A 144,179-nucleotide genomic window follows, 5' to 3' on the forward strand; every position below is an offset into this window, starting at 1 on the left:
AACAGCAGAACAAACACTATTCTTTGCCTAGTTACTTTATCTAGTGTGCGCTAAGAAGTGGCTGCTGTGTGACGCCAATACACGGTGTGAATATGCTCATGTAGAAAAAGAACACTTCCATTATAAGCATGGCTGCCTCGGCTCCCAGGGTGTTTCATCTCAAAGGAGCCCAATCTGTGACAATCCAGCTGGTAGACATAAACAGTTTTGTTGCGCCTGCTGCCTGTAAATACATTTAACCCCAAAATTTTCCACCTCCAAAGCCTCCACATCTTACTGCAAATGTAAAAGAAAACTTCAGGTTCATTCCATATGTGTGACTCACATTGATCAACAACAACTCACTGCTAAGGTTTCTTTTAAAGGAAAAATTACACATTCTAGAATATTTTGCCTCCGTGTCCAGAGTTAGATGATTGATTGAAGCAGGTTCTGGGTTTCGTTTGGCCTGTTATAACCTGACCTGCTGTATTATTTAAGCTCTTTCATGTTATTGTTATATGCTTTATGCTACTGTTTGGTAGGTTGCAGTCTTGTATATTTTGTCTGTGCTGTCTCTGGGTTTTTATTAGATAAGAGGGAAGCTGGTTTTTATTGTTTTGGTGGGAACTTAAAATGAGTCTAGGTCAGGCCTAGCATCCCTGGATATTATAAATGTTATTTGTGTTAATAACTGCATATTATTAATCTGGAGCTGGCATAGCTTTATTAGAGCCTTCTTGCATTAAAAGTTGATGAAGTTTTACTTTTTTATGACATACTTTATTTTGTACCAGGAATATGTATTTAAATTCAACCTTAGAACACGAATGTTGGGTGATTTTAACTCACACAATGAATAAATATCATTTAGTGGTAATGTCCAATAGAATTTTTATGGTAAAAAAAAAAAATATTAAGCAGATCATTTTCTCCTCTCAGAATAAGTGCTTTTGTGTTTCTCTCGCTCACTGTTTTCTGTAATGCAGGGAGACTGTGCCTTCACCAGACAAGGCTCACATGTCTCAGGACTGGGTGGACCGAAAAACAAGCTCCCAGTTCCATTATTTGTATTTTTTGTTATTCATTTTTTTTAATGATTCCTAAATTTTTGACTTATTCTAGAGCCGTTTTATTTCATTAGATCATAGGGGAAATAAAGGAAGAGTACTTCAATTTGTTATGTATTGTTGTACTTTAATATATTTTGATGGAAAGTATGTTTTATACTTAAATATAATGTTACAAAACTGCACATTAGTGTTCTAGAGTTAAATGGGATAATTTTAACTGAAGCCACATCTTTGTCATGTTCCTACAGATTTATTGGTGTGACTGATGTTGGTCCTGCCAAAATAAGTGAAGCAGAGTAGACTTATTCTCGTATGTGCAAAAACCAAATTGCAGGGAGGAAAAATTCATAAACTCCAAGACGATAGTCTTTATGCTAACCTAAACGATCCAGCTGTGAGCTCTAAATTCATATATAGGTCCTGGAAGAAGTCTTCTTATCTAATACAAGGAATTCAACAGGTGTATTTCGCAGAATATAGAAAAAGCACGTCTTTCAAATGAAAGTATTTTTTTCATAAGCGCATACATGTGGTTGTTGATCTCTGTTGGCTGGTCTTTTGTGCCAAAGACAGACTTTTCTTCAGTAATTTAATTTTCCTCTCCCCTCTGGGTTTAGAATAAGTAAAACCCACAGTTTGACTTGTTACTATAGTAACACAAACAGTATAAAGAACCATTGAAAGAATTGGTTTAACACCATAAAATGTATTAAAAATATACCAGTAAAGCACACGCTGTTATCTTGGCTGTCAAGTTCATTTGAATCGTCCTTTTACCAGCCTGATCTTTATAACATACAGAGAACTCAAAGTGTTGTGACGAAGGAGGGATGAGCCATGTCTAGTGGCTGAAAGTCATAATGAAGTGATAAGAATCTAATAATCCTTTGTGTTTTCCAAGAAATGGCCATTTTTTAAATGGGGTTCTGAATGAGAATAGCCATAATCAGTCAAAGCCAGGCTCTTCTATTTTTCTTAATAAATCATTATTCCCTGATTATTGTAGCAGATAGTATCTACCCCTCCAGAGGAAGGCACTATGAGTGGTTTGAACATCCTTGGATTTTCATCATCTGGATCTGACTGATGACTGGATAAAAGCATTCCCTACAACACAAGCCATCCTCCTGACTGAGGAGTCTGGGACACATTTTCTTCTTCGTCTTCAAGTCGTCGTTAGTGCACTGTCCATCCTGACATCCCTCTGTGTACAGCATATGAAGAGAGTCACTATTGTGATGTATTCTCATACCTGAAGCCACTGAGGCTGAAATCTCTGCCAGGCACAGGGCTGCACACACACACACAGACACAGACACACACACACACACACACCACAAACACACAGTCCTCCTGACTGTGTTTTCATCTCCAGGTAACTTCTTCAGGGTCCACAGGAAAGAGTTTATTTGGTGTTACCTTTTATTCAGATTGAATTACCTCTGTTAAGCTGCACTGTCCATCTCCTGAAACCAAGCAGGCACCCTCAGTGTGCTAAAGGTAGAGATAGCCTACCCAGTAGACGATGTTGAAGAGTAAGAAGGAGGTGGGGAAAAAAACGCGGGAGTATGCGTCCAGTTCATGTACATCTATGTGGACGCGGCCTCTCCTCCAACCGCCTTCTTTACACTCCTCGAAACAGCAGAAGAAGCTCTGGCAGTCTTTTCCGTCCAGACACTCGTAGACACAAGGGTCTTCAAATTCCTGCCAGTACATGGAGTTGTTTAAAGCGATGACTGTGTGTGGAGGAGGTCTCACATCGAGGACTGAGTAGTTCTGAAAATACAAGAAGTCTTTTGAGTACCAAATGCTTTCCCCCCATCACATTAGAAGGTTTTTTTTTCTTAAAGCAGAACATTGTCCAGAAAGTTTGATGGTTACAGATCTGAGGTCCAATTTGTAGCCATTTAGTCTCAGTAAGATTAAAGTATTCTGAGGGAGAATAACTTACGTCTTTATATCCATTGATTATGTTTTTCAACTGTGTGTTTTTGTACCCTTGTTAGGGCAGCTCAGTCTGGACAAACTCTTAACATGTCTAATATCTACATGTTCTCCAGACATGAGGGAAATAGTGAGTGCAGCAGTGGCAGTAAATCATTTTTGCCATAACACGGGCAGTAGCCTCTTAAAGTCCGAATTAAAATGTCTTTATATCTATTTTTTAAATAATCGTTCATAATAACCTCCCCTGTAAGGAAACTTTGAGGCAAAATGAAAGAGTAAAATTCAACAGCTTTCCACCTGTTGATTAATCTGCAAGCTGTCAGAAATGATGTCTAAAAATCTGACAGGGAACGTTTTCACACTGCAATCATGATGCTGATAAAAGAAGCTGAAAGATACTTTGTAGATACTTTGCTGACATGAGTGGACGAACTAAAAGAACATCTGAGTCTGTTGTGTGTCCACTAACAGTGTCTGGAAACATTTTCATGTGCGACACTAAGTGTAAGATGAGAGCACAGGACATGAGGTAGACTCTGTTCTCGCTGTATTTGATGGCCCGCCTGTCCAGTAAAATAGTGATGTCCCATCAAAGCGCGTAGATAAGGCACCATCACATCATCTCATCTCTGAGCACTTTTCTTACTTCAATCCTTTGATAACAGAACTGAAGCACTATCAGAAAAAAACTACTTTTCTAACATGTGACAATAATCCTGTGCATACATTTTACCGTTTTTTTCCTCAGAGTTCACCGACCTAACTCAGTGAGACTATTTAACACATCTGTTTGAAATGCACAAACTAGCTCACCAGTCTTTTCGGTTCCATGTAGCTGGGTCTTCGAACGCTGTACGAGTAGTAATTTAACGTAGCGTACTCCATCAGAGCAGCAAAGACAAACAGGAAGCAGACGGTGACAAAAAGGTCCATGGCGGTGACATAAGACACTCTGGGCAGTGATGTCCTGGCCACAGTACTGAGAGTGGTCATGGTCAGAACTGTGGTTATACCTGAAGGACAAACAAAAGTCGTCTCAGTCAAACACAAGTTTTTTGGATCTGTTTCCACTTGGAATGTGACTTTGGTCCAAACTGAGTTTTGTTGTTTGCGCTTGCTAACCACATCACTATAAAGTGACACAATGCCGACATTAAAATCTCTACAGACACTTGAGCTGGTGATGCAGAATTATAACAATAACTGTGGAAAAACAACTCAAAAAAGCATTGCGTGTTCAGTGTCTCAGACAGTCCGGCAAAAGCCAGGCAGGACGAGGATTACACAACCGAGAGATTCTCATCGACATAAATATCGACACATCTGTGAGGTGATTGCCTCGAGATCCTTTATGATCACATTAGACGCTGAGACGCAAGAGAACACTGATGGTTTCATTTCAATGAAAGTGCAGCACTGAAAACACCGATGAGTACACAAAGACAAGGTAGTCGCAGTGAAGAGATCAGTGATACTGTTGCTTTAAACACAACAGATCACCACAAGCAAAGAACCCATTTACCCATTCGTTAAAGTTGCCTTTCAGTGCTGATCACCAGCTCCACATATTTAGTTTTGGACTCTAGAGTAGCTGTGCGTGTTCAAAACAGGCCTCTCAGTTCATCCTCTGTTTTAGTTCTATATATTTTCCTAGCTCCATCTCGATTTATGGGGTGTAAGGCAGGTGTGGGTGGGTTGGAGCTGGAGCGTATCCCAGCTGTCACCAGGTGAGAGGTGTACAACCCGTTTACCAGTCTATCTATCACAAGGTTAACAAAGGGACAATGAGAACCATTCATATCCAATTCAGAATCACCAATTTATCTAACATGCATGTCTTTGGCCTGTGGGAGGACGCCAGGAGAACGTGCAGACTGCACATGGAGAGTTCCAACTCAGGAACCTCGTGTTGTGAGGAGACTGTCCTAACTCCTGTACCTCCTCTGTATTATAAATAATAATAATCATGAGCAATCATACTAATAGCACGTAAAAACAAAAAAAGTGACAAAGTAGGTGACTGAATCACTCGAATGTTTTTGATTAACATATCCTTTGTCAGCACCAACAACAACACTTGTGTTTGGGGTTTGATGCGACTGATGGGCATGAAGAGTGATAATGAGCAACACGTGTGGGAATTCATCCCATGTAAAAATTACAGAAGCGTATTTACGTGCAGTCCTCCAAACACACAGTTATTTCTTATGTTGTATTAATTCATATTTTCCTATTAATTGTCGTGGCTCGCTCTGTATTAAATTAGTTACAGTAGGCCTTTATTTTATTTTGCTTGTGCTATTTAGTCGTGTTAGAAGCCAAATGTGTCATTTATGTGACAAACGATGAATTAATTAGATATAATGAAGACCTCTATCCCTCCAGCATCTCTGAATAATTTCATTTGTTCGCTCGCCAATCTCGCTCCTCTGTGAGCTTTAAAGAGATGCCTTTAAAGTAAAAAAAACAAACATCCGTTACTGTTTCACTGAGGTTCCTATGGTAACAGGCTGGCCCCATCTATTTTAGGCGGACATCTCGCACTTTTCCTTTAGCCTCTGCTTGCCACAGTGATTACTCTTACCTGACTTCTGCTGTTGCTGTGACACAGAGTTTTTCCTCTAAACAACAGCATGAAAAGCAGGCTGGATGAGAGGAACGTCTCGGAGGCATTTTTACTGACAGCTTAAAGTGTGAAACTATGAGGTTCTGTAAAGAAATGTTCATAGAGTATAAGCATGCTACTAAACAAAGTTAGAAGTGTAAGTGTTTAAGTCAGCTGAAAGGTTTTCTGACCTTGACTGAGTCCTAAAGGGGCTTTATCTTTACTCCCACACTGGCCTGGCTTGCCAGATACATTTACAATCAGCTTACATCTAAGATCCATTCATTATCTTCATTCTTCTTCCCAACTTGCAAGCGATTGATCGGCATGCTTTAGAGCAAAGATGACAGATTAAAAGCACTCGTTCATTTTCTAACTCTGTGTGAGCGAACAGTATCGAACACGGTGATGGTGGGCGATACAGGGAGCCTTGTGTCACCGAGCTGTAGCATTTTCCTTTTTAGCTCCAATAACAGCACATTCATCAGCAAAAATATAATTTCACACAACAGTGGTAAAAACAGCTTACACAGCTACATTTAGAGGGCTTATAAATTTGAAATTTTAGTGGTTAAACTCAGCATTTTATCCAATCCTTTAACTCAAGGCTGGGTCAATATTTCCTCACTCAGATGTGAATAATGGAGAAAAAGAGAGCAAATAAAAATTGTTACCTTCACAAAAAATGTTCCACAGGACTGCACAACAACAGAAAGCATGCACGAAAGAGAAAAACACAAAAGAGCAGACAGATGGAGTGATTTTAGTGACAAATATCTGAGAAGCACATAAAGATGAATCCTCAAAAACACATAACCAAAAAGTGCAAACTTAAATCTTGTAAGTGGGATGTTGAAGTAATGCTTCCTGTATTATTTCCATGTATTTAATGCGGTGCAGTACTGTTCCTTTAAAGACAGACCCTCAGGTGTCATCAGTTCACTGTACCTAAAGCTGTTCTGGCTGGAGTGGCATCTTTTTTAATCCAGAAGGACACCCAGGACAAAACCACAGTGAGGATGCAGGGGATGTATGTCTGGATGGTGAAGTAGCCCATTCTTCTGCTCAGGTCAAAGTACACGGTCATCACCACGTAGTCGCCTGTGTGTGAAAATAACAACCATGTGAAACTTCTGGATGGTTCAATCAGTTGTTCTGATCATGTAAAAAATTCCACACAATGGGGTGGTTCTTTTCATTTCGATATTAAGTGCAAAAAATAAGACATGTTAAATACTGGTGCAATTAACCATTAACTACATATCGCAAACCTTTGGTAAATAAGTTTACAAGCTTTATTTAAATATTCTCCCCCCTATATGTTGCGACTTCAGAAGGAATTTCATGCAACAGGGTCAGTTGTGAAACTGTGACTTCCCATACACTTGTTACTGCACTCTGTAAATAGAAAACACTTTTTTTATGCCAAACCCAGTTTGTGCTGGGGCAGGGCATTAGTAAATCTGGCCAAAGAATGCAAGCTGAAACAAAGATTGTGGAAAAGTCCACAAATGTCTTCTTCTTCTTTCTTTTTTTTTTTGTTGCAATCCCTGCATTGTTACCATTTAAATAAGTACATAAATGGCGATCGTGGCTCAAGAGTTGGCAGTTCGTCTTGTAATCGGAAGGTTGCCGGTTTGAGCCCCGGCTCCGACAGTCTTGGTCGTTGTGTCCTTGGGCAAGACACTTCACCGGTTGCCTACTGGTGGTGGTCAGAGGGCCCGGTGGCGCCAGTGTCCGGCAGCCTCGCCTCTGTCAGTGCGCCCTAGGGTGGCTGTGGCTACAATGTAGCTGCCATCACCAGTGTGTGAATGTGTGCGTGAATGGGTGAATGACTGAACGTGTAAAGCACTTTGGGGTTCTTAGGGACTAATAAAGCACTATACAAATACAGGCCATTTGCCATAAATGTCCCAAACAAACCAACAAACAGCAGTGAGTGACAACAGCTCGCTGTGAAGCAGCTAAAAAGATTAATAAAATAACCTTTAAGGTCACTTATCATACACGAGTTACACAAGTTCCGTTTAAATGTGCAAACAGTTTTTCAACTGCATTAAAAAAAAATGGTCTAAAAAGTATATCAAAAGTGCCCTAAACATGCATTTATTTTAAAGGCCACCAGAGGGGCGTGATCCGTTGTTGCAAAAAGACTTTCTTTTTCTGTATAAATAAATACGTACTGTTTCTGGTTTATGGGCTCAGTAACTTATATCAGGTAATGCTGATTAAAACATCAAGTTCATTTTGTACATTTCGGTCATTCCAAGAGGAAGATTATCCAGGGTATGCTCACTGGCTAATGACTTCCCGCTTTCCCCTTCCCCTTATCACATCTGGTTTAAAAGCGCAAAGATGGCAATGGCTAAAAAGCTGCTATCGAGGCTTCATAACAAGACTTGATATACAAGCCAATATGTGATTTCTTGTATGCTGTCTGTGGTTTTACTTCAGTCCTTTAGATTTGGTGCAGTAATACATTATTTGTATATGATTTTAACATAAATTTCTAATTAGGATTAGGATTCAACTTTGTCATTACACATGTATAAATACAGGGTAACGAAATACAGTTTGCATCTAATCAGAAGTGCAAGAGCAGAAAATGCTATAAGAGTAGATTATATACAGATAAGGGTAGTATAAATTGTGGAATAGTTATGAACAGATTATGTAAAAATAAGTTAAGTATACAGATGTTTATATTGCTATAGCATTAAATACTGGTTTTACAGTTTGGCTGCCTAATCTGTCCAATTATGGCCCAGTATAGAATGGATGAAAACCAGTGGTGGCTCTCCAACACAAATCCTGTAGGATTAATATTGACTACTTGACCAAAAACCAGTGTGTGACGATGAGCAACGTAGTCTGCATTTCTACCTGCACATCAGATTAATCACTTTGAAGTGTTTTTTTGGCTTATTCATTTATATATTTATTTGTGTGTGTGTAGTTTATACTGTTAATGAGTAATTATGTGATAATGACATTTCAGGCCATGTTACAGAATAATAACTAATAATAATTAATTTATTATTAAATAATAATTCCAATAAAGTAACAAGTATTAACTTTTCTTTTTTTTTTTTTAAACATGGCAAATGAAAAGATACTGTTGCACATGTAGCCAGGTGGAACTGTGAGTTAGGGTAACACGAGAACTACAGACCAGAATCATAATCATCACTTTGTTTTCCACCTGGCTGACAATCACATGTCTTTAAAGACAGCAGGCAGGCAGCGGGGAGTAACATGTAATCTGTCAGCCATTAAAAAACAAGATCAGGTAATTCTACTGTTGAATCTAATAAAGGCAGCACTGTGCAGTGAGCCTCTATTTCCCAGCATCACAGTCAGTGTACTTGCCCTTGCCCTCAATGGGCAGTATCACTGTGAACATGTATAAGGATATTTAGATACGTGACAGTTAATGGAAGTCTGGTCATATAAAATGCAACAGTTCCAGTTAAAATTTCTTTATTGATGGTTTTTGCCATTAATTTATTTTCATTAAAGTTTAATGTTCTGAGAGATTGTTACTAATTATCAAATTTATGTTGGCACATATATAGATGAATTATAAATTGCTTCGTTCGGATGATAAATGAACGCCTCCAGAGGAAATCTGATAAGCGAATATTGAGAATTTATTTTTCCTTTCAGGTATTTCTACAGTGAGTAATGAAACTTTCCTCAGTTTGCCTTTGAAAAGAGTCTCACAGCTGCTTGTGAATTATTTGCCTGCACACAGACCCCTGAATACAACACCACAGAGTCGAACATAGATTACATATGGATTACACAAAGACACAAAACACGGAGACTAAATCCACGGAACAGCTGCAGAAAGTTCCACAAGATGCTTGGAACAAATGACCTGCCTCATTTTATTTCTGCTTACTGCATGTTGTATGAAGTATCTTTACTTTTGGAAGAGTTTTTACTTAATTTTAAGAGCCAAAAACCTCTGAACAGTACTGTATAGCATTTCTAAAAATACAAGAGCTGAGTCAGCCTTATGCAGATCACATACAGCTTCCTGTGAATGCGGGCCCTTATAAATTATTTCTCTCTACAGCCGATGTTTAATATTACTGAGAGGAACACTGAAATACATTAGAAAAAGTTATGCTTTCAGTCAGTGATAATCCATGAAGTTAACTACTTACACCCTAAAAGAAATTTGCTGACATAACATCAGAACCCGTTTTCGATACTACATATACATCATTGTCATTTCTTTGTTTTTGTAAAACCTTTTCATCCGTTTACACTCTGTAATTGCTTTTCTGTATTTTAGTATCAGCGTCTGTGGTAAAGTAATTCCAAACGTTTTCATTTACTGTCATGTTAGTGACATCAGCCTCATCTCCCAACCACACAGGCAGTGAGAAGTGTGAGTGGTGTAAATGCTGGGCTTCATCGAATATGTCAAAAAAAAAAAAAAAAAAAAAGAAGATAAAAAACTGTCTGTGGACACAGACGTTCACTATTCCTACAGTAACTGGCAACATTAATGAAGGCAAGTAGGGCTGAAATTAAATATATAAGAATATATATAAGAATTTTATGAATATGAAAAAAATACGTTTTTTTTACTGCCATTATGTCAGCAGACTGTAACAAATCTTAAAAGATGAGAGCGTCCTCAACGCCTCTGAAAGCCTGTGAATGCGTTTCAGCATGAATGCTGTTTTCTGTGGTACTGATGCACAACAGCAGTTGCCCCTTGACTCTTTATTTTAGTTAAAAAAAAGTTATGGAAGTTTAACACATGTTATGGAAATTGATTTTTTTCCAGTGGAAATCCAAACACTCTCAAGTACCGAGTCCACCAAGTCAGCAGGTGACAACACAAACTGCACACAAGACAAAAAGTAATAGTGACGTGGCTTTGAAAGCGTTGGCAATAAAGCACACTAACATTAATAAGCTGCTACAGTAGCTAGTTTGCCATACTTTGAAACCTTCTAGATGCAAGTGTGATAATGGTGTCCTGGACCTCATGCTGATGAAGCATTACTTCATCCTCATGGAACATCCTGCGCGTTCTTCTTTTTATGGATTGCTGTTATCTATAGTTTGCAAGATGATGCCAATTAGTCTGCAAACACTTGCCAACTAACCACCAACTGGTTGTGAAAGAAAACCAAAAATCAAACCAGAAACGGAAAAAGTGCCTTTGAAACCAACATGTTTCAAAAGGTGTAGATTTTAGTTTGAAGGTGAAGGGCCTCTATTTCCTGCTAGACTTTTCAGTTTCTTTACCACTTCACGAGGAGTTGATGAGTATATGTATTATATACTTATACATAATATTATATATTTTTCCTATGGTCATCTTCACCCACTTTGGGAACCACTGGGCAAAAACGCGTTCAGTGAACTGTATTTAATGACAGATGGAGAAATAAAGAGCTGTATTTTGGGGACCTTTACTGTTTGTAATCTCAGTGTAAACAAAAAGATAACAGTAAGTGGTCTAACTAATGAATATGTATTTATCTTAGTAGGGACCTCCCAGGGACAGCAAGAGTTTGACTTTGCAGTTTAAACAGAAAGAAGTCATTTTTCATTGACAAACTGGATGAAATCCCGCAGTGGGAGTGGAAGGCAGTGAAAGTCCTGTGAATATTTTATCTGTTGTTTCTTGCCAGATTTTCTTATTATTGTTGCCGTTTCTTTTCTGAGCATGATAGTCATCTAATATCCCAAATTAGTCTCCAAACAGTTTGGCTAAACATGATTTTGTAACACAAATCGTTGCACAATAAAAGAATGAAGGAGTGGAAATGAAGCGGCACTGTCTCAATGCACGCTGACTCCAAATATCAACCCATTTCCAGCCTGTTAGCAGCAATGTTTACGAATGTTACACAGATGAATTTGTGCTTCTTTACCTGCTGTAGTCTTTATGACGTCTGTAGTGTTCCTCAGGCCCATAAAATCAAACTGGTACAGACGCCAGGACTTTTGGTCAGCCGCCTCCACAGAGTTCTTCCTCCACTTGTAAATCATTTCATCTTGTGGGTATCCATCTGCAATTACACAGAGCATATGTGTGTGTGACCCTTGGCACTACATGTCACATCCTAATGATGGATACCCTGTGCAGACAGACCTAGGGCCACCCGGAGCAACATTTGTCTTAAGGTGGATGCTGGCTAATGAAAAGACTGGGATGAGGCAGAGGCAAAAATAAAGCAGATTAAATGAAAGCTTTGGTTCAATAAGGTAGTGAGTCCATCTAAATGTTACGTCTGACCTTCACGAGCTGCACACAGGAAGCGCTTTTACAATTGATCATGTGAGGTTAACGATGGGTTAATGATTCCATTCCTGCTCTGGTGTCATGCTAGCCTGAATCTTTAACACACACATAATCATTTTAAGTAGAAAGGCTAACAAAATTATGATCCTGCCTGACAGCAATTTGATTTAATAGGGTTTCAATTAACAAAAAACATTAACCGTGAGGGAACTGCTAATTGTTTTCAAACATGCTTGATGAATGACTTCTATTAACATTTTCCACAAGTCTTCCATTCGCCATTAATGCTGTCATTAAATATTTACCAAACCCTTCGTAAAACTAAAAATGTATAGAATACAACATCTGTTGAGAGCACCGCTTTACCCAAACTAACTTCATTCATGGCCTCCTACACTGGATTTGCATAAAGCATTAGTAATGGCTCGAAGATACGTAATGCATCTGCAAGGGAACAAAATCCATATAATGCACATCAGCAAGAAAGGTTACAATAGTTAGCTAAAAGTATATCATAACAATGTAAAGCATAATATAATTCAACATAAAACAGGCTGATTAAAAGCTTGACTCTATAAAAATATCTTCAGCTGCTTCTTTAAAAGAGGAAGTAGAGTCTGTGCTGTGTAGAGAGAGCAGAAGAGAATTCTACAACCTTGGTAAAACTGCCTGAAAAGTCCGATCCCCACAGGTTTTTGAGCTGTTAGTGGGGCCAGCAGCAAAAAGTCTGAGGTTTCAGCAGGTCATGATTTACTGGGGAGATCCACCATGGAGGTCTTAAAAGTTAAAACTAAAAATTTAAAATTAATTCTAAAATGTTTGGTAAAACATGAAGAGAAGCCAAAACTGGAGTGGTGAGTGATCTTCTGTTGGCACCAGTTAAAAGTTCTGTGACAGGATTCTGCACAGTCTTAAAATCTGAAGTAAAAAGACTGTTACAAAAATTCCAAATACGAAGAGATAAAAGCATGAAAATTCATCTCAAGTTCAGCCTTTGACACCAGCATGATTGAACCGAAAAGTCTGAAGAAGCTGATATGCCATCTAATTTAAAGCAAAAGAATCCGACCCAAAAGAGATCCCTGAGGTACTCCACGAGGCAGAACGGTTGTTTCAGACGTCAGCTGTTTCATACAAACAGTAACAGATTTATCCGAGAGATATGACACGACAAGAACAACAACAAATAAAAATGTGTTTAATTTAAATCTGTGGTTATTTGGTCAAATTAATCCCATAACCAGCAAAAGCAGGTATTGATCCATATGCATGTTTTCAGAGACTGGGATTTCTAGATGACTGTGGGTTCACTGTTCACATTGTAATATATCATCATTAATATCAGTATCAGCAGCCACTTTAATCGGCAGTGTTGGGGAGTAACGGAATACATGTACCGCCGTTACTTATTTAAAATACAAAATATGAGTAACTGTATTCCGTTACAGTTACCGCTTAAAAAGGTGGTATTTAGAATACAGTTACTTTGTTGAAATAAATGGATTACACAGCGATATTTGTTTCATATTGTGGCGGGTCAGGACTGTTTGGGTTTTGTTTGACAGCTATGTTCTGTTACAGTTGCCATGGTTACAGGGTGAGGGTGTGTTTCCTGGGTGAGAGAGCTGTTGTTGTTGTTGTTGTTGTGCTAAGCTAATCCGGTTGTTCAGTGATGACGCGACGAATCCTACTTCCGGGTCTAAAGTAGTCTGCGTTTAATATGGCTTTTGTGTTGTTAACATGTTTAATGTTATGTATTTTCTTCTATTTGATCTCAAAAAGCTCCTAAAACAGTCAGTGATCCCTGTTGACCTCCTCGGCTTTTATTACCGCTAATCATTTATTTAAGCTCAGTTTTTAAAACCTTAGGATGTAACTACAGCCCAGCCCATGCAGCAGTATATGAATGACTAACCTCGTATTGTGGATGGATTATCTCAGTTGTTCTCCTAGCTGAAGTTTGGTCCTTTTACAGCATTCTGCCATGTGATTACATTTGTTTCTGACCACCGAGAACACTCACGTTAACTTTTATCGAGTGGAAAAAAAGTTAGCTTGTTTATATTATGCTAACATAGCTGTGTCGCTAGCGGTCACGTAGCACATCATTATATACCAGCTAGCCCAACTTCAGTAACCCTACAAACGTCACTGCTGTTTGGTTTTCTGTCTTCATTTATGCTGGAAGTGATAGCAGAGCTGTACGTTTTAATTTGTTTCCAAAACCCTGCAGTCAGGACATGCTATATTGTATTTAGATAGAAGCTAGCGAGCTAACTCCCTGCTAACTTCTAACTCCGTTTAATGTCATAAATTCCGTTTTCATGGATGCCTGGATGTTAAACTCAATTGTTACACCTGGTAGAGCAGAACGCTGATCATTTTATTAAAGATGAAAGACTTTAGACAGTTTTTCAACTCTCAGTAATGCCATAGTGATCGTTTGATATATGGACCTGCAGCGGAGTTTAGACCCAGACACAGCTAGTGACGTCAGACTGAACAACCGGATAGGCAGAATGCTACAGGCATAGCCCTAAAGAATGTAGCCTCATGGGCAGTGTAGTCCATGCTGCAGGGAGAATGGACTGCCATACACGTTATGTGTCTGTGAGCACGAGGAGGGGGAAAAGGGAGAGTGGAAAAGTAGAGTTGTCATTGAGCAGAAATGGGAGCTGGAAGCATGTAAATATAATAATAATCACAGCAGCCAAGAAGAGTGCCTGACAAGCCCAGTTGTAAGTAAGCTATTAAGACTCGACTGTACACTGTGTTCGTGTTTTCCTCCAAAAACAACAAGTTCCATTGGAGCAGCCTTTCAAAGCCTCTCTCTGTCTCTCGCAAGCAAAGTTGACCCAGACAACAAGGTAAAGCTAGTTTTCGGCTTCGAGCCCAACACGAACCCAACGTATTAGCCAGAGGTCCCTTTACCACGGTTCGGAGCCGCAGACCTTCAGCAATAGTAAGAAACCACACAGCAATAGTACATTCATGTAGTTGTAAAAAGCATGATAATATATTAAGTAATCCAAAGTATTCAGAATACGTTACTCTCATTGAGTAACGTAACGGAATACGTTACAAAATATATTTTGGGGCATGTATTTTGTAATCTGTAGTGGAATACATTTTAAAACTAACCTTCCCAACACTGTTAATCGGTACACCTTGCTAGTAGCGGGTTGGCCCTCTTGTCATCACACAGTTGCTGCAGATTTGTCGACTGCACGTGTATGATGTGAATCTTCTGTGATGACTGTGGAGGCTGTGAGTGTGGGTACAGTCATTCAGTCACTGCTACGTTCAAGAAACCAGTCTGAGATGATTTGAGCTTTGCAACACGGTGTGTTATCTTGCTGGAAGCAGCCATCAGAAGATGGTACACTGGGGTCATAAAAGGATGGATACGGTCAGCAACAATAGTCAGTCAGGCTGTGTGTTTATATGATGCTCAGTTGATACACGAGCAGCAGCCAGAACCTTGGACACAAGGTAGAGCGAATGCTTTCATGATGTTTACACCAAATTCGGACTCTACTGACAGTAGAAGAAATCGAGACTCATCAGACCAAGCAAAATGTTTCCAATTTTTAATGCACCCATGTAAACTGTAAGCTCAGTTTCCTGTTCTTAGCCGACAGCAGTGTAACCCAGTGTGGGATGCTGCTGTAATCCAGCAATCTGGCCTTTCTCCATCTCTCCTCTGACCTCTGACATTGACAAGGCAGAGAACTGCTGCTCTTTACACAGGTGCCTAAAGAACGCAGAGTTACTTCTTTTGGTCAGGTTGGAGACATTTTGGTGGTGGTTACCAGTTCAAGAGCAATGTCTCCAAATTTTCTGAATCATTTCCAGGTTTACATGGAAATATTTATTTGAATTCCTTTTTGGAAATCTGTTAAAATATTGGTTTGGTCTTTAAGAAAAAGAACTTTATTAAAAATAATAAACAAAACCATCAAAGTATTAGTATTTAAAAGTATCAGTGAGGGAATTTTGTCTTTAAAATGCTAGAAATTTGACATGGGAGTGAGGACTCCTATTTGTAAAAGTGTCATGCTCCTTACCAGAGATTAGAGCTGGGCGATAGAACGATAACGATATGTATCGCGATATAACTTTTACTCGATAGAGAAATTAAGCTATCACGATAGACCTCGCCGCTCTTGTCCTCTTAAAAAAAAAAAAAAAAAAAAAAAAAAAAAAAAAAGGTCAGCCAATCCAAATTAAGTAGCGCAGAGCCGAACCAATCACAGCCGCAGCGTCACGTCGCGTGACTTGTTACGTACAGCACAAGTGCCAAGCCGCACGTGTGTTTGTTTGGGAAGCAGCCAGCGGGTAATGGAGCCAGCGCGTAATGGAGGAAATGAGTGTGCCGACTAGAAAAATCAACCGAGCGTGACCGAAGGTTACAGAAGAGAAAACAGATGATGGTTGCAATGCCGGAGAGATTGTCGAACGGAAGAGCCAAAGAAGTTCCGTAGTGTGAAGGTATTTCGGCTATTTCAAGTCTGACAAAAAACAGTAGCGTGCACTGTAAATTGTGCCGAAAGCAAGTCTGGAAATACAATAAACTGGTGCATGCGTCACACTGTGCGCCACGTTATTGTTTCGGTGAAATGAATTTCTACAATACTGTTACTGTTAATTCTACTCTCTGCAGTGTTTAAATGCTTACATATACACACAGTTACTGTCCCTCCACACATACGACTCTGTTCTGCTTCTATGCCGCAGCTTTGTTTACTTTTTCCCACCGAGGCTTCTAGACTTCTGATTGGCCAACATTTCTGCACGGTTAGGAATCTAGCGCCACCTGCTGCTTTGGCATGTTCATAGCAGCGTTTCCCTTCATTTCTGCCTTTATGTGTGGACGGGATTATTTTTTAAAACGAAAACGGAAAATCTCCGTTTTCAAAAATACCCGTGTACGTGTGGACGTAGCCTCAGTCTCTGACTGGAAGCGCTAATTCGTCATTCGGCTTTTGTCAGACTAAAGTAACTGTTACAACTGTTTGAAAAGCTCAGCTATACAACAAGGAGAGATCGAGAATTTCCTTTTAGTTCTCAGTTTATTTGATATTGACAAAGGTTAGTCAGTTTTGTCTGTTCTTCTGTAAAACAAACTAAGATTTATTTTTAGAATTAATATTTTGTTTCTAAGTGGAATTGACAATTTAGTCTGTTTCGTTTGTTCTATTTTGAAACTTAAATGCTTTAGCGGCTGCCTTTTGTGTAGTTTGCAATATTTGCCTTTATCTATCTGAAAAAGTCTCATGTTCCTTAAGTACATCTACCCTGTCGAACTTATTATGGGAAATAAATATTTAAATAAAAACAAGCTGCTGATTATTTCACATTTTACTTGTGAGCAACGGCACATTTAAATCTTACAAATATAGTTATTTGGCTTATATCGTGATAGATATCGTTATCGCCTGAAATGAAAAAAACATATCGTGATATGAAAAAATCTCATATCGCCCAGCTCTACCAGAGATTGTATATTTTTTCTATATACAGCCCATGCTCCTGACTGAAAGTGCAGTGTTGTGGTTTTTGCCTCTGCTGCAATTGGAGCTGGTATCTCAGTCTCTTCTACAATAGATTTTTCCCCGAGCTCTGGTGTAAAATTGCAAGTGTGCAGATCTATAAAGCTGATTAGCTGACAATGACGAATGAGGTTTGTCATTGGTATTGTTTTTTCTGTTTAATTCTGTTGTAATGAAGCCACAGTAGCTGCACCTGAAGCATCTGGCTGTTTCACAGGTTCCCAAAGGAGAAAAATAGGTCAGTGGCTTTGCGTGATCATTTCTGCAGGAAATCCAGTGAAAAAGAGATTATCAGGATCATACAATAACACTACTCATTTAAAACTGCAGGAAATTGGATAGCTCTCAGTAATGACCTGGAAATGAAGGACTCATCTGAAAACATGTAATATCCTCAGTAAACAGTTTTTATTACCAGGAGTTACAATATTCCCTCCAAAATGTTAATTTCTCACAAAAACATGGAGAAGAACCGAGTGATAAATTCTTTTTTGGAGAGTAATGATCTACAGACACATTTATCAAATAGCTGGTAAACAGAGTGCAGTGGTTAAAAGCATGGCAATGACCAAAAACAGAATAACAACAGAATAAGAGTGAACACTAGTTTCTAATAAGTACATTCGCCGGATGTGTAAGCTCCTTATGGACATGATTTTGGAAGTCAACTAAAAAAGGACAATAAAACAAACTCTTGGGAAAAAAGTGTGAGACTAAACAAATGGAGTAAGTTAATGGTGACTTTAAGGTTGATGAGCAGTTTTCTCTGATAACTTTCTCACCTAATAAATTCAATTCAGTTTTATTTGTATAATGCCAAATCACAACAACAGTTCTTTCAAGGTGCTTTATATTGTAAGACCAAGACCCTACAGTAATCGTGTAGGGTCTTTATTTCAGTAATTAATGAAAATAAAACTATTATATATAGTTGATATATTGCACAAACCAGAAACATTCAAAACATGAATAAAATATATGAAAACAATATTTTTGGATACAAAGTTTTAGTGTGATAAGAATGCATAACTTCAATCAATCCAGCACGTGTCTATGAGATAGTACTCTTTATACAGCTTTGCAGCTCAAAGTACTTTACAGAACAACATATGCAAAACAGCCCCTAGCATAGTCGCGCACACACACGCACACGCGCGCGCGCGCGCGCACACACACACACACACACACACACACACACACACACACACACACACACACAAAAAAAATTAAAAGAACAATAATTGAGAGGATTAAAAAGTACAATAAGTAATTTAAAAAAGGTAAAAAGTGTGAGCAGAATTAATATTAATTCTAATAAAAGTCAGGTCAAAAAGGTCTTTAGGTCTTTAGCTCAGCTTTATGCATTAACATTAATGAACAGTTTCACATTCTAACCTTTCTTACTTTAGAGTAAGTAACTTTCATAACACAGACGGGTAAACCACACCTGCTTAAAATAAGTTATAAGCTGTATTCCTCCTCACATGGGTGGGTAACAGAAACATACACTGGGCTGTTTTTGCTTAAACAAATAGTAAGAAAGCTTAAATTCAAAAACTGTCTCCATCACCCTTAATTCAGCCAGAAAGCACTGATTTATGGATGTACATAAAGTTCAAATTAAGGATGATGACAGCCTGATGTTACTGAACAATTTAGTTACAAAGAGCAGCTAAAAAATATGTTAGATGGGGTGCTATCAAACTCCCTAAAAATATGAAGGTACATCAAAATATTATGACAAAAGTTATGTTAAGTTTGTGTTTCCAGCCAACAGGTATTACACCTGCCCTTCCCTGTGCTCACTATTTACTTCCTCACTGTGTGTCTGCTGTCTGTTTCCACAGGCTGTAAAGAGCAGGAAGTCAGCCTCCTGAGTGCTTGGAAAAAAGGTTGCTGATGGGTCTGAACAAAAATCAGAACAACGAGTTGAAAGACTATAAAACATTCCATAAAACATCTGTGAAGTTTACATTTAAGTTTAGGATTAAACTTGACATCAGAGGAAACCCCTTGCATGTTTTCTGCTTCTCATTTGCTGAATAGCTACAGAATCTATATCCTGCTCTCTTCATCTGTGTGCACTGCATTGAATCATGTGCCGTGTTGATTATTCTAATCCTCCAGAGGCATGATGGCTTTTAAAATAAGCAAATCTGACTTAATCTAATCTTAAAACTGACACATCGTCATGGAAACCAGCGTAATGACAGTTGGTAAGAAAGTGGGTTTATTGGATCACAGCAGGATGGGTCCACAGTCGAGGCAGATCGGCGAGAATATTTTAAACCCTAATAGGCAACACAGGGCGCAAGGTCTCATCACACCAATTCAATCCTCTAATTTGAGAGGCCACTGAAGGTCCACTGCAAATAACACATCACAGACACCTCAAGCTTCAAGTTAGACACGTTTCTACATTCACTGTGAGCCAGGTTTACTGGATGGTAAGGGAGGAGCGAGCCTGAAATCAAGACGGAAACTGCGATGTAAACATCCACAGCATCATATCATTGTTCCATCTGATGATATCCTTGTGAAGCTGTAATTGTTAGCTGAGGCATGCTAGTCTGGTGAAAGCGGTAATGTTTAAAGATCCTTCAGTTTGGCCTGTGGACAAAACAAGTGGCCAATGACTAGAAGTATAAAACTAGACCGTAACATCTGTACTGGGTGATCTGCTACAAGTAACAGATGTTTAAAAGCCACCAAAAAACACACAAGCACAGACTGTAATAAAATATAGATGTAGCCACTGTGACATCCCCTCTGGCTGCCAGTTTCAAAGCATCGGTTTTAGTATTTTGAGGACAGAAATTACTAAATTATGCTAAATAATCAGCTAACACTGGTTAGCTATGTTCATAAACTGTTGTGTATGGTGACTTGCTCACTTTTAAGCCAGCCTCAAATGGAATCTTGGATGAACTGTTATTTTTGGCCCTGCCATGCTTTATGGCAGGGGTCGGCAACCTACGGCTCTTTAGTCTGTATAGTGCGGCTCCGCGTGGCTTGGGGAAAATAAATTAGAAGTATTTAGCTGAAGTGTATTTTATTTATTTTAGATCTTTTTTAACTTTAACTAATGTGGATCAACAGCTTCCTCTCGGGCCGTAGACAGAGAGTCAGAGTTGGCCATCACACATCCTCAGCCCTGAGTCTCAGCACTGGCTCACCCCAGGGCTGTGTGCTCAGTCCACTGCTCTACTCTCTCTACACACACGACTGCACTCCTCGCCACCACAGCAACATCTTTGTGAAATTTGCAGACGACACCACAGTGGTGGGGCTCATTTCCAAGGGAGACGAGTCTACGTACAGAGATGAGGTGGAGCAGCTGACGTCATGGTGTAAGGCCAATAACCTCCTCCTCAACACTTCAAAAACCAAAGAACTCATAATAGATTTCAGAAGGAAAAAGGCAGAGATCCAACCACTATTCATAAATGGGGACTGTGTAGAAAGGGTGGCAAGCTTCAGCTTCCTGGGAGTCAATATAGAGGAGAACCTTTCCTGGAGTGTGAACACCTCCGAGCTGCTGAAAAAGGCCCAACAGAGACTGTACTTCCTGAGAATTCTCAGGAGGAATAACATCACACAGAAACTGCTGGTGTCCTTCTACAGAGCCACCATTGAGAGTGTTCTAACTTACTGCATATGCATCTGGTACACTAGCTGTACAGGGGCTCAGAGGAAAGCACTCCAAGGGATCATTAACACCGCCCAAAAGATCACTGGCTGCCCTCTCCCCACACTGGAAGTTCTACACAACGCCCACTGTTTTAAAAAGGCCCAAAACATCATAAAAGACGTGATTGCGGGTGCCGCTCAGGTACGTCCTCCTAGACCACGCCCCGCCACACACATTAACCAGGTAAAATACATATTTAGGCAGAATTTTGCAAATATCTATTTTTCTTTTTTCAGCAGAAGAGTGCTTTTTTTCCAATTATTTTTTAAAAGCCAGGTCAAGGCTCCAAAAGCCCAAAGGCGATATAAGGGTGGCGGCTCACAACAGTTTTTATTTGCTACATGGATCGTTTTAGTTCAGCTGGGTGTCTTTCCTTTTGTTATATTTCTTTAAGAGTTCAAAATGTGTTAATTACATAAATAAAATGTAATTTTCTCTGTAGCACTTCATGGATTTCATAAGCAACACACCTTAGTTGTTCACACAAAGCATAAAGGTAAAAAACAATATATACAGTGTTATCTTGATTTTAGATGTCAAAAAGTATTTGCGGCTCACAGTGTTTTCTTTTGCGTGGAAACCAGGTGCAAATGGCTCTTTGAGTGTTAAAGGTTGCTGACCCCTGCTTTATGGCATGCTTATTTTCTTTAAAATGTCCAGGCACTTCTGTATGAGCTTACCCAAAGAGATGTTGCTCAAATGTTGCCATGACTACTTATAACCACACTGAAATGAAAAGCGGAGGATAAAACCTGCTGCCTCTCAGAAATACCTAATTAAATTAAAGAGTTGTGGTAACCATTTGGACAACAGCACAACAATTCTGGGACATGTGACATGGGTCTTCATAATCTCTTTCACACACATAGAGTAATCAGTTAATACAGTTTTTCCAGGTGGACGAACGCATCTGCTCTGCCAAAGTTTTAAAGCCTTTGTAGAGTCAGGAATGTTCCCACATTCTGGTTCTTATATAATGCCTCTCAAAACACTTTATACAACTTGCCTCACTTACCCATCCACACAAGCTCTTTTTCCTACACCTAAGTGCTTTTTATCTAATACTCACAATTCAATGAAAACATCATTGAATTCAGTTTCTTACCCAACGATACTTTGGCATATAGACTGGAGCTGCCAAGGTTCGAACTACCAAACTAATCGTTTGGTGGTTTTATGGTTCTTCCTTGAAGTATACTACATCCTTTACATTAACTGTAAGAAATAAATGCCCAAAACAAAACTACTAACTGAACAGAACAACTGCTTTTTGGAAACATGATATGTACAGGAAGATTTAACGCAATAGGCCACTGGATGCAGACATGTAAAAGTCTTTGTTATACCTAGGTCATTTTTGGTCTTAATTGTTCTCCGTGTTTGTTCAATTTATGTATTAACACATGTTAATATATCCCAGTATACAAAGCAGGATCATATGGATCCTGTGTGACCCGTATAGCTCTGCTCATGGTGAAACAATGCACATAATTTGAAAATGCAGAGGAGTAAAATACATCCTGTACTTCTCATAAACATGGAAGATACAGGAGAAGATGAACACTGCACTGAACACAGCGTACTCACAGCTGGAGAAGATGAGCGGACATGAATGTTCATCCATTGGAAAGTTGTGCAGCTGCAGCTGGCACTCTGCGTTTATGGTCAACCTGCAAAGAGAACAAGATTTTCTTGAAATGAACCTCTTCTGCTTTGCTCCAGATGGTGTAAATTCATATTCAGGTTTTCAAAGTATGATCTCGATGGAATCGGTGGAATGTGAAAGGAGGAACAATTATTCAGCTATAAAAGCGTCCTCGCAGCTACATATTAGGGATTCAAGTATGATAATCAGCTAGTGTGATGCAGCTTCAAGTGTGAGAAATGTCTAAATCACAAAGCTACTGCACACTCGGGCAAAGAAGCTACTCTTCCATTTCAGTTTCAGCTTGTCCTTTGTAACCCCTGTAAAATGCTTCTTTATGCCCTTCCATGGTCATTTCTACCCAAAGAAAACATTGGCCATGAAACAAAACATCTGTGTAACATAATGTTAATACTGAGGGTTTTTTTTTTGACTTGATAGAAAGTGAAAGAAGAGAGAAAGTATTTTGTTTCTTCACATACTCATTTAATGATTTACAAAATCTCAAAAATGTGCTCAAATCCTTTTTAGACTCAAGCATATAGAGCACTTCATGTTATGTATTTTATTGGATTTTACTTCCAGTTTGGTTTAGTTTCCTATGAGGTTTCTGGCCCACCTTGTTCAGCTATACAAGCTGAATGCCTCGTTACTCTTTGCAGTTAAGCTTTCCAGCTTTGTTAAAACAGATCTTCAGATTTTCCTTCTGTGTCAATGTTGTCCAGTCCTTAAACTCTTGCTTCAGCCTGTGCCTCTGGGAGTCTGATTGCACTGTTTGTTTTGGGGGTGTTTTTTAATTTTATTTGCTCTTTTGCCTGCATATTGCTGGCTTCAGATTAAGCCCAGTAATATAAATTTGAAATTTAGAATAGCCAAAATTATTATTTGATCCAGGGCTGAATCGCTAAGTTTGCTCACTTACAAAGAAACAAACAGACTCTAGTTTGAGAGACAAACAAAAAACTAAAATCAAACAAAAACAAATATTATAAAAGTTGCATATTAATTTGCATGTCATTGAGTGAAATAAGTATTCAATCTCCTAGCAAGACTTTGTACTTGGCGGGTAAACTCTTGTTGGCCCGTTTCTTATTTTCGGTCAGCAGGTTAGCCCACATCTCACTTATGCGTTTCATATCCTGGAAGCGAAGCTCTAACTCTGTTTTGCTGTTGAACTCGCTGACGTATTTCAGTCATTAATTCTTTAAGTTACTTTACAATGAAAAACTTGAAAATTCTATGATTGCAACTGAGACTGAATAACATCTGAAGATGCCACTCTGGACTCGTTAATCTGTCATTTTGTCTGTTCACCTTTGGGGCAAAGGTCACTGTTTCAGGGTAGACAGCCGATACAATAGACGAAACATTATATTCCTTTCACCAGTCACTGTGTATTAGTGGAGGCAAATTTTAAAATGTAAATTATAAAACCAAGCCCCTATCATCAGCCCTCCACCACCGTGCTGACAGTTGGTACGAGGTGTCAGTGCTAATGCGCTGTTTTGGTTTGTGTGTTCTGGAAGGGCATCCCTGTTTTGGTCTCCTCTGTCCAAAGGACGTTGTGCCAGAAGTTTTTCCAAACCTTGCTGTGGTGCCACGTTCTTTTTAGACAAAAGAGACTTCTCCTGCCTCCTTTCAAACAAACCATACTTGTTCAGTCTTTTTCGAATTGTACTGTAATGAACGTTTACATTTAACGTGTTAACCGAAGCCTGTAGAGTCTGAGATGTAGCACTTTTTTTTCCTCCAGTTTCCGAGGATTTCACGGTCTGACCTTGGAGTGAATTTACTGCGACATCCACTGCCTTGGATGTTCTTCATTTATGAATAATCTTTCTCATTGTACTGCTCACTGTTACTGCCCATTCCAGATTAATGGGCAGTAGCACAATAACTGCTCAGGACTGAGATATCTCTCTGAGAATAGTCCATCTAACTCTACTCCATGTTCCATGTTCTAAATGTCCCACTGCCACACATGACAGGACACAGCAAGAGGGGACCGATGGCTTAGATCTTTTTTAGTGACACAAGGTGAATGTGCATAGTTTTATACAGTTTTCATGGCTTTCTCTGGCTGACTGTGCACTTGTGACAGCCTTTATTGTCCTTCAATGGATTTATAAAACTCAAAAGACAGTCATTTAGGTTGCTGTATCCCTCTCCCCAGGTCTATGTGATTGTATGCACTTTGACATAAAATAATAATATAATTAATAATAGAAAGGGGTAAAGCTGTACTGAGATATAATTAAAATAATAATAAAAAAAAAAAGACAAAACCAAAAAGAGCAAATGGCATTTCTTATTTCACTGAAAAAAGAGGCTACAGGAAGTGATGAGGATGCCTTGACCTCTTTTTACATAATGGAATTGGTTCTGTTCACACATCAAACCATGTGACTGAGTAATCAACCATTAAAATAAGGAGAAAAAATCTTAAAGGATTATATTAATTATTCCAAAATGGCTTTCCCAATTTAGTTACAGTGAAGTATAAAAGGAATGCTCTGTACGTGTAGATTACATGTGTCACATTAACAAAAAGACGGTAAAAAGCGAAGAACAGCAGAGAGAAGGATCTTTGCAGAGTGACTCTGGTATGATCTTTCAGCCTCATTAAGGCATGGAACTGGGACAATACGATGCATGTGGGAGAGGCATGGATATCACAAAATGTCATCTCTGTTTACTCCAGCCAAGCCAGTGCACAATTAATACCAAATGACATTTCATAGCCTTGTCTCATGCCATCAGCGGATATTACTCCTCAAAGTTTGCACGCTTCTGAATAAAGCTTCATGAGGACCAATCTTTGTTTATGGCTTGACTTGGACACCGAAATGCTGCTACTTCTTTGTTGGATTTACTACTCTGTGTGAATAAAAAAAGTCTGATAGCCTTTAAAGACACTACGTGTGGAATACTTGGCAATACAGTTGCCTCAACAGAAAGTGTCAATTAAAAAAATGTGAAGATGTCAAACATAAGGGCGGCTACAAAAAAACCGAGGACAGTAGAGAGATGCTTATTAGCGAAGGAGCATTTTATTATAAATGTGAAGTGCTGCAATTACAAAGAGTGCTCGAGGGTACGAGGGTAGATGCCTCTGTAAATTGGTCTTATATCTCAAGCAACCAATTTGCACTTACAATAGTTGAAGATAGAGGCTAATTGCTCTTGCACTGCTCTGTTTGGACAATTGTGCTGCCTTCATTTTATTATTAAATAAGGACGCTAAATTTCCTTACAAGATGAAATGAATGGATGTTGCTGGCTCAAAGGTGACACGGCACAGAAAACATCAAGATCCAGAAAAGTAATTACAAAAATCATATGGAAAAAAATGTTGATATGCTATGTACCATAGGAATGATGTCACAGGGTTACAGAAATCCCACGTTTACGCAGAGGATTAATGTGCAGGTTTTATGCAGGCAATTTTCTGGACTGGGGAAAATTTTATGTTCTTGCAAGGAGTTAAAAGCAGACAGAGGACATTTGTTTTGCATTGCTGTTACATGCTGTGCAATAAAATAAAATGCCATCACATACTGAAGATGAAACATCCGATCACTTAACGCCTCTTCCTGCTAACTCAAGCAAAATTAGCAGTAAGAACAGTAACATTATCTTAACAACTGAAAGAATAAAGCCCACACTGCAGCATTTCTTCCTGTAATGAGGGAAGTGATATTTGGTGGCACATCAGTCCCACCTAAAAACACTGAAACTGGCTCAAATTACAGGATAAATGAGCACAGTGAGAATACAAAGACCCTTATAGAGAGCACATGTATCAGAAGCTTAAATGGGGCCGAATGAAACAACATACATTTCAAATTTTATTTATAAGCACAAATAAATCTATTGTTATACTATGTTCACTATGTTATACTTTAACTATTTGTGTACATAATACTATATTGCCAAATTATGATTATGTGTCCAGTATTAAAACAAACAGAACTAAGAAATAAGCAAATATGGGGACAGACGTAAGAATGTGGGTATGCCATATGCTATTTATGGCACCTCATGCATACTTAGTGGATATACAAGTTTATGCATATACAATTAAGCCATGCTGAGAAGCATAGAGGCAAAAGAACACAAAAGAATGAGAATCTCTTAAAATGCACCTGAACACTTTGACTCAATGCTTCAACTGCTCTACAAAGTCCAGCAGTAACGGTCTAAATACCTTTCAAAGTTTTCAGTTCAAAACTTCAAAAGGTGGCGGTTGGTACCACCACCTCGCAGCAGCCTAATAATTGGCTGGGTGTGGAGTTTGCATGTTCTCCCTGTGCCTGCATGGGCTAAATGGACTGAACTTTATACAGTCCTTTTCTACTCTGCTTGAGTACTCAAAGTGCTGAACAGAACATGCCTCAATCACCCATTCACACACATTCATTGAAGCACTTGTTTCTACACCAAAGTGCTTTCTAGCTAACACTCACATAACAGAAAGCAACTTGGGGTACACTATCCTGCCCAAGGATACTTTGGCATGCAGATTGGAGCATCAAACCACTAACCTTTCGATTAGTAGATGATCTACCCTCCTGAGCTATTTATGTAGACACACTGTAGCAAAGTGGCAACCTGTCTGGGATGTACCCCATCTGGACAGCTGGGATATGCTCCACCCCCAAGTTTAATAAGCGGCTACAAAAATTAACTGAAGAATGTATGGATTAAGTACAGGGAGGTTCATCTTTGAATGCATGTAACTGGGGCATGAGTTTCACAGAGGCATTTGCAAGTGAAGAAGCGTCTGTGGTTAGTGATCGCACTAGATTTTTAGGGCATGGTATGTCTGGACACTGAACTGGACTTTGGGGGTCAGGTCAATTCGCAGGATTAAAGGGTTCCTTATTACACTCTCTGACTGTGTCTCCATATTTGTCCGGGTACGCTGAGGGACAATTCTGCATATCTTCTGACTGTGTTGTATTACAGTAAAACATGAACAGATGTCTGTGTTGAGTTCTGTCTTTACCTTAAGGTATAAAGTATCTTCCCATCGTTCCATATCCTGAGCAGCTGGTTAGGCATTGTAATCCAGTGGGAATCTGCAGTCTTGGAGTTTCTGAAGATGGTGTCAGGTAGCCAAATAAGTCCAACCATGTTGCTGTTCAGAGTCAGTATTTTCATTGTGCTGTTGTATCTGAGGCGACTGTCGGTCCACGTCTGGGCAAAGATGATGTCAATTTGATATTCCTAGAAAAACAAAACCAAACAACGCATCATTTTTTTTTGCCATATTATAATCCAAACTATTAAAAAATAAAATACTAATGCTGTTCTGTGGCTATGGGAAGAAAACAGGAGCGATGTCACCTGCTAACCAGGATTATTGAATTTCTGTTTGTGAATGACTCTTTATAGGAGTATTGTGTGTGTCAGAAACACATGAGTCTATACCATCAATCATGTGTCATTTTCACCGGGGTCAGCGTCTATCATTTTATGTATTCACTTGGCCATATGTGACCAGTGATGCTTATTCCATCATTGGTCTGACCTTTCAAAGGCTACATTATTTTTTATCAATTTGTATTTTTTTGAATAAAATGGTAATTTACTACAATTAATGTGAAATATGTAAATGAGAATGAGACAGCTGATGGACAGACCGATGGCACGCCTGTGTTAACCAGCAGACCTGTGAAATGTAAAAAAAAAAAAAATCATATTGTTAAACACACTGCTGCTCACTGTATTCATTAAAATACTATATACTCTATTAGTTGTCCTTCATTCAAGCCTGAAGAGTAGGATGGACAGAGCTCTTCATCTGCAGCATCAAGACTCAAGAACAATTTACCACTTCAGCTCCATTTAGCTGACTCTGTGAAGTCTTTAAAAGAAGAACAATTGAATGGCATTCATTTTAAACTACAAAAACCCGTCCATGACTGTCTGTCCATCCATCCATCCAATTCAGGGTCGCAGGGTGGCTGGAGCGTATTCCAGCTGCCATTGAGCAAAAGGTGGGGTAGACTCTGGACGGGTTCCCAGTCTATGTCAGGGCTAACACGGAGAGACAGCCCACCATTCAAACTCACATTCACACATTTTTCTGCATTTTTTTTTTAACCCTGAGAGTTTCATAAGGTGATATCCACATGAAAAATGAAAAAAAAAAAAAAAAAAAATTAGGCATGAAAAATGCATTTGAAACTGACTGTTTTCTAATATTTTACTGGAGAAAAGTACAAAAAGTGCATTCTGGGTAAATTGTCAAGGCTCCATATCACCAAGTGCAATAGGTGGCTGCTCAGTACAGGTTAGAGCAAATCACAGGTCTCCTTTTACCTACATTTGATACCACGATCATTTTGTAGCCATTATTTCTTCTTAGTCAAATTATTTTCGAATTTTCATGGTAAAGTGAAAACTGAACCTCTGACATTCTCTCACTTATTTACATTTTTAGTCTTGACTCACTCTACTTCTTATCTAACTCTCAAATACATTATCTGAATCTTATCTCATGTAGGTTTTTAAATTCTCTCCTAATATTAAAACTACTTACTAACTCTGCCAAGAGTTATTATCAAAAAGCTTATATGCAGGTTACAGTCTTCCATTTAAGCAGGGAGGAAAATTTGAAAATGAATCCAGTAGCATACCACCGAAGAGCCGATGATGCTGTTGATATAAAGTCTTTTTTTTTCAGGATTTAAAACCAAACAAATATACTGTTATGACACTTCCTGGTATTTGTGGTGGTTTTAGCACCTGAAGGTGTAAAGTGGCAGTGAAAAGCCTCCTGCATTTCTTATGAGTAAATATATGTTCTCAATGTACAGTTCGGCCCAGTGTTGCTCTTATAAGCAAGCACGACTTCACTCAGTACGCTGAAATCCTGCACTCTATGGTAGCAGCACTCATGGAGTTGGAGGTTTTCTTGGTCTGCAGATGATGCTTAGACATTCACTCAGTACTTTTTAAAACCTAAGAAAACTAAAACAAAAAGTTATTTAAGACACAACGTGATTAAAGAACCACATCACTATTACATTAATTGCACATAGGATGCAATTTAATCAAGCTAACAATTGACTGTTATTCAAAAGATACAGTAACTATCCGTGTTGTGACAAGAAAACATATAAATCATGTAGATGAGCAATGATGAGTTGTGCTAGTGCGATCTGCGATATGCCAAGCTAAAATCCTCCTCAGCAACAGCTGAGTTCTTACAGTCCTCTGGTAACAATACAGACAAAGAAGTGAAGCATAATGAAATTAATGATAGCCTGCCCTCCTCCAGCAACCTACATCTTTTTATTCTGCTGCCACCGCCGGAGATGCATTTGACCTTTTACCCAGTCTCTGCACCAGTTTGAATAGCTCACCAATTAGAAGGAAGTCCATAATCAAGAGAACCACTGGGTACTCATGACCTTTAATTGTGTGGTGCTCAGGGGAAAAAAATGTAAATAATATCCAGCACTTAATGACCAGTGAAAGAACAGAGCTGCAGATCAAACAATGAAACTTAATATGAGCTGAATCACATCTGGAAACAGTCAGCTGCAGGTGGAGGGAGAGACGTAACCCTTACCCATCAGCAATTCTAGCTTTGAGTGTGTTGTATAATTTCACATTAGAGGTAATTTTAACTATTCTGAAGGAGTATCGATCACACTTCCCCTCCCTGCTGCTTGCAGCTGCTTCCAGTCATTACAGCAGGTGTTACTGTGAAGAAAATGGGTCTTTCACCTCAAATGCCTCAGAGGAGCAGCTATATTAAGATTGCTGATGTAGAGATACTGTACATACTCATGTTAAATTTAAAGGTGCTGATGTGCATTACAAATAAGATAAGATAAGATAAGATAACCTTTATTAGTCCCACAGGTGGGAAATTTGTTTTGTCACAGCAGGAAGTGGACAGTGCAAAAGTTATGACGCAAAAATTAGAATACAATAAGAATAAATACAGTACACAGCTGTACAGAATAGAATAAAATAATATACTATATACAGTAGAATAAAATAGAATAAAAATATACAATAAGATAAAAATAGAATACGAATGCTATATACAACTGAGTAAAAATACAACGATGCCAGAAAAGATTATTGCACTTAGTGTTATTGCACATGTGTGGATGTGTGTGTTTGTTCAGTTAAAGTCTTTGTTGTGGAGTCTGACAGCAGTGGGGAGGAAAGACCTGCGAAATCTCTCCGTCCCACACCGTGGGTGCCGCAGTCTCCCACTGAAGGAGCTGCTCAGTGCTGTCACAGTCTGCTGCATGGGGTGGGAGACGTTGTCCAACAGGGATGACAGCTTAGCCGCCATTCTCCTGTCACTCACCACCTCCACTGGGTCCAGAGGGCATCCTAGAACAGAGCTGGCCCTTCGGATCACCCTGTTCAGTCTCTTCCTGTCCCCAGCAGAGATGCTGCCGCCCCAGCAGACCACACCATAAAAGATAGCAGAAGCCACCACAGAGTCATAGAAGGTCTTCAGGAGTGGGCCCTCCACCCCAAACGACCTGAGTCTCCGCAGCAGGTACAGCCTGCTCTGCCCTTTCCTGTAGAGGGCGTCTGAGTTATGAGTCCAGTCCAGTCTGTTGTTCAGATGAACACCAAGGTACCTGTAGCTGTCCACAGCCTCAATGTCCATACCCTGGATGTTCAGTGGTTGCAGTGGAGAATGCTTGTGCCTGCGGAAGTCTACCACCAGCTCCTTGGTTTTACTGGCGTTGATCTGGAGGTAGTTCAGCTGGCACCAGTCCACAAATGGACTCCACATGATCATTTCATTCAATATAAAGTACAGAATAAAAGATGTTCATCTTTCACTTTAACCAGCAAGGTTTTGATTTGCTGTCCAGTAAGAAAAAAAGAATAAAACAGCGTTTCCAGCTTTGTGTTGGCAGTTTGGGAAATGGCCCACCTCATTTCGATATGGCAATGTCTCTCTACAAAAAGACAGAGGCATGAAAATAATGATTTTCCCAATTTGGTGTGACCTTCATCCCATTTAACACTATTATGATTAACTGCAATGTCACCTGTGAGCCAGGTGTTATCAATAAACTGGAAGAGTTGGACCTCGTTATTGCTTCTGTGGCTAAATGGGACCAAATCTCTGCGACCAGGCTTGAGCACCTGTGGAAAGACCCCAACTCCCCTCATTGTGTGTGAGTAAACCATTAAATTTCAGTTTTTGGGGAGTGGGGGAACATGTAGTTCTTTTGTGCCGGCCGACTTCAAATTGGACAAACTTTGACCAATTGTGAACTGTCCCGACAGCTTGTGGCATTCGAGTTCCAGAGAAAATGTTAAACTAATAGGGCAGCACGGTGGCACGGTGGTTAGCACTGTTGCCGCACAGCAAGAAGGTCCTGAGTTCAATTCCAGCATCAGAAAGGCTGGGGTCTTTCTGTGTGGAATTTGCATGTTCTCCCCGTGTTTGCGTGGGTTCCCTCCGGGTACTCCGGCTTCTTCCCACCATCCAAAGACATGCAGCTTGAGGGGATAGGTTAATTGGATAATCCAAATTGTCACTAGGTATGAATGTGAGTGCGAATGGTTGTCTGTCCCTGTGTGTTGGCCCTGCGACAGACTGGCGACCTGTCCAGGGTGTACCCCGCCTCTCGCTCTATGACAGCTGGCATAGGCTCCAGCGACCCTGAAAAGGATAAGCGGATGGATGGATGTTAAACTAATTTCTTCAAGTCAGAGAATGGTGCATATAATTTAATTTTTGCTTGATGCATAAAGTTAAAAGATTAAAACTGATAAAACAAGTTTAAAAAAAAAGAGACTTTTCCATTTGATTACTTTTTGTATGATGGATTATGCAGAAAAAGTAGAATTGGGCTGAAAGATCTATCGCTTTATCACCTATTCAGGTTGTAAATTATGTTTTTTAAAAAGTAACTAAGTAACTAAGTAATTAATTACCTTTGAAAATAAGTAACCAGTAAAGTAACAAGATTACTTTTTGGGGGAAGTAATCAGTAATTAGTTACTGATTACTTTTTTCAAGTAACTTGACCAACACTGGTTACAACTGCTGTCGTAATGTTGGCTGATATGCAAATTTGAGTGTGCAGGTGCCTCTCCGTGATTTGTGCATACAGGGGGCGGACAAGAAAACATGTACGGATTGGCTAACTACCTGGAGACAACGTATATGATGACACCGCCATGGACTGCCAGTCATTCATCCTCAGCTCACCTTAACCGACCGCTGTTTCTTTATACAGGAGCATGTAGGGGTGGACTGCCTTTTTATTTGATGACCTTTTTCTCATGTTTTTGTTAGTTGGGGAGATAAGTCATTGTCATTTGGTTTGATTCTTTTCATAGATAAGTTTGGTACATCCTTTAGATAGGCTCCCTTTTGTTTGTTGTTTTGGCGTTAGGTCCACCCCAAAGCTATAGTCCGTTCCTTTTGCTTTGTTAAAATTCACTCACTCTAAATAAATCACCATCAAAATTGTACTCGTTGTGTGATGTGCTGCTTGGGGTCATACGGGGATGGATCACCCTTATGTTATAGTCTGGCCACCCCTAGACGGGCCATAACATTATGCAATGTTTTGGTTTTTTTCATTCAGTGTATAAGAGTTATCACAGATGATGGTGAGTACCTAACTCTTAAGCTTTTGTGTTGTTTGGCTTTTGAAAATTGTTCTCCCTTAGAAACACTGACAAACATCAAAAACTACAAATTTTTCACAAAAGTCCTTTTGTTGTTCTCCAAAAATGTGATTAATTGTGTTTAAAAAGGTTACTATATTCTAAATGTAAAAAGTGCAAGCTACAAGCTATTTAAAAGCATGTGCAGAAGTGCAAACATGAGGTTTTTATAGAGGTTTTTGGTAATTGAAGATAATAAGGGTATTCTGTTCATTTGCAGTTTTGACATGTAGACATGGAAAATGCTTGACAAAATAAGTGTAGGTTCATATGAGGCACCAGTGTAAATTTACTTTTTTAAATACACTGTGGAGAAAGCTAAATATTATCCCATCATTTCTCATTCTGTCCTGTCTGACAGAAGTTAAGTTAGGTCACGCTGACCACATTTACTCTCATAATGGAATAATTCCTCATCAGCTTTTAAATCATGTGGACAAATGGGAATATTACTCCTTATTGAAAACATGCACATGGCTTAATGTCGAGGAATTATTCTGCCACAGTTTACCCGTTGTTTAAAGTGGCCAGAATGCAAATGAGACAGCCACCGGGCTGAATAATGGCTCAGGAATGAATGTACAGCTGAAATGTGAGGCAGGATGACACCTCTGCTCTGAACCGCCTGCAGTGGTTCAGCTGTTCAGGGCCATCTTCCACTAACCTTCCTGTCTTCTTATGTAAATACATCTTTGTTAATGACTTTTTTAGATGCAAAGCAATTTATAGAATAACCTTGTTCTGCACTGTGTCGCCTCAAATGGGTGGGATATGCCTAATCACCACATTCTGCCTATGCAGAGGAATACTTGAAATATAAAACATTAAAATTGCCTCTTTGACCCCTGCATGGAATTATGCATCTATAAGCTCTGCAGTAAGACACGCACACACGAGTTGTTTGATATATTATAATTTGTGGTTACGACTCAATTCCAAAACCGTGGGACACTGTAAATTGTAAATAAAAATGTAAGTAAAGTGAGTAAATTATATTTATATAGCGCTTTTCACAGATAAAAATCACAAAGTGCTTTACAACACAAGAAATGGAAATATAAAACAATGTAACAGTAAATAAAACAGCAATGCAAAACAATAAAAACACCATAAATGCTTTTTTTTTTTTTTAAATAAAAATGTCTTCAGCTGTTTTTTAAAAGAATCAATGGAGTCCGTGCAGCGTAGAGACAGTGGAAGAGAATTCCACAACTGTGGTGCCACTGCCAGAAAGGCCCGATCACCATGAGTTTTAAAACGAGTGTGTGGTACCACCAGCAGTCTCTGATCTTATGACCTTAAAGCTCGAGACGATGAATGTGGTTTCAGCAGGTCAGATAAATACTGGGGAGGTTGACCATGTAGGGCCCTAAAGGTTAGAACTAAAATTTTAAAATGATACCTAAAACTTAAAGTGAAGGGAGGCTAAAACAGGATTTTCCTTTGCTTCTCTGCTTCCCCTTGAGGAATGCATTTTGGTTTTTGGACTTTACGTTAAGTTTTTCTTTATCCTGCCCAACTGAGTCTGAATTTGGGACCTTCCATTCAAACCCTGACATAGGAATTCATGGTAAATACTTACACTCAGAGTGCAGCCAGAACCTTGTGGATCTGAAACTGAAATTCCTCCACTATTAGTGACGCATTTGCTGCAGGATGGTGATTTAACTACAAAATGGGATATCTGCTTGGTAGTCTCAAATCTAAACAGAAGTATGACAAGAATACAACCAGTTGGCAACCAGATGAGCTGAATCCCCTACTGCAAAAAGACTGGACACAGACGAGTTGTGCTCATTGGTGCAGACTGACTCAGATCGATTGACTGCATTTACAATTTAGATGGCAATTATTTGCAAACCTCTACTAATCTGACTGACAGTGACTGTGTGTGATCAGAACTTGGCTGTTTGGGGTCTTCCACCAGGTGGCCTGTGCAATCACCTTACAGTTAGAAGTGGTTGAGGGTGTGAATAGCAAAAAAACCCCAATCATCGATAAACACGGTTGACTGAGCCGTAAGAGAGCAGTTAATTTAATCAACACCCAACTGGCATTTCTGTTCAGCTGGTTAGCTTTTGTGTGTAGACCGTGTTTCAAATAAAATAGGGCAACTTAGGTAACATTAGATGAATACATAAATCTTGCTTCTTTGTATACTATTATCAAAAGTTTGAGGTCAGGCCTTATTATGGGAGTTTCTCAGAAAAGGTGAACAAGACTTGACTTTTAACTGGACATTAAAAGGCAGCAGTAGAGCTGGCATGCTGATATGTGCCAACATATGAATATAGAATTGAAAATATAGAATAATGGATAGAATAAAAGAAAAATGAGAGCAAACTGCATTTTCACCCTTGGGTATTCATCGACTTTATTCCAAAGATTGTGGTTGCACTATTGGTGCCCAACTTCAAGTTCTTCAAGGATTATAAAGTCTATATTTTACTTCACATGAACTGAACTGAAGCACTTTCAGAACAAGTATTTCTTCTGAAAATCACAAATAGCTGTATCTTTCATTCTTGCCACATCCTTGTTTTCAACTACCTAGCAATTACCTGCCTGACTAAACATCGTCCTGCTAAAATCTGTAGCCTTTTAGAGTTGTATTGTTAATTTCCAATTCGTAAGTTCAGCGTGGGTCACTGCACCAAGAACGATAAACTAGGGCAAAGTGTACAGCTTCAGCCCTGCAGTGTGAAGCTGGCACTTAATGATTATGCAGAAAAAGGCACAAAGTACATACTGTATCTGTCCTCTGCTTTGAGTCATCTTGGCACTCTCCTTCCCGGCTAAGGGTTTTCTTCTTGTACTTATTAAAGGCAGCAAAAGGTTACATGTAAGAAGGAGGCTAACTTTATCATCCATGTGGTAGGGCCTAGTGCTCAAAGTGCACAGACACAGTAGGTGAAGGCTGAAAACCAAATAATTCACACTTAGATTCAGTTTAGATTCGGGGCACGCGTGATCACAAGCATGTGATAAAACTGACTGTGCATACTGTTCTGGGTTATCTGGTTTTCACCAGATCTTTGCCATTTCTTGTGGTGTTTTCTGGACGTGTTCCCTGTCTCTGTCATCATTTTAACTTGAAGTGTAGTTTCTCATGTGACTTTTGTTTATCAGGTTTTCAGCAAACATCACAAGCTCATTCCCGTGTCTTCATCTGCATTTGGGTCAACCTCAACACATTGACGTGGTATGCAAACCTGTTTCTGCCTCACTCCGTTTTTTTTCTCCCACTGAAAGAGTCTGCTGAACGTAAATGGACTGAGGATGGTTTTAGCATGGATCGCTAGACCACGCAAACAATGGTTGTTGTGGTTTATTTTGGTTATCATTCATGTTTCAGAGTTGAGTTAACTTTATCAGCCCACAAAAAAGCTATCCGGTGTTTCTGTCTTTTAGTCTGCTTCAGCCAATTAAAAAAAATATATTTCAAACCTTCTGCTAACACTCAACAGCCTTAAGTCCTCTGAACATTACTGATCATAATGGCCAGCATATCCAGTTAGCAGAGAACTTATCAGATACAGGTGACACTGGTAATGAATTAAGATTTTTAATTTCATCAACTGCCCAGCTACAGCTGATAATTCTGAGACCACATCCCAGCGCATGCATTCCTCCGGTATTCCTGCATGAAACTACAACCTGCCAACATGTGACTCGTCCCTGAAACTTGGACTAAAACCAGAGAAAAGAGAAAAAGGTGGACCAGTTCTGCTTTTTTTGACCTTTTCTGTTGAGTAGCAATGGTGGCTGCCAGTATTTTTGTTACTTCCTCTTAAATAAGGTAGTTGTTCACACCACACAAATGATCAATGATGAGGTCACTGTATGAACAAATAATTCCTAAGAGACTAAAGCTCAGGTTGCAGACAGCTCAACTTTTTTTTTTTCTACTGCCAAATCTGTGTGAAGATGTCTGAGCTGTTCAGACCTTCTGCTTATGACCAATCAGATGAAGTTATGTAGAGAGAGAGAGAGACATTATTTTATACACAACTTCTATCATTGCACAAATTTGAATGCATGTTAGACATCATGACTGTTAGTGCTAAAAGAATATTTTACTAAAGCTGTTAAAGCGGAATGAGGAATATTAACAAAAGACTGAGTAGCAGACTGATGAAGTTAGCAATGCTGTGTGTCTGAATGGCTTCAGGGTCATTAAAGAAATTGAATATATGCCAATAAAAGGTTTTCTCAAACCTTGATTCTTGTGCTGTTAGTTGAAGTTTCTTTCAGGGGAGAAAAAAAAAACAAACTAAAAGTATGGATGGAAGGCACTTTCTGAAATACAGTAATGTCAAGGACAGAGAGTCACATCACTGGGCCAGAACGAGACCTGGAAAAACTCTAACAGAAGCTGAAAATACCTGCCAAGTAGGGCTGGGCGATATGGCCTAAAATCCATATCGCGATATAATTTGAAGCACGTGCGGTAACGATATATATCGCGATATATTCTTTTCTTCTGTATAACGTATTTTCCACACTATAAGGCACACTTAAAATCCTTTAATTTTCTCAAAAATCGAGTGTGCCTTATGTATGAATTCTGGTTGTGCTTACTGACCTCAAACCGATTTTGGTGTGCAGAAATCTGTTAAAAAATGTTTTGATGGATTCTCAGAGTATTATGGCTGCCGTAGTGAGGAGCTTCGCGGAGTAATCTGGGTCCAAAACTCCGTCCGCTTCAGGTCCCAAAGTCAAACGAACGGTCTAAATTCTTTCATCTTTAATAAAATCATCAGCGTTGCTGCTTTAGCAGGTGTAACATTAAGTTTAACATCCATGCATCCATGAAAACAGAATTTATTAGATTTAACGGAGTTAGAAGTTAACAGGAAGTTAGCCTGCTAGTTTCCACCTAAACATTTCATACCATGTTCTGACTGAGAGATTTTTGAAACTAATTAAAACGTACAGCTCTGCTACCACTTCCAACATAAATGAAGACAGGAAACTAAACAGCAGTGGCGTTTGCAGGGTTACTGAAGTTCGACTACCTGGTATATAATGTTGTGCTACGTGATTGCTAGCGACATAGCTATGTTAGCATAACATTAGCACAGTGAAGCTGGAGGATGAACGCCAAATTTTTTTCCACTCGATAAAAGTTAACGTGAGGGATTCTGGTGGTTAGGGACAAATGCAATCGCGTAGCAGGATGCTATACACGGGCCAAACTTCAGTCAGGAGAACAACTGGGATTATTCATCCACAATACGAGGTTAGTCATTAATATACTGCAACAACATGGGAACAGAACAGCTGCGAGAGAATTCAACATTAATAAATCAATGTTACGGAAGTGGAGGAAGCGCAGTTTTTGGCTTTCCCCACATTTCAAAAGTGCTTCATCTCTTTGCTATGACTGTCGCCCGCCATAATTTGCAGATGATAATGGTTGTAGCGCTGCGATGCTTTCGACCAAAACAGGCGCAGCTTGATGACATCATCAACATGCGCTATCACGATAGAGCGATATAGTCAAAATCTCTATCGTTGGCTAATTTATATCGTTTCTATCGTATATTGTTTATATCGCCCACCCCTACTGCCAAGCAAGGTTACTAGGTAGTCGCTGACTCTTAGATTACTTAAATAAACTGTGAAGAACAAATATATTAGAAAAAAAAACAAGGATTATTTATGTCTTTTGATACAGTGGCTGTACATTAACTCCCAAAAACAACACACTGTGACGTCCCCAGAGGTGCTCAGACTCTCCCACATAACTGCATCACTGAAACTGATACCTCAGGTTTTGCAGATTTTATCAGACAATCTGCCCTGCAAGAGAACAAACCAAAAACACACTGAATCCTTCCTTCCTACTAGGAAAATTTGCTTCTGTTAACAGTAGGCAAGACAAAGAGGATCCTTTGTACGCACAGGTATCATGAAAATTATGAACACTGCTAAAAACAGAAAAGATATTTCTGAGTTCATTAAATACTAACTGAACCACACGTGAAGAATATTAATATTCCAGAGACCTGTTCTATGTTGTGTTACCGAGAGCCTCATAATTTGATCCTCATGCTGATGGCTTAATTTCCCAAATCTTCAGCCACAAAGTAAAAATAAGAAATGCAACATTCTCTTTGTTCAACTAGACGCTTTGTAACTGTTAAACCATCAGTTACAAAACTGTTCTTTACACCATGGATGAGAAATGATCAAGGTCATTTTGTATTCTAGCAGGTGTGAGCCAAACAGTTACAGTGACTGCAAACTGCAGGGACATTACAAATTAATGTTATGGTGGGAGCTAAAGAAAACCACACGAGCAGGGATGTTGGAGGAGCTCTGCCAGCAGCTTCTTTCTGCAGCAGGAAATGAGCTGGCATAAATACTGTGTTTCTCTGGTCATCCAGTGTATAACAAACAGCTTGTGAGTGGGAAGCTCTCAGTGAGAAAAGCATTGTTGGCTTTTGTTTGGCAGGAATTCCTTGTTTACAGGAGGCTTCCTTGGACACTGCATTCCCAGCAAGTTCTGTATTAACACAACTACTTTATGATTACAAAGATTTGGTCTTCTCTGATTAAGCATATTGTTCACTGCTAACAAAAACATGTCTCAGAGCTTTGCTTTTTCTGATTAGCTCCTTCTTGCTGTGCTTCACTGTCACTATTTTCAAATTAAACAGCTTACTGGAAATCGGTCCCCATTTAGATGCTTTCCTTTTCAACACCTTTTCTCTAAACCACATGACCCTGATTGTTTTACACTCGGCATGGGATCTGTCCTGGTCTGTGTTTTCTGTTGGGTTCTTTGTGCAGTGTTGTACTGCCTGTGCTCGCCTGCATTTGTCTACATGTTCACTGTTATTGGTCTTTGGTTTCTTGTTAGTTTTCTCTTGTGTTGTGGTTAATTTCCCAACTTTAATTAAATATATCACAAGGTAACCCTAATCCAAAGGGGAATTTACAAGTGCATAATGTTTAGATGATCTGACTGAACTAATTCTGGCTGCTGGTTAATGTGGTGTGGTGTGATGGTTGTTCTTAACATGAGTCTGAAAATACAATGTACTGAAGTTTATATAATAAACTATGAAATATTTATAGAGCACAAAATTGCAGCAGTTGCCTCAAGGCGCTTTATATTGTAAAGACCCTACCCCTCATAATCTTGATTTATGCACTTCATAAAATGCTGATTTTATTGCATTAAATACCTTACACAAGAAGCACATTTATTTGGGACTGACATGCAAATACACTAAATTATGACCATAAACCAGCACAAGAGGAACATTTGAGAGATCCAGGTGTATGACACATTGGTGTATGGTATTCTAATTCGGGAGCGTCAAACACATGGCCCTGAAAAGTCCAGTCTGATCGACTCTTTCACTTAGGAACACATGGAAATTACCATGTCAGTTTACAGTTTACCTCCGACAAAGTTTTCACTAATGGAAAGACCATTACTTGGACAAAAAAAACTGGAGGAGCAAATCAACAGTTTAAAATAAACAACTTATGGAAAAGAAGTCTGCTTATAATTATAGGACAAAGTCCTGGTAACAAGCTGCCAGTGGTTTTTCCGTAATATTAAGTCTTCAATTCTTAAAGTTTAAGCCCCAAAAGCTTTTCTCCTCATGCTGTCTTTAATTCATTTCAGCAGCATTTAGATCATGTAGAAAACCACAGAGGTATTATTGAAATTGTACTTTTTAAATATAAAAGTTTGTTTCTGTTTGAGGTATGGCTGAGTCTTGCTGTAGTGGGCATCGGGGGGATAAAAGCAATTCTAACTGTACTTTTCATCAACTGATTAGCGCCGCTTGGTGATTTCCACCCACCAGGCTCAGGAGAGCAGTTAGGAGCTCATTATATCTTAATACAGCACAGTGAGGTAAAGAAGACACGACAGTCACTTGTTTTCTTTTCAGAAATAATATGATCACCTTTTAATAAAAAAAACCCCTTTCTTTAGTGTATATGCATATATAATATAATACAGTACTCTGAAAAGCATTAACCTTCCCTCTAATTTCTCATTAAACAGATTTTAATATTAGACAAAGATAACCCGAGTGAATACAAAATCTCTTTTTTAAAATCATTTATTTTATTAAGGAAAAGTGGGTTATCCAAGCCTGCCTACTCGTCTGTGAAAAAAAGAAACATGCACGTGTTGTGCAACCCTTGGCAGCAAGAACTGCAATCAAGTATTTGTGATATGACGAAGACCAGAGGGCGGGCCCACATTACACCGGTTTTAGAATCGCTGCACTGGCTCCCCGTGTGTTTCAGGATCGATTTTAAAGTTCTTTTATTGGTTTTTAAATGTCTTAATGGTCTTGGGCCTTCTTATCTCTCAGATCTGCTTTTACCATACGAACCCTCGCGGACCCTGAGGTCCTCTGGTACTGGCCTTTTGATTGTCCCTAAAGTCAGGACACATACTCACGGAGAGGCAGCGTTTCAGTGGTATGGTCCTCGTCTGTGGAACAGGCTGCCGGAGGAGCTCAGGGCCGCAGAGAACGTACATGTTTTTAAGAACAGGCTCAAGACCCACCTTTTTAATTTAGCTTTTACTTAGCGTTTATTTATTTTATGCTTATTTATTCTATCCTGTTATTCTATTATTAATTTAGGATTTACCTAATATTTCTTGATTTTATTCTTATTCATTTTTTAATCTTCTTACTCTATTTATATTTATATTGTATCCTGTTCTTATTTATTTTATCATTTTACCCTGTATACATCGTATTGTGTCATATCTCCAGTGTTTCCTCGGAGGGCGCTCTCTGCACCGGGGCTGTTATTGACCGTGGCTGCTGGGTCTCTGGGGGTCCTCTCAGCCTGGCTGGGGGGCTCCTTTGCCTCCCTCCTGCTGTGTGCCCAGCCTGGAGGCTGCGGTCTGTGACCGGCTCCCGGTGCAGACGGCTCCCTGTTATAGTGTTTCCTCACTTGGCTCATGCGAGCCCAGCCCAATTTTTACTCTTTAAGTGTGCGCGTGTGTGTATGTGTGTGTGGGTGGGGGGATATATGTGTATTGAGAGTGTGGGGAGTGAGTTGGAGGGTGGGGTGGGCTGCTTTTAACTATGTAAAGCACTTTGTGCTACATTTTCTCTGTATGAAAAGTGCTTTATAAATAAAGATTGATTGATTGATTGATATCTAGCAACGAGTCTTTCACATGCAGGAATTTTGCCTTTGCAGAATTGTTTTAATTCGGCTACACTGGAGGGTTTTTTTTAGCATGACCATGTCACGTCGGTGTGTGGAGAGAGAGAAGAGGGGACCCAAATGCAGGATTCGCAGGCTGATTGAGGATGTGGACGGTGTTTATTATGAAGACAGAATGAACAGAACATGACAGATTGCACTAAACTGAATGACTGGACTGGACTGGAAACACACGCGGAACCAACAATGATGAGACAAGGAACTAAGAGAAACCGAGGGCTTAAATACACTGGATGACGAGAATGATTAGAAACGGGTAAGAACACAGCTGAACTAAATCGAACTAATGAGACAATGGAAGTAGAACTTGGCGTAATGCACACAGACAAAAGGCTAACACAACAAAACAGGAAACATGCATGTAAACTAAATACTGACAAAAGTCCAAACAGAAAACACTGACAGAACAGCCTGTTTAAGGTCACGCCAAAGTATCTCAGTCTGATTTAAATCCAGGCTACTTCACAACCTTCATTCGTTTTTTGTTTTGCTTTTCTTTTTAGGACCTTTTCCTTCACTATTTTCTGGTAGAGAGGGGAATTCTGATGTTCCTTTTCCTGCTGCCGTTACTTGTATGATATGACGGGACTCAAACCTTCCAGAAACTTCAGCTTTTTTCTCATCAGGTCACAGAAGATTTTCCAAAGATCTGTTATTCAGTTTCTTTAGATTGCGGGGCGACATGTTGCTTTTTGAGATCTTTTAGCCTACTTCACTTTGTCAGGCAACCTCCGTTTAAGTGATTTTTTTTTTTATTCGACAGGTCAGGCAGTAATCAGGTCTGGGTTAATCACAGTTAATTCATGATTTAACAAGAGTGAGCAATTATTTTTCCACACAGCTTCCCCCCTAATTAATTAAATGATTTAAAAACTACATTTTGTATTAATATTTGTTTTCTTTGTCTAATATCAAAATTTGTTTAATCTGAAACATTTAATTTGATAATTATGCAAAAAAAAACAAACAAAATTTAAAATTAGGAAGCAGGCAATAATTAACTTTTTCACAGGAGTGAATATATATAAACTCATTTCCAGCACCTTTGTTTAGCCATTACATTCAGCTTTTAATAATAGCCGGAATACATACAAAAAATGAATAATGATAATAAAAAATGTAATAACTTTTAATTTCTCTTCAGATTTGGGTCGAATCTGAATACTCTGTCTTTAAAGTGGACGTGGAATTTTTAGTCCTTATCTCCTGACACAGTCGTGCATGTTTGAAGAGTCTGTTCTTTAGTTATTACAAGTCACTTTTTAAATGAAGTTGTTCAAAGTGGAACTTCATTGTGTTTGCAAGACAGGGTGAACTTTTGGTACTGTAATTAAATCTTACATGTAGAAGTCCTTGTCCTGTCCTCACTTTTTCATAGCAGCTGGGACATGACATGTAATATATTATCTTTTGTGGACTCGCTTCCTTCTGACAGGTTTAGAAGACAGGCAATTTATCAGGTATACTATTTCCTCAGGAGATTCAATAAACAGCCTACAAAAAGCTGTTTTTACCAGCAACATGAACAAGCTTTTAGTAAGCACACTATTAATCAATGTTAGACAAACATTTAAGTGTTTTCTGTAAAGATGAAAGTTTTTTATCTGTTCTCAGATAAAACTTTAGTGTGAAAATAATGCCACACATTTCACCTGTATTCAGTGTTAACTCATGATGTTCAAGATGATGACAATACCTGATATCTTAGCATTTATGCCAATTAGCATTAAGCATAAAGTCTTTCCAAAGTAGAAATACATTGATCAAATTTAGGGATTGTTGTAAGATAAATAATCTTCAAAGACAGTTTTTCAAATTGACCAAATTGACCTCTTGTAAAATTCTGGTTGACTAATTTCTCATAGACTTCATTTTAAGAATAAAAATAAGCGTTAACTGGAAAAATAATAATAAAGTTCAAATCTATACAACTTGGACAATGTCTTTTAATCTGTGCTTGCTGGATTCATGCGTGAAGAAATAAAATTGTGCTGCTTGCTTTGACAGGAGTGACTTTGGTTGGCAAACCTCTGAACGCAGATACAGATACGCACAAACTATGCTTGAATGGAAGAACGTTAGCATCTCGGTATGAATGTTTGAGATTCAGAATGAAGGGTTTCATTTTGTCTCCGGCAGTACTTCGACTTCACGAGTTCTACGTAGGCGCTGCCAGCTTTTCGTCACAGGACTAGGCATAATGTATAAGGGAACAAATGAACACTAATCGGGCCATTGTTAAAAATGTCACCACAGGTGTGCAGAAAAGTCTTTGACATGTGAAAACGGTCTGCTGAGTTTCTTCAGAAAGGAATTAATCACCACCTGTCTCTTGGAGAAGTCATGGCACCCTGAAATAAACGTTGCATTGTAATTAGAACCAATACAAGTATGACAACTGATGTGACCACATGAACTGCTCTGTGACTGTACGATTTACAATACTGTAAGCTGGTTGCACAGCAGAGACGGTGCTTTACAGCCTATAGAGCACTTTATAAGCAGTAAAGCTGATTCAAGGACAAATTACATATTTACAAATTAAATACTTATTTGATCCCTTGCTAAATTTGTGCATTTGCTCACTTACAAAGAATCCAAAGATCCAAAAATAAAAATTGAGAAATTTTATGCAACTTTTGCATGTCATTGAGTTGAGAGAAAGTATTTGATCTCCGACAGCCCAGTCAGAATTCTGGCTCTCAATCAGTCAATTAATTATAGATGCTCCTGATCATTTCATTATCTGCATGTATGACACCTGTCCATAGAATCAATTTCTTCCATTCAAACTTCTCCACCACCTGGAAAAAGCCCAAAGACTGCCTCACATCAGGAACAAGATTGCAGACCTGCACATGGGCTACAAGACCATCTGCAAGAAGACTGACAAGAAGGTGATAACTGTTGGTCATTTTATATTTCTCCTATTTCCAAATAATGTAACCATCAGTTACCTTCGGTCTGCAACTCCGTCAAAGATCTTGCCTCTTTGGGTGAAGATAAAAGGCAGTTGATCAGCCCAACACTACACAGCAGTTGAGACTGCAGTCACCAAAAACATCGCTGGTAACAAAGTATGCTGTAATTGAGTGAAATGCTGCAGTGCAAAAGAAGGCGCAAAAGAAAATGAGCGCACCGCACAGCTTTGTATTCAAGCTGTTTGGCGTCAACTTGACCCACTGTGTTGGGAGGAAATGGAAACATTAGGTTTGGGGCTGTTGTGTTTGATAAGGAAACAGGGCGTCTTCACTGCATTGGGGAGACCAATGGACAGGGCCATGTACTGGAAAATCTTGGACGAGAACCTCCTTCACTCAGCCAGAAGACTGAAAATTGGTTGTGGATAGATTTGCCATCATCACAATCACACAAAACATACCACCAAATTTATAAAGGAGTGGCTAAAGAAGAAGTAAATTAAGGTCATGGAGTTGCCTAGCAAGTCTCCAGACCTCAGTTGCCAAGCGGAAGCCAAGAAACTTGAATGATTTAGAGAGTTTCTGTAAAGGGGAGTGAGCCAAATTCTCTCCCAAGATGTATGCAACCCTGGTGACCAACTACAAGAAAAGGCTTACCAACAGGAGTTTCTCCACTAGGTAATAAATCATATTTTGTTTCAGAATCAAATATTTATTTGTAAATGAATTTTTAAGTTTTATGAAATACATTTTTCTGGATTTGTGGTTGACATTCTTTCTCTCGCCAATAAAATGAAAAAACCATAAACTTTAGAAACTGTTCATTTCTTTGTTAGTTAAGCATACTCACAAATTAAGCACAGGGTCAAAAGATATTTCTCCCACTGTCTCAAATATCCCAAATATAAACTTCAAGGCTTGCTTTTCATTTACTGAAGTCAGAACATCAAAGCAACAGTGAAACATTCAGCATGACAAAATGGATCAATACAGGAACAAGTAAGCATGTCACAATGATTCTCCTCTGACAGGAGGATTTGGTTTGTATCTGAACACAAGCAGATCTAATTTATTTCCTGCTTTTCTTCTGGGTCACACAGGTCTGTGCAAGCACTGCACTTTCCTCTTCCAGACACTGTGACAAAAAGTAGCTTTCAGTTTGCACCAACAGCAAAGCTCGAGAGCTGTATCAGGTTTGAGGAAAACGCTGATGTCTGCAGCTACAACGAAATCTTTTTTTCTTTCCTCTTTTTTTTTTGTGAAATAAAGTGACTAAAAGCGTCTGTACATTCATCATCTGTGACAAAGTCACTCAAGTGGCAACAGTGATGACAAGGTTAAAGCCCGCGGCTAACCCATGGTGCAACCACAGAGGTGTTTTTGCCTAATTTTGCTGATTAGACTTTGGAAAAACTGTGTGTGGGTGTGTGAAGACTGTTGAACTGACAGCCAGCAGAAAAGTTGATAATGGATGGGTGGAACAGCTTACACATGTATGTTACACATGAGATGGTTTAACCACCCAGAATAACTAAAGACACGTGCTTGTTTTAGAAAACTGAAGCGAGCTAACACTAGAATTTAGCTTTGAGTACATCTGGGCCTGGTTTAGGCTATAGCCGAGACAATACTGGATATGGTTCTATCACAGTAGTTTCATAAACATAGTATTTAGTCTTTCCCAAGCAGGTTTGTCATGGCCACAATTTGCTGCAGGATTTCATCCATCAGCAGCAGTGCATAGCTGGTGGCATGGTGTGTTGGTCCCGGGTTTAACCTCTTCCTGCTGGCATGTAGCAGAGTGTTGTAGTTTTTGTAGAGGACCAAAATATGGAGATGGAGAAGTCCATCCTGTCACTGCTTCAACTCCTCTCCACTTTCACCTTCAGATGAGTCAGAGTTGGATTCTAGATGGTCTGTTTCTACCACTGAGGCCTCCTCCATGTCAGCTTCAGTCCTCAGAGGAGGATGAGGCATCACCTTCACAAATATTTTGCACAAGCATTTCCAGAGCCTCCTGTGTGCTGCAAAGTCTTGCAATCTCCAAACTGACAGCTCTTGCACTACTGACCATACTTTAAGCATGGGTGCAGTGCAAAACACTGTCAAATTTTGTTTTGGTTCTTGCTGCTAAGAGATCTTTAAAGCTCTGACAGGTTACTGATCATTTACTGTTATTGAATTATTTTATAAACCCGAGCGTCACCTTCTAAGAGAAAAAACTTGAAGGTGAACATCTCTCTCTCTCTCTCTCTCTCACACTCTCTCTCTCACACACACACACACACACACACACACACACACACACACACACACACACACACACATTTTAGTAGCAAGGCACTCTTGCAGAAAATAGAAAAAGTGTGAAATGTGCATGCTTTGAACGGTAAAAGGTGGAAAAAATAAAAATTTAAAATTGAAGGCAAGTAGTCCAAAATAAAATCTGAACATAAAGGAACTAGAGATGGACCGATCCGATATTACGTATCGGTATCGGTCCGATACTGACCTAAATTACTGGATCGGATATCGGAGAAAAATAAAAAATGTAATCCGATCCATTAAATATCACGAAAGCACCTCACAAAACTTGCAACACGCCGTAACTCACCTCAGAACGTTAGCAGTCGGAGCAGTATGCATCACGTGATAGAGCAGCTGTGGCATGCGGGACCTGTGGTCTGGATAGCATGTGGAGCTTCGCTAGCAACCCGGCATTTCATCTCTGACAAAGTTATCCCGAGAGAAGTAAAGCAAGTGTGTAAGTCCATCTCTGAATGTTTGTAAAGCATTCCTGCGTTAAGCTTAACAAGCGACTGCCTCTCCGGCTGCTACTTCAATCATGAAACTGCTTAACGATCAGCTGATCGGCTTTTCTGTCGCAAGTCTGTCTCTAGTTTGCTTTTGGCCCACGTTGCACCAGAAAGAGGAAACCAGCGGCTGAACAACAGCAGCACGTTTAAGCTTGATCAGCTGTTGTTCGAATTTATTTATTATTACTTTCTACTCGAGGATCTTTTTCTACGTAGCTGACGCTGGTAACTGTGCAGGGGCGGATCTAGCAAAGTTTAGCCAGGGGGGCCGATAGGGCATTAACAGGGAAAAGGGGGCACAAAGACATACTTTTCTTTCTTATTCTCATTTAAAATGTCTAGCTTTTAATAAATAATTATCTGACACCCAAAGTTTTAATTTGATGCAAAATGTATAGAAGTCCATTACTGTATATAGTAACTATTAAGTCTAATATATATACCCTAGTAAGCTATAGTACTTTTTCCTTTGGGAAGGTACCATCTGTGCAGTCTGCAATTTTGTTGAAGAAAGATGTTGAATCTATTTAATATTTCTTGAAAAATAATTGATTTCTGTGCATTTTTTTTTCACACTACATCAAATTAAGGTTGATTACGTCGATTAAGCATCATGAGGTGGCGCGTGAGGGGTGGTTCCCTATTTTTTTATTTTTTTATTTTTGTTGTTGCTGGGAGTTGGAACCCTATTAGTTAGGTTGCTTAATATTTATGCTAAGTACTCTTTAAAATACCAGAATAGGGAGGATGGTGTAGGTTTAAGTTTATTAGATTGATCAGTATTGCTGTACTATGAAATATTTTTTTTTGCATACAGGTATAACAGAATAGCTTTAGTGTAGTTGTTGTTTTAAACTTGAGTATGAACTTATACAAAATGTAGCAAGATATTTAAAAAACAGTTTTGTTGATTAAAAAACACTATATCGGATTCATATCGGTATCGGCAGATATCCAAATTTATGATATCGGTATCGGTATCGGACATAAAAAAGTGGTATCGTGCCATCTCTAAAAGGAACGCATTAGTTAATGTCAAAATAAATGTGGGATCATGATTGATAATTTTCAATGGGGCATTTTTGGGCTTTAGGATAAAATTTGGCCGTTTTTGCATAGCTTAGCTATTTTAAGCTAATTTAAGGAACTGAGGCAACAATTCTAAAATGAAAAACAAAAAACAAAAAAAAACAAATCACCTGGAAAAAATTATCTATATTTATTCAGCACAACCAAAACAGCATGAAAACAAAAAAAGAAAATGGAGTGGCACAAAATGTCCCCAGGCTCATCTGAGGTGTAACGGAACTAACCGTGCTCGTAAAGAAGACCATATTTATCTCCATCCATCCATCCATTCACTTCCGCTTATCCTTTTCAGGGTCGCGGGGGGCGCTGGAGCCTATCCCAGCTGTCATAGGGCGAGAGGCGGGGTACACCCTGGACAGGTCGCCAGTCTGTCGCAAGGCTAACACACAGGGACAAACAACCATTCGCACTCACATTCATTTGCACATTCACACCTAGTGACAATTTGGGTTATCCAATTAACCTATCCCCACAAACTGCATGTCTTTGGACGGTGGGAGGAAGCCGGAGTACCCGGAGGGAACCCACGCAGACACGGGGAGAACATGCAAACTCCACACAGAAAGACCCCAGCCTGATGTTAGAATTGAACTCAGGACCTTCTTGCTGTGCGGCAACAGTGCTAACCACCGTGCCACCGTGCTGCCCTACCCTATTTATCTACTGGGTTATATTCCTTGTCCCTTCTTTATTAATGAAATAAATCAATATTTATTTACATTTAACAAGAGAGCAAAGAGTAGTTTGTGTGAAATAAGTCAGAGATAGACAAAGCTCATGAAAATACATAAAAAGGAGACTGATTGTTAAAGCACTTAATACAACATTAAAAGGGGGGAAGTTAATAAAAAAGGAAGTGATGTGGTTGTGAAGCAGTAAATAAAATGCTGATTGATTGACATATTTTGCTGTATTAAATATTAGCCTATAGCTGGCAACCCGTAGTGTTGGCATCAAATAGCAAACTTTGATGACTGTTTAGGCAGCAAAAGATCGATAATTTGCTTTTCTGCAATCTCATATATGCCAATGCGTTCAAGCAATTGGCTGAATCAGTGTATAAAGAAATTGATAGATTATGTGTTAATCATATCATGTTATCAAAAATGAGAGATTTGGATGGATTTATTGATTGGCACGTGCTGACTGCATTCCTTTTACAATCAGGACTGGAGAGCAGCAGACTGCTGAAACACCAAAGGAGGAGGAAATATGGCGAAGAGGTGAGCCTCCAAAAGACTAAATAGAGGTAACACATTTTTTAAAGGGGCCATTATGGCACAATGGAAGCAGAAGCTCTGAGACCAGGGCTGTGAAAGTTTACAAACCACATAAAATCTCTTGCATGAATGCTTTGTGAGCATCACAATTTAAATAATTTTTTCCTCAAGGTTTTGCTAATGCTGCTTAAAGAACAGTAACAAAGATGAAGAACTTAAATTCCTTATTTCAGTGTCAATCTGTGAACAGACAGCCTAACACACCTGACTAAAGCAGTAACAGCAGTAATAGTATGTCATACTGGCATTAGAAAAAAACTACAGTAATTAACCAAACGATGGATTTTATGATGAAGCATTGCAGGCCTTACCTTTGTCCTCACTTACTTCTCTTATTTTACAGACTTAATGCCACACAGAAATGATCCTGTTTTTTGTTTGGCTCAGCAGTTCTTCCTTTTTAAACTAAGCAACTCACATCCCTCAGCTTATCAGACCATCAGTCCTCTCTCTATCTTCTTCAGAAGCCCCTCCCTCATTCTTCACATACACTCTAAGTGTGTTAAAAGTGCCCATCTCTCACCTCTCTTAACAATTTGTATGCTTTCCTCCTCTTCCTACATCCAAACTGATCTCATCCCTCTGATTTGACAGCATTTAAGCCTCTCATGCTGCAGGCTCCTCAGCCTCTGGGAGATGAGGTTTTATTTATTCATTTCATTTTCATTTTTCTGTGCTGATTTCTTGTGATATTTGTATGTTGTCCTTGCACTTTTTCTTTCTTTTCTTCTTTTATATTGAGGATTGGAGGAAACATAAAAGATAACGAACAAGGCTATGCTTTAAGCAGAATTATGCTGCGCATAATACATGCAGAAATGTAAGGAGAGAATTTAAACTATAAGAAGTGTTACATTTATTTATGCAATATATGCAAGTTTTGGAATAACTTCAGATTAAATTTTAAAGCCAACATGTTAAAATAAAATATAACCCTTATACTGCACAACAGAGGGGGAAAAAGTGCTAAATACTGCACTAAATGCTAAAATACTATTATATACTGATTAGATATGTTTGTACATTAAAATCATCAAAGTGGAAAGTTACATATATTCATATGTTGCTGCTTGAAAAGATAACAGTTAGTAAATAACTGTTAAGTAAGTAACTGCTAAATAATAAGTTATGGAAACAGATTTGACAGATAAATGAGGTGGTGATGCTTTAAGATGAAAGATAAAGATGTTGTTCTGCATTTGTTTTGGTACCAGCAGGAGAATTAGACCTATTATGCTCAATTCCCGAGCGCACCGCACAGCTTTGTATGAGCACAGCTCAAAACCAGACTCGGTGTCTGAAACAAGCTGTCTCCCTTTAAGGTAGCTTTTATCTGATTGGCTGTCTCCTGCAAACCAGCAGGTGACTGGAACTTATGTACTCGCAGCACTGCCATGCCCCGAGATGACCATATTAGGAATATCCACTCTCTATTATGCCCGATAGATCCATTAGGAGAAAAAAAACAAACTCTCAGAGATAAATATTAATATCATTCAAAATTCATAATGAATTTTGGCCATGTTGTATAAGCTGTTCCAGTGAAATTATCTTATAAATGGTGAGTACCAAAAACAGGTAAACATATTTGTGTTAGGATGGACCTAAAATATCTTTATCTGCACACAGACAGGTAAACTGTTCTGAATTAGTTCAAGTGTCAGTCGCTGACATCCAAAAGTTTGAATCAGCTGCTGCTGCTGAGACACTCTCACCTTTCAACCTGTGCACTGTGTATTCCTCATAAACCCACATGTACATATAATTTCATGTAGATTAATGGAGAAAGGTCTGACTTACCATATTTATTGAAGAAACTGGCCCGATACTGTTCACGTATATATCAACGTCAATGACAGTTGGTTTAACTGCAGGGGAAACAGAAGAAAAAGGGTAAAGAAAATCAGTGCTGATTGAGACATTTAAAAACCATACCTGCCTCTTTGTAAATCAAAGAGAAGCAGAGCGAAGATGCATTAATGAAAATTTACTGTTCAGAATTATTTAAAGAATGAGCAGCTGCTGAGAGAAGCAACCCTCTGGAAGTTCTGGTTGTTAAAAATCTTTAATGCAGCAATTATGCTGCGTTTTCACCAACGGGCCACAGACTGCACCACAGTGCAGCGCAGAATTACACTTTAATTTCAGACAAAGACAACTCCATGTAGAATATCAGAGGAAAATCAGAAGTAGTCCACTGGGTCTTGGTCCCACTTTTCCCTGCAGGTTTTCACCCTCGCCAGCTAATCGTGAGCTGAATTACACCCGAGACACCAGCTAAATGCAATTAAGTGATAAACCATTGGAGCCTCCATCTCTGACTGGACCAGTGGATGTGGACTGATGTTTCTATATCATATGAAGGTAGTAAATGACAAAACAAATTAAAAATGCCAAAATCTGACATGAGGTCATCAGCACAGGTAGCAAGAAGCTAACAGAGCAAAACGGTTAGTTTGTAAGCTACTAATCTAATCACAGCATAATATAATTATTTAACCACAGACTTGAGGAGACACGTCACACAGTTTTACCTTCACAATATTCCTGAACACAGTTTGTTGCTATTTATATACCAGTGACCTACTTAGATTGACTCGACACGGTTCACCACAGTTTTCAGGTTTTTCCATTAGGTACCTGGTACCAGGTACTTTTTTAGTTCCAAGCGATCCGAACAGGTACTAAAATGTGGCGTTGTCAGACTGCATGCCACCGATTGGCTGGTCAGTAGCATCTCTTAATGAGTCATGAGAGTGTCTCCTTCATGAAAATCAAAACCGCCATTTTTGAAACCCGGCAATGGGAAAAATGGCTTCAAAAAATAGTAGGTACTAATGGAAAATAGGCTTAAAAGACTTGTGTTTGTGTGACTGTGGTGACCTTAATTCACAGGTAACATAAAATGTTTCTCAACTTAAGGAAATCATTAATATAATATTATATAATATGATTAATATTACACATGATGAGGGTTATCTATGTAACCACAGCATGTCAGTGACTGTGGCCTGCAAAGAGTATACACTATATGTAAACAAAGCTTAAAACATCCGCCCACTGTGCAAAGAGATGTTGGATTAATGACAGAAATTATTTCAATGTCAAACTTAGGCTCATTTTAGATGGCACTTTTATACTGCTTCTAGGGGCTCTGTAGTCCCATGTTTCCAGAGGGTGGAGGACCTGTTCCCCACCCCCTGGAAACATGGGAAACAGTTATGTGTAAAGGAATGCAGAGTGATGGTCCATAATCAGTGGATGGTTGGTGCGGGCTCTTGATGCTAAAACAAAAGTGAGCAGCTGCACGGTGAATTTGGAGCAGAAATGTCCCCAGCTTCTCACAGGAAGTTTGCACAATGGCTATATCAACAAAGACTATCTAGCAGATTATGCAAGTGTTTGTGTGTGGACTGGACTAACTCTCATACTTTTTGTCGCAACTTCTCTCAGTCTAGCTACTGATCACAACCACAATCTTCATTCATTCTTCACAATAAAACAGGATAACTGTAAAAAATGAACCATATATAATGCAAATGTTCTTTTAAACTTATTTCAACACATTTTAATAAATTACAGTTTGACCTGGTTAAAAACAAATAAGTTGATTAATTTAAATGAATAAACCACAAAAAACTACCCAGTCCAAAGTTCAAATGTTGAACAGCATATTGACCTCCAAGTTGGGTCATGCTTGGACGTCCAATTTGTGGACCTAGTTTGGACATTGTATAGATGTCCAGAATTGGTCATGGACTGATGAACCCAATGCACGTCTATCCCACGTCCAGTGTTCAGTGGGTGGTGTTTGTATTTGCTTCTTGTTTTCCAAAATTTACATCCAGTCTAATATTTGATTGATCTATGGATCCACCAAGCCACCTAGAAGGGCTCGTATTAGGTGATATGTATACAGCAACTGATAACTTACTAAATACATGCTAGGCTTTCAAATAAGATGAGATTGGCTGCATCTGTACAATCTGGTAATTATGGCTGTAACACACTGAGCCAACAATTTTCACACCAGGAAGTTGCCTCAGTCTTCATTTTTTTGCAACCACCATCAATATACATCGATACACACATTCCAAACACAACAACTTAAAGGACTTCCTTTCTTCTTTTCTTTAATTAATTTACACCAGCCTGCCTTATTCATGGAGGGACACCCCTGGCTTTCCCCGCCTCTGCTGCTCTCGGTCATTTCATGGACAGGTGTAAAAGTGTCATTTAAACCTCAAGCTTTAACAGCTAAGTGACAGCTGTGACACACTGCTGCCACGAGTGTTCACATTTGCATAGCAAAGAGCTCTTCCATCATTTTACATTACCTGTCTTTAGAGTCTTCATGTCTCAGCCAATTAAATGCACAGCGAGAATTTTTTACACCTGCCAGTCTCCCTTCCAGCATTCGCTTCACATGCTAACAGATGGCACATGAGAGAACATTTCTGGAGAGCTCCCGCTGAGGCAGCTTTTCAAGGCCACTATATTCATAATGGCACAACACCTGGTGAGCAAACTAAATTGATCTGAGGTAAAATGTAAAAATATCTGGAATATTTGTCCAAAACCTCTCATCATAACTTTTTTTAACACCACCACCACCAGCTGTCAGATGATTATGTCAGTGACTGCAACAGGATACGTGCTGGCAGCAGAGCGACCGCCCAGGCAACAAAGTAATTGGACGCAATTAACCCTGATAGTTGGGCAGCAACACACTCGTGCTGCTCGTTTCCTCACCTGTGCTAATCGCTCCTGAACAGCACGCATACATGAGAAACACCGGTCAATTTTCTTTTTCAAAACAAAAAACTCATGAGGTCAGTCTTCAAATAAGGAAGAGTCACACTCTCAGTATTTTATAACAGTCAACAGAGATGGAGACAAGGGTCAAACAAGCAGAAAAACAATGACTTAAAGTGACCCCAAAATTTCCCCTTCTTTTGATTGCACACGTGAGTCATAGTACATCTATCATTATATAAAGGTATACTGCTGTGTAACTGTGCTTTTCTTATGCTTAAATGGATCAGCATGAATCACTGACCTAAAAAGTTCAACAGGAAGTACTGTGATGTCATACTGTGGAGGTCGAGGTTTTCAAAGGGCAAGTGAGCATTTTGATTACAAATTAAACCCTCAAATGTCTCGAGCCATTTAGCAACTAAAATGATTGTTATATTTTATAAAAGAATATTGGTTCTCTGTTTGTGCTTCTAATATTTGTAATGTATGAAAGATTCAATACTGTGCTTACTGTCTGACCACTTTTACTCTTCACACAGCCTGAGCTGTCTGAACCATAAATTCCACATTTGGATTCTTCACTTCATCAAACCTGTTGTCACTGATTTCAGTCCAGTTCTTGTGTAACTTGGCATACCACAGCCTTTTTTCGCTGTTTCCCTAAGAATGACTCGTTGACAGCCGATATGTCTTCAGATCAACTGAAGGTCCAAATGCTTCTCTCAGCTCCTGTGTCAGGTCTCTGCTGTTATCTTTCCTATTTCTTAAGGACATGACTTTCAGATACTGTTCATCTGCTTTAGATAATTTTTTAGGCCTGCTACTTCTGCTTTTGTCCTCTACTTGTCCAGTTTCTTTATTTATTTTTAAAGGACACGCTGCACACCATGCTGAGACAGGCCAAGTTTTGAGCTAATAGCTCTTTGAGAATCACCTTGTTAGTCCAAAAAAATCTGTTTTATGCCTGTCGAGCTGCATTATCTTTGGCATTTTTCAATGATTCAGCTAAAGAAATTAGAAAACTATTTTTTGTGACATACTGCTTGTAACAAAGTCCCTAAAGGTACATTTTTAGAATTGGTTCATACTTGTTTGTTATGTTATGTGGGATTAACAGTGTTTCATTCCTTTTAGGCGCCTTTTTTATGCTTGAATGATTCATAGATCAGTGTAAAATGGGTTAACAAAAATAAAAAAAATAAAAGAAGAAAACATAAAAATCAAGACAATCAGCTACATAATAAAAAGGACACATTATACACAAAAATGAAAAAGAACATGTACCAGAGTTTTTGCAGAATTACAAATACAACCCTCTGAAATGTTTCAGTGAAGGAGATGTAGCTTCATAGTTTTTGTAGCTCAATGCAAGTTCGTTTTAAAAAAAGAATCACAGCTGACCTTAAAAATTTCGATCTGTAAGTTCTTTGTTTAAATTCAATCAAGGAGCGGCGGTAAGGAGGCAGTCATTGCAGCAGAGCTTTGTCACTGACAGACATGCAATACATACTCTCTTCGATTTGCTGGGGTTCACCATCCTAGCGAATTGAGATCTGTTTCTATAAAAATATCCTATTTTCAGCTTTAATTGTCTTTTAATATGTTTTTAAAAGTGTATCATCCAGAAAAATCTGAACATGGACTACAGGCTGGATAATTGTAGGTGACCTTGTAAATGTCATACTTAGACTTATCTTAAAACTTTGATAAAACTATGTGTGATCAGAGAAAAGCATAAGTCTGTGTGGTTGCAGACCAGGTGCATGTCTTTGGAATAACCATTTCAAAGGCAATGCACACCATCACAATTTTGGTTGTGCCACTATTTTCCCTTGTGTGACTACAAAAACGAGCCAAAACGAGATGCCTAATTATGGAATAATTACCACCAAATTACAACCAAATCAATGATTCTAATGTTTTAAAAAAAAAAAAAAAACATACATATTTTCAGGCAATTTTCCATAATCCTGGAAACCATTAGCCAGACTAACAGGCCAATTCCTGCATGAAAAGAAATATATTCACAAATTCATGGCAGGAAATAGTTATGAAATTTAAAATATTCTAATGGCAAATAAAATGACAGGTCATAAATGGGCCTCCCATGTTTAGTGGGTCATGTCTCCAGTGTAGGTTTGGTTCTGTCTTTATGTTTATTCATCTGTTTCCCAGTTGTGTCTCTTCCATATGTCACAATGTCAAGTCTGCATTTTTGTGCACATCTCTTGGTTCCTGTTTTACTTTAACAGTCTCGCGTCCCGTGTTTTGAGTTTCCCCTTTGTCTCGTCATATCAGCTGTCTTGTCTTGTCTTGTCAAGTCAAAGGTTCCATCCAGGTCTCAGGTTATCAAGTATTGGTTTTCTGTGTTTAGCTTTCTGCAGTTTATGTTTTTATTAGTCATCCCAGTCTCCTCTTGCCTTTTGCTTTGTAGTATTTTGTGCAGCCAACAATAAAGAAAACATTGCCCTGTACCTGTGCATGTGCAATGACAATAAAGTTGAATTCTATTCTATTCTAAAGGCTTCCACCTCTCCGTTGTCTGCATTTGGTTCCAGCTCTTTCTCTTCACACAATCTACCCTTGCATATCATGACACAAACAGGTGAATCAGCATTTGTACAACTTAAAAATTTTCCAATTCTAAAACCTTGCTTCACGACTCATCGGCGGAGATTCTTCTGGCAATTTTTCTGATTTTGCATAACCAGTAGGAAGCAAGCGACAAGTCTGTCAGTCTTGCCTTATCAAGAAACGGCTAGTTCTCCCAGAAATGAAGAAACCACAGTTTTGAAATAAGAGACATTCACAAAGTCTGCCACTCATATCATTATACACACAGAATTGAGCATAAATGGAAAGTTTTTCTTGTCTTCCACTCCAGCAAGAATAGATCGAACTGAGTGGGCTGTAAGAGACTACAAACAAAATCTAGTTCAGTATTTAATTATGTCTCATTGAAGATGTGTATCTTTGGCAGTGAAGCTGCATTACATTACTTTCTTCATTATGTACAGTATAATTGGGTGGCAGGCTGTAATTCAGCACCTGCATACAGTACCACTTAGCAACAGTTAGGCTGTGACTAGTCAATCAGTAGATGGAGACAGCTCATTAACTTTAGGGAAAGAGATGGCATGAACTAGAAATTAATTAGCATTAGTGTGTAGGTTATTTATCCATGCAGCCATCAGAGAATACTATCTGTGGTTCCATTAAATATGTTGTACTGTTCAGATCAAATACCAACACATTAAAAAGTGTGCGATCAGTTGTGCACTGGTGAACGGGCACTTGGAGACATTTATACGCTCCTCCAATGAAGGGAAGCCTGTTGTGAGATTTATTTGCCATTAGAGTGGGCAGAGCATGATGAACAGGTCTATAGAGACATTAGCTAATCTTGCTTCAGGTTTGCACTGGAGCCTGGCCCTGTCTGTACATGAGCTTTTTTTAACACCACCACCACCACATAGGCCAGGCTGCAAGTACTTACACTCCTACAGGTGAAGTGTGTGGAAGCTGTCAGATGATTATGTCAGTGACTGCAACAGGATACGTGCTGGCAGCAGAGCGACCGCCCAGGCAACAAAGTAATTGGACACAATTAACCCTGATAGTTGGGCAGCAACACACTCGTGCTGCTCGTTTCCTCACCTGTGCTAATCGCTCCTGAACAGCACGCATACATGAGAAACACCGGTCAATTTTCTTTTTCAAAACAAAAAACTCATGAGGTCAGTCTTCAAATAAGGAAGAGTCACACTCTCAGTATTTTATAACAGTCAAACAGAGATGGAGACAAGGGTCAAACAAGCAGAAAAACAATGACTTAAAGTGACCCCAAAATTTCCCCTTCTTTTGATTGCACACGTGAGTCATAGTACATCTATCATTATATAAAGGTATACTGCTGTGTAACTGTGCTTTTCTTATGCTTAAATGGATCAGCATGAATCACTGACCTAAAAAGTTCAACAGGAAGTACTGTGATGTCATACTGTGGAGGTCGAGGTTTTCAAAGGGCAAGTGAGCATTTTGATTACAAATTAAACCCTCAAATGTCTCGAGCCATTTAGCAACTAAAATGATTGTTATATTTTATAAAAGAATATTGGTTCTCTGTTTGTGCTTCTAATATTTGTAATGTATGAAAGATTCAATACTGTGCTTACTGTCTGACCACTTTTACTCTTCACACAGCCTGAGCTGTCTGAACCATAAATTCCACATTTGGATTCTTCACTTCATCAAACCTGTTGTCACTGATTTCAGTCCAGTTCTTGTGTAACTTGGCATACCACAGCCTTTTTTCGCTGTTTCCCTAAGAATGACTCGTTGACAGCCGATATGTCTTCAGATCAACTGAAGGTCCAAATGCTTCTCTCAGCTCCTGTGTCAGGTCTCTGCTGTTATCTTTCCTATTTCTTAAGGACATGACTTTCAGATACTGTTCATCTGCTTTAGATAATTTTTTAGGCCTGCTACTTCTGCTTTTGTCCTCTACTTGTCCAGTTCCTTTATTTATTTTTAAAGGACACGCTGCACACCATGCTGAGACAGGCCAAGTTTTGAGCTAATAGCTCTTTGAGAATCACCTTGTTAGTCCAAAAAAAATCTGTTTTATGCCTGTCGAGCTGCATTATCTTTGGCATTTTTCAATGATTCAGCTAAAGAAATTAGAAAACTATTTTTTGTGACATACTGCTTGTAACAAAGTCCCTAAAGGTACATTTTTAGAATTGGTTCATACTTGTTTGTTATGTTATGTGGGATTAACAGTGTTTCATTCCTTTTAGGCGCCTTTTTTATGCTTGAATGATTCATAGATCAGTGTAAAATGGGTTAACAAAAATAAAAAAAATAAAAGAAGAAAACATAAAAATCAAGACAATCAGCTACATAATAAAAAGGACACATTATACACAAAAATGAAAAAGAACATGTACCAGAGTTTTTGCAGAATTACAAATACAACCCTCTGAAATGTTTCAGTGAAGGAGATGTAGCTTCATAGTTTTTGTAGCTCAATGCAAGTTCGTTTTAAAAAAGAATCACAGCTGACCTTAAAAATTTCGATCTGTAAGTTCTTTGTTTTAGCAACAGTTAGGCTGTGACTAGTCAATCAGTAGATGGAGACAGCTCATTAACTTTAGGGAAAGAGATGGCATGAACTAGAAATTAATTAGCATTAGTGTGTAGGTTATTTATCCATGCAGCCATCAGAGAATACTATCTGTGGTTCCATTAAATATGTTGTACTGTTCAGATCAAATACCAACACATTAAAAAGTGTGCGATCAGCTGTGCACTGGTGAACGGGCACTTGGAGACATTTATACGCTCCTCCAATGAAGGGAAGCCTGTTGTGAGATTTATTTGCCATTAGAGTGGGCAGAGCATGATGAACAGGTCTATAGAGACATTAGCTAATCTTGCTTCAGGTTTGCACTGGAGCCTGGCCCTGTCTGTACATGAGCCGGCGGTGACGAGCGGAGACAAACTGCAACCTCGTCTCTGTGTTTGACACACTGACAGTGATATTTACGGCAACCAAAAACGTGTCACCGTAGCTGCATATTTGCCTTTCTGTGGTAAAACAAAATTAGAAATGTCCTTGTCAGGCCGCGCTCGGCTGTCAGCTCTATTCAAAGAGAACGGATTTGAATAAAATAAAAGACAAAGGAATGCCAGGACGGTACTCATCTATAAGTCCATGTTACTTCTCACCTCTCTTTATCTTTTGCTGCTTTAGTCTCCATGAACTGTCAAACGATGACAAACAGCACTGAAAATGCATTTTCATTATCTTTGCTTTCACTGGATGTAACATTCGTAACCATCCGAGTTTATTTAAATAGTCAAACTGATCAGTTCTTCTGACCTCCTGTGTTATTCTGAGGGAATTTGGCTCTACCCACCAAATCCTCTATTGAGTGGCTACCTTCTGTTTTTCAGTAATTTCTCAGGACTTATCACAAAAAGGTATAGAGCAAGAAGTAAGTGCCATGGTTCCCAGGTCTTTGAGAAATGGTTTTTAGTTTTCTGAGTTTTAGTTTCCTTTTGAGATTAAGTATATTTAATGTTTGAGTTGTTTCTTGACTCTTTTGTTATCTGGTGGTTCCAGTTTGCTGTTGTGCTCGCTTTGTTTAGAGCTGTTTTAATACAGTTCTTCATATTATGAGATTTTCAAGTCTAATTAGTTTGTGTTGTCACATTAATATCATTACAAAGTATTTGTTAAACTTTTTAAATACATATATTGCAAAATTCACATCAGTTTTTTCTAATCTTGGTAATTATTGTGTTTCTTTATTTCTAATTCAGTTGGATTCTGATCTACACAGTGATGGCAAAGTGTTATCATAATTATACTATACTTATAAAGACTCATAATGTATAAACCTACCATAAAGTATATAAAACTGAAAAAGTTTGACTATATAAAAATGAACCGTATTTAACTACAGACTTGGTGAATATAAGAACACTGGATATTATGATTTTGATCTAGTTATTAACATTTTATCTTGCAATTAAAATTGTAATTCTGTAGTTAAACAAAATGTTATATCATATAATCTCAAGTGGAAAATGTCTGTCTTAATTTTCTGTCATTTTAAAATTGTGAAATAACTCAAATGTTTAATTTTAAAATTAATCATAGTTTTGAGTATCTCTTTTCAATCTAAGTCACAATGTAACATGAAATATAGTTTTTCTACTAGTCCTCATACCACAACATTATTACTTATGTTTATAATCCTTTCATTTATCAGACAAAGAAACTTTGATTGAAATATTAAGTTAAAAAAAAAGATCTTTTAACTTAACGTAAACCGGCTTTAACAACTCATTTACCTTGATGACATAAGTTCACTTAAAAAAACTTCTCTTACAATCTGATTATTTTGTCAAATCAAATGTTTGAATAACTGTTCTATAATCCTGCTTCAGTAAGTCATAATTTTGACTTATGATTATAATAACTGACCAAAAAACTTGTTCAAATTCTGACTATTACCAAGAAACATTTTTACCAACCAATCTTTTTGACTAGATACCTCACACACGTGACTACATAATTTATTAAGTATCTCAAGCTTTAGAAAAATCATTTAAAAATTATTATTATCATTTTTTTCTTGTCCTTCCCCATAGTTGGAGTAGCTACTACCCACTGCTGCATATTTTAGTCTGGTTGTTAATCACATGAGCTAGCAGGAACTCCTGATGACTCCTGGGGGCTCAACCCGGGGTAGCGGTCATGTCCGGTTAGGGGCTCTGTTGGCTCTCAGGTGACTGTTTCCTCGCGGCTGCGTGCAGCGGGACTAGGGGAGGGTCTGTGCTGACGGACGTGGGTTACTGACCTGGTAGCCTGGCTGCCCCTGGGTGGGTCCGGGATGGGCGTGAGGTTCTGGGGGCGCTCCGTCTCTGGGCTGGGGCCCGGGCCGGGCCTCGGGGGCTTGGGTCCTGGTTGGTGTGTTGCCGGGGTTGTGGGCGGGTGGGTGCATGGGGGCCCAGCCCTGGAGCAGGGTGCCGCCGGTGCATCGAGCCACCTGGGGGGCTCTTCAACTGGTGGGGAAGATTGTCACATCTTGCAGGAGCTTTCCTCTCCTCAGGGGCTCTCTCTACAGGAGGGGGAGATACAGGAGAGGTGGAGGAAGATCTCAGCCTGGGTGTTTATTGTCTTATGTAGTCTGGAAGAAGAGTGGATGGTGGGGTGGGTGCAGTTTTCTCTGTGGTGGGGTTGGGTGGACTGTCCTGGGCTCTGTGGGGCCGGGAGGCGCTGCTGCGCTGGGCCCCGGTCTGGATGGGCCTGGGCCCCCTTTCCCTGGCGGGTCGCGGAGTGTGGGAGTGCCTACTGGGGTCAGCGGGGGAGCTGGCCCCAGGGAGGGGTCACTTGCCCCTCCCTTCCTTCCCTCCCCATCTCCAGCTGCCTCCCTCTTCCCGCTCCACCACAACCACCCACACATGCAGGACCTTGGAGTAGGGGTATGTCACCAGGGTGCAGAGGAGGCCACCCCCCCCGTCCCCCGTCCCCTTCTGGCTGCCTCTGCCTCAATTTTATCCCACAACTTAGACATTCACATTACTCACACTCTCATTACACATACATATAGGATCTTGGGGGTGGGCACGATACACGGAATCCAAAGTACCATCAGGGTGTACATCCCACCCCTGGCGTCGTTGCCCACCTCTCAATGTTAAATACACGTAGACATTGAGGGCTAGCAGGAGGGACTATGCGCTTACCTGCTGCTCTCTGGCAGGTAGCTCCATGCCCTCCTGGGTTTTAAATGCACCTTAGAACACAAATGCATCAACACTACAATGAGCGGGTGGAGGGAGGTTTGGAGTCTTCTCTCACCCCCATTCTCTGCGACCTGCTGGAGCGGGGGGGCTAGGAGGAGGAGTTGGCTGTCCGACTGCGGTCTGGAGTGTGGAGCCTCCCTGCTGCTGCGGAGTCGGGGCGGTCTGCCTCCCCCCACCGCAGGGAAAAGGGTAACACCACCTGGGTCTGGGTGCAGTTCCCCCCCTCCAGGGGCAAGGGTACCTAGACCCGGGGCTTAGAGTACGCTTGGGGAGTGTGATCGTGTGTGCAGCGTCTCTTTATGTCTGTCTCCACGTTGGTTGAGTGTGGAGTAAGTGTATATGAGAGCATGAGGGTGGGAATGGATGTTTGTATATGTGTGTGTGCCTGTATTTCTGTGTCTATATGTCAGGTTGGGTGTCAGGCGCCACCTCTCTGGGGACATCTCAGGCCCTCCAAGGTATGGAGGCCTATCTCCCCCTACCACCACTTCCCCTGCCAGTGGCGGACTCCCTCAGACATCGGTGCGTTGGTGGTTCTTTGTGTCCGGGGATGGGCGTCCAGGTACACACCGGCTCACTCCTTGGCGGGCGCTTATCGGGGCCTGGAGCCTGGGGCTTGCTCGGGCCACTTCTCGGCCTGGGGCTCGGTCACTCAGGCACGGCTGGCTGCCGGCGGAGCTCACGGGCGCGTCACTGCAACTCCCCCTGGCTTCTGCTCCGCGGCTGCTGAGTGAGCCCTCATCTGGGACTCTCCTCAGCTCTTTCCGGGACAGTGGCGCAGCTGCCCCTCTGTTGGTCTTCCTTGGTCTCTTGTGTTCTGGGGGCCTCTGGATGTCTGGAGTTTTGATCTCCTCCATACCTGCTTCATGCCCTGGAGGACAGGGCTGTGCCCCCCCCCCCCACCCTCTAGCAGATCATTACATGAAGGAACCTTTTAAAAAACAAAAAAACAAGCGCGTCCATGCTCACAGGTGTACACACGGGTGATCACACCCACAAACTACACCCTTTTTGGCTCCTACCTCAAAGCACACTGTGTTCTGTTGATAAACAATAATGTTTAATATTTAGTATTTACTGTCATATTCCCATATATCATTGTGATGTTGTTTATTCTATTACTCTTGTTCTCTTCTGCTTGTTTTCTTTTTTCTTTCTCAGCAGGTGACCCAGGTGATCGATATATGCATTTTTTTTCTTTTTTTCTTCTTTTTTTTCCTTTTTCTGCTCATTCTGTTGGTTTTTGGTTTTTGCCCTTCTCCCCCGTCCCTCTTCTCAGCTGTTTCTCTTTCCCTCTTTCTTTCTCCCCTTCTTTCCCCCAGTCAAGTCTGTCCCATATTCAGTAAGTGAAAATAAAATAAACAATAAAAGGTGAATCAAATGGACCATTGTGGCAAGGCTGGGATGGTCAGTTTGGTAAAGTAAATCCGTTGGGCATCTTTCTTTGCCTTTAGACAACAATTCTGATGGCAAAAGAGCCAAACGGGACAGGCCAAAAAAAAAAAAAAAAAAAAAAGGAACTCCTGATGACATAACCACACATGGGATAGTCCCAGCCTCTCGGTTGGCGTCTGCATACTCTAAGCCACAGCATAAGGACTGATGGCATAAAGACTTCTACTCTCACTGTCTGAGCTCATTGCAAGAAGAAATGCCAAGGGCTCTGAAATATTCAAAAAGCAGAACAGATCACCCCCTTCGGGCTAGCTGTACCACGGCTGATCATCTGTCACCCAGTAAGTAGACACCAGAGCCAGTTTAAGGAGGGCCCTTTAACGAAAGTGTGGGAAAATAACTGCAATACAGCTGCAATCAAGGCCAACTTCAATCTAAGAGTTGTACTCACACCTTAGTGCTTTTAGCACTTTTCAGCTGTCTCTTGTTGCACGTATAAAGAGTGCATCACAGATTGTGACCGTTAAATGTATTTCGACAGAGCCCCTGATTTAAATTGAAACAATAAAACCACTGACTTTAAAGTTATGCCTATTAATCATCTTGTTAAAGTGCAAAGTTCTGCTATGAAACCTTGGGTCCTGGTGAGTAGGTTGTTTTGACATGTACCACCCTTGTCATGGTCCGTGGCCCTGTGTCTAAGGAGTGTGTGGGATGCCCCGGTGGCCACACCCCCGGGCTGGACCATCACCATCACACCTGCATCCCATTCCGGGCAATTACCTGGAGGACTATTTAACCCTGCGCTGACGGATGCTCCACGCCAGTCCGTTAGTCACCCCTCAGTGGTAACTGGGCTCCCCGCAAAAGCTTTGTATATATGTGTTACATGAACTACGTCAATTTGTGTCTGCCACCTGCCTGTCCTTCAGCCTGCTCGGATCACTAAGTGCACCATCTGTCCTCATCACTGCCTCCTCGGGTTCGCTTCCCACGGACACACTTCCCCCTTCTGAGCCCCACGGTCCCGCTCTGATCCCTCCCACGGTCCCAATTACGGCCTCCCTGTTTCGTTTGTCTTCGTGGTTTTCTTCAGTTCCACATTTTCGCTAACTTGGTTGTTCAGCTGTTCTTCAGACTCAATACGCATTAGGTGTATTGAGTCTGCTCTTGGATCCCACTTGTGTGCATCCACTGTGGTTCATGACAACCCTCCTCAGCATTTTGAACACCAACTGTGCTGCAACCCACAGGACCTAAAAGATCTGCTGCCAATGGCCCCGAGGCAGAGACCACAGGGCACCTGCACAAGTCCCGAGTATATTCCCCTATTGGTCAAGCAAATGGTTTTAATATTGTGGCTTACTGGTGCACATTGCAGTTACTGAAGTAATACTATAAGGCTCTTTATAAATGGCCACATGAATCACCCTGACAGAAAAATCTAAACTTGAATTCTAGGATGCTTTCAACCTTATGTTATGGTTAGAAATATCTGTTCCTTGGATCATGATCAAACTTCCAACCTAATTGCACAAAAATCCTTTAAGCAGTATAAATAAAGATGTTTAAGTCTAAATCCACAAACAACAGTAACAATAACCGGTTGACTTGATTGTGACAGACTGCCCCGCTCATCTCCCACATTATACAAAGGAGGCTTTCTCTTCTTCCCAGACACTGAGACAAATACTCGTGATGTATTAGAGTGAACCAAACGTACAATGTGTAAACTGGATCAATCAATCACTGTCACTGCTTTCAAAGCTGAGTCTGACGCATCCTGACAGGAGCCAAAATAGTTACTAGGTAACAAATGTCTAAACAAATGTCTCCGTCATTTTTCTGTGTGAATGGGCTCCACTTGAAGCTGCACATTTCTTTTGTACTTCTTCCTCTTTTGTCATTTGAAAGCCTCTTATTTTACTGTAGTTGTTAGCTTTAAACCTTTTGTGCACATTAATGAAAGAAAACATTTAAAGTTCATTAGAGGGCTACGTATGTGCGCCTGTTATTATGCAGCACTACTTTTATTCTTTTCATCCATCACCCCATTGTTTTTAAATCGGACAGGGGTTATGTTCCTGCAGATGCAAACTACTGCTGTTTCATGTTTAAAGAAAAAAAATAAACGGGGCGCCTTGACTGTGAAGCAGTCACAGAGAACAATTCATTTGTCATAGATTAGATGACTGCCATTGTTCATCACAATTTGTCACTTCGAGCGGTCTCATTACTGTATAACGTAATTTTTCGTCTGGTAATGGAGCTAGAAAAAGCTGCCTGAGGAAAGTGTGACAACATGTCAATCCAGAGGTGTTGTAAACACAGCTGTTTGGAATTCTTATACAGGAATATGTGCTAAACTTGACCAGTCCTCTTCCATAGACTGGTAAATGGTAAATCACCTGTATTTGTATAGTGCTTTACTTAGTCCCTATGGACCCCAAAGCGCTTTACACTACATTCAGTCAGCCACCCATTCACACACTGGTGATGGCAAGCTACATTGTAGCCACAGCTGCCCTGGGGCGCACTGACAGAGGCGAGGCTGCCAGACACAGGCGCCACCAGGCCCTCTGACCACCACCAGTAGGCAACGGGTGAAGTGTCTTGCCCAAAGACGCAACGACCAAGACTGTCGGAGTTATGGTCCCCTAAACCCTTAAGCTTCAAATGAAACATCACCAACCATAACTATATTTATCTTTCATATACAGTTAAGTGATTTCTTAAAGTGTTTTACGTAAAATTGCCTGTGTTTTAACATCTAAAGTGATAAGTTATTATCATGTGTTTATCATACCTGTACCATTTCCTTTATCTGCATGTGACAGATATTACTAACTATTCAAAAGTCATTAGTTATAGATTTCAAACACTTTTATTTCAGAAGAAGTCAAACACACTCTTTTGTCATTTTAACAACAAAATCTAGATGACCTGGTGACTTCGTAATAAGATGTAGCTGATCAGTGTGGTGTTTGGACAATAATATGGATGAACTTGATTAGATTATTAAGACCAGAAGAGTTCATGGATCGTTGCACTGAGACTGCCTCACTCATCAGCTTTGAGACTTTTCAGGTCGACAGAGACGTAAGAATAAATGTGAAGACTCCACCTGTTATGTCTAAAAGGTACGGGTTCCAGTACCATGTCCTTGTAATGTCAGGCATGTTAGTGAAAAAGCCACGTTTTTGGGACCTGAATGCTGAACTGCAAGCTGTTGGAATGTGTCTCTGTTACTCACCGAGGGAATTCATCACTGTTTGAATCAACACCCTGTTTGGATTCCTCAATCAGCTAACTCAGAGGTTACCCAAATGGCTGTGGTTAATGGATGTGGATAATGAATGGATCCCGACCCCCCACCATTTGCTGGAGATGCAGTGGAACACGAAGCTGACACACTGACACAGATGTTAGAGATACCTGCATTTAATTTATACTGAAGCCCCTTATTGTATCATATTGAGATTTTGATTTATTGAGCGCTTTTCTATATTTTCTATTTAACTTTTTCTATTTAAATATTTTAGTGCTTCTTTCTTTAGTGTAATGGATTTGTTTTTCATTTTTTATTTGTTATGTTTTTGGCTGCTGTAACAGTAATTTCACAACTTTCTTCTTCTTCGTATCTTCTTCTTCGTCTTCTTTTTATCATTATTATTATTCATCCTTTATAACTCCCATTCTTGTGTATTAAATTAAATCTGAACAAACATCATGTTGGTGTCTAATTTTTTTTTTTCAGCAGAACAAATCAAAAGCGTCTAGGTTATTTAAAAAAACTGCTCCTTACAAAATGTAATGCCTAATCTAGGGCTGGGCGATATAGCCTAAAATCCATATCGCGATATAATTTGAAGCACGTGCGGTAACGATATATATCACGATATATTCTTTTCTTCTGTATAACCCATTTTCCACACTATAAGGCACACTTAAAATCCTTTAATTTTCTCAAAAATCGAGAGTGTGCCTTATGTATGAATTCTGGTTGTGCTTACTGACCTCAAACCGATTTTGGTGTGCAGAAATCTGTTAAAAATGTTTTAGTACAACTTTGGTAAGCCGCACTGCTTGATGGATTGTCAGAGCATTACGGCTGCCGTAGTGAGTAATCTGGGTCCAAAACTCCGTCCATTTCAGGTCCCAAAGTCAAAGGAACACTGAGAGTTAAAAACGGTCTAAATTCTTTCATCTTTAATGAAATCATCAGCGTTGCTGCTTCAGCAGGTGTAACAATTAAGTTTAACATCCATGCATCCATGAAAACAGAATTTATTAAATTTAACGGAGTTAGAAGTTAACAGGAAGTTAGCTCGCTAGTTTCCACCTAAACATGACATACCATGTTCTGACTGAGATTTCTGAAACTAATTAAAACGTACAGCTCTGCTATCACTTCCAACATAAATGAAGACAGAAAACTAAACAGCAGTGGCGTTTGCAGGGTTACTGAAGTTCGACTACCTGGTATATAATGTTGTGCTACGTGATCGCTAGCGACACAGCTATGTTAGCATAACATTAGCACAGTGAAGCTGGAGGATGAACGCCAAATTTTTTTCCACTCGATAAAAGTTAACGTGAGGGATTCTGTATGAACAAATGCAATCGCATAGCAGGATGCTATACACGGGCCAAACTTCAGTCAGGAGAACAACTGAGATTATTCATCCACAATACAAGGTTAGTTATTAATATACTGCAACAACATGGGAAGAGAACAGCTGCGAGAGAATTCAACTTTAATAAATCAATGTTACGGAAGTGGAGGAAGCGCAGTTTTTGGCTTTCCCCATATTTCAAAAGTGCTTCATCTCTTTGCCATGACTGTCGGCATAATTTGCATGGTTGTAGCCGCTGCAATGCTTTCGACCAAAAAGCATTGCGCATGTTGATGACATCATCAACATGCGATAGAGCGGTATAGTCAAAATCTCTATCGTTGGCCAAATTTATATCGTTTCTATCATGTATCGTTTATATCATACGGAGCCCCGCAGGGGACATGGGAGAAAAAAAAAAATTAAGACGGACTTTTGCGAGATCTCGCAAAACAAACTCGGGATCTCACAAAAGTTTTGCGAGATCTCGCAAATGTTTTAGCCGCATTCTTCGATGGCCGCCAGCTCGAAGCCGACCGGGAGGTCGAGGCACAATGTGCCGGGAAAGCGGTGTCCCTCCCGGCTGTAGAAGCTAGCTTCGAGCTAGTGGGTGTCAGATCTCCGAAAACATCGGAGCACTTTTGCAAATATGTGATGTCTTGTAAACCGAGCAGGTATCTGACGTTTACACAACTACATTCACGCCTCAAAATATCTTAAAAGTGTATTTTGTGACCCAGAAAGAGTAATATTACAACTAAGTAGCTGCCGCCATTGTTGGAATTCAACTTTTGCGAGATCTCGCAAACTCGGGATCTCGCAAAACTTTTGCGAGATCTCACAAAACAAACTCGGGATCTCGCAAAACTTTTGCGAGATCCCGAGTTTGTTTTGTGAGATCTCGCAAAAGTTTTGCGAGATCCTGAGTTAGTTTTGAGAGATCTCGCAAAAGTCCGTCTTAATTTTTTTTTTCTCCCATGTCCCCTGCGGGGCTCCGTAATATCGCCCACCCCTAGCCTAATCACTGAATAATTACCAACAAATTACAATTGAATCCACAAGTCCAAGTCCACAATGTTAAAAACACATATTTCCACACAGCTTTCCATGTTTTAACCTATACCAATGATCAGAAGTTACAGGACAAGTATTCTGGAAAATTAATTATAAGGAGGGTTTTTATGATATTTCACATTACTACAGTACATAAAAATATACAGCTGGGATCACAACTGATGCCACTCAGACAGTTAAAGGTTAAAAAAACAATACCAGGTGGGAAAAATATCAAGTTTACTTAAAATTCACCTTTTCTTTATATTTTCCTCCTAAAATCATAACCAGTGAAGTACAATAACAGGAAAAAATGACATTTGGACATTTAAAGTTGACTCTCACTCCACAACATCAACAGAGGCATCATTTTACATTCAGCCCATGTGTTGGAAACGCCTCTTGTTTAACTACGAGTTTAAAAAGTCACATTCATTAATGCCAGCAGGACAAGGTCAAATGACTTCAGCTCACCATCTGTCATCAAAGGACCCACAACACAACAAATGGCTTTCTAATGTACTTATCTGTGGTGTGTGGTCAGGGGAATTACAAAAAATAAATGCTAATTGCCCGCATCCTATTTATCGTCTCTTCTTTGAAATTATCCATACAAGTTAATTTAGTGTGCTGTGGCTGGGCGGCCAGGAGGAATACAGATCTCTGATACACTATAGAATAATAATTTTCCGTGTAAATGACTCCTCGTGGGTGCGATGGAAAAAAAAAAAAAAAACAGCAAAAAAACCCACCAGAAAAATAGTCCCTGAAGAAGCTTAGTGAAAAGGTCACTGTGTTTATTACTCAGACACGAAGTCTGGACTCATACATCCTGTGGGTGACTGCTGAACAGTCTAGCACACACATCATCCATAAAAAGTAAAAGTCCCGTTCTATTCATGACTTTCACTTGTTTGCTGTTTCAGTGCATCCATCACTCCCATACAGGGAGTGCAGAATTATTAGGCAAATGAGTATTTTGTCCACATCATCCTCTTCATGCATGTTGTCTTACTCCAAGCTGTATAGGCTCGAAAGCCTACTACCAATTAAGCATATTAGGTGATGTGCATCTCTGTAATGAGAAGGGGTGTGGTCTAATGACATCAACACCCTATATCAGGTGTGCATAATTATTAGGCAACGTCCTTTCCTTTGGCAAAATGGGTCAAAAGAAGGACTTGACAGGCTCAGAAAAGTCAAAAATAGTGAGATATCTTGCAGAGGGATGCAGCAGTCTCAAAATTGCAAAGCTTCTGAAGCGTGATCATCGAACAATCAAGCGTTTCATTCAAAATAGTCAACAGGGTCGCAAGAAGCGTGTGGAAAAACCAAGGCGCAAAATAACTGCCCATGAACTGAGAAAAGTCAAGCGTGCAGCTGCCAAGATGCCACTTGCCACCAGTTTGGCCATATTTCAAAGCTGCAACATCACTGGAGTGCCCAAAAGCACAAGGTGTGCAATACTCAGAGACATGGCCAAGGTAAGAAAGGCTGAAAGACGACCACCACTGAACAAGACACACAAGCTGAAACGTCAAGACTGGGCCAAGAAATATCTCAAGACTGATTTTTCTAAGGTTTTATGGACTGATGAAATGAGAGTGAGTCTTGATGGGCCAGATGGATGGGCCCGTGGCTGGATTGGTAAAGGGCAGAGAGCTCCAGTCCGACTCAGACGCCAGCAAGGTAGAGGTGGAGTACTGGTTTGGGCTGGTATCATCAAAGATGAGCTTGTGGGGCCTTTTCGGGTTGAGGATGGAGTCAAGCTCAACTCCCAGTCCTACTGCCAGTTTCTGGAAGACACCTTCTTCAAGCAGTGTGTTACGTCCCCCCCGAAGGGGTCTAGGCATGCGAGTGAGGGGACCAGTAACAAATGAGTCCAGAACAGAATGAAAGGAAAACAGACAGGTGTTCTTAGTAAATAACATAGTCTTTATTATAGATAATCATAACATAAGGAGCCGGCAACGCCGTATTACCAATAACATGCCGAAAAAGGGAAAAAAGGTTGCAACAACAAAGAACACAACAACCAAACAAAAACTCCACACCACGAGGAGGCACTTCCAGGCACTTATTTTCATGCAGGACAATGCTCCATCACACGCGTCCAAGTACTCCACAGCGTGGCTGGCAAGAAAGGGTATAAAAGAAGAAAAACTAATGACATGGCCTCCTTGTTCACCTGATCTGAACCCCATTGAGAACCTGTGGTCCATCATCAAATGTGAGATTTACAAGGAGGGAAAACAGTACACCTCTCTGAACAGTGTCTGGGAGGCTGTGGTTGCTGCTGCACGCAATGTTGATGGTGAACAGATCAAAACACTGACAGAATCCATGGATGGCAGGCTTTTGAGTGTCCTTGCAAAGAAAGGTGGCTATATTGGTCGCTGATTTGTTTTTGTTTTGTTTTTGAATGTCAGAAATGTATATTTGTGAATGTGGAGATGTTATATTGGTTTAACTGGTAAAAATAAATAATTGAAATGGGTATATATTTGTTTTTTGTTAAGTTGCCTAATAATTATGCACAGTAATAGTCACCTGCACACACAGATATCCCCCTAAAATAGCTCAAACTAAAAACAAACTAAAAACTACTTCCAAAAACATTCAGCTTTGATATTAATGAGTTTTTTGGGTTCATTGAGAACATGGTTGTTGTTCAATAATAAAATTATTCCTCAAAAATACAACTTGCCTAATAATTCTGCACTCCCTGTATCATTTCCACGACAGGGGAATGATAGAAAAACACAAACGATAAACTCGTTATGCAGCTGCTAATTTAGATTTTTTAGTATGAACCGTGTTCAACCTGATATTCAGTGTAAAATTATAAGTGATGTGATGTCAATGTTTGCATCACAATCCTGATAAAACAGGATTTTTAAAAATATACATTTGTGTGCAGAAAAAGTGCTGAGAAAGTTTGTCTGAGCTACCGTCAGTCTAAGAACATTGTTGAGGCTTTTTTTTGTGTGCGATACACAAAAAAAGCAGATTTGTGACTCTTCAGGCTCTTGAAATGCTCCTCATAATTGCACTTAGCATTTTTTAGACGGTCCTATTGACCATTTGGCTCAGCGTAAATTCATGGCTGTTTCTTTTCCTTTTCAGAGTGAAAATTGTGCTGTTGGATGTCAGTTACGTTTATATAATATGTAATTGTAGCCATTCCTTTAAATGACCGGAATGCTGTTATAGTTTGTGCTAGAGACAAAATTCAAACAAAGAAGCGAAGACAGGGTTACAGGTATATTTCGTATACCATGGCATCATAAAGCATTCAGCAAAGTATTGCTGTCTGAACACACACAGAAAAATCAGCTATGCCTCAATTTCACCATGTGGGCATAATTCTTCAATCCTTTTGGGCCAGAAGTTCAAATGGTTCCTGGCTTTGACATCTCCATTAATGGTATTTTTCCAGTGTATGTCTTTGCAAAGAGATTATTACTTCATACATTAAAAGGGACATTATTAATTAGGTGGCATGAAGGCATCACAGCCCTGCTGGAGATTTGTTGGCTGCACATCCTTGTTGTGCTCCACCACATCCCAAAGGTGACTGCACCTTTGGGACTGAGACCTGGTGACTGTGGACGCCATCTGAGTTCAGTGAACTCACTGTCATGCGATGGACACGGTCAGCAGCAATGCTCACAGCTGTTTTTCCAATCTTCTGTTGTCCAGGTTTGATGAGTTACATCAACAGTAAGCTGAGGCTACATGAACTGTAAGCCTCAGCTTACTGTTCTCAGCTAACAGGAGTGGCACCCGGTGTGCTCTTCTGCTGCTGTAGCTTATCTGTTTCAAGGTTTAGCGTGCATTCAGAGGTGCTCGTCTGCATGGCTTGGTTGTAATGTGTGGTTAGAGTTATTACATTATTTGAGTTACAATCTGGCTATTTTCACCCAGAGAACTGCCGATTATTTGATATTTTCTCTTTTTTAGACCCTAGAGATGGTTGTTTGAGGGTAAAGTTCCTGAAACACTCAACAGATCGTGTGACACCAGCCATTTCAAAGTCATTTAAATCTCTTTTTTTCCTCATTCTAATGCTCAATCTAAAGTCTTGAGTATGTCTGCATGCCTAAATGAATTTAGCTGCTACCATTACTGCTGATTCAATAGCTGAATGGGTGTTCCTAATAAAATGGTCGTTAAGTTTAAATATATTAGTGTTTATATTGATGCAGGCTCATAATAAGCATGAAAGCTTCAAATAATGAGTTCTGACTTAACAGTCAGGTAAAAACTGGTTTAAAGACACAGGGATGAGACAGGATGAACTGATTAATGTTATTGTGAACTGTGACTCATGCCAAGCTTGATCGTGGCTCAAGAGTTGGGAGTTCGCCTTGTAATCGGAAGGTTGCCGGTTCGATCCCCGGCTTGGACAGTCTCGGTCATTGTGTCCTTGGGCAAGACACTTCACCCGTTGCCTACTGATGGTGGTCAGAGGTAGGGCTGGGCCATATTATACCGTTCACGATAATACCGGTATAAAGTTCGGCAACGATAGGAAAATGAAATATCGCGATAGAATGTGGGCAAAATGCGCATGCGCAGTGCCTTTGTTTTCATACGCACATGGCAGAAAAAGTATGGCGGCAATGGAGGATGACACGGACGAAGGCGCGTCTTTGAATGAAGCGGGTGAGCCAGAATTGGTCAGTAAAAACGGTGCAACTTCGGTGGTGTGGAAGTGGTTTGGTTTTCGTCCATCGGATACCCACCAAAGCAAAATTTTTTGTAGAACATGCAAGCGGGCCATCGCGGCGAAGGGAGGAAACACTACAAACCTATTTTATCATTTGAAGCAGAAGCACTCCTCTGAGTACAAAAAAGCCATTAAAGCACGTGAAGAGTTGTCCGCTTCAACTAGCGAGGTGGTAAGACCAAAGAAGATGACTTAACAAACAATCTACGTAGCTTTAAATAGCTCCATGCCTTATGACAAAAGTAACAAACACTGGGGGGAGCTAACTAATGCAGTGACACATTGTTTAGCCAGGGATATGATGCCTATTCAGAGTGTGGAAAGAGAAGGTTTCAAAAAGATGCTTAAAACGTTCGATCCACGCTACAAGCTACCCACAAAGAAATACTTCTCTAAAGTCGCCTTGCCTGCTTTATATGAAGAGATCCGTACTGAGGTGTCAAATGCGTTATCTTCGGTGGAGTTTTTTGCGTCCACCACGGACATGTGGTCAAGCCGAACATCAGACCCCTACATGAGCCTCACAATACATTATGTGGACAAAGACTGGAAGCTACAAAACAAGTGCCTCGAAACATGTTTTTTCCCCGAGGACCATACTGGGGAAAATATAGCCAGAGTCTTAAAAGAGTTCCTCAGCTCGTGGAATCTTCAGGAGGAAAAACAAGTGTGTGTGACGACTGACAACGGGGCCAACATTGTGAAAGCCGTCGCACTCAACAACTGGACCAGACTTTCATGCTTCGGACATCGCCTGCACATTGCAATAGGTACGTTTTTTTGTTTTTTTTTTGCTATAGGTAAGTTAATTATAACGTCAGATTAAGAACTTATTGTATTAGTTTAAATGATGGTAATAATACTGTTATAGATAGATAGATAGATAGATAGATAGATAGATAGATAGATAGATAGATAGATAGATAGATAGATAGATAGATAGATAGATAGATAGATAGATAGATAGATAGATAGATAGATAGATAGATAGATAGATAGATAGATAGATAGATAGATAGATAGATAGATAGATAGATAGATAGATAGATAGATAGATAGATAGATAGATAGATAGATAGATAGATAGATAGATAGATAGATAGATAGATAGATAGATAGATAGATAGATAGATAGATAGATAGATAGATAGATAGATAGATAGATAGATAGATAGATAGATAGATAGATAGATAGATAGATAGATAGATAGATAGATAGATAGATAGATAGATAGATAGATAGATAGATAGATAGATAGATAGATAGATAGATAGATAGATAGATAGATAGATAGATAGATAGATAGATAGATAGATAGATAGATAGATAGATAGATAGATATCTATCTATCTATCTATCTATCTATATATATATACATTAGAGAGAGAGAGAGAGATGTGTGTGTAAATAATTGTGTGTTATACAACTTAAATGTCACATTCCACACCGCATTAATAGTGCTGTTGAAACTGTGTTTCCTTTTAAATGTATGTCTTTTAGAAAGAAGTGTGAAGGACCCAAGGATCGAACGAGCAGTTGGAGTGGGAAAGAAGATTGTTGCTGCTTTTGGCCATAGCTGGAAGCGCCAGCGAGCTCTGCAGGCTGCCCAAAAGGAACTGGGCCTACCAGAACACAAACTCATAACTGAATGTTGCACTCGTTGGGGTTCAAAGCAGAGAATGATCCAACGGCTGCTGGAACAAGAAAAAGCTATAACACAGGTTTTAGCTGCTGATAAAACCACAAGGCACCTCATGTTGACATGGCAAGACATTGAAGTGCTTGACTCTGTCAGCACTGCACTGAATCCACTCCTAGAGTTTACAGATGCTTTCTCTGCTGAAGAGTATGTAACCATTTCATGTGTTAAGCCTGTTCTTCAGATGTTTAACAATGACATGTTAAAAGTAAAAGAAGGTGACACTGAGCTGACCAAAGACATCAAAACAGCAATACTTGACTACATGAACAAAAGCTACACAGACAGTGTCACAGAGAGGCTTGTTAACATGGCTTCTTTCCTTGATCCACGGTTTCATACAGAATATTTCAGTGAGAGAGAAAGCAAAGCCATCAAAGTTCAAGTCATGAGTGAACTAGAGCATCTTGTCCCACACCAGGGTATCACAGGTTTTTCAGAAACACTTCATACATCTACTGGTGACCAAACAAATCAGGGAGCTGTTAAAAAGCAAAAGAAGAGTCTCGGGAGTTTTTTGAAGGGACCAGTTAGTGGCAAGATGGAGGTAACTGCAGAGAGGTTATCATCTGAACTGAGATGTTATGTGAATAGTCCACCAGCAGACAGTGAGTGTGATCCTCTTTCGTGGTGGAAAGTTCACACAGTAAACTTTCCCCACATCAGCAGATTAGCTAGGAAATACCTCTGCATTCCAGCAACTAGCTCTGCATCTGAAAGGTTGTTCAGCACAGGTGGAAATGTTGTAACTTGTCAAAGGTCCTCCCTTAAGCCCGCATCTGTGAACATGTTAGTGTTTCTGACAAAGAATCTTAAAACTTGAAATGTAGAAAAACTTCCAGGAGCAGTAGCATAATTTATCTGTTTTTTGTTTGTTTTGTTTTTACTCAAGAGTTTGTGCAATATTATTATTTGACTTATTGATTTTGCACACTGCACTTTTGTTACAAAGCACCTCTTAAGTTTTGTGGATATACATGATTATGGATAACCATGTATATAACAGGATAACCACTGTTGAATTTTGTGTGGCTGTAATGCACGTTAAAATAAACAGCTGCTTGTTTAAACAAAAACAAATTGATGGGGTTTTTTTCCACTAAAAAAGTTGTAGAGTTGTATTTTGTTTTGCGTCAATTATATCGTCAGTTATATCGTTATCGCAAATTTTCAAATCTATATCGTGATAAATATTTTTTGCCATATCGCCCTGCCCTAGTCAGAGGGCCTGGTGGCGCCAGTGTCCGGCAGCCTCGCCTCTGTCAGTGCGCCCCAGGGTGGCTGTGGCTACAATGTAGCTTGCCATCACCAGTGTGTGAATGGGTGGGTGACTGGATATGTAAAGCGCTTTGGGGTCCTTAGGGACTAGTAAAGCGCTATATAAATACAGGCCATTTTACTCTGATAAAGTCATGGAATAAACGAAGCAGGAAATTAGCAGAACAGGTCGCTTTTAAAACAAATCTCTTTTGTTGATGTAACTCATCAAACCTGGACAACAGAAGATTGGAAAAACAGCTGTGAGCATTGCTGCTGACCGTGTCCATCGCATGACAGTGAGTTCACTGAACTCAGATGGCGTCCACAGTCACCAGGACTTATATCTGCTTCAGAGTCTAATGGCTTCACTGCTATCACCTCCCATATCTACATATATCTGGACTGGATCTGGACCTGAGCCCTAACTGCTCTAAGGAATTAAGTAACATTACTGAAAGCACACAAATAAGCTACTAAATGGACCTGTTTGAGATTTTTTTTTTGTTATTGTTATTGTGGTTTCCAGGGAAACTCAGTTATATTACTGTTAGATGTTACCAGGTTATAATGAAAAATAGATTACCGAGCTACAGGGAAATTGCACATTATTTATCCTCTCCAATATGTTATTCTTGAAGCTTCAGGAAGCTTAGATAGATTAAACTGCAGTGAAAGCACATGAGTAATAGCAAGAGAAAACAAATTTACATGACATTAATGTTTGGATTAAAAGTAAGCATCCAGCTGAGCACTGGATAACTCTAGAACAAGCGGTATTTATGTAGCTCTGACAAAGGCCATCGTTATGCCGTATGCTGATGGAAAATCTAACCGATCCCTTGTTTGTATGAATCACAACAGTCAGGAGAGGATTTAAAACACCAAGAAAAACAGTTTAAAAAACTGAAATTGACCACAGGATGAGCAGATTACATAGTAAACTTTAGGTTTGTTCTATCAACTGAGGAAAGTGAGAGTTCAGGGTTATTTGCTGGAGTGAAACATTGAGAAAGTAACTCTAATAAAGTGGCACTAAGGATGTAAGAACGGGATCATCTCTCTCAGGAATGCATTGAAAGGGCTTTTCCAGAGCATGTGTGAGGTCATCTATACGTGCCACTGAGTAACACCTAGCGTACCAATCACATTTCTTTCTTTTGTGCCCTTTATTTTTTCCCAGACAGGAACAACGGAGCTTGCACTACTTGGTATCCATAGTAACAGAGATATTATACAAGATTCAGGTTGTAAAAATCCTGTTTGCTAAAGCAGTGACTGAAGAATCTCAAAGAGATGCTGAAGGATCCACCTACAGTCAACGTAAGTTTTTCAATTGACGTCTATAGACGTCAATGGCAGTGAATGAGTTAAGACTTCCCAATTAGGTTAAAGAGAAAACTTGGGCCAGTTTGCATGCTTTGAGAACACTAATTTATCTCTTAATGCAGTTCTCCCCAAATGAATGATTAATCTTGATCAGTAGATCTACATTTGGAAATGAGAAGAGTTTCGCTATTGGGTGTATAAAAAGCTTGAATATAGCCACTGTGATGTCATCTATTGGTTCTGGACTCAGCAGTTCATCTTGAAGCATCCAAATAAAATCCTAAAATTTCACTCATCAAAACTGCAGCACAGACTTCTCAGATGGTCGGTTAATACAATGAACGACGCAGCAGCCATCGCCATATAATTGCATCAAAAATGCTTGAACAATGGAGGACAGCTCCTGTTGAGTGACTCCAAAAACTCAGGTGAAGCCTAGCAGACACTTTTGTAGCAGGCTGATAACATGTTTAGGTGGTTTTGCCATCTTTTGGCTTTTAGCTCCGGAGCTTACAGCTTGCATTTGAAAGAACTTGCACAAGTTTTTTGACACTGTTGGTTCATGCTTACTTTCCATTGTCAATAGTCTTCAGTCAGGCTCCGTTCCCTCCGACTTTAAACATGCTGTTGTGGAACCTATCCTTAAAAAGCAGAATCTGGACTCAACAGTTTTATCAAATTACAGACCAATCTCTAAAGTGCCCTTTTTTCAAAAGTTCTGGAGAAAATTGTAGGTTTGGCAGCTCCAGGCCTTCTTAGATAAATATGACATTGGTGAAGTATTCTAGTCTGGTTTTAAAATGCACCACAGTGCTGAAACTGATCTTTTAACTTTTACTGACTCAGGAGATTCTGACATTTTAAACAACAAACAATAGATCATGGGATTCTTATCTTTTAGCTGCAACTATGTGTCGGAATTAAATGAATTGTTTTGGAATGGTTTAAATCCTACCTATCTCACTCTACACCTACGACTGCAAAGCCACTAACAGCTCCAACATCATTGTGAAGTTTGCGGACGACACTACAGTGGTGGGTCTTATCACCAACGGTGATGAGACAGCTTACAGGGAGGTGGTCAGCGGCCTGACCCACTGGTGTCAAGACAACCATCTCACCCTCAACGTCACAAAGACAAAGGAGTTGATAGTGGACTTCCGGAGGTGCAGAGAAGTACACACCCCCATCACCATCAGCGGCGCTGCTGTGGAGAGAGTGAGCAGCTTCCGGTTCCTTGGCGTACACCTGGCTGAGGATCTTACGTGGTCAGTATACACAAACAAAACAGTGAAGAAGGCGCAGCAGCGCCTCTTCTTTCTCAGGAGACTGAAAAGACTCGGCATGAGCCCCCGCATCCTCAGGACCTTCTATCACTGTGCCATTGAGAGCATCCTCAAACAATTCTATTCATTGTTTACTCTATTTAACTTGTAAAATATGTGTACACACACACACACACACACACACACACACAAAAATATTTAGTATACACATCCAGAAATGCATATACTATTATATATTGTACATATATTTATTAGTTTCAGATGTAGCCATTCTTGTATTTTGCTTGTTTACATTATTGTATTTTACACAACTCTGTTGCTTGTGAAGCTCGCACACAAGAATTTCACTCACATGTGCTGCACCAATGTACCTGCACATGTGATGTGACAATAAAAGTGATTTGATTTGATTTGCCAAACAGTTTTCGAATTGATTTTAACACTTGTTTTTAAGACGCTGCATGGACTAGCTCCTACATATGTTTCTGGTCTTCTAACCTGGTATACTCCTGCAAGATCTTTGAGCTCTGCGGACCAAATGCTACTAGTTGTCCCAAGGTCCAGATTAAAACACAGAGGAGACCGGGCATTTGCGGTGACTGCTCCTAAACTCTTTGCCTCTGCATATCAGGACATATATATGTGTACACACACACACACACACACACACACACACACACATATATTAGGGGTGCAACGATACACAAAATTCACGGTTCGGTTCGATACTTTGGTGTCACGGTTCGATATTTTTTCGATACAAAAAAAAATGTTCATGCCTTTTTAATTTGTCATTTATTAAAATTATAAATATATATTTTAACACAAAAGTACAGTTTTTAAATTTAACCCTAACCCTTGTGCGTGTTGTTTTTTAGCTCGTCATATTGCAGCCACAGAAATTCTTTTGTCCATGAAACCATAAAGCTGCACTTTCTTTTTGCCTTATAGTCTGATTTGTCATAACTTCTCCGTTTTGTGGTAAGCTTTTCTTTGGCTGTCACTTCTTCACCCTGACCTGTCTTATTTGGCTCAGCAGAACTAAAATATATATCTGTCTGTGAAGGTTCTCAGTCATCCAGGTCATCGTAGTGAAATATATATCCTGCCGCACTCACATAAGCTCAGCGATTCTCTGCGCGATCAACCTCTCACATGTTTAAGCTGCGGGAGATTTCACTTGTCATGTTTGCATAGTAAGCTAACGATTAATAAGACGATGTCAGAGGAATTGGTGCACAAATTATCATCACTCACAGATCAGTGCTGTCGCTCTCTATACACAGTTCGCGCGATTGCAAAGTGAAAGCAAAAAAACAAGCGCAAATTCAAACACGATTTCAATATGTCACATATTGACAGTGGCTCACCGATGCCAATGACATAATTACCCAGCTACATTTCTGAAAGAATGCAAAAGCATTGACATATATTTTTCCTTCCTACAATAGCCCGACAGGCAGGGCAGAGATAGCCCCGGGACGTCGGGCTGGCGATATTGCGAGCCCTGTATCTGATTGAGGAATCACTCATCTTTGGAAAAGAGAGTTTATTACAGAGAAATGTCTCTTTCCAAAATAAAAGCTATACTATCCGCTTCTTCTGGGCTATATTCTCAGCAGCATATTAAACATATCAGGTCTCCATAAGGAGAATCCTGTGCTAACAGCTGTCTAAATGACTCGGCTAAAGTTTGTAGCATGCATGCTTGTTGTTTTTGTCTTTGCACTAGGATGATGTCGGTGTAAATGTGCAGTCATATTCGTTGTGTTCCCACTAGTGCTTTCAGGTTAATCTCGTTGAAATAACCTTAACGCCACAACATGGCAAATCTCCGTTAACGAGCTACCCTATACAGAGGGGCTAGACGGCCAACACGTTAACGAGCTAACTGCGCTAACACACTAGCTCCCACCCATGTAATTGAGCATTGCATGGCACATCCAACATACTGTTTTACTTTAGTCCATGACTCGCTTACCTTCAGGGTCATACGTCACATGAAAACCAAAATAATTCCAAACGCCAGATCTGAATGAGGGTGGGGAGGTCCACTTCTGTCTCGCTAGCTTGCCCTGCGCTCTTCCTTCTGACCATGCTGTCTGTGTTGAGCGCTCAGTGAATCTGCGTTCGACTACTCCGCCTAGGCTGCACTCTTGAGCCTAGGCGGAGTAGTCAAATGCAGATTCACTGAGCGCTCAACACAGACAGCATCGTCAGAAGGAAAGTTGATAAAATAAATTACAAATTTTGTATTGTTCTTTGTTATGTTCTCTTATAACTTAACTGGTAAGTAACGACGCCTTCTTTAGTCGTAGGAATTTACTTTAATAACCAGTCTAAGGAAAACAAGGCGCAGACATATCCATGCGCGCATACACCACACTTTGTGTTCTACACTCAATAACAGAAAGTAGTGCCACAAACTATAAACTGATTTTACTAAATACATAACAGTTCCTCCCATCCAACCTTGATGAACACAATAGGTACCAAACAATCAAAATATTTCAGATAATGTTGTAAACCAATAATTTAACTTGAACTGAAATATGACACCTACTCAGTGATTTACAACATGTAGGTAGGTTGTTTCCTCTTAAACATTTGAACTGCTTTCCTACAGAATTAACGTGAAACCTATAAGTTCAGTCTCTGAGGTGCTCTGCGATTTCTCTCAGGGTACCGTCTGCCTATTTGGTCAGACTCCATAGTGCTCTGTGTGGTAAGTTCAGGTGTGTGAGCATCGGTAGCTTCACGTAAATCCTGAACCTCAGGTGGTGGAGCGAGGGCAAACTCTTCTGAATCTTGGTGTGTAGATGTGCTCTCAGGTGGCTGTGGAACCATGTGGCTTTCCGCATCTACAATCTGATCAACATGTCTACGCCAGACTAAGTTGGCTCCAACATCTACAGTATATGTCAGTGGTCCGGTCCGTGACAGGATCGTGCCAGGCTGCCATTTCTGACTTGAGTCTCTGTAGTCCCTGGCGAGAACTTTTTGTCCGGCATTGAAGAATCTAGTTTTGTTTCTTGTTGCGTCCACCATGGAAGACTGTTTGTCTTGGACATTCTTGCGAATGTCTGGTTTCAGCAAATCTAGACGTGATCTCAGATTTCGTCCCATGAAGAGCATTGCAGGTGTGTGTCCAGTTGTTGCATGGGTGGCGTTCCTGTAAGCCAGTAAGAAATTGTCTATTTTCTGTTGTAGCGGCTTCCCCTCTGTGCGACTGGCTTTCATTGACCGCTTGAAGGACTGAATGAACCGTTCGGCTTGTCCATTTGTTGCAGGATGATGGGGAGCTGAAGTGATATGTCGTATGCCGTTACTCCGAAGGAAACACTGGAACTCCTCCCCAGTAAACTGACGACCATTGTCACTTACGAGCTGTTGTGGCAGACCTGTGCGTGCAAACAGTGACCGAAGGCTATTGATCGTGCTGGCAGCTGTTGCTTGCTTTACGGGGAAGATTTCTGGCCATTTTGAGTGAGCATCAACCACAACTAGGAACATTTGGTCCATAAATGGGCCAGCATAGTCTATATGGATGCGTTGCCATGGAGCGGATGGCCACTCCCACGCGTGTACAGGTGCTGTTTGAGGTTGACGCAGCGTCTGCTGACAACCAGTGCAGGATTTTGCCATGTTCTCTATTTCACAGTCAAGGCCTGGCCACCAAACATAGCTTCTAGCAAGAGATTTCATCTTAACCACACCTAAATGTCCAATGTGCAGTGAGTCCAGTACCGTTGTACGTAGTTTGGGTGGCAGGATGACACGAGTTCCCCACATAACACATCCTTGGCAAACGGATAGTTGGTCTTTGCGGGTGGAGTACGCAGAGAACTGAGTGTCAGTGCAGGACGGCCAACCATTCACAGTAAAATCGTATACTTTGGACAAGATTGTGTCTCGGCTCGTTTCCCTTTTCACCTGAGCACTTATGACAGGTAGGGGTTCCATTTGTGTAACGTGAAACACAGTAGCTGGATCAGTCAGTTCTTCAGTGGGTTGCATGTGTGGAAGACGTGAAAGTCCATCTGCATTTCCATGTAACTTTGTCCCTTTGAACTCAATGGTGTAGGTGTGTGCACCTAGGAACAAGGCCCATCGCTGCAAGCGTGCCGCAGCCATGGTTGGAATACCTTTCTGAGGGTTAAAGATGGACACCAGCGGTCGGTGGTCTGTGATCAGGGTGAAGTGTCGTCCATATAAATACTGATTAAACTTCTTCACGCCCCACACTAGACTGAGTGCTTCTCTGTCTATCTGCGCATAGTTGCGTTCGGCTGCATTTAGGGACCTTGAAGCAAAGGCAACTGGGCGTTCCGATCCATCAGGCATTTTGTGAGATAGCACAGCACCAATGCCATATGGTGAGGCATCACAGGCGAGGCGAAGTGGTAGATTGGAGTCAAAGTGTGTCAGAACCTCCTCTGATGTAATGAGCTGCTTAGCGCCATTAAATGCCTCTTCACAGTTTTTTTGTCCATTTCCATTTGACATTTTGTTGCAGCAGAGAGTTCAGCGGGTGCAGAACTGTTGAAAGGTTTGGTAGAAACTTGTGGTAATAATTAATTAAGCCCAAGAAAGAGCGCAGCTGACTCACATTTTTAGGTTCTGGTGCCTTCAGGACTGCTTCAACTTTGTCCTTGGTTTTGTGGAGCCCATGTCTGTCGATCTTGTGTCCACAATACTCAATGGCATCCTTAAAGAACTCACATTTGTTTTTGTTTGCTCTCAGTCCATATTTTTCTAGCCTGGCCAGGACTGCTGTTAGGTTAGCCAGATGAGTCTCCTCATCAACACCAGTGACGATTATGTCATCCAGAAAACACTGTGTTCCTGGAATGTCTTGTAGGACCTGATCCATGGCACGTTGCCATACTGCTGGGGCACTGGCAATACCAAATACCAGTCTGTTGTACTGATATAGGCCTTTGTGAGTGTTTATTACCAGATATTTTCTGGATGTCTCTTCTACTTCCATCTGGAGATAAGCCTGGGCAAGGTCAATTTTTGAAAAGTGTTTGCCACCTGCTACTGCTGTGAATATGTCTTCTATCCGTGGAAGTGGGTATTGATCTATGCGGAGAACTGGGTTCACTGAAACCTTAAAATCACCACAGATCCGCACACTGTCACTTGCTTTCTTGCTTACTGATACTATTGGTGTAGCCCAATCTGACCATTCCACCTTGGTGAGTATTCCTTGCTCTTCCAAGCGTTGAAGCTCTGCTTCAACTTTAGGGCGTAGAGCATAAGGTACAGGGCGTGCCTTGTGGAATCTTGGTTTTGCATTGTCCTCTAGTATGATCTGTGCTTTAATATTTTTCAGGGTGCCGATTCCATCTTTGAACACCTGGGCATGGTTATTAAGGATCTGTTTCAGTCTTTCATCTACAGAATTTGCACTCAGGCCTCGTTTCAGTCTCATTGACTTTATTTCTTTCCAGTTGAGGCGGATGTGTTTCAACCAGTCACGCCCAAATAATGGCACACCTCCATTTTTCAGAACATAAAGTTCCAGGTTGCATTTCTTTTTCTCATATTCCACTTTCACTTTTAGTTTTCCCAGAGGAGTTATTCTTTCACCTGTGTACGTTTTCAGTTTCACCGAGGTGTGCTTCAGTTTCAGATTGGGGAATTTGCTTCTATAATCTTCATATGAAATCAGTGAGAGAGCAGACCCGGTGTCCAGTTCCATCTGTAACTCAATCCCTTGTATTTTAGGTGTGAGCCATATTGCATCGTTATCTTTCTCTTGCATTGTGTACAGTTCCAGGCATGCCAAATCCTCCTCAGAATCAGTTGGCTCTGACTCGTTTACTTCATGCAGCTTTCTGTCTCTTTTCCACATTTTGTTTTTCTTTTTAATCATACTGCTTTGATTTACACATTTTCTGTATATGCCCCTTTTTGTTACATTGCAGGCATTCTTTCTCTTTAAACCAGCAATTAGCAGCGTCATGTGACTTCTTGCCGCATCTGAAGCACATCGGTAATTTGTTATTGCGCTGCGGATATATTTTGTTTACAGAACACGGCTCCGTGCCTTTTCCCTGAAGCTCTCCGGCATCTTTTGCTGCTGTCTCCATCGATATTGCTATCTCTAATGCACGGTGCAAAGTGAGGTTATCCTCTGTGAGAAGTCGTTTCTGTGTGCCTTCATTGTTCATGCCGCAGACGAAACGGTCTCTCAGCGCATCTGACAGCCCCTCCCCGAACTGACAGTGTTCCGACAGCCGCCGGAGTTCCGCGATGTACTCCGATGTGGACTCATTCTTTAGTTGATTTCGTTTATGAAATCGGAAACGTTCGGCTATAACCAGTGGCTTCGGTTGGAAATGTTTTTGGAGCACTTCTGTGATCTCCTTGAAACTTTTGTCAGCTGGTTTGATCGGTGTGATGAGGCTGCGCAACAAGTTGTATGTTTTCGCTCCCATCACACTCAGTAACACAGCAACTTTCCTCTCGTCCTCTACTTTATTAGCTCGACAATACTGTTCAACTCTCTCTACGTATGTTGTCCAATCCTCTGTGCCATTATCGAAAACGTCCATTTGTCCAACGCCTCCTGACATTTTTCGGTATTTTTATAAGCGTCCTTCACTTAAAATAATTGATGTTACTCACGTCCTCTCTTTAGCCAGGCAGGTGAGCTAGCATCCACACGGAGGGTTAGTTGTTTTGGCCCTAACCGTTTTTCGTGTCTTTTTGGCCACTTTCACAAGGATTTCCCCCTCTCTGTCGTCCAATGCACATCAGGGATCCGTTTTAATCCTCGTCGCCAGTCTGTTATGTTCTCTTATAACTTAACTGGTAAGTAACGACGCCTTCTTTAGTCGTAGGAATTTACTTTAATAACCAGTCTAAGGAAAACAAGGCGCAGGCATATCCATGCGCGCATACACCACACTTTGTGTTCTACACTCAATAACAGAAAGTAGTGCCACAAACTATAAACTGATTTTACTAAATACATAACATTCTTTTTTTTTTCTCCCCTTTGGTTTTCTTTCTTTCTTTCTCTCCCCCTCTTTCTTTCATTCTTTCCCCCTGTCCTATCCCACAGTCATGTCTGTCCCGTTTGCAACTGAAAATAAAATAAATTCATAATTATAATAAAGGTCAATCAAATGGACCAATATGATGATCCACTTAAAATAAATCCTCTTGGCATCTTTCTTGGCCACAAAAAAAAAAAAAAAAAAAAAATTGAAAAAAAAATTGAAAAAAAAATTGTATTGTTCGATACATATGCGTACCGAACCGAAAGCACTGTATCGAACGGTTCAATATCGATACGAATATCGTTGCACCCCTAATAAATAAATATATATATATATATATATATATATATATATATATATATATATATATATATATATATATATATATATATACATACATACATACATACATACATACATACATACATACATACACACACACACACACACACACTTCATGAGTCGCAAGCACTCAACTAACTCTCGTCACTGGGTGTATGATTTATTACAGCAGCTGGTGATGATTATGTGATGATGGTAAAGTGCTGATATTAGCATGAAATGCCTACATGTCCCAAAGTAAGAATCCAGTGTCATTATCTGTCGGCTATCATTGCAAAAAACAAAACAAATTCACATTATAAAAAGTCATCTGATGCACTGTTACGCACATCTATAGCAACTGCAGCACCTTTAATAAAAGTATGATTTTACCAAGACTACCGATCCCAGGCCTGCCAGCACTAGTTAGATATTTGTGGACAGGTTTTGTTAGCAAGGTGCCATCTACATCAAGGCTACAAATGCAAACACCCTCCATCAGCAAAGAAGAAATCGTGATCACGAGCTGAATCTTGGTCACATCTGAGGCGACGCCTGCTGTTAAACACAACAGGCTGTTAGGTGTCAACTGGATGTCGCCTGCTGCTGCTGCTCGCAAAGCAACTCGGCTTTGTCAGATGGTTAACGACTGACCTCCAGCTCAACCATGTCTTGCTTGTTCTTTTTGCAAAGATGAAAGTTGTCCATTTTTAAGTTAATACCTAACGAGCAACAACTCACAGAAGTGTGTTCTAAGAAGCCCCTCTTTGTTATGCATTGATTCTAACTACATTACCATATGGCAGCAGCCTGCCACCAGAGGCCACTTTGCAAACCCTGAACAAGAACAGAAGCAGAGCCTCTTCAGAGTCTTCAGAGTTGACAAACACATTCACTTTATCCAGGAGAAAATGAGTCAGGGAATTACATATCTCTCTCCTCCACTCAAAGTTTCCACCTTCAGATGTAATTTATATTCATGAGTACATGCTGATGAGTTACACCTTGACCCTTTGTGATCGTGGGTCAGAAAGTAAAACCACTAAAAAAACTTTACCTGCCCATTAAATGCATGAAATAGTGTCATCTAATAAGAAAGAATGTCCCTAAATTCATTGCTTTAAAGTTATGACCACAAGAGTAGACTAAGGGAGCACTTCACAGCGAATAGCAAGAAAAACAATATTAATAATATCTTGATGATAGTGGTAGCAACAGAAGAGTGTCTATAAGGAGATGTTACCACATTATATGAAACCCATAGAGGGTGGGAATATTCTGGACACGTGCACTGAATCAATGCCACTCTGACCATGGAGAAGCAGCACTCCATTCTTCAGAGACATGTCCCACCCTCAAGTTTGGATTTTTGTAATGAACGAGTCAACAGGGTGATGAAGTCAAACACCTCAAAGCTTTTCAACAACCACAAAAAACCCAAAGAAGACCAAGGAGAGCTGACCGTCAAAGACTTTCCTGCAGAATGGTCCTGACATCCTGGAATAACACCGCACAATCACATCTGCTGTAGGAACAAATAAATTCTACAATATTCAGAAATTCCCTGGCATTGTCACTGCTATTGAAGTTAGACTTTATAAAGTGCTACTCCAACACCTCTATCAGCCAAAGAGAGATGGAGGAAATCACCTATCCCCTGTGCTTCATGTGTGGATGTCTGAAGATTGTAGTGTTTAAATAGCTGATAGTAAGTTCACATTTTAAAATGTCAATACTTTTAGTCCTTTTAAAAGTTTTGGTTTACTTAGTATTGCTGTTTCATTATAACGGCTGGACAGTTTTATGGAGTCTTCAGAGAGGGCATCTTTCATTAATGCAAACCTTAAAAAAAAGACTAATAAAAAGGTATTTTATGTACATTTGTACAAGAACATTTAAGCTTGTAAAATGTTCGGAACAGACTTTTTGGGCTCAGTGTTAGCAGTGGCGACAAACCTGGGAAGGCTTTAGCTAATATTGACACTTAAAGGTTTTAGTACACAGTTCGTGCGTACAGTGTTATGTAGGTTCTGAATTAAACATTACATTTATCTGATTCTAGAACTAATAGCATCCCCAGGTTTCACACAGGTGTTGCTATAAGGAGAAAGCTGCTTTGCATTCAAATTCTGTGATTAGTTAGCTGAGAAATTGGGACAGAAGTAGGGTTGCCAACCGTCCCTTAAAATACGGAATCGTCCCGTATTTAGAAACAAAAGTACACGTCCCGTATTGAGATAATAAGGGACGCACTTTGTCCCGTAATACAGTGAGAATCAAAAGTAGTCTATAAATGTTAATGGAATTAACGCTTTGTTTGAAAACATAATTCCCAGCCCCTCTCCTGCTTTGTGACCAATGAGCTGACAGCACACTTATGACAATTCGAGTATGACAATTCAGATTACCGCTCATCTCATTGGTCGAGGAAAGGTCGCTTACGGAGAAAATACCGGAAGACAACAGATGACCACAACAAGAAGCATGGCCAACAGGGGAACAAACGCCGTCACTGCGGTGCAAGTCTCGGACGACAGTACACCTAAAGCTGGGCAGACACTGTGCGATTTTTTCAGTCGCGTTATTCAGCTCCTGCTCAAACTGCACGATTGACTCGCAGTTGGTAGGTCACGATGCAGGTCTCACACTATACCGCCCGATGCTCTGATGCGACCTGAGTGCTCACACTGTGCGTCCATAAAATTAAGGTTATAACAGAAAATCTGTCGCTCGCTCTCTCTGTCTCTCACTCACACAGACACACCACCACCATCAACTTTGCTAAATTGCTAATGAAAAACATGATCAGGCAGCTGTGATTTAGCAGCGATGTAGATCCAACTATTTTCACGGTTGTTGTGGTCGTGATAATTTTGTGAGGCCACATCGAAAAGGCTCGGATGAGCTTTTCAAAGTTCTACAAGTTGTGCCTCCATCGCTTGTGTCCAGATCACACGCTGCACAGCCGTGCTGCTCCGTCTTTTTCACGGCGTTTACGTGTTTGCGCGCGAGCAGTGTGAGCGGCTCACGAGCGATTGATGATCGGGAGCTGGTCGTGAGGTGTTAATCACTTCTCGTTACCCCACGTATACTACACGACGCACGATGAAGGCCAAAATCGGTCCGATCACTCAAAAAAATCGGCTCAAAATGGGCCAAAAATCGCACAGTGTAAGCCCAGCGTTAGAGCAGCAATGTTTGTTCCCCCTCAGAGAAAGGGAAGAATGGGAAAAGGAAAACACCTGGCTGGAAAAAGTTAATATGGGCATGTGCAGTGAATATCAGCGCTATGTGGCCAGAAGTGTGATAATATAATTTATTTTGTGTAATAAACAACTGCAAGGATAGATGATTACAACAAATTGATGACTAATACATAAAAGTAATACATAGATGAATAATGATGATGAGTTAAGATGCGTAATCATGGGAACAAGCGGGTTTTCAAACGGGAGCAGCTGATTAGCATTAGAAAAGCTGAAATAATACCTCAGCTGAAGCCAATTGTACTAAATGCACTAAATGTGCACTGTTACAAGAATATTTTTCTTTCTATTGTTTTCTATTATTTTAAGTTAAGCAGGACAGAGTGCTTTTAAAGAAAGATTTACTTATATTCTCAAAAGTTAAGCATGACAGGCTTCTGTTTAAGAAAGAGACCTGTTTTACTCTGTTAATGTTGTCATTTTGAGCTAAAAATAAATGGCTAAATGATCATTTGTTTCACATGTGTTCATATCACAAAGAATACACATCTACTTAAATCAAATTCAAGTCAAAGGGTTAAAAAAAACAATTTCACACAAAAAAAGAGCTAGAAAATTCACCACACTGGGAAGGGTGAAGACAACTGGGTCGCCCGGCCCTGGCCACGAGGTGTCCCTTATTTATTTTTCAGGGAGTTGGCAACCCTAGACAGAAGTAACCCTTACCTCCAATATCCGGTCGCAGTTTCTTGTCATATTCTTTCAGTAAATTATTGAGTATTTCCGTGGCGTCGGTTTGCTGGGATTTAGGAGCCAGCATCTGGTTCACAGTGACATCCTCGTAGTCCTCCTCGGACTCGATTGTTAGAGAGCTACAGGGACACAAATAAAAGAAGGTGGCTGGAAACAGCAGGAGCAATGACACTGACTTAAAACATGCAGCGCAGTCTGCAGAGTGCATGCACGCAAAGACATCGTTAGTGTCACTGAGTCCTTCACGCAAACTTGAGAGCCAGCCACAAAGTTTCCTGAGCATTTAAAGCATCACCAAAACGCATCACGCGACCAAAGGGCGCCACTTACCAGGTATGAAGGGCTGAAAGAAGTAGGATATAAGCCAGTAGCGGGGATGTCATGTTTGTCGCAGGAGGACAACAAGTAGAGATGTGTGAGAGGACGGTGCGCAAGGTGTCGGTGTCTGGACGCGACGGTCACTGCTGCTCAGGGGAGAAAACGTAAGAGCAGCCCTTCGTAGTTTGTAATCCAGCAGAAATGTCATTCATTGTTGTGAAATAGATCCTTCCTCGTGGGAGTGCCTCCTCGTATAGACGGAGGAGCAGCTGGTCTCACCTGTACAGGGTTGCAATTCCTGGATAGCGGACGCTGCTTGTGCTTTACGCAGGTGCGCACACTGAATGCGTCCCTCTAAAAGCCCCTGGTCCACCAAAAACTCCTCCGTGGCCAAACCTGCGTCACTCCACTGTAGGGGCTACTTTACAGATCTTATTAGAGCTGTTACACCTGTTCTCTTTAGTGGTGTTTTGCTTTCTTTCTAATTATCCGTACAAAGTGCCAAAAGAACGCATCCCTTTGTGAATACAGTATAGATTATTTGTATGCAAGGCAGGAGCGTCTGTGTGCATAGATATGGTTATTTTTATGGCAGGAACTAAAGTTTCTTATTTTAGTGGATTTTTAAAATTTAAATGGTGCCAAAAACTCTGACAGAACAGTAAAAGTGATACGGGTGATGTCATCTTATTGCCTCTTATGTGCGACCAAAAAGTTCTATATATAAAAATAGAATTTATATTTATTTAATATTTATTATAAGCTAGATATCGATTATCAGATAACAGCCGTTCTCATTTGTCTACTGATTTGCTTTTATTGATCGACTAATTGTTGCATGTGTTTTAATGATGCACCTGTGAGGCAGCCTCTTTGTTATTCATTTGAAAGCTTGCATATCAAAGTGCAGCAAGAGCCCCTTTAAAGCTACCAAACGCTGCTAATTGGCATGCAGCCTCTTAGAGAATGAAGCCGCATTTGTGGCCGTGTTTGAGATTGTAATTGAGAGCCCTTGTCATGCTGTGTTTACAGCCCCTGTCTTCTCCCTGTGAGGATGTGATTTATTTAAGGCTGGATGCTTAAGGTGGTGCTCCACTGAATGCTGTGCCTCCAAGGATGCCTCCAAGGACTCCAAAGATGGAAAAAAGGCTCAAACATTATGATATTTATTTTCTAGTATGGGTCAAGTTCATAGGCTGTATATCAAAGATGGAGTTTGATTATTTGAAGGCTAATCCTCAGATAGGCTAAACTGTAGGGGTGAATCAGGAGCAAGCAGACATAACATACTTATATAGTCCTAGAATTTCACTCACCCAAACTGGTGCTCAGACTTCTTGGATGTTCTTTTAGTACAATTAACTGCACATCATCCATATTATTAGTCAGATAACTGCAGAAGTAATGCTCCAAGAGGCACTGACACCACTCAAGAGATCCATTTCTAGGACATTAATAAGTAGATGCCTGCTTTGGTATCCACGTGTCAATCAAAGCACCCAAAGAGGGTGAATTTTTATTACATGCACCCCCTGTCCAGTTGTCAAGAAGGGGGACATTAACTATAGAGCCCAAAACATTTTTTGTAGTAGGCTGTAGACATGTTTATTTCTCCAGTAAAGTTGGACAATTTAACAGGGGAGTCTATGGGGACTGACTCACTGCTGGAGCCTCAAGTGGACATTAGAGGAACTGCAGTTTTTTTCCACCTCTGTGATGATTTAAATTTTTTAGCCCCAGAGATTGCTGCTTAGTCAGGCTTTGTTTCCCACAATGCAGCTGCCTCCTATGCTCACACCTCCAAAACATGCCTGTTTTCAGTTTCTGTCAGAATAACCCTGATGACAAAACGGATGACATCACCAGGATGAAACTGGGGACTAGAGAAAGTACTGAAGTGTACCTTTAAAAAATAAAAAACCAAGGGCATGAAGCCCCACCGATGACAAGGCATAAAACAAGCAACCCCATGCTGCAGGTAAAGGTGTTTTCTGACAGTTTTATGATTGACCCTCTTCAGGAGCAATCATAATTTTCCTTCAGAGAACACTCTGATTGGTCCTTGGTGGCATTGATTTCAAATGAATGGCTGGACAATAGAGGAGGAGTTGTCCAGCAAGAACACAAAGATAAATAATCCCTCTGTGCCAGCACTGTAAAGCACGATGAGCAGTGAGCCACAGCAGCCTCACAGGACTCACATGCACGGGCCTGGTTGGATGTGCGCTTTAACAGACCCATAGTGAAGCCTGTCTGCAGTGCTGCTGTCACCCTCTGCTGGTTAAAAGTAGATCTGCACACTCTAAAACACTGAGTGCTGCATGTGCTGCTCTAATTAGGACTGTTCCATCCAAACAAGGCTACAACATAAATCGTCCTCATTATCCTGCTGTTTTAACTGGTCACTAATGTGCTGCCTACTACAAACATACAGGCTCAGTAGACCCAAAGGAAGTGATTAAGGACATGCTAATTTGTATTACCTTTGGCATAAATTGACTTTCAGTGTGAACATCCACAAGAGATATTAATTAATTTGAAAAGTGCTTTACAAATACAATATAGTCCACATTTCAGTGTAGAAAAAATAACGATAGTTTAATAATGCCTAAGAGTTTTCACTATTTTTTTTCTCCGTTTAAACCTGCGAAACTTGCCAAAGTAATAAGACAGCATCTATGTGATTTTCATCAATCTATTAGTTGGTTATTAAACAGATTGTTTCCCTTTGTAAAGTAACTTTACAGCAACTCTCGGTTCATTGTCACGCAGCGAAAAGTTCAATATTTCCCTCACAGGAAGTAAAGCAGGACTGTGTTATCTGTTTTTAGAGTTTTAGCGCTACTTTGAAACGTTTCTTTAAATGCTGGCCTTTGCTTTCAGTGAAGTGCACACATGCAGATTCTGGTGGTGAGATGATTGACAAGAAAGCGCTGATTTCTAGCATTTTTTGTGACAAGTGGGAATTTGTTGTAAAACACAGCAAAGTTTTAAAATTCTTTGATGAAGAAAAAATGAAACCTGTTTTCAAATCAAACAATTTCTTCCTCGTTCTGTCAGAGGCAGCATAACCTTTGTTTTTGTACACAGTTTAGACAGTTTATACCACTTAGAAGTTTTCTGCTTACCTTTCATGGTGCTTCTTTCATGAACTATGCATCAGTGCAGAGACTCCACGCCTGCAGGATACCTGTGATATCAGTATTTTAATGTGTTGTTTTCTTTTTGTTGTTGTTTTTTAAGTCATTTCCTTCTCTGCATACATGACTGCACTGTGTGAGCATCCGTCCAAGCTCTAAATTAAAGTTTGCAGTAAGGCACTGATGTACATTGATTAGCAAGGGAGCAGGATATTGTGCTGACGAAATCAAAGGTCGCACAGAAAATGTCAGAATTTGCAAAGATGTAAAAAAAAAGCATTGTGGGGAGAAAAAAAACCCCCTCAGAATATCTTCCATACAAATCCTTTAATCAATCCAGCAGTTCAGCATCCTGCAAAGCCTCAGTGATTCATGTTCCTGGTGATGTGAAGATGACTTTGAAATACAATGCTGAAAAAGATGAGGCTGAATAATTTGCTTTAACTTTCACTCTTTTTTACTGTCCTGTTTATGGCCGCTGGCTGTTATCCTCTCTGACCTCCATTTAACAATGTTAGCTTTGTTATCTTCATTTTTTATCACTTTTCTGACAAATGTGTTTTTGTCCTTTGTCTGGCACGTTGCAACTATAATATAAAACGCTGTATTATTATATTAAAAGGCTTTTGTTAAGCACATGCAATTAAAAACCTGTGAATCAAAGTTAACTAATGATTTTTTTTAATATTACACTTCACTTCTATAATATTTCTTCTGAAAGCTTTTTGGTGATTTCATACTTTATCTAGCTCAACACAATGCCTCCACCTGACCCTGAAGGTTGTGCAGTGACTGAATTTTTTTAAAGGTGGAGGAAAGATAAGTGAAAAACAAAATCACAACCACTTTAAATGCTCTGATGTTACATTTTTTTCGTGTTGCTGCAGAGGAAAGTTAGATTCACATATGAATCTTCTAATCAAAATGCACATTCAGCATTTCATGTATCAACTTACACCAGAGAGCTATAAGCACGGGCTATAGATATTTTGTATGATGAAAAAGTAGCTGCATTATATGCCCGAACATAAGGTACAGTGAATGTGTCCTATGACCAAGCAGTTTTGGAGACATGTCTTATACAGTATGCATAATGAAAAGAATGTTTATTTTTTACTTGGCACAGTAAGTTTCTTTAACTTTTAATAGTTTCCACTTCTGATGTTTGTCCACCATGAACTGTGCCAAACCAAATAAGAAGAGCTTGCAAACAAACAGTTTTAAAGGGCTGAACATGAAGATAGGTTTGCATGCTTTCTGCAACTGAATGCTATTTCCAAGCTGCAAACTTGTATTCATGGTTATTATAACAGAACGTGAATGCAGCCTACACTTTAAAGTCAAGTGTATCGCATTTGATACATTAATATTATTTTATTTCATCAGAAGGATCAATAAACATTTGATTTCTTTTAAAAATCAAGATTTTTCTGGGAATTATTTCATGTTTCAGGCTTTAAAGGCCTGTGATAGTCAATATTAGAGAAAAAGCTTTGATATAACCTGTAGAAACGTGAGAAGGTTAGTGATGGAAACACAGATGTACCTGACTTTCAGTCAGGTGACTGCAGCTCAAATCCCGTTTGTCTCAGTTCCTTCAACTGAAGGTTTCCTCTGTTTAAAAATGCATTTCCTCCTCACTGTTATTAAGAGTTTAGTCATGAAGAGTTATTGGGTTTGTAAGGCTCTTCCAATATAAAGTCTTAGCATACATTGATGCTGTATAACCAGAATCCTTGATTAACCCGGGGAAAGCGTTCAAAGTGCAGAGCAGGCCAAGAGTGCACCTAGGATCTTCTGATCAGTGGTCGGATGCGTTATCCATTCCACCAAGGGAGAAGTCTACTTGTCGTGTTTATGCTGCTATCAATAGTATACAGCGCCACAAAATCAAATCAGAAATCAGTGCTTTGAATCCCATGTTGTCCTTAAACAAGGCTAATGACTTTCATATGATGGGTTAGCTTGACCTACAGGTTGCAGGGAGTGCCACTGGCCCAGTTCATCAAGAAAATGTCACTTTTTCTTTAGTCTGGCATTTAAAATGTGTGCATAAAGGGACAGAAGGAATAACACATTCTTTAAGCATGGAGTGTGGTTTGATGCTGTGGACATGTGATGTTGGTGACAGCTTATTGTGACTTAGAGTATGGCCTTGCTGAACGGGAAAAGCAACTTAAACAGAGCTAAATCCTTGTTGAACAGATGTGAGCCAGATGTTACTGCCACAGAGACCCCCACGATAGATTTAACAAACAAGTGGACTGCTACACGAGCCAGATATAGATGTATGTATTCAAAGGAGGAGCAGAGGAACATGCAGTTGTTGTTCCATCAAGCAAGATTAAGCCATCGTCTCTTTCACCACGTCGATGTAGCAAAAAATTTATTCACTCAATGTGCGTATTTATATGAACGGATGAAACTGATTAAGCATCTTGCACTCATCAGATTACATTCCATACATGCAATGCTACAGCCGAGATGATGAAGGTTTTTCATGCTTTATCATCGCTGATATTTTGGAACTAAAAGCAGTCGGATAGAGTCTGGGAAGCTTTAGCAGAGGCAGGTGTGTACCCATGGAAAAAGGTGTTCGTAACAAACAAATAAATAAAAACATTAACCAGATGAAGAAAATCTGAATGAAATGAGAATCAAATGGTAATAAGAACAGCGTGGTGGTACGGTGGTTAGCAAGAAGGTCCTGAGTTTAATTCCACCATCAGGCCGAGTCTGATGGTGGGGTCTTTCTGTGTGGAGTTTGCATGGGTTCTCTCTGGGTACTCTGGCTTCCTCCCACAGTCCAAAGACATGCAGTTAGTGGGGATAGGTTAATTAGAAACTCAAAATTGCCCATAGGTGTGAGTGCGACTGGTTGTCTGTGTCTATGTGTTACCTGTCCAGGGTATACCCTGCCTCTAGCCCTAAGATAGTTGGGATAGGCTCCAGACCCCCTGGGACCCTGAAAAGGATAAGTGGAAGAGAATGGATGGATGGTAACACACTACAATAAGCAGAGGTCATTATTCATGAGCATTATTTATTGCTTCAGATCATTGCATTTAAACAACAGTACAGTATGTATCTAAAATCTCAAATGAATCCAACAAATGAAGTAGTGGCAGGCCACGCAGGCATAAAGTCACATGATTCTGTTCAGTCTGCAGAACTAACTCTGCTGAAGTGAGTGTAGAGCATGCAGCTGCTGTGGAGGGCATCACATTATATTCTATTTAAACAATAGTACCTTTTAAAAACGGGAAATGGCTTTCTTGCAAAGGGTTGATGAGAAATGTGAAATGTATTTCATATGAAACAAATATAAAGAAAGGGGTCGGTCATCTTAGCTTAGCATAAAGACTTAAAGTAGAAGGAAACAGCCAGATTGGCTCGGCTTGTTTGTTTCATTTTCTTGGAAAACTTAAAGTTTCCTCAAAGTTCGTTTTCCTGCCCGTGAAACATAGACTGTATAGAAAACACAAACCACTATGATGAAACTCCAAAAGCCGACATCAGCTCATCACACATTTCTTTACATGGTAATCTGTAAAGAAATGTGCACAGCTTACAAGCTCCAGGTGCTGCCCTTCAGCAGACTTCCCCAATGTAGCCAATCAGAATGAAATAAACATCATTCCCAGCTCTAGTCTTTATGCTAAGATAAGGTCTGAACACTGGAGAGCGTCACTACTTACTGCACAGAGAGAGCAGCGTTAATCTTCTCATTACACTCTCAACAAGAAAGCAAATAAAATATTGCCAGAATATAAAATTATTCATTTAGCTCATCGGAATTTTATTTAATGTAATGTGATGAGACCCTTGTCACTGAGACCCTCGTCTCTCATGATAACCTGATTAGTTCAAATCAGTCTTTTAATTACATGACAAAGAGTGACTCTGCTCAAAGCAACCAGATATTGGTTAATAATATTTGCAAGTTATTATCAAAGCTTAGAAACAACAAAGTAACCTAAAAAAATGTCAACATCTCTAAAGCTTAAGCTACTTGGATCATTTCCTAATCCAGTCAATAAAGCGCTAGACTAGAGTAATACTGGTGCTGTATATGCTTTACATAGATGAACCTTACTGGCTTAGTGGTGCCTTTCTAAAAGCTGAGCGTATATACATTTTTCCCAAACTACTACCACACTTGCATACATACAGGATTCTCTACACGAGGACTTGGTAACAGAAGCTGCCACTATCACGTTAGCTTTAAATCGTCCCCCGTTTTATAGGACCAACGGAAACAGGAACAAAACAGTAAATGAGAACTCGCCGTACGAAATGGAGAAAGTCAGCGAAAGCAAACAAGAAGCAGAAACGTTCAAGTAAAAGCTGAAAAACTGGCTTTTGATAAATGTAATAGCAGAGGATTTCAGTGCATTCATAATGAGTTATCACACTCTGAAGGCAACATATTAAGCATGGCTATTCATCTGCTTTTAACAAGGAAGCAAATTTCCATGTGCCCGGGCCCAGCTTCGCAATCCCGGACCTCCGGCCCATTTGTACAAAGTTCGAGTTACAAAGGAGAAAAAAGCCGAGTTCGAGTAATAACACAGGTGCATCTTTTGCATAGCATTTGGCTTTTGCTGAGCCATCATCGAATGTAGACTCAAAGAGAAAATATAAATGCCAAATGCCAAAAAATTTAAAAGATCACAATGTGGCAGAAACGAATCAATAACTGAGTGGTAAAGTGTGACAAATTAAGCTTTTTTTAATCATGTACAAACTCTAAGCAAACATGGCAAATGTTCTTGAAGCAACGCACATGCAATGTTATCGAACTAGCTAAAAAACATGTCAATGACTCAAGGACTAAGGACTTCTCTGCTGATCTCTGCTGATCACTGGCTCCCTATTGAGATACGTAGCCCAGTACACCAGGTTGAAGGTCCCAAACAGCACGGGGAACACTATCCTGGCCATCTTATCAATCTTGCTGACACTGTTGTAAGTCTTTTTGGGGTCTGGCGCCTTGGTTTCAGGCAGTTTGAGCTGGACAGCCGTGCTGTTTGAAATAGTTGAGATGGACGCGTCCTTCGTTAGGTTGGTTGTGTAATTCACACCAGCTGAACAATTGTTGTTTGGCTTCTTAGACAGAGTTAAAGGGTCTTTCTTCTGTAGAGAAGCAAAATAAAACATTGATTCAATATGCATAAGAAAAAGTGGCACATTCATCATTGAACATAATAAAACAGGTGGATAATATCACAGGCACTCACACACATACACAAGAGCTGAAGGTGAACAATAAAAGATGGCTGGTGAGATCTGAAGGCAGGGATCAACGTCCTTGGGCAGTAATGAACTGGCACTGTGCCACAGCACCGGCACACTGAGCAGAGGAGATATTGATCCGGCTTTTTCAACTTCTACGCATCGCCCAATTCATCTCTTACTTTATTATTATTTGGGAAATAAAAATTTTCACTGCGCCCCCTTTTTCTTCTCTCTCCCCACAGCAGATGAAAGCACGGTTTGGCATACCGTGAACAAACTTCAGCGTTTCTCCAATTTTATTCCACTGAGGCAGCACTGATAATAACTTATTTAAACATAATTGACTAAAGAAGAAAGCTGTGTAATTGCTCCTCCTAATCGAGCCAAATGTACTGCCTGAACCATTATCTGTATATAAAAGATGGACAAGCTGAAGCTGAAATTCTTCTAATGATCAGCAGGGGGCGATAATTTTCTTTGGGAAAATGACAGAACATTTTATTTGACATATGACCTCAGTAAATGTTTTCTGATGCGTTTATGGTGTCGGGCGCTAGTTTCACGTCAAATCTAACACAGCATAAGTGGATAATGTAAATCATGGTCTTTATTAGAGTCAATATGTACAACAAATCAGTGTCTTCAGTTTCTCTGTCACATCAGCCCCTACCAACCTGTCACTAATGCGGAAAACCAAGATGATGGTCAAAATCAAGTTAAGGCTTCACGCCAGGACCTCATAGACCAACCCAAACCATCACAGTCTTTTATATACAGTTTATGGGCTACACACAAACATGCAGTAAATTTACACACAACGCATTATGTCTTAACTAGTTAGTTTTTCATTCAAACATATCAAGGGATCCCCTAACAGAGGCATGTTGTACAGCAGCGGTCCCCAACCTTTTTTGCGCCACAGACCGGTTTAATGTAAGACAATATTTTCAAGAACCAGCCTTTAAGATGTCGCAGATAAATACAACAAATGAAAATGATACGACTAAGACAAAAACAATTCATAACACAAGGGAAAAGACCCAGAGAAACCGAGTTAATGATAAAAACCTTGAAAACCATAAATTTCACACCCGAGCCTCAACTCTCGCGGCCCGGTACCAAACGATTCACAGACCCGTACCGGTCCATGACCTGGGAGTTGGGGACCGCTGTTTTACAGGACCTTTATTTTTAAATAAAGTGAGCTTGGCTCTATCAAATATATTGAGCTGTAACAACCAGCTGTAACACTGAGAATACAGGCCAACTTTATGTGAGGAAAAAAATCAATTTTCCAGCCTTCAATATTGACTTTAAAAACTACATCAAGATCTGAAAATGTATTTTCAGTTTTCCTGTTCCAAGAATTCCACTGTAGTTAATCAACAAGAATGTGAGTCGAGGGCAGGTTGGAGCACAGCACGTACCTTTGGCATCTGGGCCTCCATTGCTTTTTTCCCATCCCACGCCCAGCTCCTTTTGGTGAAATAATTAACTGTGGCAAATTCAATGAGGGCAGAGAAGACAAAGGCATAGCACACCGCGATGAACCAGTCCATGGCAGTCGCGTAAGCCACTTTAGGCAGCGAGTTTCGAGCGCTGATGCTGAGAGTGGTCATGGTGAGCACTGTGGTCACACCTGGTGGTGCAGAAAACTGGGTCAGTTTTACTCACCACACTTGCTCTTCAGTTTCTATTCCAGCAGATTAAGTCATAAAAACAGGGCACGTATCAAAGTATTAAAGGCAGATTGTGAAGCCGAGTCACAGAAAAAGACATTTAGGAATATTCACTGCACTCATTTCCCAGCTTTATATTCCCACAGCACATGAAATTTGCTAACATTATGTAAAATATCTGAATTCATTTGATTTCTCTCCTTTTTTCAAACGTACCAAACACGGTCCGTGCTGGCACCGATTCGCGGTTTAGCCAAAAGGAAACCTGTGACAGGATTACAGTCATGAAGCAAGGCATGTAGGTCTGAATGACAAAGTAGCCGATCTTCCTCTTTAGGTAAAAGTGAGCCATCATCACGGTGTATTGACCTGTGGAAAACAGCAGAAATGAGCAATTAGTTATTTTAGTTACTCAATTCCGTATTTTAAAGAAAATAACATGGAGTAAAACTGAGCAAAAACTTCTAAACAACACAAAGAAAAGTGGCATTTATATTTAAAATGCTCTTTTATTTGGAAACACAAAACAAAAAAACGAATTAACCAAAAAAAACTTTTGGCCACTTGGGGGCACTGTAACCTGTCAGTGCAACACTTTTAGGATAAACAGTTGCATTAACCTTCTATTTGAAGTCATGTTATTAGCCACCTGAGAATGCTGGTCCAACCTCCCGTCTTCTTTTAGCTTTTGTTCTGGTCTCCACTAACTTTGGTTCTGCCTACCACAGCTGAACCACTGCAGGCCAGAGGTTCCTAACACATAGTTTATAAATACATTTTTCTCACATGTATGTTAGGAGTTACTTGCGTCGGGTATCACGTCTGACCCCTTAATCTCTGAGACCTTTTACCTTTCCTGAAACATGTGGCCTGTGAGCAGTTGCTACATCGTCACTCTGCACTCTGTGCTCTACATCAAACCACCCGACAATGCCCTGGCCATCATCCAAATGTGTGAATTCGATTATTTAAAGAAAAAAGGTTTGTGGGGAACTCATCATATCTCGTTAACCAACTGAAGATTTCATTTGAAGGATTTTTTATTTTTTTTCCCAAAAATCCTGTTGAGCCATGGAGTCTGATAAACTATAGAAAATCCACAGATGACTGCTGCTTTCTCCTGGCAAAATCCGATTTTTCTGTCTCACTAATCCCTTGTCACAATCTGCATCCTGTATATCTCTCTCTCGCTTCCTCCCCTCTCTCTCTCTTTCTATGTGCATGCATGCGTGTGTGTGTGTGTGTGTGTGTGTGTGTGTGTGTGTGTGTGTGTGTGTGTGTGTGTGTGTGTGTGTTTCTGTGTGTGAAAGACAGTCCATCCCATTCTGTCAGGCCAGGCCTTTGATTGGGGACGTACATCCTTGCCTTTGCTGAGCGAGAACACTAAAACAGACCTGGATCAGCGGTGATTACAAGCAGGTGCACAGATGACTGAAGCAGAGGGGGGCTGAGAGGGACCGCAGGAAAGTTTTGTGAGATGCAACAACGAGCATCATGTTCTTAATGAAAAGGGCACCTGTGCTGCCTTCGCTCCGAGGACTAGCAGTGAGCAGCCCTGCTCCGTGGTGGCACGGCCGGGCGAACCCCGCTCTGATCTGACCGCCTGCTGGGATTGGAAGTGGATGGAAATCTCCGAGGCGTGAAAAAATGCAGTTGTGGTGGATTTTACTGTTTGGTTTTTGGAGTGTCTGTGGAGAACTGCCATTCATAGCAGAGAACAACGCAGCTATGTTGGTCAACTGGTGAGTACATTTCGAAACCATCTGTTGAGCTTTGCCGCTTTTAATTGTAACCCGGTGTCTTTAACCAAGTGAAATCACAAGTATTCTCAGCTCAGCTCCTGCTCCTCTTCTCACATCATCCTCAGCTTAGCTTGTGAGGTCAAAGGTCATTTCACTGTGAGCACCTTGCTGAGCTATTCTCGGCTTGTTAAAGAGGGCTTGCACCCCAGATTAGTGATACTAATTAAGGACACGATGGCTTTGTGTGTCTGCCCTCTTTAACCAGTCTGAGCTGCAGGGGTGTGTAAAGACAGAATTGCTGTCTATGGCAGAATCTCATCGGTTACTGAGTCTCGGTCTTCCTCCTGTGTAAGCATAGCTGGCTTATTCTTTTTACCATCTAAGAAGCATGTGACGTGCCTCTCGACAAGTGTTCACTTTTCATACACCAGCCAGTGTAAACACCGGCTTGCACTGGCAGATACTGGATCAAGATAGCTATTTCTGTATACATCACACTATAGGAACTCCTCCTCTGTGACAGACTCTCCACCAACAAGCAGCAGAATTGTATTATTGTACTTCTTTACATAACAGAATTAAGCAGATGCCATTTGCCCCCCACCCCACATGCCTCCACTCCAGCAGCCAATCCCTGCGCTGTGACGTCACTTAGTAAAAGCACAACTGATGGGCCTGCAAACGGATTAACCCTACAGACCCAATGGCTCAGACCACGGATAAGTGATTTTTTTTCACCCCCCCTCCCCTTCCCAGCACCATCCTATCTCTTCTCTTTGCAGAGACAGCTGGCTATGTGTGGGAGGCATCCTCAAATCCTTGTGATTCATTCATTGTCTCTATCCTGCTTGATTTGAAAACAGTTTCTTCACACAATATCTTTGGAACACTATAATAACACGGATAATAGGGTGGAAGTGAGGGCTTAACACAGCCTGAAGCTGGGGTATGACCGCTGCAGTAAGAAGGGAAATAACGGCGAGAGCTAAGAAGTTAGAGGTCGTGTGTGTGATGCTGTGGGATGGTTCATCTGTAATCTGAGTCCATTTACTCTTCGCTTTACCTCGGCTGGTGTAGATGTCCTCTGTGCCCGCGTCCTGACCAATCAGGTGATACTGGTTGAGCCGGGACCCTTCCTCCGCAACCACCACCGAGTCAGCCGCTTTCTCGGTCCACCTGTAAACCACCTCCGAGACCGGATAAGCATCTAAGAAAACAAAACACAAAGATGTGCAGTCTTTTAAGACTTTGTTTCAATTTTATTTGGATTTATATCAGGAAGTAATTTTATCCAGTTTCATTAACCGCCATGTTCACAGTTGGTTTCAGCGCAAACAAAAAAGGACAGAAAAAAACACTACAAACTTTTAAAACACCATTTAAAGGACTTTTCAACACCTACGCATTTCAGATTAGGCGTTGAACGCAATACTTACTGTTCATCAGAGAAAAAAGAACTTATCTGATATTCGCCTGGACTCAGTTTTAATTACATCGCAAAAATATTCTTGAATCTCCCATTTATGAGAAACAGTCCAATAACTAATATCACTCTTTGCTTCAGGAACAATTCTTTAAAATAACATAAACATCGATAATGTCTATGTCCAGATTTGACCTTTAACCTTCTACATAAACTCCCCGAGTCTTCCAGTTTTATAATAACTGCTGAATGAATTCTTGAGTTGTGATCAAAAACACGATTTGTTTAAAATGTGGACACATGGCTGAACTCATTAACTGCAGGTGAAGAGTGTGTTCATTCTCTGCAGCTTTGTGGAGACTCGATAAAAGACATCGTAATGTTGCTCACTGGTTTTGGAGCTCTACATTCTGAAGCCTCGGTGCTAATATGTTGGCCGTGGTGTTCTTTCGGCAGCAGAAAGTGGCCAAGGTTGGGTACAGAGTTTATAGGCGCGCCACACAGACATGAATGCCTGCTAATTAATTCTCAGTAGTAAGTAAATAATTAAGTAAAATCCTAGAATTCAGTCACCAAAACTGGAGACTTTTTGGACGTGCATTAAACACTACAGCAGCGATGCATGTCTTTGTAGCAGCCTGTAATAACGCTTACTCGTGTCGACTATTTTAGCTGGCTTTGCTACTTAGCTTGTTTTAAACACGGCACTCTGAATATCTGTAATAAACAATAAAACTACCATCAGTGATATCGCTGAGGTGAGACATCTGCACAGAGTCCATCAAAGACTCAAAGAGGTTTGAGATGACTAAACTCCAAACCTCATTACAGAAACTACCTTTATGTTGCCAACATCATTTATATTTCTTTAATTTCATGAATAAAAGGAACTCTGAAGCATGCAAGCGTGAGAGTAGCACAGCTGTTTCAGTGGGTCTGTCATTAACTTTAGTTTGCTTCGTCCTTCCTGTCCGTCAAAGTGAAAAACGCTGAAGTGACTGACTGCTTCTGACGCTTTCAGAAAGGATTCGAATATATTATTAGAACAGAAATAAACGGTCTGCTGAATGAATGTCATGTCATGGATTAAACAACACACTCGCACACATAAGCCCCCCCCAAAAAAAAAACAACAACAAACAAAAAAAAGAACAAAAGTCCTAATGCCACACGAGCCGTCCACCCACGGTGCATGTTCACAATATTATTTTGTGTCCCCTGTGAGCTTTTACTTCCTGTTAAGCAAAGATGAGTTTGATAAATGACATGTTACGTGAATGAAATTATGTAAGAGCTGCATTTTTAGTCACGTCAATGTTCAGATACAGGTGCTGTTTAACAGGAAAAGCAAAAAAAAGTTCCAAATGACTGACAAATGCTAACTTACTGAGTATGATCCAGAAATCCAAAATGTGCCGCAAATATCCAGCAGTGTTCATGCAGATGCACTAAAAGGGCCCCAGTCCCTGGATTTTGAGTTCATAGTTTCTTTCTTCTCGAGAATGATTTATGTGATTTATGGACTCTTTATGAATTCTTCATTCTTCTTTGCTTTAAGTTGATCTCTTTGTGTTTTTATATGTTTACTTTACTCCTTGTCAGGTTTATCTACCGATGATTTTGTGGAGTTTGTTTTTAGTTAGCTTCCTCTCTCTTTCTCCTCACTCTTTTGTATCTTATGTCCAAATTTGCTTCGTTTTTATTTTCTTAACTTATTTCAGCTGCGTCTTTTTTTTTTTTTTTACCTCTGGTGTATGTACAGCCTCAGTCTGAGTCAGAGTGTCTGTTTGTCTTCCTTATAGTTGCACCTCCATTTGTTTAGCTTCTGTCTGAAAATCCTTCATTTTTGTTTTCTATTCATTGTGTCAAAAGCTACACTTGCAAAACATTTTTCTTAATTTATCACGAAAGTGTCCTCATGATGAAAGTCAGTTACTTAGCTAAAATAGTGATAATACCAGAGCTCTTTGAAAGAAAAGTCACCAGTGTGACTTCATTACACAGAGATTAAGCTGAAGTCGCTGTCAAGAGCTCGTGTGTGGCTCTAACATAATCGCCCTGATGTTATATGTGGCACAGTGAGGGGGATTGCTGTGACACGTCAGACTCTTCCTTTTGCTGCCACTACCTCTTCATCCTCGTGCATTTCAAGCTCAATCTTTCATTCATAGCTTCGTTTTAGAAACAAGTGAACTCTGCAAAACGCAAAGGCGGCGATCCCACGCACGATCCCAAGTACAAACTCCACACGTACTGTACAGTAGATGCATCTGTGTGTCTTTCTCTCTCAGTTGTACCGCAGTGCAGAATCCAATCTAACAGTGTTGCACTAATCCAGCAACTGTGGTGTTAGAAGACTTCACTGTAATTTAGATTGACCCCAGTCAACCAGGCTGTGGATTATCGTCTTAAAGAGGCTCCGCGTTGCCTCGAACGAATCTTTGTACATCCGAGTCACAGAATACATTACGCGCTGCACCTACTGTAACACTTCACCCACACTTAAACAGTTCAGAGAGCTTTGTCTGTAGATCGAGGCTTATACACTTGTTGGGAGACAAAAGACCTTTATATAATGACTAAGCCATTCATTGCTCTAAAATAGAAAAAATGAACTTTAAGCCAGTGTCATCACAGACTGAGGGTTATATATGGCACTTTGCTCAAAACCGCTTTCTGCACAGGCTGAAAAGGAGTCTGTGCTTTTTTAGAGAGTTTCTTAAAATATAAAAACGATTCAGAAACAACAGCCACAACGTCGCTGTTTTCCATCCTGCAGGTTGGAGGACTGTCACCTCGTTCTAAAGACTGACCTCAGAGTTATCATTAAAATGGAGAGAAAGCCCAAGATACCGTAGATCACACTGGTTATGAGTCTGAAAGAGATCGCTGCTTTAGACTAAAAGTATTCTTGAAAATAAAGTTAAGCCACAAACTGTCATCTTTTACACTCTTTCCAGTCTTCAAGCTAATGGTAATTCCCCAAATCAAACTACACTGCAGTCTGGAAACTCTAAGTAGCACTTTTTGCATATTGGCTTTCTTAATGAAAACTCACCCTTTTCTTTTTCCATAAATCTTTATGATTGAGTTCCAGTTTCTTTGTTTGTATCTGCTATTTACTAGAACTTACTCACTGTCGGAGCCTCAAGTGGGCGTTCAAGGAACTGCAGATTTTAGCTTTCTTTTTTTTTTAAGCCCCAGAGGGTGTTGGTTGTTTACAACAGCGTACCTTAAAGGTCAGTGTGAACAAACCTAAAAACAGGTGAAACACTTCCGTTGTGTCAACCCTGATACACTACAGTTCTTAATGACAATGTATGCTCACAGTGAATACACTTTATTCTCTGTAGCCACTTCTACATAACACAACAAACACACAAGACAGCAAATAGTACTTTAAAAAGGTTAAATATGAAAATTTTCTTGGCCACTCATTTCTCTTAAAATAATGCAAAAAATATATATTGTTTTTATGTTATTGATTTACAGATATGTAGGAAGATTTGGACCTGATTTGGTTCACCAGCTCGTTCCACATAGTAAAAAACATTTTTATTTTATGGTAACTATGAGAGAAATTCAAACATTTATTACAAATATCAGCTATAAAGTTTAAAAAAATGTTATTGCATTACAGCTGTTGCAACAAAACCACAAACCTTACTGCTCATCACAGTCGGCGAACAAGCTCAAACACTCAGAAACTTCATCTGTAAAACATCTTTACATACAGGAAGTCACTGTACATGTGGCCCATAAAGCAGCCAGTGTACTTCAGACATGCCTGAGAAAATCAGAGAGACCCAAAGGGTTGAAAACACTCATTACCACTCAGCATAGGAGATTTCTTTATTAAAAGACCCAAACATTGAGACGCTTCTGCATAAACTGCAGTGTTAACGGGAGCTGTATATCACAGTAATAGAATCAGGCCTACGTCTGTCTAAAACCTATACGGATACACGTGGACATATAAATACATTTATTAGTAACCAAATTAAAAACATCCTTTTCAAAGGTTTATGTCATATTTTCAGTTTAACTGTGACTCTGTTCCCTGTTTCGGTCCTGATAGTGTTTTCTGCCCATCATTAAGTGCAAAAAAGAGACAAATGAAAGTAAGAAATCATCCTGATAAATGTGGTTTGTGTGCATATATCTGAACATGGAGCACTTCTATTTATCACCCAGAGTGTAATCTAAAATTAGAAAAAACAGCCTTTCACACTGAGTAAGAACGTTCGTCTTACTTTGTTTTGTATTTGCATTTCGGTTCATTTACAGGTGCATGAATGATCTGAGCAATTACTTCAGCTGTGAAAAATTGAGACGCCGGCAAGAACACGACTCCAGATTAGCATTTTCCCATGCTAACACTCAAACATGAGGACAGAATAGTGTCGCAAGAGTCCAGCACGCTAGCGTGCCATGTTAGACTTTTTCTTGTATTATGATGTTTTTTAACGGCGTTTTTACTGAGGTACAAATAAATCTTTGTAAATTCAGGCAAAAAGAAACCATCTGTTATGGCGAGTGAATTGTAATTAAGGCTGTATGACAGTTGGCACACACACTGAGATTGTGAATCGACTGCTGTAGACGAAAACTTCACCAGAATTGTCGGCTCTTTTTCAAAAGTTGGTTTGGAATTTTGGAAGTCGTATGTAAGGAGGTACACTAAGAGAATCAAAGAGACTACAGGTGTAATGTGACTAAAACAAATTAAGATATATACGCATGGTCACGTGGCCACCAGTGTGACCACAAAACAAGACCTGCGTGTTGCTCTGGTGTATTTACATCAGGTAAAGGCTTTCTGTGCATCACACACTTCCTTTAAATTGTGTCACAGCGATGAGCGACAGCAGGCACACAGACACTGGTGGTTGTACAGTTCAGTCCATGAAAGGTGATTAACACAACAGCAAAGGAAAGGTCTACTGTAGCTTTGAAAGCTTTGAGCTCACGGGTGAGTGCTGTCCATTAGGTCAGAGGATTAGCTTGGGTTAATGGAGTTGGAGAAAACAGGATGTATCGCACGTTAACTTTTACAGCTCACAGCCTTTCACCTTCATCACGATAGATCACAACTTAGCAAAGCTACAATAATACATACTGCAGCCACACTTCCATCACTGCTTTTGTTGAGCTTAATTATTTGTGTTATTTGGACAGTTTGGAACGATTTCCACTTATTTTATTTTTGTAGTTAATACTGATGGTTAACATAGCTTTCAGCCTTTGATGGGTTTTCACATTTTTCCATTCAAGGATATCAAATTTTAAAAGAATCTTCACAAAATTAAAGAGATTCTGTTGCTTTTTTGTTACAACTTTTATTGTCAGTGTTTTTTCTTTGTGTATTTGCAATGAGCTGCTGTATGCAATAGACTTTGTCTGTTACACTAAATCTGCAAGAAACCAAGCAACTAGTGCTGTATTTAAACTTACATAATTAATTTAAAGTGGCGCTTTTATGCATTTCCTTATTTCCTGTCATAAATCTTCTGTTCCAGTGGACACTGGCATTATAAAAAGGCTCAGTATTTACACACAAACCCCCTGTGAGCCCAAAGCTCCGCCTGCCAACTGATCTCAGTTCACTCATTTCATCACGGGTGTTATACTGTTGGATCTGTGTGATGTCAGTGAGAGTAGATACATGGCCATTCCCCTTACTTTCGGTTTTAACCTTCTGTTTATGACTGACAGCCAATCAGAGCAAAGCTCGCTTGCCTTAGAATGGAGAGGAGGGGTAGCACTAAGGTCCACCTTGATATGAGGAAGAAAACCTTGATCTGTGAATCATACAATATTAAAAATATGGAGCTAAAAATGAGAAGAACAGCTCCTCTGTGAGGAGGTTTCGATTGTCAGGGATCCCTGATGGACTTCAAGTAGAGTTCATCAACTTCACAGCAGTTGTTCTCTTAATTAGCTGCTGCGATTATCCCTGCACTTGGTTTCACCTGCCGGTAAGGTGACCAAAGTAGCTGTGGGAGCAGCTAAGGGTCAGCATGCGGCAAGCGCACTCATGAGGACTGCGATCACTACGTCATGTCAGTGGCAGGGAAAGCCTCAAATGCTAATCTGAAGCTTACAGAACAGGAGCTCCCCAGATATTTTTGGACCGTGTGAGACAAGCTGACTAACATAGAAGTCACATGGAAGGTGGCGGTTTGGCGGTTCATGTGCAAAAGTATGTCCAGATTTCTAAGGTTACCTTGGTGGTAAATTTAGATTTGGTGTGTGTGTTTATGTCTCTAGCTGCTTCCAGTGTGTGTGCATGTAGGGTAGCTGTTTCAGAAATTTCCCATTAAATGTAGCCGAGCCAGTGAAGGGTGCAGAGGAGCAGCCCTGACATGTTGATTAATGGCTTCATCAGGAGGAGTGTGTCAGTGTCTACATGGCTCTCCTGCACCACCGCAACAATAGCTTTACACCTGAGGGACACGGCCTGTCAAACGCACTAACGTTCATCCGTCCCTATGCCCTCTGCATGGAGAAAGACACTGAAACCGATGCCATGTCAAAACTACATGCTGCTTTTCTTTCTGGTGTAACCCCTTTTTCGAAAAGTTTGCTAACTATTTTAACATCACTCTAGTTCCGGATGCTGACATAAAACATTTACATCACACCTTTTCCTGTATTATTAAAGACTCATTATGTGCAGTGGGCATTTGCTTGAAGGTGCATTTACTTACAGCTTCCAAATTTAAGGGGACAAGCATGAGCATCCATTGGAAAGTCCTCCAGCTGCATGGGACATTCAGCAGAGATGGTAAGCCTGAAAGAAAAAGGCAGAAAATGAACTGACTACATCATTATCATGATCACCTCGTTCACAATTAAACACAACCCCTTATTATAAATTGTGTTTAATGTTGTAAGCAGCCATTTATAAACAGAAATCTCCCTTTGTCTTCATTAGTGTCTCAAATAATTAACGGTAGAGCGAAAAGCAATTTTCCCAGTGTAGAGCAAAAAGCATCTGAACCAGCAGAGGGACCCGTGATGAGCTTTGGTCTGTGGAGAAAGGATGCCACCTGTCTGTGGGAATACAACAATGCACAAATGAAGCTTCAGTGGAAATAAAAACGGGGAAACAAATGAGCTCATGTTGGATCTAAAGTGTGAACACAGCTCAGCCACACAGGCAGCCAGTGGACCACCAGGTCTTATATAACACTGCCATCTGCTGGTCACATGGAGAACAATGAGAGCTGCTACTATTCAAATGAATGCACCATGGTAACAGGACGTGCTATATTTGACATATTTTCTATTTCAGTATACAAATCCTGTGATCACTTGATTAACTTGATTTCTTGTGTACATTCACCTTGTTTCTACTTTTGTATTTGGGGGCGTTGTTTGACGTTTCTTGGTTGTAGTCTAGTTGTGACCATTTAGGAAAGTTTACTAAACTTTGCCCCACGGCTGCTCCTGATCTGCTTGCCTTCATCTGTATGACCCAAACGTTGGATTTGCTCTCTCTGGTGTATTTTTGTCTTACTTGGTGATCATTACAATTCCAGGTGTGGTTGTGACTCTCACATTGATTTAAATAATGGATCATAGTATGTTTTCCACCAAGAATACCTCACAAACAGGGCCGTCAACCTCCGTTAAGTGTATGAATCACATTCAGTCCAGTTGATCTGTGCAACCATTTCAAATATCTAATTTTCCCTTTCTTGAGTAAAAATGTGTGAGTTCACTCGCATTTAATGAACCCCTCTTTTATGAAACAGATGATCAGTCTGCTGCGAGTACATGTGCAATTTATCGCTCATAGTTGATCTTGTGAGGTGTCAAACCTCCACAAATCTAAGGAATTATATATCTAAAAAAACACAAGACTCCAACAACACACTGAAATCTACAGATGTGGATGTCCATATATTTTTATAACAGTGCTGATATTATTTAAAACATGTGCTTATTAATCACATTAAAATAACATATTCTTATATTGTTATACAATATTACTTTTATTTCACTTTTAATACTTTGACACTTGCGCATTAAACATTGTAACGCAATGCAAAGTCTCGATTCAAATGTGCAACGACACCTGCTCGGTCTTGTTGTGCTGAGCAAACTGACGGCAGACAAAACTAAAGAAGATATTTCTGCAATATTTTGAAGTTACTGCAGTTACTTTATATGCAGTACAATATCAAATTAAAGTTCATTTTATTTTTTCCTCAAAGTTTTTAGTTTTGCCACCAATTTTTTTGCAGCAAACGTTAGTTTTGAGTTTTAGTTGACTGTCATAATCCTGCACAGCAGAAGGATTTCTTCATTTTGAACCACATCTGCTGTCTCGGCTGTTTCGTGTGAATAAAATCCACACGGCACAGAGCACGAGCCTCGATGTGAGAGAGAGAATCAAAGATGAATACAGATAAGCTTGGGATTCACTGAATACATCACAGAGCAAAATATACTTTCTAAAAAATTGTCACTGCTCGCTGTGTCTGAATAGGACCCCCTAGTGGTGATTGTGTTATATTGTTACAGCCGATTATCTGACTGGAGGAGTTGAATTTAGGTTTTGTTGTTATTGAAACATGCGACATATGCTGGAAAATATAGTTGTCCTTCTTTTCAGTTTTTTGCTTCACTCCTTTCTTGAACAGAGAATAACATCTTTATGGATTTATAAACCAATCTGTCTAAATGACAGCTCTGAAAGCAAAAACATGCATTAACTATCGTAGTCAAAGGAGCTTGCAAAGAAAAGCGTCTGGACTTCTTTAAGTTGCTTGAAGACGTTTCACCTCTCATCCGAGAAGCTTCTTCAGTTCTAAGGTCAAATGGTGGAGAGTCCCAGATATAAACCTAGTGGGAGTGACCCCCCACAGAGGGACAAAAGGACCCCATGATGATCCTCTAGTCGCCTGAGCCAAGGTGGGAAACTGGGCGTGGGTCCCAATCAGCCAGAGTTTCGGGTGTGTTCATTGTGAAACCTGGCCCCACCTTATCATGCGAATTCCTGAGGTCAGATGGCCCAGGATGTGAGTGGGCGTTAAGGCGTCTGGGAAGGGATCTCAAAACTGGATTATAGATGGCAGAGAGTTGGTGTCGTAAACCCCCGCCTCTGTTCAAAGATGGTCGCTCACAGAGTCAGCTCGCTGACTGAGAACCTTCACAGACATGCATTAACTATCACTTTTCATGGCATTAAATAGATGGAAAACTTGAGAAAGATTATTGATAAAACAGTTTAAATAAATTAAACGTAAGGTAAAAGCATCACTAATATTATCCTGGTATTGTTTCTGCTGATTGCCATGTCAGCACTTACAGTATCGGTACAACAGCAGGTGTTTAATTCTGTCCTGTTTTAGATTAATTACTCCTAAGTGAATCATGTTTGACACACAGCGTTTTGTTTTGAGACTTCTACATCATCAGATCATTTAGTTAGTCAAACACATACAGATGTTAATAAATCATACTGACCAATAAAAAGAGTGCAGGTAAATTACCAGATGATTAAAAGGATGACTGATGCTTTCACTATGTTATTTCACCGAGGTCCATGTTATTGGATTATTAGGAAGTTATTGCGTGTTTTGGGCCATATTGTGCATAATGTGGCATTGCACTGTCTGGAAGAAACCTTCATGTTTCTCTAAGGGATCTTTTCATCCTACAGCAGCTGGGGCACTGCACACTGCAGAACGACGAACGCAGGAGAGGAGAGTAAGACATGGCTAAAATGTTCCGCTAATAACCTCGTTCCCAGAACACAAATGCATTAATGGGCTGCCTTGAACTCGTTTCTAATGGCTCGTAGCGTTGGAAAATGTGCTGTAGATTTGTAGCAATTTCAAAGTAAGAGGATCGATAATGATTTTTGACACGCAGCCATGTCCATTTCCTCAAACTTCCTTTGTTAATATTTGATTTGCAGGATTTATTGACCTGATAAGATGATGACGCAGCACTGAAATGAAAGTGGATGTAAATGAGATGGTTCTATCTAGAATACATTTCTTTCCACAGCACAGAGTCTAATGTATTATGCATCCACAAGCCATTCTCTGAACTAATAATGAGTGGATTAGTATGCTTTATGCAAGGAAAAAATCTCTTTCCAGTTGTTAAGGCGGCACAAACTGAGAACAAGACGCATTCTTGAACTGTATGCATCCTTTGAAAGAGCCAGAGCATGTGAAATCTGGGCTGCGAACAGCTCGTGCTGTTTTCAAAGTAAAGCTTTCTGTGACGTGGTGACAGAGTTAGTTAATAGTAGAGGAGAGAACAGAGCACTGGGTCAAAGCAAACATTTCCAGTTCCCCTGACCTCCAGTTTACAGTGTGAGGACAACATGATGACGCATCAATGCACCACTGAGACACAGAGTATAAATGTGTGGGCTGTATTAGAGCAGCGGGGGTCTTAAAAACCATTACCAAAGGAATATCGCAGACTGATAGAGGTTTCAGTCATCGCTCCAGGTTTAATTGGATTATACAATATCTTTAAACATGGCTAGCCAGCTCTTATGAGTCAAGGTTTGTAATGTAAGACTGGCTGGAAAAGAAATGCTTTCAGTTCAAGCTGGATAAAACGTTTGCTTACCTCATGGTGTAGAGAAGAGTCCCATCATCCTTCAGCCGCAGCAGCTTGTTAGGTGTAGTCATATTATGTGCAATGGACTTTTTCCCGTTGAGGAAGAAGGTGTCAGGGGTCCAGATGTTGCTGGCTAGAAGATTATTCAGGGCAAGCATTTCCATCGGGCCTTTGAAGCAAAGTCGCTCATCCTTCCAGCTTTGGCGGAAGAATACGTCGATGGTGTATTCCTGCAGGAAAACAGCTCAGACCCATGAATATGAGAGAAGTCACGTATGCATCTAAACAAATTGATGGAATAAAGAAAGTTTATGATGATTAACTAGTGCTCAGTCATGAAATTGTCTGTTTCTCCTACAATAGTTCAACAATAGTTCACAGTTCTTACAGGAATTGGTACATTTTGTTCATATATTTTGTGAGGTTTTTTTTCACTCCTTTTTGCATAAAAATGACTAAAAACTGTGATTAGAAGATTATGGAATATTTGCTTCAGATAAAGGAAACAGTATTTGGCATGAGAAACACAAACAAAGCCAATAAAAAGTCATCCTTTGTAAAATATAACAGAGTTACGTGTGATCGCACTCGGGCTCATTTGAGGGTTAAGAAGGAGCAGCAGAGTGATTAGTGAAATCTAACATCATGCAGCTTAGGTTCAGGTGTGATCCCTTCACCAAGCTGAATGTGTGATCGTTGCCTTTTATTGGTGTGTTCAACAACATTATGCAAAAATCAAGCCATATTTCCTGAATCGTGGTTAAGAGGTGAAAAATGGAAACATTTAAATCTGTTCAATTCTGGCACAATTTGGATCACTTTCTTCAAACCTGTGGAACAGGACGGTAAAAAAGTAGACTTGTAATTTCTGTAATTAAAGTTCTGATAAGGCCAGGTTTTTAACTTAAAATATGTATGCATTTAGTATATTTGCAGTGTGATTATTACCATTTCGGTGTCAGAGACCGGACCAAAGCTGGTGACAAAGATGTTGGTTTTGATCTCCGTCACCTTCTCTGTAAGAAAACACAGAACACAGTGAGCCTCCAGAGCAGACATCAGCATCCACAACATCATCTGGTCTAAATATGAGGGACTAGGTTCTTGCTTCTTTGGGCAGAGATTAAAGTTTAACAGGCCAAATCTCTAATTTCATTTTATCTGAAAAACTAATCCAGTGTGACATTTGGGTTTGTAAAATTTAGGTTCTTCCACAAAAAATAAATAAATAAAAATAAAATTAAAAATGGCATATCGTGGATTATTTGATGGGGTGACTGCAGTCCATCTTTTGAAAAGTCACTTCATCTCTGCTATGTTTAATACTGTTTAAGCCACGGTAAGATTTTTATGCCTGCATATTGTTCAGTAATTAATGCATGACACCTTTGAAGCTGGGCCAGTGGGCATTCTCTATATTTTAATGTTTATGTGTTTACACATCAAACCAGATTTTTTTTTTCAGTTTGATAAATATAATTTATGGGAACTTAACTTTACAGTCGCTGCAGAACAAAGGACCCACCGTCCAACCAGAGATGAAGTGGTTCTCTCAAGGTCACAGTAGCACGCTGCATACTTCACAGTGCCATTAAATCATACTTAGCTGAGGTCATAACAGCTCGTCATGTGTCTCGTGAATACAGACTAATTTTCTGGGCCGAGCAGAAGGCAGATGTTGCGGTGCGGAGCATTTTTTCTCTGAGGGGAGAAAATTTGTGTCGAGGTTTAAACATTCGCTGGGCTTACCTCCCAATCCGGGCCGGAGTCTGTTGTCGTAACCATCCAGAAGTCCGTCCAGGATGCGCGTGAAGATGGTAATATTGTCATTTAATTCTGCCTCTTTTGGAGTTATCTCCTGGGAGAAGCTGGAGGAAACACAGAAACAGAAAGCTGATCCTGGACACGGGTGGATTAGAAAAAAAAGGATGTCATATAAACACCTTTAACTTTCTGTAAAATTATTTAAAAATATTGAACAATCAATTCCTATTTATTAAGCAATGAGCTGTGAAAAATGTGCCATTACAGTGTGCTAACATTAAGAGTCAGTTCCTTACCTCAGACGGCAGGTGATGCTCGCAAGCAAGACACAGAACCACAGACGCCTCATTGCAAAGCTGCAGCACATTCCATCGCCCATTCCTGAAAAAGACACACACGCAGTAGTTTAAAACTTGAATACCTTTTTTTATTATTACTGCCAGGGCTAACTCTTAGTTCAAAATAATCAGAACTTAGTTCCGTTTGAGAGCTTTTGAGATGTGACCTTGTTGGCACATCATGTTGCCTTTTTTGGCAGAGGAAACTAAGTCAAATATTAGATGATCTGCACACTGTCCCCCAGAAACTCTGCACTCACTCCAAGCCTATGGGTTCAATAAATCTTTAACAGCTCCACTACAGGAAATGTGTGACAGAATCAATTCAGCATCTCGCAGCGCAGTGGCCATCAGCCTTCCTAAACACTAGGCAACATCTGTAAGACATGCAGATGTTCAGACCTTCAGCGGAGGTGTGACAAGAAAAAATGAAAAGCTGATAAATATCCAGTGCAGCTTTCACGCTCAGACATGCAAACAGTGAGTTCCTTCTTTGTTGGAGCCCCTCTATACCCACCCATCTCACTGCAAAAGCCTCTGTTCAAAGGACTGGTGCTGTGTGAGCTCTGCTGCGTGTATATCCAGGTGAAATGCCTCCACCTGTGCTGCATCTACAAGATTCCTTTCTGCACCACAGCTGGACTCTTTTAACCCGCGTCTGTGTTGCTGTGACTGAAGGTACTCTTCACTGAATCATCTGAAGTCCGACACAGATCTCTACAAGCTGATTAAACTCCCGTGAGGAGGACGGTGTCTGCGGGTCCTTCGTAATCAGCAGCAGCAGCATCAGCAGCAGCAGACCTCGGGGATACTCTTTTCTTTTCTAGCCTGTTCACTAATCCGTGCTACTACATCTCATACTGTAGTGGCCTAAAATAACGCGGTGCTGCACAGGAGCCGAGACGCAGTTACCAAAGCTTACCACACAAGACGATGCGCAGTCAAACTTCTCCGCAGGTCTCTCACACACACGCAGACTGCACTGTTCACAATTTGGCATCAATTCCTAAGGCCGACACCTCCATCCGCGCACAATAACTGTATGTTGGAAAGAGAGAGGAAGAAGATGTGGACTGACTTCACTGTCAGCGAGCTTTATTTCTCCCCAGAGCGATTAAAAGGTTGGCAGCGAAAAAATAAAGGCTTCCCAACACTTGTGCTGACTGACCATCCTTTAGTTTGGTCTCCGAGGAGCCGCGAGCACAAAGCCAGCTTAGCAAAAAATCCAATAGTGTATCCAAAGGAAAAGCTGAGTGCAAATGTAGAGTTTGGTGCGAAATGAGCAGGCGAGCGTGCAGAGAAGCGGGAGGATGTGTGGCCAGTGAGCGGAGGAGAGATGCTGTAGAGGGATGAGAGACGGAGAGGGGAGGGAGGGGGAGGTGGCAGAGGGAGGCAAAAAAAAAGAGGCAAAAATCAAAGTGTCCGTAGTAATAATCCACAGCATGAGAGCCATCAGCAATATTAGCCGTAAAAGCTTTACTTATTTAATGTGAGGTTAAAGCTACACAAACAGAAGTGGCTTATTTTCATTTCAACGCTGTTCTATTGTTTTAACAGGCAGCTGCACTCATGGTATACTGCACTGATCTACTGCTCCCCTCCAGTGCTCTAGTGTATTTGCAAACTACAAATTATTTGTATTTTATCAACATCCAGTGACATCCACCGTACCCACTGTATCTAGACTGTAGTAAAAAGAAGGATGCCTCTACTTCCAATTTATTTATTTAAAAGGGACAATGCAGTTCAACATAGTTCCAATATAGAGCACGAAACTCTGCAATGCTGCACATCACAGTTTATAGCTATTGCTCATTTCCAACCCTTGTCCCTCATTATATATAATACATTTATACTATGTTACAACATTTAGTTACATAAAACCGTAATATATCATCAATATAATATAAAACTATCAAAAATTCGCAGTGTAAGATAAACCTTTTCTCTGTTTTTATAGTGTGTTTTTTTCCGAGTCTGAACAGTAAAGCTGAAGCCCCATGTTTCAAAAGGACAGCAGAGGGCGACTCTTTTTGGTTCGTCTATAGAAGTCTTTGTGAAAAAAGAGCCTACTGCTATCAAAATCTGACCCAAGTAAAGACTTTCCCGATGAGTTTATGTTCTCAGTCACCATTTCCATATTTTATTAATTACAATAAGATTTCCACTTTGTAAATTATGGCCCCAGTTAGAATGAAAAAGAGCAATCAAGCTAACTCTCCTTTAGGGAGGACCCTTTTAGATAAGTTGTCAACTTAAAAAAATTAAAACTCAGTTAAATAGCCTCATTAAGAAGTCTAGTTTATTTTGTATGCACAGAAGCTAAAATATACATTTAGTGTCAGTTTCTGTGCCCCACATACTAAAAATCATATTCAAATAAATAAAATGAAACAAGTTAAAGACGCAAATGAGTGAAACAGAAAGTAGAGATAATCTAATATAAAAACTAGTACAAATGGATTGAAATCCATGCAGTATGGCCCAGTTTCACAGTCATCACATCATGGTGACAGTCAACATGCTCACCTGAAGGCTTCATAAAAGGACCTTACTAACCAAGGGGTGGCGTCACAGGGGCTGCATCCATCTTTTATATACAGTTTATCACTGTACGGGATAATACAGGATAATACGGGATGATACGAGACTGTGAATTATGAACTGAACAATTGTTTTTGATTTGTCTTGTCAAACAATATTGCTTGAGAATGGTTTGCATGAATTTCCAACAGCTGTAGATACCCTGAGTGTAGAGAAACCTGGAAAACGATGGTGTTGGCCTCAGCCTTGTGTTATGAGATTCAGAAGCATTACACTGACTGAAAACCATTTGAATGGTACGTTCTGGTACTGCTTACTGATTCAGAAGTCATTTCTTTAATGTGGGATTTTGTGTATTTATGCTTTAGTCGGTTGTGCCTCTCACTAGTGTTTTGTATTAATGGCTCGATTCATGTGCTTTATTGCTTTTCAGTGTGCTTACTTACATGGAGGAGGCAGTGGTTAAAAATAAGCCATTTAGTTTGGACTGATGCTTTCTCCATTTCTCTGAGATTATTGTGGTCCTGACCTAAGTGGGGCATTTTAAAAACTGGGTCCCGGTTTGGTGGTTAGTGGTCCAGACTACTTGAAGAGACAACATGTCACTCTGTGCTTCTCAAGGAGGCACAGAGAACCCTCTACGACAGGAATCTGCATTTATTTCAAAGGGTTACGGTCGACTTACTTCCAAATGACTGGGTTATTTTAAATTCCACAACACAAGTACAAGTAGAAAGATTGGCTTGTGATACTGCAGCAACAACTGGTACTTGCGTGTTTCTAACAATGTGCAATAAAACTGGATCGGGAACAAATCTCCTGTAGGGACATGGAACGAGTCTGTAAAAGTCACCGTACTCACACGGAAAGTAATCTTTTCTTTTCTGTGTTTGCAGGAATGCTGTTGATGGAAACAAAAAGCTGTATGCCATCTATGATACAAGGTAAGAATCAATCCCTAAACACTGCTTTCTTGAGGGCTGCAACAAAAGGGAAACTTTATTAGAAAAAGTTGCAGAGTGTTCATTCTGAAAAGTGGCAGAAAACCAGAGCGGCTCTCTTGAATAAATAGGAGAAATCTTTTGGTAGGCGTCCAACTAAAGCACAATCTCATTCCCTGCAGCAGTATTGAACTTCTTCCTCTACGGCAAACACTGGAGCAGAGAGGGAAAAAAAAGAGCTCAGTGAGCATTTTCATGAAATCTTCGCTAGAACAACTTAAACTGATTGGCACTCGTGGGGGTGCGAACATTGTTTTCATTAACAAGTAAGGCTGAGTCAGATCTTCTAAAATTAGCATTGAGCTTTTAGATCTCCAACCTGCTTTTACCCTGTAACCAAATCTGGAAAACCTAAGACAATTAGACCTGCACACTCCACTACTTAAACTTAGCAACAAGCACTGTGTTCAAAAGTGGTCGTTTTGGAGTATCAGTAAGTGCTAATGCACAGTACAACATTAGCATTAGCATTAGCATGTAGTAGCTGCAGTAAAAAAAGCAAGCTTATCAAAGCAGGTGAAGCACAAAATACTGAGGGACTGAGTATTATCAGTTTATTGTTGTAAGCAGCTGGTGGTCATTCTCCACTCAGGTGCTTTTAAACCATTGCAGAAGATGAGGCCGCACCAGTAATGATGACTTGAATTATTTCAATCCAAACTCTTCAACCTTTTCAAACCTTCATAATCTTCACCAAGTACAATTTTTTTCACATTTCTATTCAAAAAGAAAATGAAACTGTGTTGTTAAAAATTTGCATAAAAATGGAAATGCACCTTCTGCTAATCAGATAGTTATTAGCTACAATTTTCCAGGTTAGCAAGTGAAACTGTAGCATGTGCATCGATCTTGGTGAAGAAAACTCCATAAACAGTAGCAAGCAGATGACACGGGATCCTATGGCTACGTCCACACTAATGTGTTTTCAAACGAAAACGCATTGTTTTCTCTCCGTTTTAGCCTCCCGTCCATACTGAGACGGCGTTTTCACTCAAGGAAAATGCCGCGTTTTTAAAACGCTCTCGAAAACGCATACATTTGAAAACGGTGCTTTTGCATCGCAGTGTGGACAGCAAAAACTGAGACTTTTTGAAAATGATGACACATTTTAGTCATGTGATGCAGTCAAGTAACCAATTAAACTACGATAGCGGAGGGCAGTACACAGCAGTGGTTTTGTTTGCTCTCAATTTTGACAGCCCTATTAAAGATTAATATCAGTTTGTACATGCTCCAGATAGCTTTTCTTCAAATTCTTTAATTCTCACTCGCTTTTGCAACTTTGTACTTTTGTGTTACTCGCAGCAACAACTCCACCTCATCGTTAGTCCATTTAAAAAACTCGGTGCTTTTCCTCGACATTTTGTTGCAACGTTTCAAAGAGCCGGACAGTAAACAAATGGCAGACAGAAATGAGGCAGGTCAAACCATCTTGCGTTTCATGCATGCGCAGTACTGGAACATAAGCGTTTTCAGTGTGAACGCACAACTCTGTGAAAACGACTGAAAATGATAGTGTGGTCGCGGAGCGTTTTCAGACAAAAACGCCGTTTTCAAATCTATCCAGGCTAGTGTGGACGTAGCCTATGTTAGGGTGAAAAGTACTTGTGGTGCTGAACTGAACTGTTGCTACCCAGACAAAGGAAGCAGCTTGGAAAGCAACACCCATGTTGAGAATTATCACACCTAGAATTGGACCAATAAATCAACATAAGGTGCTAGCAAGCAGTTGCTCTGTTATGTGGTGATTTATGGATTTGTTTGAGAAGTGAAAGGTTTCTAGTTCAAGTCCAGCCAGACATTCAAGGCTCCTTTTCGGTTGTGTCAGGAAAAGCATAAAACATGCGTAGCTATCTGCTGTGTTGATAAGTAACATTTAGCATCAACAAACATATGCTTATCTTTTACCTGGTTATGAATGTCTCACCATGCTATGACACTGCATTCCACTAGGGCAGCGTCATAGTTATTTCTGGCATTCATTAATACTTTGATTAAAAAGGAGAGAGCAATCTGACTAACAGACTAGTCTAAAAAAGAGGGAGAAAAAAACCCCAACAACCCCGCATTCAAAGTGGGGGGGGGGGGGGGGGGGGGGACTGTGAGATTAGTCAGTTAAAGAAATGGGCAGGGGTCCCCCGACCTCAGCACACCCTTCAGCACGCCACTGCGTCTGAGCGTAGCTGGGCCGCCCCAGTCTCCTCTGTCAATAGAACCACTCAAACAAGCTGCTACTGTTAAAACAGACAGTCACGTGCCCTGAAATCATCCCCATGACACTCGCGCGTACTGACATGAAGAGTCATTTTCCAAGCAGCTCTGCCAGGCTGAAGCATGCAGTGTGCTTTAACAATGCGGACCTGTGGATTTCTGCGGTATTTCTATACATTTCTATAGTATTGGGCACTTTGTAGTTTGTGCTAACTGGTGAAAGGCTAGAGGATGGGGATGCTGGGCAGCAGCAGCAGGCTGTGCGAGGCTTTCCGGCTCCGCTGCTGTGTCACAGCCAGCGAGCAGCACATCTGGCAGTGAAGCCTGCGCCTCCTGAAGCCGCACAGGCTGACAATGTGGAGGGCGTCTCACCTGGTTTAGGGGGTGTGTGTGAGCACCGCGGCTCACTCTTCATTTAGTCATTTGTCGGTCGCTTGACTGCAGCTGTGCACCCAGACAGCACCCGAGGGATGTGGGGCAGCCAGGGAACAGGTCTGTTGGACGCCCTCTCTGTGCCGCTGGTCGTGGCCGTGATGTGCTGCGCCCAGAGGTGAGTGTGTCTGCGGGGTTAAAAGTCCTGGCGTCCGCTTTCAGGAAGACTCACCGGGGGGGTTATTCTCTTTTTTCAGCGTCAACGAACCGGGGAACATGTCTTTCGTCAAAGAGACAGTGGATAAACTGCTCAAAGGATATGATATCCGTCTTCGGCCAGACTTTGGAGGTATAACTATCACTGTTTCTTTGCTGTTTTATGTGACTGAATTGCTCATCCGTAGTTAACTTTATTTTGCTCTGTTTTAAGGTCCACCGGTTGCTGTTGGCATGAGTATAGACGTGGCAAGTATAGACATGGTGTCAGAAGTCAACATGGTAAGTATAGCACACAAATCCTCCTTCAGATCTGAGCCATTTGTGGCTGTGTTTGACTTCCTTTTCTTAACCAATGAAAAGTAGCTCAGATTTGTTTTGTTTGTTTGTTTGTTTTTGCTTTTTATTGCATATAGGTTTACAAATATAGATCACATATAAGTTTATGTGAAGGTGGTTTAATTTGTCCCATAAAAATGTCCTTCTCTGCTTGTATATATGGTTGCCTTCCTGTTAATATGAATTTCTTTCTCTCCACCATCCCCACCATGCTAGATGTCTCTCTCCAGTATTGCATTATCAAAGCAGCTAATTACCAGCCCTTTATAAAGCAAAAACGTGTTGCCTGTTGTTGCAACTGTATTGCATAGACTGTGCAGTTCATCTGCTGAATTAGATTATAGCTAGTTGTGCTGTGTGGTTGCACACCCTGGGTCACTGGCTGTGTGCGTGTAGCAGTGATGCCTTAGTGGTCCTGTTAGAGTAAGGTCAGTAAGTTCTGTTACTGTGTCTTCTCCTTTTAAACAATGATGCAAATATAGTGAAGCTACTTTGTTGCAAGTGTGCGCCCGTGTCTGTGTGCATGTGTTGAGTACAGTTTATCACCTTTACGCCATCTATCAGGGCTCTAAACTGCTGACAGGGCTCGATGTCTGATCACATGCTACAGAGAGGAAAAAGCCCCTGACATGCTGTCCTGACAAGTCTGTGTGATGAAATGTATCCGTGGTGCATTTTAATGCATCTCCACACAGCAGCAGAGTGTGGCTCGCTGAGACATTTTTATTGTGGAAGTGAGTTAGTTTCAGTTTGTTGCGTTAAATAGAGTGGTTTCATCAAGAAAATGCAGAGCGAGGCTGTTTTACACTCACACACAGTGCATTGTTAGATTTTTACCAGGGATAAAACTTGGACTTTCTTAGTGTTGGATTTGGATTTTCATTGAAAATCAAGAGTGGCGAAGACAGACACAGTGCAGACACTTCTTATGCAATGCAATCTCTAAATCCCTATCATCATTGTTCACTTTAAATAAATGTCCACGAAGCTGCAACTTGCCTGAGAATCATCCTGTTTCTCAGACTCCATTATAATCCAGTCATGGCTGCCTGTATACCAGCGGGAAAAAACTGCAAGCAGGAGCTGCTAATGGCTCCTGCAACATATTTTTAATGGTGTACTAGTAGTTAGCTTAAATTTATCTGTTTTGAAAACTCCTCAAATATAATAATCAGTTTTATACACAGGAGAAATACTGCAATTGTTAAGCAGTGTCAGTGTTCTATACTGCAGATGAATAATACACCAGCCTAATAATGTATGCACCAGTTATTGTGGACATAAGCACAGCGTTTGGCTGCTTAGATGTAAGCCTTTGGTTGCACAGAAAAAGAGACAAACACATCATTTTTCAGTGTCATTAGCTCTGAAAATCTATGATCTGTTAACTGAATTTTAGCACTTAATGGGCCAAACATAATATCCGCATTAGAGACCACGCCTGCTTTTAACTTGAGAGTTTATGTCTGCCCGGACCATCCTGCATGAAAGCATTTAGCTTCTTCATATCAGACTGTCTGTGTTAGTAGCTGTAGGCATGCAGATGGGTTCAGAGTTATCTCCTCCTCAGGCTGGAGGAACTGGAAACCTCTAGAAAAGAAACAGTCCCAGTGGCACTCGTGATAAAAATGTTCTGCTTGTGATAAAAAATGATGGGACACTGTCTCCACGAGGCATTAAAGAAACACTCACTTCTTTGAGTTGTGAGACAGACAAAAATATCTGCAAATTCTCAAAGGAACGTGCATCATTGAACCCACAGGAACACGGTCCTAAATCAAGCACATGTCATTCATTCAATGACATTTGAAACATTTGACTGCAGCTGTTGTGCTATCATCTGCATTGTGTGACTGTTTGCAACATGCCGTAGCCCTCACCATGCATGCAAAAGCACTAATCAACACTATGACACAAGTTATGTGCCACTACTGGCTGTTTACCTAGTTAGCACTGGCATAATTCTGGTTACCGAAGATGCATTCTTCTCCTGCTTTTTGTCGCTCCCTCGTTTTATGCTACATTGCTAGATGGCAGCCATTAAGGGTGAGACTTGTACAGGGTTCACACTTCACTTCTTGACTCTTGTGATTGGATAGAGTGAATCACTGATGCCCTTGAAATATAGACACAGCATTGCAGTTCATCACACTGCTGGATTCAAATATACAGCATGTTAGTTGCTGGAAATTTGGAAATCTAGACGTGAACTGAAGCTCTTCTTGCTGTGTTTTTTGACACAATTTGATTGGTCTTATTCGCTGCCAGTCATCATGTTTAATAGCAAAGAATGGATTGCTGAAGAAGCAGCCAAGTTTGAACCTGATCATCAGTTGGGACCTTTTTTGGTAGAGTTTATATGGCCAAAAATATGGATGTGAGTGTAAATGATCATCGTTGTGTCTGCGTTAGCCCTGTGATCGACTGACACAATGTCCAGAGTATATCCAGCTTCTCACCCAATGTAAGCTGAGATAGACTCTGGTTCCACCACCTGATAACTTGTTAGGAAGATGGATGGATGGATGGACCAGCAGCCCAATGGGTCAGAGAACCTGCCTAAAAGATTGCAAAGGGATTAAAGTAATATCAAACAATTGCAAAGAGACACAAAATGCCCAGAAAATAAAAAAATAAAATCAGAAACGTAAAAAGACCACAAAGCTCCTTTTAAAAAGGAATCACGGCAGCACTTTCTAAAGGTTAAGGAATTTTTGGGATGGGGGCTTGCAGTGCTCAATATCAGTCAGCTGCTATTTTTAAAAAACGTACAATTGAATTTTTGCCCTTCCACGTGAAGAAGAAATACTGCCATCGCATGACCATTAACAAACTCAAGGCCAAGTTAAGCATTTATGCAGAGAAAAACATACATCAATGCAGTGAAAAGGCCTTCATTAAAAACTTTTAAAGGTAATCAGTTATGCATAGTAGTACTCTAGTATAGTAAAAAGAAGGATGATTTTGAAATGTAAATCATGCAAAGCTACTCTGGTGCAGGCTAAGAATAAAAATGTGAAACTGGAAATGAGCAAAAAAATTCCTTCTTAATAAATATTACAAAAAAAGTGCCATATACAATTAAGCAACACTTAGAGGAGCAGATACATTGAGCAGCAGTAGGTTTCTCCTGCTGCAGTGTCCTATAGCCTGACACAGACAGGTTGTAAACAGACTGAGAGGCAATTTAATGTTACATGCAGTTATTACAGGGTAAATTTAAAGTATAACAAACTTTTGGAATCATTATCGTATAAATTGATGAGCAGGACATCATGTTCAAACGTACAGCCTGATTTCCACTGTTTTCCTGCACCTGTAGCAGCTTTAGTTTTACTCGCTTCTTGTCTTCTGTTGCCTCTTTTGCGTCTCTGTCAGCCTCTAAACAGCTCTAACCTCATTTCTAAAGCCTTTTGAAATGTTCTCTGAGCAATTTAATAAACTTAGGTGTTAAATATAGCCACACAAAGCCCATGCTATATTTTACAAGTGATACAAGGCTGAAAAATATCTTCTTAGTGTCAGCTGAGCCCAAACAATGCATTTCCGACCAATCAGTAATATAGGGGAACCTGTTAAGATGATGAAGTGACTCAAAAGCATTCAAAATCCTTGAAGCTTGTCAACTAATGCTTCAGCTAAATGCCTCACTGCCTGAAAGGCATTATTATCATGAGTGGTTGGTGATGGAAATTTGACATTTCCATAACAGCTGCCGTGTCACTCCAGCTTGAAACATGAAGCAAAAACTAATGGCAGCCCGGCGAGTGGCGTGTCCAGAGTCTGCTCAGATCATGAAGGGCTTCTATTTTTTTCTGAGTGAAGAGGAAAACTGTCAGTCATCTATTATACCGCTTTGCTGAAGGAACACCCTGTGTGAATCCCTACTGAGCATTACCAAACCACAATGAAAGAAGCTTTTACTTTAGGCTATTTATGTGACTGTTGCTAATTGGTTACTTTAAAGGTGTGTTTGCTGTGTTATTTGGAGCAGCTCTTAATCTGCTTACAGGATCAGAGACTGCATTTAGTAAATCAGAGACCCTCGGCAGTGCTGCGCTTAGAATCGTACTCTAAGAGAAGAAGAGTGTGAAAACCGAGAGATTAAACCTGCAATGCAGTGCACGTCTGTCTTCATGTGTTTCACCATTAAGGTCTCTTTCCCTATAAATTGTACTGAGAAACCGGAAACTCGTGTCTCTGTGAATTATCTGCAGTCTAGTAGCACCTATCGCACCCTGCTGTGATAATCAACAGATCAATGCCTTTTGGGCAAAGCCAGCACAGTTGGATTGCTGCCGTTTTGGAAAGAAAATGATCAAGGAACAGGTGATTGCTTTTGGTGATCGCGCATGTCATCCGTCTAAGCATTAGAAACAATACTGCTGAAAAAATTTAGGGAACACTCATTGCAGCATAACACAAAGTCCATGAAAGTTCAGGGATATGAATCTGTCCAGTTAGAAAACAACGTTTTGTGAGTCCATTTAATCTGTTTTGGTCCAAACCATAGTGACAATAGGTGTACTGGAGAAGTGACAACAAGGCCACCCCACTTGAAAAACAAAACCCTCTCTGCTTATCTTTACTGACTGATTTTCTCTAGTTTATCTTTTTGGTTATTGTTCTTTGCTAATATGATGAAATGGTACCTGGACCCTATTCAAGTTGCATAAGTTTCCCAGCTTTTTCAGGAGGGCATCCATATGTGCCAACACAAGAAGGTTTGCTGTGTCTCCCAGCATTCTAAAGAGTATGAAGGAGATACCAGGAGAAATATAAGGAGAGCTAAACAGGTCGTAGAAGGGCATCAACCCAGCAGCAGGCCCAGTATCTGCTTCTTTATGAGAGGAACAAGAGATCACTTCAGAATGACCTCCAGCCAGCTACTCATGTGCATCTTTCCTACCAAACTATCAGAAGCAGACTCCGTGAGGGTGGCATGAGACCCCAGAGTTCTTTAGTGGGACATGTGCTCACGGACCAGCACAGTGCAGGTCAATTGGCATTAACCAGAGAACTCCAGAACTCGCAGGTCCACCACCAGTACTTGTTGTCTTCGCAGATAAGAGCACATTCAAATTGAGCACATGTGTCAGCATGAAAGAGTCTGGAGACTCAGGCAAATATTATGCCTCCAATATCATTCCTGAAAATGGTACGTGGTGTGATGATTGTACAATTAATATTTGTGAGGCAAAAGCTCAGACTTTAAGCTTGTTTCAGACAGATGATGAACTGAGGGGCTGCACTGAGGCACAGTATAAGAAAAAAAGGCATACAAAACTACTCTAGTAGAGTCCAAGAATAGAAAAACAGAGCTGGAAATGGGCAATATAGTTCCACTTTAACTAGGATTATAAAAAAAGAGTGCATAGACCAATAAGCGATGCTCAGAGGACCTAAAACAATGGCTAGCAATTAGTTTCTCCTGCCGCAGTGTCTTATACTCTGACACAGGCAGGTTGTAGACACACGGCTGGCTCAAGCTCTTTTCTGTCTTAACTTTTAGGAATAGCTGGATGCTTACGGAGTCGATTAATGTAAGCTCATCCACCCGTTATAATGCTAATTCTGTGGCACAGATGGAACAGCGGAGGTGTGAATGGTGCATTCCTCAAACCACACTGGGTGACATGAGAAAGAGAGATGGAGGGTTTATTTCCCAGCAATGAATGAGCTAGCCACCTGTAATCTGTAATTATGGGATGGAGATCAGCTAAACAGGTACAGCTGTGTCAGTCATAACATCTGCTTTGTTCTTAATTTTTCTTTTTTCTTTTTTTGTAGTTTTTGTTCCCTGTTTTTTATATGTGGAAAATGGTAGGCATTTTTAATGTGTCAAATTCTGATTTAAAAATCATGATAAAAGAATTTGGTGACCTACAAAGACAAAAGGAGAACTTGCCGTCTTTCCCTCTGAGAAGGAGTGGAGAGCAGAAAGGTGCTGGCAGCTTTCAAACAGCCAGAGTCACACGAGGCTTTGGCCCGTTATAGACTGTGTGGGCGAGCTGCAGAGCTTGTTGTCTAGGAGATGAGATTATTAATATTTTTCTGACTTTCCTCTATTTTTAGAGGAAAATTAAGATTACTCTGTGTCCACTTCAGTTCTGTCGTTATTTTTAATATAGCCTCCTCCCCACGGCGTCACACTGCACACAAGTGCACTCCAGGAACAACCTTTAGAGCTATCACTCCTTCATGTGAAGAGCTCTTACACTTTGCAGAAAAGCACCTGCGAGTGCACAGCGGGTCCTCTGACCAGTGCAGTCACACATTAGTTCGGTATCCTCCGCATGAGTCAGCTGGAAAATGAATTCATCATGTCCTAAAACTCCCATTCTTTTTGACACTTTAACATTATCCACCTTCTGCCTGAAGGAAGTGTTACCCTTACAAAACAGATGTTCTCCCAGATTTATATTGAAGGGCTTAGTTAATAAGTCAGCTATAAAACATCATTAAAAACCTCAGGTCACTCAGAAGGTAAGAAGAACTCAGCAGCAAATACTAAGGTAGTTCTCTTTATGGAGCAAGCAGCGTTTCACACTGTGCTGCATTCAGTGGAATATAAAGGCCGTGTTTGCCACTCTAACTCGACGCTTTGAATAAAAATAGAACTTCAAGGGCTTTTTGGGAGCGTAATTCTAGGTTAAACTAAATGAGAGGAACTTTTTGACTCGTTCAGTCAGTTTGAAGCATTGAAAAGACCAAGATCACCCAAGTTTGGGGTTTTTTGTTTTGTTTTTTTACTTTAAGGTCTCATAAATGTTTTAATTACTGAGTTTCACGGTGTGTGAAGAGCTCTTTAAATTTCTTTTCATTATAAATGGCTCATAGTTAACCGCAGAACCAACAGAAGACACTGTGTAATTCATCTTTTTTAATCTTGCTAATAGAGCATGAATCTCTGTCTGTGTGTCTGTCTGTTCTTCCAAAAACCATTCATCAGATCCACTTCAGACTTGGCGGTTTTATTGTTTGGGACCTGAGTGTGTGCAGTGCATTTTTGGAAGCTTGTCTGCCAGTCAGCGATGCCAGCATGTTGCCTCCATTGCTGGGCATTACCATTCGAGGCAAATGAATGCTGCACCAGTGGTTTTATGAAAACGTGTGAGTGGGTTGAGACGTAGCTTCATGCACTGTGGTCGTGGTCTTTGTGTTGTCATTGTTGTTTCCCTGCCTTTGCTTCCCTCCGTCCTGTCCATGTGCTGTATGCTTCTGTGATCCCTTGTGTTTCGCTCTCTTCTTGTTTATGTCTTATTTTGCTTCCCGTTTTATTTCGATAGATCCTTTTCTCATGATTCCTGCCTGGATTTTACTTCCTGCTTTTATAAATTCCTACATATTTTTATTTTTCATTTGTGATCCCAGGACGATGAAGAGATCACATGTATAAAACTTTGTTTTCTGCCTTCACCGTTTGTTTTCAGCTGCAACTGCACATTACTGTGAAAAAATCATTTTATGCTGCCTGGCCAGCATCAAAAGGCAGTTAAACTTAAAGCTAAATCTGGTGGGAAGTCACTAATACCCCATTTCTGCTGTATGCTCAGATCACTTTCATAATATGTCGATGTTGTTGTGCTCTGTTGTGTTTTATTTACACAACGTACATAAAACACATTGTGTGATTTAATACATTTCTGGCTCTTTGTTGTGCTTGTTGCCTTTAATTGTCTATTATTGATGTATTGGAGATGTATGTTGGGATGATCCATTATGTTTTTAGGCCTTACACGTTCACCAAAGACACTTAAATGACTTAAAGCATGGTTATATCTCCCCTCCACAAAAGCAGCTATTTAACAGCTTTTCTTTCATAATGTAATAGTACAAGATTTTTGACAGCACAACGAATAAATCATTTAATGAACGGCTTGTTTGCTACAGCGTGGGAGGATACAGAGGATGAAACTATTAAATGGATAGTTTGTAAAACACATCTAGCACACTTTGGAAACCTACTGGGAACATCTAACTGTCTCATGGAGTGATGAAAAGCCCCCCGATTGCACGGGGCGAGATTCTCAGAGTGCCATTCCTGCACTCCCAGCAGACATCCTGGTGTTAGGATGACGTAGACGATGTTTGACTGGCACACATTAACCGTGTCTGAGTTTGAGACTGCGATCGCTCCGAGCCAAAAGTGACACAACAGTCTCAACCTCCCACCGGGCCTCATTTACTCACTGGTGCTGAGAATAAGCGCCTTTATGTCTCTTGTGGTCTACGTGATATCTGACAGCAAACAACAGCACCCTTCAAACCCAAACCAACGTGACAAGCATTGCAGGTATTTTAAGAATTTTATCATGAGTTGAGACATCGTATGACGGCAACATTTTGAAAACCTCCGTGGAATGATCTTTGAGAACTTTTTGAGAACTTTTGCTGGTAGATTCTGTCAGTGAAAAAGTGTTTGGCATATTATGACCTCAGTGGTGTAGAGTAAGGTAGTGCTGCAGTATTGCTGAGTCGTAATTCTGTATTGTCCTTTAAGCTGATTGATTCTTATGATTTAGTAAAGTAGCTTATGATTGACTGTTTCTTGCAAATAGAAGGTTTGAATAGCAGGTGGGTGGGGCTTATGTGTTTGTAGCCATAACCTTAAAGTACAGCATTTGTGTCCATTCCCAGAGGCATTTGCTTACAGGGAGCCCACCTGTGAGATTTTCAACCACTGGACACGTGATCTGTGCAGTTGTGCAAAATCCCAGCTGCACAGTGACTTATGTGGATGATGTTGGGCATCATTTGAATGCTGATTGGTTGATTAGTTGACCAGGAAGTGAATTCACCTGGAAAGGGAGAAGCACAAAAAAGATTTTTTTTTAAAAATAAAATAACAGCAATGAAAGTAGCAACATTAGCTGTGGTGGACACTTTTCAGTGCCTTTAACTGTCTTTGTATGTTAGAACTTTTTCCATAGATGCTTGGTGGCCCAACAGCAAAAGCAGGAGTAGCCTATGGAGACCGGTTGTACCACAAATTTTTGACACTGCCCCTATCTGACAATAGATTCTCTCTGCAGTGGACGGCAGTCCAAGCTGCCAGTGGACTGCCCACCATAATGGAACGATGAGTAGACAGGTGGATCTCTTCAGAGCAGTTTGAGGTCTGAACTCACGGAGATTAATTTCACATTCACTTGCTTAGTACGAGCATCCACCAGGAAAAGCATAACAGATGGCCAGATGGTAAATGGCCTGCATTTGTATAGCGCCTTTCGAGTCCTTAAGGACCCCAAAGCGCTTTACACTACATTCAGTCATTCACCCATTCACACACACATTCACACACTAGTGATGGCAAGCTACATTGTAGCCACAGCTGCCCTGGGGTGCACTGACATAGGCGAGGCTGCCGGACACAGGCGCCACCGGGCCCTCTGACCAAACAGGCTTACTTTAACTGCTTTTATCTTAACTCTGATAAGATTCTGCACTTCCAATAGCTGATTAGCTTTTTCCTGCTGCACAACCACTCATTCATATAGCCATATTACTCATGTACAGCGTGGCCATTTTTTTTACTATCTGATGACAACTGCCGAAGCTCCCTCCACTCCCCCACAACCTCCTCAAATATATGTTGCTGTTTGATCTCTATTCGCCTCTAAAAGCTGGGACTCATCCTTAAAAAATAACTTCCTAACGATCTGTTATTAGTGGACATAAGTGCCTCTGATAGAACTGGGAAATGTATTTATCAAAGTTCTTTTTGTTTGATAAAGATAAATATAAGTAAAGTTGCATTAGAATTTAACAATTTAATTTTGAAACCATTTCACAATATTGATCTTATACTAGTGAGTCTTCAGATTAAAATATAAATTATGTTATGACTTGTTCAACTTTAATTACAGTGGGGCAAAAAAGTATTTAGTCAGCCACCGATTGTGCAAGTTCCCCCACTTAAAATTATGACAGAGGTCAGTAATTTGCACCAGAGGTACACTTCAACTGTGAGAGACAGAATGTGAAAAAAAAATCCATGAATTCACATGGTAGGATTTGGTTTTTTTTGTTTTGTTTTGTTTTTGTTTTTTTTTTGGAAGTGGTAGGATTTGTAAAGAATTTATTCGTAAATTAGGGTGGAAAATAAGTATTTGGTCACCTCAAACAAGGAAAATCTCTGGCTCTCACAGACCTGTAACGTCTTCTGTAAGAAGCTTTTCTGTCCCCCACTCGTTACCTGTATGAATGGCACCTGTTTGAACTCATCATCTGTATAAAAGACACCTGTCCACAGCCTCAAACAGTCAGACTCCAAACTCCGCCATGGCCAAGACCAAAGAGCTTTCGAAGGACACCAGGAAAAGTATTGTAGACCTGCACCAGACTGGGAAGAGTGAATCTACAATAGGCAAGCAGCTTGGTGTGAAAAAATCAACTGTGGGAGCAATCATCAGAAAATGGAAGACATACAAGACCACTGATAATCTCCCTCGATCTGGGGCTCCACGCAAGATCTCATCCCGTGGGGTCAAAATGATCATGAGAACGGTGAGCAAAGATCCCAGAACCACACGGGGGGACCTGGTGAATGACCTGCAGAGAGCTGGGACCAAAGTAACAAAGGTCACCATCAGTAACACACTACAACGGCAGGGAATCAAATCCCGCAGTGCCAGACGTGTTCCGCTGCTGAAGCCAGTGCATGTCCAGGCCCGTCTGAAGTTTGCCAGAGAGCACATGGATGATACAGCAGAGGATTGGGAGAATGTCATGTGGTCAGATGAAACCAAAGTAGAACTTTTTGGTATAAACTCAACTCGTCGTGTTTGGAGGAAGAAGAATACTGAGTTGCATCCCAAGAACACCATACCTACTGTGAAGCATGGGGGTGGAAACATCATGCTATGGGGCTGTTTTTCTGCCAAGGGGACAGGACGACTGATCCGTGTTAAGGACAGAATGAATGGGGCCATGTATCGTGAGATTTTGAGCCAAAACCTCCTTCCATCAGTGAGAACTTTGAAGATGAAACGAGGCTGGGTCTTCCAACATGACAATGATCCAAAACACACCGCCCGGGCAACAAAGGAGTGGCTCCGTAAGAAGCATTTGAAAGTCCTGGAGTGGCCTAGCCAGTCTCCAGACCTCAACCCCATAGAAAATCTGTGGCGGGAGTTGAAAGTCCGTGTTGCTCGGCGACAGCCCCAAAACATCACTGCTCTCGAGAAGATCTGCATGGAGGAATGGGCCAAAATACCAGCTACTGTGTGTGCAAACCTGGTAAAGACCTATAGTAAACGTTTGACCTCTGTTATTGCCAACAAAGGTTATGTTACAAAGTATTGAGTTGTATTTTTGTTATTGACCAAATACTTATTTTCCACCCTGATTTACGAATAAATTCTTTACAAATCCTACCATGTGGATTCATGGATTTTTTTTTCACATTCTGTCTCTCACAGTTGAAGTGTACCTCTGGTGCAAATTACTGACCTCTGTCATCATTTTAGGTGGGGGAACTTGCACAATCGGTGGCTGACTAAATACTTTTTTGCCCCACTGTATATGCTCATTTTTAGCAACAAAAGAATGGCCAGCAAAGTTTTTACCAAGTGGAAGATAAAGATAAAATTTCTTTGGTGTCTGGAACGTGATCGTCCAAAAAGAAATTATCTACTGAAACTATTTCGTTCCTCAGACGTGTAAAGTCTTAAACTGCTTGCAGTGTTTGGTTCTGTTTTTAAGGGAGGTCTAATTAATGAGGAGATCTGTGTCACATCCTGTTTGGATGGCTTCCACAGGCAAATCTGAGCCTGGATTTTAAGAGCTTAAACAGTCGCTACTTTGTACAAAGGGTGGGAAACATTTCTCTCCAGAGGGCCTGACTGACACCGATGAAGGAAGACAAGGGTCACATGTTTAATAAAAAAAATCAAAACTTATGCTGCAATGAAAACATTGCCAACATAAAGGAAATACGTAAATGGTACATAATCATGTACCATTACATTGCGACCACATGCCGTGCAGCCAGAAAGCACAGTCCTCATGCATTGATTAATCCAATTACAATCAGATTTCTAACCTTGAATTTAACTAGTTGTTGCATGTATTGTGGCACATTGATATCTTTTTCATTAGTTAAATATTGTATATGTAATATGTAAACATAACCGTTGATGATAATCTTTAAAAGAGACAAAGTACAACTAGTTAAACACTGGTGATGTTTCACATTTGGAAGGCCTACCAGCCTGTAACAGTGTACAAAGTCTTTTTGCTCCAAACAAATGAATTGTGACATGATCTGGCATCTGAGTCTCTTTCTTGAGTTTTCATTGGACAAGAGCTGACTACGCTGCCCTCCACTGTGGCTGTCTGACTGTACACAAACTGAAGAGCCTCTGTGGGGAATTAGCCGAGGCCTAGAATAGATCCCTGAGGGAGCCTGCAGGTTACACAGGGTGCTGGGAGCTCGAGGGCGTACAGTACAGCATGTACAGCGAGAGTGATGTGGTATAAATTTGTTTCTGAGCTGCTTGTTTAAAGTAGTCAAGGATAGCTGTGAGATCTGAAGATCTCAAAGAGACTAAAATAGCTGTGGTCCAGACATGGAGGGAGCGTGTTGGTAGATGGGCACCATCGCTGTAGTAGAAGAGCTGTTGTGTAAAGCTGATTCACCCATCCCACAGCTCTGCTGCTTGTGGGAGGAAGCATAATGAGGGCATCTTCTGTTTGCAGGGGGGTGAAAGAGAATTGGGAGGCATCTAAGAAAATAAAACAGTCAATTCGCAAGCCAGGGATTTTCTGAAATCTAACTCACCACAGTTCACTACAGAACCTACACCCAGAACCTGACGAGTTAAAAATGTTTCCTGTACGGCAAACAAATGAAAAAGCCTCACACAGTCACAGTAACGACTGTGCAGCTCTTTGAAATGAATATCTATTCTGATTATACACACACGCTGAATTATTCATTGGAATCCATGCTGCATTATAATATACTGTCAAATCACATACACATAACAAGCTTATTATTTGTCAGTCCTCCAAAACCCAGGTGTCTCTTTGCACTTTGTATACAAAGTAAAAAAAAAAACGCAGTTCTTTCATCTGTTGCGATCAGATCAGCAGTTTATAACGTGACACCACAAAGACCATCCTAAGCAATAATTAGTTCAGCGTAGAGATAGAAAATACCACCGACGCATTTTTGAACACTTTATTGTGAATATGTTGTTGCACCGGAGGATAGGCATTTTGAGCGTGGACAACTTTTTGTTTATTTCCTGTTTTATTTATTCACGAGAACATAAGTCAGCAGAACACAGCAAAGAGAGATAGTAAAGAGCTCCATTAAAGGGCTGAAAAAGCTTTTGTGTTTGATGGATTAACTCGTGGAGCTAGCTGCAAATGAATGCTCAATAAATTATGGATGCCTTTGTATGTATAGCTGGTAATATGCAATGCTATCTAAAAAAAAAGTGGTCAGTACTAAACTGAAACACGGTGTTGACACGGCTTGTAGTAATGGAAATCTATAGTTTGAGGGCTTGTGTCAGTCTTGTGCAGAGAGAACAGCTGAGAAGAGTTTCTTTTTAAGGCAGGTCCTGAAATACGAGCACCCAGAGCAGACTGACAGTCCTATAAATATCGTTTTTGTGACCAAAAAATCCGTCCAGACCTGCGGGGTGCACAAATCAAGCGCTAAACTTGAAATCCTTTTTAGAAATCCTGGCTACAGTTTGGATGGTGTTTGCCTCCTGTTATGTATGCTATGCACTTCTCTGACTTAGCATAGCTACATGACCGTGCTCTTTTACATTTCACAGGACTACACGCTGACTATGTACTTCCAGCAGTATTGGAGAGATAAGAGGCTGGCTTATGCAGGGATCCCTCTCAACCTGACACTAGACAACAGAGTAGCAGACCAGCTCTGGGTCCCAGACACCTACTTTCTCAATGACAAGAAGTCCTTTGTGCATGGTGTCACAGTAAAGAACCGGATGATTCGACTTCACCCGGATGGCACTGTTCTCTACGGCCTCAGGTAAGAACTGCAGTTTAGCTTGACCTTTCAGGGTAGGCTTGTATTCTTTATTCATCAGTTTGTACGAGCTTCAGTTTTCTTCCCGTCTTGAAAAAAATATCCCTGTAAAGTGGGGCTCCTCAATTGAGGAGAGACTGGATTTTCAAGTGCAGTAATTCCACCAGATTCTGGGTGTTTTTAACCAAGTTTTATTTGCAACCGGCCTTTATTTCAGCCACTGTTGAAAAAGGAAAACTGTTGTTTTAACCACGTTCAAGTTCTGTTCTCAGCTCTTTGGAGAGTAGCAGTATGACTCCAGCACTGAGCAGAGCTGCATCAGTGACAGCAGATATGACGTTAAGTCAGAAACAGCATGAAAAGAAGCAGCTGGGGTGGGTTGTGCAGTGGCTTGCACATGCACCGTATAAGAGATTGGATTTGTAGGATTTCAGTGGCTGAACCACTGAGATCAGCTCATATGCTGGGATCAATTTCTTCATGCTGATTCTGTCATGTTTCTAATAATATAAGAATTTGTCAGTTATTTCACATTAGTAACATATTGGCTGTGGACAAAGACTTAGAGGTCATTTTTCTTGTTAATATTCATACATGATAGGCTTCCTCTCATAATATACATAATACTCTCTGCAATTAATTACCAATCCATCTCCGGTGCTTATTGGCTGCATCTGGCTTTTACACCATCGCATAGCTCTCCAAACTGCCCAAGATTCATGAAGTGGCAAAAAGCTTTATTTGTTTTGCTGAAGCAATTTAAGCTGCAGTTCAACACAATTTAATGCTAATGTAGGAAGTCGCATCTCATAACTGCTGTCATACGTTTGTTTGGACTAACTCAGAATTGGATCCTCAGTGTAAATGTGCAAGTCTGAAGAGTCTGGAAATGAGAGTGGAAGTAATTGGCAGGAAGTTTGTTTTTCTTCCTTTAATCAATTAATAATAAAAATGGATGCCATTTGCATCTTCCTCAGATGGAACGCATTTCTCCTAACCATCCTCTGCTCTAACAGCTGTCCTGAATCTAAAACGAGGTCACCTCTCTTTTGTTCCTCTTTTGACTCAGAATCACGACGACGGCCGCCTGCATGATGGATCTGAGGCGATACCCGCTGGACGAGCAGAATTGCACTCTGGAAATTGAGAGTTGTAAGTTTAAGCCCTGCATCTTGTGCTTTGTAAAGAAATACAGCAGACAGCCCGACTTTTTTCATCACTTAAAAATATGAACAGCGCTGTAATTCTCATAAAAAATGTTCAGTCATCGGGTGGAGACAAAAACTGCACAGGCTGCTGAATTGCTCTGGATTTATTAATCTGTCATATCCCAGTGAGATTGCTCGCTGCACCCTCTCCAGTTAAACGACTTCGTCTGCACGGAGAGGTTCTGAGCTGAGCAGACAGTGATTTCCATAGTGGAGCACCGTAATGATTAGTCCAGCTTCATCAGTCTAGATGACGTGTTCGGCTGTCCGTGCTGCCATAAAACTCTTGGCGGTCATGGATCTCATGCATTTGGTATCAGCCTGTCTGTCTGCACTGACACACATCCCCATGAAGATTCACATCTCATGCAATCAGCACTTACAGGATCTGTGTGATTCATGAGACTTACTCTAAATCAGTTACAGCTACCGGGCGTCCTGATTTCTCTTAAGGATATAAAAATACATCCAGTGAAATGAGACAGATTCACTTTTCAGAGCTTTTCCACTGTTAAGGACACATCATGTGACTTGTTTTCTTGCAGATGGTTACACAACAGATGATATAGAGTTTTACTGGAAAGGAGGAGAAACTGCTGTGACCGGGGTAAAACGCATTGAGCTCCCTCAGTTCTCCATAGTGGACTACAAACTGGTTTCCAGGAATGTAGTCTTCTCCACAGGCAAGTTATGGCACTCACATTTTTAATGTTTCTTCTTGAATCCATGAAAGAACATTTTAGAAGGTGCATGCTCGCGTTCAGTTGACATCACCAGAAATCAGTTCAGATCTGTTGTCCCTGATTACAGTGTTAAATAACCTCAGTGAAAATAGCTTATAACTGAGATAAAAGCACCTTACCTTGTATTAAGAGTTTGGCACAACGTGTGCTCAGCAAACAATGTAAAAGCAGCACGTCTCACACGCCTCCATCAAGATGCATTCAGATGCATTCTTGCACTTCATCCAATAATCAGTGATCCCAGATTAAAACAGAAGAATAAGACTTTAAAACATGTGCTGCGTCACAGATGAATCTGTCACCTGAACTGCAGAGATGTAAGACTCTGCCGAGGTTGTGTTCTGTTACCTGTCGTCAATCTTGAGACGTCCCAGTATATTAATTCATGACTGGCTGTTTTTTTTTCGGTGCATTCTATAAAACTGCTGCTTTAAAACTAGATGGAGCTGCACGCTGCTGCAGAAGGACTGCTTGCTTCCTCCCATAGGTGGAAGTGGGTGTTTGCAGGTTCTGGACGTCTCTTGTACTAAAAGTTCTGCTGCCTACTAAACACATACCTGTTTAAAATGATCCTCCAGTTTGTAACTCTGGCTGAAGACACACAGAGTGCAGGTTGAGAATTTGGAACTAAATTAAGTCTGACATGAGAATGTCTGCAGTCTCCCATGATGCATTCGATTACACTTAGACAAGAACCTGGACTGAGTCTATTTAGTTCAAACATGCCTGTAAAGGTACAGCGGGTGAAGGGTCTTAGTGCTACTAATGGCCCTAAAAAAGTAGAAAATAACCTGCTTTTTGTGGTGTTGACTCACTTTTCTTTTTATGTATCTGAGCCGAGTCAGGATGATAAACTGTCCTTCATGCAATGACCAGATCTGTTAAACTTTATATTCCCATTGCTTGAAATTAAGAGATGCACTGATTGATGCTGTTGATAAAGAATGGCGACTGTTGCATACAGCAAAATAATGCATTCATGAGGCAGAGTGCTGGCAGCATGAATTATTCTCCTATAATACAGCAACAACTCAGAGGCACCACAACAGTGATTATCCTCACTGCTGAATTAATGACATGTAGGATGGCTACTGTCCGAGCGTTTCTATACAGATAATGTAGAGAAACCTATTAGAGCTCATTAGGATCACTGTCACATTCTGATACAATAAACTCTAATAAATGGAGTGTCTGCAGATGCTTTTAACTTCTTCTCAACATCCTCTTATTGTGTGTGTGTGCGCGCGTGTGTGTTTTAAATTATCATTATCTGTACATATACACTGTGTGTTTGTGTACAAATACTTTTATGTAGAAATCTCTGTCTAGGTTTTGAGATATTTAAAAATTAATATACATATAACCTTTTAAGAATGTGCACACATATTGGCACATAACTTTTACCCCTCAGCCGTAAAAGGCTGATGGGGTATTGTTGTCACTCTATGACTGGTGGGCGGGTGGGGGACATGGACCAGTAGGTTTGTAAATGCAATAACTTGAGAACGTGGCAATGTAGGATTTTTAAATACCCACCCTTTTCCCCAAAGTTTTGTTTGTTTGCATCATGTGAGAATGTGGACAGTGTCTCGTTTTTGCCTGCAGTTCTCGTGTAAATACAGTTGATGAGCTCATCACCACAGAAACCAAATCAAAGTGGAAGGCATCCCCATGTTTCTCCTGAATTATAGAGCCCTGATTTTTACCTGATGTGTTGTCCTGCAGGTGCCTACCCTCGACTGTCTCTGAGCTTCAAACTGAAGCGAAACATCGGATACTTCATCCTGCAGACGTACATGCCCTCCATCCTCATCACCATCTTGTCCTGGGTGTCGTTCTGGATAAATTATGACGCCTCAGCTGCCAGAGTTGCATTAGGTATGATTTTTCCAATGCAGTGAGTTGACCTCTGGACTGTAGTTTAATCTACACGCACTCTGTGTTTTCTAAGACTTGTGAACAGTGACCGGCTCTGTGCCAAAGCTGGAAACCAGAAAGTAACACTAAACTGTGACATTATCAAAGTGGCGATTCTGTAATTAGAGGATGGATTTGTGACTGGTTACTTACAGTTATTTTACATCAACATTATGCATTCAGTATCCATCCGTCTGACTTATAAATGTGTCAAATGTAGGACCAGATGAATCTTGACAGCGAAAATATTGAAAGAATTGGCTTGTGTGGGAATGAAAAATTGGTTTGTTTAAAGAATATTTATGTAAAAGAAAGCATTCACAAAGATTATGTAGTAGCACTAACAAAGAAGAATAGTCCTGGTGAGGCATTATGCATTCAAAACTAAACTGGTGAGTTCCTCCCACGTGCCACATTTGAACAGATAAACAACAGATTCAAGAAGAACAAATAATCACAGCTGTGCGTTTCCTTCACTCTGTTTGAAGCCTCTGCATTGTGGTGTAATAGGAGACTCAACTGGATCTCAAGACTCACACTTTCCACTGGCTTCTAGGGCTGAAAAAGTTCACCGTTGTATAACACCATACCTCCCTAACTGCATTGATCGCTGCTAGAATATTTGCCTTAATGGAAATCCTCAATCAGCTTTGGTGCACTCTCAGTCAAGTCTGCGTAAAGAAGAGCACATTAACGTACCAATAATAAAATCTCACTTGAGCATACGCTGTGATTAGATGAATGTAGTACATCTTAGGAAGTCTGGTGGGAAGCTGGATTTGGAAGCCCCTGTGCTGGCTCAGACCTCGTCATTTAACGCACGAGTCGGCTCACTCCGCCGTAACGCCTCCATCGTTGAGAAGACTGCTG

General features: G+C 40.3%; 3 protein-coding genes and 1 long non-coding RNA gene across 10 annotated transcripts in view; 2 read left to right on the forward strand and 2 right to left on the reverse strand.

Annotated features, from left to right (window-relative positions):
* Nucleotides 1-1,742: 1,742 nt before the first annotated feature.
* On the reverse strand, nucleotides 1,743-93,217 carry gabrg3 (gamma-aminobutyric acid type A receptor subunit gamma3). 2 transcript variants are annotated; one of them, XM_085263980.1, is made up of 11 exons: nucleotides 93,107-93,217; nucleotides 92,840-92,973; nucleotides 92,483-92,628; nucleotides 52,572-52,639; nucleotides 27,775-27,995; nucleotides 22,709-22,791; nucleotides 11,508-11,645; nucleotides 6,553-6,705; nucleotides 6,279-6,302; nucleotides 3,813-4,012; nucleotides 1,743-2,828 (listed from the first exon to the last, which is right to left on the reverse strand). In XM_085263980.1, exons 2-11 carry the CDS (start codon nucleotides 92,890-92,892, stop codon nucleotides 2,547-2,549), a joined length of 1,368 nt encoding a protein of 455 aa, XP_085120106.1. In that variant the 5' UTR covers nucleotides 92,893-92,973; nucleotides 93,107-93,217; the 3' UTR covers nucleotides 1,743-2,546. The 2 variants fall into 2 exon arrangements, with proteins under 2 accessions (XP_085120106.1, XP_085120107.1); XM_085263981.1 differs by lacking the exon at nucleotides 6,279-6,302 and having other exon boundaries at nucleotides 92,840-93,155.
* Nucleotides 14,191-19,384, forward strand: LOC146546823 (uncharacterized). Its single transcript, XR_014890638.1, has 3 exons — nucleotides 14,191-14,616; nucleotides 14,724-14,840; nucleotides 19,278-19,384. It is a non-coding gene; the product is annotated as an uncharacterized LOC146546823 (long non-coding RNA).
* Nucleotides 93,218-98,990: 5,773 nt separating the features above from the next.
* On the reverse strand, nucleotides 98,991-120,067 carry gabra5 (gamma-aminobutyric acid type A receptor subunit alpha5). 3 transcript variants are annotated; one of them, XM_085263979.1, is made up of 11 exons: nucleotides 119,913-120,067; nucleotides 119,667-119,782; nucleotides 118,703-118,787; nucleotides 118,392-118,510; nucleotides 117,591-117,658; nucleotides 116,652-116,872; nucleotides 112,760-112,842; nucleotides 105,690-105,833; nucleotides 103,101-103,253; nucleotides 102,633-102,844; nucleotides 98,991-101,103 (listed from the first exon to the last, which is right to left on the reverse strand). In XM_085263979.1, the coding sequence occupies exons 3-11, from the start codon at nucleotides 118,783-118,785 to the stop codon at nucleotides 100,801-100,803; spliced, it is 1,386 nt and encodes a 461-aa protein (XP_085120105.1). In that variant the 5' UTR covers nucleotides 118,786-118,787; nucleotides 119,667-119,782; nucleotides 119,913-120,067; the 3' UTR covers nucleotides 98,991-100,800. The 3 variants fall into 3 exon arrangements, with proteins under 3 accessions (XP_085120105.1, XP_085120104.1, XP_085120103.1); XM_085263978.1 differs by having other exon boundaries at nucleotides 119,667-120,067; XM_085263977.1 differs by lacking the exons at nucleotides 119,667-119,782; nucleotides 119,913-120,067 and adding an exon at nucleotides 119,262-119,660.
* gabrb3 (gamma-aminobutyric acid type A receptor subunit beta3) overlaps nucleotides 104,189-144,179 on the forward strand; it is a 47,296-nt gene continuing 7,305 nt past the window's right edge. For 2 of the 4 annotated variants that reach the window (XM_085263972.1, XM_085263975.1), the window contains exons 1-8: nucleotides 104,189-104,626; nucleotides 122,185-122,232; nucleotides 125,130-125,221; nucleotides 125,303-125,370; nucleotides 139,224-139,444; nucleotides 140,511-140,593; nucleotides 141,195-141,332; nucleotides 143,118-143,270. In XM_085263972.1, the coding sequence (XP_085120098.1) occupies nucleotides 104,532-104,626; nucleotides 122,185-122,232; nucleotides 125,130-125,221; nucleotides 125,303-125,370; nucleotides 139,224-139,444; nucleotides 140,511-140,593; nucleotides 141,195-141,332; nucleotides 143,118-143,270 (898 nt within the window). In that variant the 5' untranslated portion in view covers nucleotides 104,189-104,531. Of the gene's footprint in view, nucleotides 104,627-122,184; nucleotides 122,233-124,590; nucleotides 125,051-125,129; nucleotides 125,222-125,302; nucleotides 125,371-139,223; nucleotides 139,445-140,510; nucleotides 140,594-141,194; nucleotides 141,333-143,117; nucleotides 143,271-144,179 lie in introns of those variants that run through there. The other 2 variants (XM_085263973.1, XM_085263976.1) reach the window with 1 other exon arrangement.

The sequence above is a fragment of the Mchenga conophoros genome, linkage group LG23 (genome assembly GCF_057382185.1).
Source record: "Mchenga conophoros isolate Kocher_MC1m ecotype Shallow Benthic linkage group LG23, M_conophoros_male_GT1.1, whole genome shotgun sequence".
Taxonomy (NCBI): Eukaryota; Metazoa; Chordata; class Actinopteri; order Cichliformes; family Cichlidae; genus Mchenga; species Mchenga conophoros.

Excerpts from the sequence above, each read along its gene's own strand:
- gabrg3 (XM_085263980.1), bottom strand. The coding sequence starts at position 92,892 with ATGACATCCCCGCTACTGGCTTATATCCTACTTCTTTCAGCCCTTCAT. Across the intron at positions 27,996-52,571 it reads CAGTTTCTTCAATAAATATG|GAATATCAAATTGACATCAT; the intron begins GTAAGTCAGACC and ends TTGTTTTTCTAG. Across the intron at positions 22,792-27,774 it reads AAGATACTTTATACCTTAAG|GTTGACCATAAACGCAGAGT; the intron begins GTAAAGACAGAA and ends TTCTCTTTGCAG.
- gabra5 (XM_085263977.1), bottom strand. The coding sequence starts at position 119,355 with ATGCAGCACAGGTGGAGGCATTTCACCTGGATATACACGCAGCAGAGC. Across the intron at positions 112,843-116,651 it reads ACTCTTCTCTACACCATGAG|GCTTACCATCTCTGCTGAAT; the intron begins GTAAGCAAACGT and ends TTTTTCTTTCAG. Across the intron at positions 101,104-102,632 it reads TGGAGGCCCAGATGCCAAAG|AAGAAAGACCCTTTAACTCT; the intron begins GTACGTGCTGTG and ends GCTTCTCTACAG.